Raw genomic sequence first — 144,179 nt, 5'->3', positions numbered from 1 at the left:
ACAGGTGGTGGAGCCAGCACTGTGGAGGGAAGGCACAGTCCTATTCAGGTCCCAGGTGCAACTCCTCCCACACATCTACATGCAGATCTCTCTATTCAGCCCTGTGCTGACTCACCCTTTCTCCTGAAATTCTGTCAGCCCCTGTCACTCAAACTCCAGACAAGGAATACACAACCTAGCAGAGGCAGGCTTGGATAGTTAGGCAAGAAAATACCTACTTTCTAAAAGTGATATTTTCAAACACAGAATGTTAAAACCAACTTCACTAAAATATGTATTTTATCATTCTGTGTTCAGGCATACTATACTCGAATTACTACCTTGTTCCCTGAGTCAGTTAGGATTATAAGATGTTATAATCAAACTGCCATTATGGCCTATGGGAACAGGTAGCCGTGCAATAGTGAAACACGAAAATGGCTGTAATTCACTATTAGGACATGCCACACACACCAGAGCATGCCCTACCTTATCCTTACAATACACCCTGCCCTTGGGCCTACCATATGGGTGTCTGATATGAAGAAAAGGGAAGCTTTTAGGGACAGGCAAGTGGGTGCACTTGGCCAAGTCGACATGGCATTGCTAACTGCACACAGGCCTTGCAATGGCAGGCCTGAGACACACTTTACAAGCTGTTTCTGTGGGTGGCACAAACAGTGCTGCAAGCCCACCAGCAGCATTTGATTTACAAGCCCTGGGCACACATGGTGCACTGTACTAGGGGCTGATAGATAAATCAAATAACCCAATCATGGAATCACTTATCAATACATCAATTTAACATAGGGAGCACTTGCACTGTGGCACTGAATAGCAGTGGCACAGCGCCCAAAGCATCTAACCAGCAAAACAGATAAAAAAAGAGGAGGCAATCAGTACAAAATGTAAGGTAGACTTATGCCACTGATACCAGGTCTAACAGGCACAATGTGACAATTTGAGCAAGTTGAGCATGGGTGACCCCTAACCATAAAAAACAGCATTGCACCACAAGAGCCTTTGCCAAAGCATAATCAACATGATTAGCCTAATGGCATTATCAAGACATCCATAAAGTGAATGAGAGGCTTACTGCCTTTCTCATGACATATAATAATCAACAAATCAAGCCCATTGGCTTTAACTTGGACATAAGCAAATATGTATATGCTGTCTCTTCCTACTAAGACCCATCAAACATTTTAGGAAGACCAAAAGTATAAATCAACATGAACCTTAAATCTCCCTCTAGTGATATTAAGCATTTTTCTGAGCTTGAACCAAAAAAGGGACATTTGTGTCAATCTTCCTATTGTATTTGTAAGAGTTCACATTGTAACTCCCATTCCTGATGTATTTGTCAGATTGTTAAAAATGTAAAGCCAGCCCTGTCTTTCATCATTGACTTCAAATGTAAATCCCCTCCTGTTGCATTTGTCAGAGAGTTCCCCATGTAAAGCCACTTGCTGTTTTATTCATCAAATTTCCTAATGTATTACCTGCACCTATTGCATACGTCAGAGAGTTCACAATGTAATATAATTTCCTATTGTATTTGTGAGAAAGTTCACAATGTAAAACCCTTTCCTATTGTAGCTGAGAAATCCTGTTCAGGAGGTCTCAGGGCCCAGAAGAAAGGATCAAGTACTCTTTCCAGCACTTGACTCTGAGGGTAATGAGGAGAAGTCCAAGGGTGACTCAGTGGTGTGTTGTGGGCTACAAAATCAAATCCAAAACTCAGAAGTGCACAAACATAACAATAAATGAAGTTTCAGCCAATACTCATTTATAAAAGAAAAGTACTGTATTTGACAAGTGGGCTCTGTTAACAATGGCTGTATCAGTTATGAGCAGTGAAACTATTTCTTAGGCAGACTAACAGTATTATTTTTTAGGCAGAGAGCAGAGAAGATCAAAGGGAGAGAAGCCACACACCCTCTCTTAGAAATGCTTCTTACAACTATTTTTACGGTGAATATATAGCTACACTCTCAAATTTTGCCCAAAAGTAAATACAATTCCAAAACACACAGGGTGTGTCAGAAGGGGGATAATCGAGCTCTAGACCTGGCATAATGCTTCCAGGTAACAAAATACCAGTCTACAGGTTTTAGCATAGTGTAGTACAAATGCACGTTTAAAAGTCTTTTTGCGGCAACATGTGGTTTTCACAAAAACATGTCAGGCCTACATCCTTCCTTGTTGTTGTTTGTACTAAACTGATCAGACCTTTGGCATCTGACATTACATTTCCTGAAGAACAAAGCAGGCATTCAGCTGTTGTGATGGACAACTTTCAGAGTCGGGGTGCTGCCACCAACGTGACATCACTGAAGTCATAAGACTCTGAAAAATCCAAGAATTATACAAAGTACAAGTACAGCAAATGAGCTACCCCCATTCAGCGGGAGAGTGGTAAAGATGTAGTATGTAGACAGAGGTGCACTTTGAAGTACACAGTTACAAATGTAATTTATAGACAGCACATTTTCCATTTAAATGGCCAGAAACATTTGCACTGGCTTGTAGTTTTACTTCTAAAACTATATAGTGTGCAAACAACATGTGGAAACCGGGTTTCAGCAAATATTTATCATTTGCCCATCACCAAGTAAAGTGGCTTGATTTGTTTCAATCATATTAAAATCTTTGTTTCTATTTCATAAATACAACACATTTGATTTGTTTGTGCTTTCCCAACTGCTGATATATATTTTAAGTATTTGTACAGTTCATTTAAAGGGATTTACATTTTGTTGTATGTTAGGTTAGAAAAAAACTTGCATCATACAGCCTTCTCTTTCACACTCCCTTTACCCTAGTAATATTGTGAAATAGGTCACTTTACACAATCCTTTAACTTTACAGTCAGACAAAGACAAGTAAACACTAAACTACATGTTAAAAAAATAGGCAAGGCATTTGTCATGAGACATAGCCTAATGTATGACCTCTGTCTTCGACTTTCCAAACTCCAGCAAGGTCATTTTGGACGTGTTGCAGCATCCCTCACACCCCTAAATCCAATTCCCATGGCATCAGACTTTTTCACTAGCTTGTCACCATAACCAAATGAGGCCTACTGTATTGAGCATACGTTTTTGTAAAGAGCACCTTCCAGACATACAATCATAAAATTACAAATGGGTGTCAAATAACAATTGGTAAAACTATGTACAAATCAGGATTATCTCATTGCAGATCTTCTGCCTCCAGGGTTTGAAAAAGAGTGTGGGAAACACCAAAACATGTGCATGTGGGAATCCATGCCAAAAAGTACCTGACTACTGGCTTTAAGACAGTGTAATGACAGTGCAACTTTAGATGCCTTTTGTTTTGAACAAATACCTCTTACAATGAATAATTCAGACTTCCTGATTTTTGTCATACATTTTCAAATAGACAGATCAGAATTATAGCACCTCACAAAACTTTTCCCATTTAACCAATTAGGCCTACAGCCTTGCCTATTGACTTGTCACCATAACCAGCTCAGGCCTATCATGTTGTATCCAGCATAATCTGTGCAATACCACCCCTCTTTTTCAGTGGAAATATACAACTTCTGCCCATCTAATTCTGGCAGGAGGAAGATCAACATGTGGGCAGAGCCAACACTCTTCTCTCAGTAGTGCTTCTTAAAACCTCTTTTTAGTCAATCACATTATACCTAGCACTAGCTGCACTGTCAAGCCAGGCCTAAAACTCACAACTAAAAAAGGGCTCTGCGCTACAGCTGAAACCTTCCCACTCTTGTCTAGTGTAGCGTTTACGACAGTCAGCAGCATGTCTTGTGATTTTTAGTGGCACTGACATACCTCCCTTTTCCCTGGTCCCAGAAGATCTAGAGTTGTACTTCCGTCACTAGGGACTGGAGATGACTTATTTTCAAGTCTGAAATGCCATGGTATTGCAATCTGCCAATCTCCAGTACAAATTAAATGAAACTAAGAGCAGTTTTGGAGTTCCATCACAACTCATTTTGCAAGCACAGTCTCTATCAAAGAACAAGACATCTGCCAAATTTGTATTACTCTATGAACATTTTTATCCTGTATAAGGCTGGTGCAAGAAGAAAATATTTTTCCGGGAGGCATTTTCTCCTTGAATCAGTCACTTCAATGGTTTCTCCTGTGATTTTTAACATAAACCCTCACATAAAAACTTCTTGCCATCTATTATGGAATTTTACATCATTTTTGTGAAATTTACCGATATTTTTTTTACTTTTTTTGAACAGACTTACAAATTTCAGAGTTCATGATTATGAATTGCCTGGTTGAGTTTTGGCCTTAAAGGAGGAGCATAAATCAGTGTGATTGGTAGGGTTATTCAACCCACAGAATTGGAGGAATTTGGGGGCATATTATTAAGGGGGTTTTTAAAAGCCAAGAAAGCGGAGATAAAATTATCTCCCTATTACCAAGCTGTCGCTAACACCAGTTAGTGACAGCTAATAGGAGATAGCGACCATCTTGGGCCCCGCTTTGCATGTCAGAGATATTTATCACTAATGACATGCAAAGTGGGCGTGCCAAGATGTTAGCGACTGGAAACAGTCCCTAACATCGCTATCTCCTATTACCAACTTTTGGAGATATTTGCGCTAAGCGCGAATATCTCCAAAAGCTAACACCTGCCCTGAGCAGTTCTTAAATCGATTTACAAAAGGGGGTGGTGATGAACAGAGTGTCTGAATTGAGCAGACCACTCTTACCCAGTCCAAAGATCAGGGCTTGATCCATCACCGTTATTTATCTCACTGCCCCATCCCAGCTCAGAACCTGGCTATATGCAAATCAGTCTGTCCCTGGCCCAGTGCATCATGGGAACAGGGCAGACTAAACTACCAAGCCAATTCTTTACCAGAAAGGAGACAAGCTACCGGGGACCGGTTTCTGGCATTTCAGCCTCTTCGGCCCGGCTTGCTTGAATCCTGATGGAGCAGTGAGAAAGGGACTCATGTCTGAGTATACCCTGCCACACCTATAGTGGCCAAAATCGATTTACAAAAGGGGGTGGTGATGAACAGAGTGTCTGAATTGAGCAGACCACTCTTACCCAGTCCAAAGATCAGGGCTTGATCCATCACCGTTATTTATCTCACTGGGCAGTTCTTAGCCATGTTATCCAATGGGAGGTGGATAACATGGCTAAGAGCATTTGCTCGATAATGCATGAATATCGCTGACTTTTCAGCGATATTCATGCATTGAGGCCGTTTTTTATCGCATTTGCGATAAACCTTGCTAGTAGCAAGGTTAATCTGCGATAAAAATCGGCGATGTGCGGCGATAATTTGTGTCTCTAAACAAGTTAGAGACAAAAATTATCGCTAGTTGTTGGTAATATGCCCCTAGGTGACTCAGCGCCACTCTTGTAAGGCAGAGTTCCAGCCATATTCTGTCAATTGCCACATGGTTGAATTTTTAACTGCTTGGCTCCAAAATGCGAGCGAGATTTGACGTCCTCTAGTGCCATTTTCTAACATGGGAGGTCACGGGTGGTCACGATCGAGGGCTGCTTTTCTTGTAGATTTGCTGCCTCTCAAGTAGATTTTCTACTCTAGTGGTAGCAAAATTAACTTGAATGGCTGCGGGCTCTTGTGCACTGCATGGTGCCATTCGTGCTGACTTTTTTTTCTTCTTTTTTTAAAAAAATGTATTTTCAAATTTTCAGCACTGTTCGTGCTACTGGGGCAAAATTGCAGGGTGACATCCATATATCCATATTTTCCACTCACTGGCGGAACTCCGTTGAATCTAGCAGAGTTTTTATGTAACTCCGCAAAATGCCACAAAGTGAAATTTTACGACTTCTGCCCACCCCTAGAGCTTGGCTGATATTGATGGCTTTGTTTTTTACACTTTCATGGTTTGAGAGCAAAGGCCCAAAAATGTCATTTTGCAAGGTATACAAAGGTCAACAATAAGATCCCAAAATCTCAGGAAATGCTGTAAAACAGAATCTCCATTATTTAGAAGTGATTGATTGAGCTGGATTTCATCTGTTCTCGATCTCTTGGGCCAGATTTACAAAGGGCTTGCATTACCCTTGCATCACGCAAGGCGTGGCAAAGCAATGCAATACATTAAAAAGCCACCTTGCCTGGCTCTGTGTGGTTCAGTAAATACAAGGCAGCTCATTTCGATGCCCTGCGTTGCCTAGTGTTCCATAGTTGGAGTGTGGGCGTTCCCATGCATCTGCCCATAGGTTTTGGCGCATCCCCACATTTATAAAGAGTTGTAAACCTGGAAAGGCATCAAAATGGTACACCTCTGAGACCCAGGCAAAACAAGGAAAAATGTCTTAATTTCTCCTTCTTGCTCCCTTTTTCTGTGTGCTGCATTCTGCCATCACAGATAGAAAAAAAGGGAAATGGTTTTCCGTAATGTTTTGGTGCAGGAAGGTGTCCCTTCATGTAATAAAACAATCCTGCTCGTAACGCGGACACCCTTGCAAGGGTGCCTCTCGTTGGTGCTAGGCAGCACACAGTGTGCCAGTGCATGGAGGCAGCAGAAAGGAGGCATGTCTTTGTAAATATGGCACATTTGGGATGTTTCACCTTCATGCAACGCAGCGCAGCAAGTTGCCTTGCTGTGCAGCATTGCGTGAAATGTTGGTAAATCTGCCCCCCTTGTTTCCATGAATAAATCAAGCCACTGTAAACTACATTGAAGGTGCCTTTGAGTCAGAGAGGGGCTCAGAAATAAAAACAAAGCGATGAAGAGATGGGTCAGAGGGAGAGAAAACCCTAGAAGAGTGGACAAGAGGGGAGAAGGGTAGAGAGATAGAAAAAGAGAAGCGAATGAGAGAAAGGAACAAAAGGGAGAGGAACTTGGGTGTGGCTACCAATAGTGCAACAGGTGCAGTGGCACTGGGGGTTAGATGGGTGTAAGGGGCCCACTAGACAACAATTATTGCTGTGTTTTTTTATTACGTAACCAGGGGGTGAGGGCATTTTTTCTTTGCTTGCAAAAGGGCCAGTTAAACCCTTACTACTCCAATAGAGATACATGCATGTACAAGCAGACAAAGTGATAGTGGTAGGTGGTGATAAAGAGACAAAGACGGAGATGGGGATAAACGGAAAATGAGATAGGGGCACAGCGCGCAGGCAAAAATGCGGAGAAAATTAAAGAGAAAAGGCGGAGGCGGGGAGATGAACAGAAAGGGAGAAGTCATGAGGTAAAAGCAGGGGTGCTGGCGGCCTAGCTAAGAAGTGAAAAACAAACCAAAGAAAAAACAAGAAAGAATGACCATGTGCACGATTCTGAAGGGAGAAATAAATGAATGAAAACGAAGAAACTGAGAGCGAGACGCAGGGAAAGAGAGAGAGGAAGTGTGACTTAAGAATGAAGGAGGAATCTTATTCGCCTCCCTGTCGAGGCGACTCTCCCAGACGGCATTAGTCACGTCCACTGATTTCAAAGAAACAAGAAAAATGGAAAAACCTATCCAAGCGTATCTAGAATAACTGGATCCTTCCTCCCTGCTCGCCCTCGGCCAGAGGAACGGGGGCTTATTAAAGATGCATGGGGGGGAGCGCGCGGCATGAAAGCTGTCTCCTGCGCGCTGCAGAAGGGACTGAGGGGGAGAGCCCCCGTAGCACCCTTCCTCCCTCAGGAGGGATCACGGGGACAATCGGGGTGAGAGCTTCTGCCAATCACAATCCTGGATACATTTCTAGATATGATGAGGCTGGCCTTGCCCTGTGTAGAGACACACTAGTCGGCCAGGGTGGCAGCCGTGTAGCAATGTGTCCAGGGCCCTAATCAGAGGCGCAACTAGAGCCAAATTTCGGGGTGGAAGGGTGATGAGAGAGAGTGGGTGGGGGGGGGGGGGGGACTGATTCTTCCAGCAATATGCAGAGTGGAGATACAGGGGCTCTAAGAATGGGTGAAAACACAACAAAGCCTCGTTAGCAAGTAAATGGTCTTTTACCTGTGAAGTACTCCGGTGCAGCTGTGTGTGTGCCCGGGAAGCTGTCTCTTCCGGCCTTAGACACACGAGGCGGGTGGGAGGGGGGCTGAAGCCCTTTGTGCACAATGGGCGTTGCGCGCCTGACCCTAGTACAGTGATGGAAATAGACATCCTGGCTGCTGTTCGAACTATGAAATACAGCACTAACCAGGATTCAGAGGAGGTGTATGGACCCAGTGCTGCTGCACCAATGGTAGCTGCGACCAGGGCTTAAGTGGGCCGGGTCCATCAGGGTCTCAAAACCGTTACTTATTAAAAAGGACATTGAAAGGGTCCCTATTGGACCCTATTTTAATGGCCTTAACTTTACTGGCAAACATCACTGATCAACATTTGAACAATTCTTGTAAAAAAAAGGTTAGGATAACCCACTTCAGCAATTTAGATCCTAGTTATGTTTCATGCTTTACTTTAACTTGCAGGTAATCAATTGGGGGGGGAGTAAGAGATACGATCCTTTCATACTCCTGTTAAATTGCTATTCATCAAATGGGGAAAGGATCACTTGTCCTGCGAAAAACTCAGGTCTGTAAATTGGTAACTGGGTGTCTTACTTTAACTTGCACCAGAATACTAGTCAGGTGGCAGACTATAGGGATCACAGAAATTTAGTTTGCATATTTAAACCATGCTCTTAATTAGCCACACCACCACAGAGCCCTCCCCCTCACCCCCCCAGCGGCAGCTGACAGCTAGGAAGAGAGGGGATATGGGAAAATGAGTGGTGTGGGTGCAATGTGAGTGGTGACAGTAAATAGAAAGAAATAGCCACTTACCTTGCTTGCTGCACGATGTCCTTGCTCCAATCCGTGTTCTGCTCTGCCTCTTCCAGGCTCTGTGGGCTCAAGCAAATTCCCCTAACCAATCCTGACGCTGTTCTCAAGTAGGTAACCAGCATGAGAAAAGTGCCAGGATTGAAGGGAGCAGTGTCTCCCAGCACTCCCAAGAGCACTGGAGGCTTGTGGTGACTAAAGTACCTGTCTAAGAGAGCTGGGTTATAGAGGTTTAAAATGTGCATGTCTGGCTGGCCATCGCAGGACAGTCGGCCAACTAGATATGCACCCTTTTAAATTAGCGCACAGGCAACCCTCTGGCTACCACTCCTCCCTGCTGCTGCTTCCACTCAGCAGGTACTGCCACGTTCAGACACTGAGTTCGGGACGGGTTGACAAAAAATAAAAGGTAATGAACTAACTTTTTTACCGTTTCATTTTTCCTCCCTGGGGCTTTTCTGGGAGCCTTTCAGTGGGGCAACACTCCTCCACTCTAATGTACGAAACCCCCTCCCCTATTTTTGCATCCCACTTATAGGACTGGCTACCCCCCTGGGCACCTAGCCCATCATGAACCTCGTAAGCATCACAGCATTTGTCTGTACTTTTAGCATGGGCTACATGATGGAACCACCCATCACCTGAACAGTTGTGGACTAAGAGCGAAATAACAAAAGTTGTTTCAGCGATTCCACCTAAGCAACTGATGGCATTTTATTCAACACTGATCTCTTTCGCGTCATTATTGGCTGACATCTCCATGTGTTGATCACCTACCAGTGTCCAGCTGGATCTTTAACTAGGGATACACAAGTAATCCTACAAATGGTAAAATGGTAAAATCCACTTTAGTTTCCTGAATAAAAAATATTATATCTACAAAGAGAATTTGCATGTATAATACATTTCAGTGCAAGTCACTTTGAAAATCCAACTGGATTTTACTATTTGATCTCTAAACCTTTCTTTTGACCTTGTACATTTGTCACTTTTAATGACAAGCACCTTTAGCAAGCCCCCTTGTTTCCACACATAAAGGAAGCTACCAGAAACTACAACAACACCTTTAAATAGAGATCTTGGAACTCATACACCTTGATACCATATGTCCTAAAGGGATGTCAGCTGCTAAAATAGTGGACTGATTTATTGCTTGGTGGAGGGATTACTTGGTTGCATCTGCAACAGAGTACCCGCTCTGCCAACACTTCGGTCTGCCCACCTGATTTACACACGTGTTGACCTTAAGTACGTGAGCAACGGAGCCTATCCCTGCTCTGTCGCTGACATACTCCTCCAACAGTCCGACGGAGTTCAGGTTAGTCGGAGGTTTACGTATCTATCCATCCTTCCATTTAGAGTTGTGGTCTTATTGACAGGAACTACCATGACAGCAGATCCCACCAACGACAAGAGATGTTTCCAGCGCTAGCTGCCAACACTAAATATGGAGGATGGATACTCCGCGAAGGTGAAAGAGTAGTTTACCTCATTGCCCAGACAAAGTACGAACAGTATATCGACATTTAACTCTGGCTCCTATAATAAGATACTTAGGGCCTGATTTACATTGCAGAGTACGATCAACCTAGAAAACCTATGGGTCTAACTTCTGATTCATGAATCAGGAAAGGAGCTATGGTCTCAAATTGATGAGAGTACCAGCTCAAGGCGTCATCCAGAAGATGGTTGCCCCTGTGTTAGCAAAATAAACACCCGTGTTGGATTCCCATCAATATCATGTATGACCAATATTCTCATGTGGTCCTCCGTCCTGGGTACAGTGTCTCTAGATCATTGAGACAAAGTAGTACCGTCTGTGGACACATGGTTTACACATGCCAACACAAGGAACAATCATAAGGATCTGATCAGACGGGTAGGTGCAGTGCAACAAAGAAAAGTGTGTGAAAAGTTAAAATAGGATAGAGAATCTCATTCCAACTTTATTCTACCAAGACCTCTTCCTAATTAAAAACTAAGAACAGCGCAAAACTATACTACTGCAGTTTAACAAATATCTGCATAGGGGCCACCATCTTCTGGATGACGCCTTGAGCTGGTACTCTCATCAATTTGAGACCATAGCTCCTTTCCTGATTCATGAATCAGAAGTTAGACCCATAGGTTTTCTAGGTTGATCGTATTCTGGTATACAGGGGATACAACCTATGCGTGGTCTCTAAATATCCCTTAGGCCCTCCCCAATGATGTGTCTATATATTACATTGCAGAGTACCATGAATACTCTATTATGGCAACAGAGATAAATACTCCGTCACCTGGATGGAGTACCCATCTTCCTCATTTAGACATGTCTGCCGGCACTGCAGACACCTCTAGTAACTGGTGGCAACTGCCCTTACTGCTGTTCATATCAGTGTGTGAAATGTTTGACAGATGGCCCATCAAACACGTAGCCTGCAGTCAAACTTTTAACGAGTTTTTGCTTTTTTTAAAAAACATTTTGGTTTAAAAAAAATCTAAAACTATAGACCCCCACATTATTGGAGTTGTCTCCAGTGGTGCAGTTTTTTGTGTGTTTTTTTTGTGTAAATGGAGACGACAAACAACAAAATAAACATAACACTCCCACTATAAATTGTGTAGATGGTGTTATACGTAAAGCTCCCAGGCCCACACTCTGTCAGGCCATTGGAGGAGTATGTCAGTGATGAAGCCAGAGTAAGCTCCATTGCTGACATGCGTAAGGTCTCCCCACCTGACTTACAGAAGGTGTCCTTTCCTACACAAAAAGCAATCCTGCCTGTAATTTGCAGTAGGCTGCCACACATGCGCAAACCCAGGAAGAAGGCTGAAGAACGCCATCTTTAGTAGATATGGTGCTTTTCAGCTCTCTCCCATTACACAGTGCAGTGACTTGCCTTGCTGCACTGTATGATTTCTAAGAAAATCTTTTCCAAACTCCATAGCAGCACAATCTTCCATCTCCGCCCTGTACAGTTAAGGAATAGCCTGGTGCAGTTATTCTTAACCTGTGGTCAGAGGAGCTCTGGGGTACACGAGGCCTAGTCAGGGGGTCCACGACTGTTTCACATAATATTAACATGAATCAATTAAAATTAATAAAGTATATACAAACAGGCAAGCAACGTTGTCATTTTAAAACTTTTTCTATATTTGATTGCTAATTCCACAAAAAATTCAACAAGCATTTGCAATGCAATAGGTCTCGCATTAGGAAAGTTTGATGTTTTGGTATTGTAAATGATATTAATTTTTATGTATGTTTTTTAATAGTGAAAATAGAGGAATTATTAGTTTTGTATTTTAGAATGCCAATAATTTTAATTTTTTAAATGTGACACCTTTTGCAATTGTAATACAATATGTGTTGTTTGTATGTGACTTATATGTATTGATATTACAAATAACAATGGCTTCTAATGAAATGTATGAATTCGTTTTTAAATAAAAGTTATTGTAATGTATAATGGTAATTGGTAAAACGTTTGCAAATAACTTGGTGGACTTGTATTTGGAGGGTGGAGTTTGATTGTGGTTTTGTTTTTTGAGTCTGTTGTTTGATGGTGGATTTGGAGGGTGGAGGGTGTAGTTGGTGTGGGAGGGTGGATTTGGAGGGTGGATTTGTAGGGTGGATTTGGAGGGTGGAGTGCTGAGTGTTGCTGTGGTGGTGCTGAGTAGTTTTGTGGTGGTTCTGCGTTGTGCTGTGGTGGTGCTGACTGATGCTGTGTGGTGCTTAGTGGTGCTGTGTTGGTGCTGAGTGATACTGTGTTGGTTCTGAGTGATAATGTGGTGGTGGTGAGTGGTGCTGTGGTGGTGCTGGGTGGTGTTGATTGAATTTGTGGTGGTTGTGCGTGGTGCTGCGGTGGTCCTGAGTGATGCTGTGGTGGTGCTGAGGGGTGCTGTGGTGGTTTTGAGTGAAGCTGTGGTGATTTTGAGTGGTGCTGTGGTGATCCTGAGTGATGCTGTGGTGGTGCTGAGTGGTGCTGTGGTGGTTTAGAGTGAAGCTGTGGTGGTTATGAGTAATGCAGTGGTGGTGTTATGGTGGTTCTGGGTGGTGTTGAGTGGTGCTGGGCTTGTGCTGAGTGGTGCTGTGGTGTTGCAGAGTGATAATGTGGTGGTACAGAGTGGTGCTGTGGTGGTGCTGATTGATAAACTGGTGGTGCTGATTGATCCTGGTGTTGCGCCGAGTGATGCTGGGGTTGCGCCAAGTGATGCTGGGGTTGCGCTGAGTGATGCTGGGGTTGCGCTGAGTGATGCAGGGGTTGCACTGAGTGATGCAGGGGTTTGCGCTGAGTGATGCTGGGGTTGCAAGGTGAAAAAAAACGAGTCTAACAGAGGGCAGAAAGGCACAAAAAGCGAGCCTAACAGAAGGCAGAAGGGCAGAAAAACAAGGGAATGGAATAGCGAGACCTAAAAAGTTCATGGGTGAGAGTTGATCTGAGTGCATGGGGTAGGTGTATCGCCATTATCATGGAGGGTGGTGTAGGTAGGTGATGCAGGACTTGAGGACATGTGTACGGGATGCCCAGTGGAACATGTGGTAGTGACGTAGTTCGTAATTTGAAGAACAAATGAAAATATATAACTGGTGTAGGCCCCAGGGTAGCTTTAGTATAGTTTTGAAAATCAATACAAGCGACAGGCTTCAATGAGTGACAGTTATATTGGACTAACGTTTATTTTAGTGGCTGGCTTCTAGGATCGATTGCGTCAATCACTCGGGTTGAAACAGCCTGCGGAAGGGACCAACAACACCCTTTTGGCAGGCATGGGACGAGACAGGCTGGGCAGTGCTTATGAAAGGAGCAGTTTTACGGCTCTTTGAAGCGCCCCGCCCCCTCGCTATCAGCAGCCTGAATTAGGAAATACCCGCAGACGGAAATGCCTTAGTGAGACTTAAAATTATTCTTCAGACCAATAAATGTTGGTGGCGGATGTTGGTTGCACCAATTCCTTATGTACCTGTGTTATGCAAAGGTTATTGCAGGATCCGTAGGCTGGCCCTAACAAGCTAATGCCATTAGGATAAGGGGGCTTGCCCAAGAGTCTGGACGTGAAGCAATCTGCATCCCGACCTCCCCCGTGGAGCCAGCATTAATGACATTTCTCAGTCCTCTGCCTCGTTCGTGACACTGGTATCAGCCAATCAGAGAAGTCTTCTTCAGCACTGAAGGCATTATCCAACCCTTTACAGCGTGACTGTGGTATACCCCAATCCGAGATGTCTCATTGAGCAAAATGAATATATGCCCCCTTGGGCGTGCAATGGCAAAACAAACCGCGTTTAACAATTAAAGCGCACCGACGATGATTGAACGTGTCCCTGTAGAACACCCAGGTGAAATCGTTCAATTATAAACAATTTACAAAGAAGTATGCGCAGCTAATAAAATGTTTTCATGCAGTGTCTCTGACTTACTTCCTACTATGCATACTGTGCACAGAGAATTACAAATAATATGCGGAAATAAGCACATCTTCAGTGCACAGGGAAATGGTCAAATTCAGGAGATGAGATGTAACAGCGCAAGTTTCGTTTTCTTAGCATTTTATACCAGATCCAGAGCGAGCCTGAGACCCGGGGCAATGTCGAATCTGTGCTTTTGACGCACTTTGCCCGTTTCGAAGTCCAGTTAGCCAGTTGCAAATGGTTGCTGAGGCTACAGTTGTGTCATGGTGTTTAAAAGAATGGACAATAAATGAGCAGCGCACAGCGGAAACAGGAAAGAGTTAAATAAAATACAGAATGAAAGCAACCACGCTACTTAACATCAGTAACCCGGACTAAGATGCAGGTGTGAAGTAAGTGAGGCCGAGCCCGCTGGGGGAAGCAACAGATGGCTTTGGTGTGGATGCGCTTCGCGCGCTGGATGGAAAGCGCGTGCAGCAGGGGGCAGAGCTGATCCCTTTGAAGTGACGGTTAGAGTTTCATCAGGAAAGCTAAACCAGCAGGCGGATGCGCGTTCACAATCACATGCACTTGTGGAAATCCGCCTGGTGGTTTAGCTTTCCTGATGCAACCCTATAATTCTCGCTATGGAATGGATAAGCGAGACCTAAAAATGTGGGCGTTCGTTTAATGTACACTTGTTTTTGTATTTTTGGGTATTGTTTTGAGATCCAAATTATAAAAATTGGTTCGGCCAGGGGTTCTCAACTTCCAGTGACTCAGTGGGGGTGTCTGTACCACAGTAATAATCTAGGGGGGGGAGGGTCACAGAAGGAAAAAGGTTAAGAAACGGTGGTCTAGCAATTAACTGTTAGGTCTACATAATTGTTAAAGGGTAGGGATTTTAATTGATTTCCAAAAATATTTAGGTGTTCAAACTCATTTCTGCTACCTGGGCATGTAGAGTCATCTTTTTGCCTTTGCCTGTGTAAGATCAATTTAACCTTCGCTTTTAACTTCCTCTCCTCAGCACAGAGGTACAACATCACTCATGTCTGTGTCTGAAATCCCTTCTCCTTGTCAGCACTGAGGCTTCCTTCTCCAACATCCTTATGTTTCTAGCTGTCATCACTTCTTCCTGGTCAGCAAAGGATCCTATGCCCATCCTCCCTCATGGCTGTGCCTGCAATCCTTGCTCCTAGCTTGTACAGACTCTCATGTCCAGCATCCCTCATGTCTGTGCCTGCAGTCCCTGCTCCTAGCATGTACAGACTCTCATGTCCAGCATCCCTCATGTCTGTGCCTACAGTCCCTGCTCCTAGCATGTACAGACTCTCTTGTCCAGCATCTCTCATGTCTGTGCCTGCAGTCCCCCTGTTCCTCGCCTGCACAAACTCCTCCGCCCAGCATCCCTCATGTCACTGGCAAACATCCCTCCTCCTCGACAGCACTGAGGACCCCCTGCTCATCATCCTTAATGTTCTTGATGCTACCCCCTTCCTTTCAGTACAATGGCTGCCCCCTGCGAGTGAACTCTCACCCCTCTTCCTACCGCCCATCTCCAAAGCCACATTTTCCATTTCCTATTAACTGGCTCCCTCGCCAGGCAGTGGCAGCTCATACATATCTATATTTACAATCTTGCAAAAGCAAAGCTACAGGCACCTGAAATCCATTATAAAAACTGAATGAGGCGCATACGTGTGGTATAGGATGACCCAATTCCTCTCTGTGCTGTCCCCTCTACTTCCATAACACAGAGGCAACTCTACCCTGCTGAGTTATCCTCTTCCTGGAACCATGGGTATCTCAGCCAGATCCTGTTTTCTTGTTTGCATTCTGTTATTTACAGCCCTTGACTGCAAGCACCAGAATGCAAAGGAATGCCAGGAATGGATATACTATTCATTCTACTTTGTTGTACACCACTTTTGAGTGGCAACACCTATCTTGCTTTTTCATGACCATGTTTGCAATTATCAAGACACCCAGAGGTCTTAACACACGCCTCTATCCTGACATGCACCATGCATTCATAAAGCATCGACAGAGCCTGCAAACTGCATATTTAACCTGGTTTAGTGGGCACCCTGGTATCCCAGTACCTTTTCCCACGAAGCTCTTACAATGCACATATATCGTGTCTTGCATTACACCCTACTGTGACTCCCTGTCACACAGCACCTCTCTTCTGACTTGCACTGTGTGCTGGAATCTTAGTGGTGAGATATTATTGGGATGTAAATGTCCTCTGCATAGTGTTCAGTTGTGTTTCCTGCCCTGAGTGTTCAACTGTGAGTATCTGGTATCCATTGCTTTTGCATTTTTGCCCCAGCCTCACGCTAACCTAGTGTGTGCATGAAGGCATAGGGCTGCCTCTTGATACAAGTCTGATCCTGGACCTGGAGGAGCGCACTAAGTGTGCTTCCATAGTGACAGGGGACTACTGTCCCTATCACAGTTCAAGCATGTAGCACAGTGGTGGCAGCATACCAAGTTTGATGAGACCTTTTTATCTGGGTCACATGTGTGGGGGTCAATTGGCCTTCCAGCTCTGCTGCCACAGGAGAATCCAGATCCCTGTAGTGATATACTGAGTGCATGTGTTTGTATGTATTTGTGTGGTTTGCGTGTTATGCACACTATGTATGTCTGAGTGAACCAGAGAGAAGGTGTGCCTGAGTGCCGAGATGCTTCCCGGAAGTGTGTCTGACCAGACCCAACCACCACTCCTGAATCTTCCTTTGAGCAACTAAGGCTTCAAGAGTAGCATATGACAAATGTGACCAGTCGTATGATGGAGGACTAGCCATGGCAGATGTTCAGTTGTATTATTGCATGACTCCTTTCTGGCCTTCAGTGATTGGCTGCATGGGTGCGGACAGGCGGCAGGAACCAGCCTTCACTGTAGTGTTAACAGATTTGACAAAAACTAAATAACTGTGTATGCACTATGGAGGTCTGACACTTTCAGTCCTTTCACAAATCATTAAGCTAGTTACTGACTATTGGGCAAAGCTCTCTGGTGGACTGGCCCATACCATCAAATGGCATGGAAAACTCCTCTGGTGTGGTAACTGATTGACAGAGGTATATAACCTGGTTGGATTTTCATAATGGGATGCTATTAGAATATCCAGGGTGGGGGAATGTATAGGATCATACCTTTATGAAATTCTTTCTTGGAGTTTTGCAGAGTTTGATATAAACAATTTCACGTTTTTTTAAATGCCTTCAACTGAGACGAGTGCTGGGGAGACATAAGAAGGAATTAACTTCATGAGTACAACCTACTAGAAGACAACTGATTATTGGTATTTTATGTTATGTTTATTTTCATAGGTCACAACTCACCCAGGAGGGTATTCTAGAGCTGAAAGGAGCCTCATGGGGCAAGCCAGGGCCGGGGCTAAGTGTAAAGCCAGGTCTTCAGTTTCTTGTGGAATTCAGGAATTGAGGAGGTGGCTCTGATATGCAGGGACAGGCCATTCCAGGCTTTAGGAGTGAGGTAGGAGAAAGCATGACTAACAGATCTGGTTCTGAGTACGCAGAATGTGTTTGCGAGTAGGAGCCTGACTGAGTGTGGTTGTCTGGTAGGTTTGTGGAAGCCTATGCAGTTGTTGAAGTACGTGGAGTCAATGTTGAGCAAGGCTTTGTTTATGTGTTTTAGAAGTTTGAAAAGTGCTTGTTTCTTGATTGGGAGCCGTGGGAACTCTTTGAGGTGAGTGGTGACGTGAGTGATGGGTGGGAAGTTGAGAGTGAGTCTAGTCACTGAGTTTTATATGTTCCTGAGTCTTCTGGTCAGTTGAGCACTAATTTTGGCATAGGCTATGCTGCTTTAGTGCAACTTGCTGCTAATGAGGGTTTTGGTGAGAGTACTGCAAGCATTGGTGGGGAGCCATTTGAAGATCTTGAGCGTCTTGAGAGTGTGGAAGCAGGAGACAAGACTGCATTCACTTGGCTGGTCATGGTGACTTGATTGCCGATTACTATTCTGAGGCATTTTGCATGGGTTGCAGAGAAGGGTGCTGGTACGAGTTTGGTAGACCACCAGGTGGAGTCCCAGAGTGAGGTGCCTTTGCTGACTATTACTACTTCTGTCTTGTCTATGTTGAACTTCAGGAAATTGATTTTCATCCACCAGTGAGTGGGGTCCTGTAGGCATTGGGCAGGATAGGGCTGAGTTATGATCTTTGTAGGACTCCAAAGATTGCATTGACGGTATCTGAGGTGACGAGAGCCAAGCTGACTGACTGGGTGTGGACTGTCAGGAAGGAGCACAAACAGCAAAGTGCGGTTCCTTGAATGTCAGCTTTGTGCAGTCATTGAATAAGGATAGGCTGGGAGAAATTGTCAAAGGCTGTGGAAAGTTCTAGTAGTATGAGGGCTGTGGTGTCTCATCTGTCTGTGATCCTCTGGATGTCGTCAGTGGAGCGATGAGAAAGGCTCTCTGTACTGTATTTGATCTTGAATCCAGATTGAGTGGTGTCTCATTAGTAAGGAAGAAAACCTTAGTTGGAGGTGAAAATCTACTGAACCATGGTATGCAATGATCTGACAAAACGGTAGAGATAAGGCTTGCCTGGAAACTGGACTTAGACAGACCCATTAGATTACCGTGCTTGGTGAGAGGCAAAAGTGGCAGCTAAGGAACTGTCAGGGTCCCTTAGGCCGCTTATTCCACCAAGCACTACCCCAGTGGGCAGGAGCCCTTGAAGGGCAGTTTTGAAAGCTCAGGCCCACTCCTGTTGCGTCTGTCACCTTCTGCAACCCCAGAAGTTATTCGTAGCAGGCACAGAGAGTTTCACAGGAGAGAAAGAAAGAGGAAGGTAGATAGAAAGCAGAGAAGGAGAAACGACAGAGCAGAGAAAAAGAGAGAGAACTGAAGGATGGAAAGAGAGAGATAACACCAGGACATGAAAGGAGTGTTGCTGGATTGAGCATCATTCCCAGGGATGCTTTTCTTACCTAGTCTGTCCCTTTAATTTTTTTTATTTCAGCCAAGCTCCACTTGATCCAATTTAAATATATGCATAGACTATATTTCACGCTGGAATGCCTTTGGAAAATAGGCAGGCTGTCTTCTCCAGAATGCTTCAAATGCCAGACTTAAAAAGGTGACATCTTGAATTAGACTTGTGGTTGTGTGTTGATCTCGACATATTGGTCAGCAATAGCCTGCACATTGTTTTAAGTCCTCCATTGATGTGTCCTTCCAAATGGCATTGCTGGGAATTATGGAAGAAGTAGGTCTCCCAAGTAGTTCCCATGCACTCATAGGTCTGGGATTTTTTTTGGCCAGGAGAGACATTGCTAGATACTTAAGGTCTCCCTCTGACCTTGCCCCACTACTCCGTTGAGTGGCACCTAGAAATCGATGGGAGCAGCATGTTTTAAAAACCTGTCTACCATGCAAGCGGGTACCCTCAGAATCATTCAAAGATCTGGGAGCTGTGGTTCACCGACTTTGGGATATTGATGTGAATTGTTACAGAGCAAAGTATATGGATGTAACCATTAAGCGTAAAACCATGTGTTGTCCTACGCTTTGTGCTGTGAATGCTGCATTTGTACTTACACCTTGTGTTACATTGACTAGCATGATGCTTATCTTTGAAGATCCCGCCTATTAAAAGTGTTCAAAAAAGGATGTTCTGAGGGAGTTAATCCTCAGTCACAACATAAAATGTTGGACCAAGTACTACCCCATTCATATACATTCACAGGTTGAAAATAACTACTACTGAACCACATATCTCAGCCATACAGCCAAATCAACAATAAATACAACCACCACACCTACACCTCTAAACCAATCAAAAATAACAAACTAACAGTAAGACCGCAAACCCAAACAACTGATATACACCATGTCACTTGCCAAGATGAAATTAAGGGAAGATGTAAATGTATGATCACTAGATTCCCCTATCACACCTCCATCCTAGTGGCAGCTGGCATGGATCAGGAGTGGGGAGGCGGGGGGAAGAAGGAGAGAAGAATGCATAAATACACTTACCTAACCGCGTCTTTCCTCTGTCATCTCTTCCAACCGGAATGGCAGCAGGAAGCACACAGGCTCCCCTACGCCAATCACAACACTGCAAAGTGGCATTGTGATTGGTCCGAATACCGTGGTTCCGTGCTCAGACAGGCAGTGGGAACCTGTGCATGTTCTCCACCTAGGCTGTGAAACAGTCTGCTGGGTGAAGAATATCCAAAGTGAACATTACTGTTTGGCCGGCCTAAGACGGATTGCCAAGCAGTCATGCGCACTTACAGTGAGCAGAGCAGCCACGCCCGCCCAGCAAAACCGCTTCAGCAGGAAAAAATAAAATGACAACATCATGTTATTATCAATTTATTTTTCCTTTTTTACACTGCTGAAAAGCAGTGTAGCGATGCCCCTCTACCTTAGCAGAGGAGCCGCCACTGCTCCACCCTTCCCATAGCCCTCTACATCCCTTTCAAACCACCAGACAACACAGCAGCCACAACACAACCACCTCCCAAAAATAGCCACAAACCAACACACCACTTTCAAACTTCACAATGGATGACTGCATATCCTTGCGAAGAAAATCTCATCTCATTCCAACATCACTTATTCCTTCATCTTCATATATAGACCACCTCTCAGCTAAGCAAATTGTAAAGATGTCTTATAAGATAAAATGACCACCCCATTCTATGCATTCTAGGAGACCTAAAAATATGGTTTAACAAGAAGAACTTAACTACCACAACCACCCCATCCTATGCATTCTAGGAGACCTCAAAAATATGGTTAAACAAAAAGAACTTACCTTCCACAACAGCTATCCAAGCTTGAAATCTTGAACCTCCAACCAATTATATTTAGGCCAACTAACTCTGCTAGGCACACTCTCAATATCAAATTTGTCACCCTGAGATTGCACATGACTGATAATTTCCCAGAAAGCTGGAGCAACCACAATGTAATTTTCTTTAGGAACAGCACACCTATCAATAGCAGCACTTCAAATACATCTACACCACCAACAACACACTCATACAGAAAATAGAAAAAAACGAAACCTTCTAAACCTCAACTCTCATCTTGATAGAACACTAATAAATATGCAACCTCAAGACATACATGCATTTTACACCTGTATGTTAACTACACTAAAAATACAGATACTCACAAAGACCACATTTAGGGTTAAACACAAAAAGAAAAACACATGAATTACTGAAAACATCTAAAGAATGATATACATCTCAACATACTATAATGCAAGTGGACATAATCAAGAGATGAAAAAGACAAATTCACACTACTTAACTATAACAGAGTCTACAGAAGAGCCATCAGAACCAGCACTAGGACTCTTCTGCAGTTAGTCCTGCATTGCCAAGTGGTGCCAAAACCAGTCTTGGGCCATTGGAACTGATGGGTGTGCTATAACCTCCAGAAAAGCAAACCTGACACATAGTCCTCAACGCTGCTGCCTGCACTGAAGCCATGATCACTGCTCATGAGGAGAGCGACACACCGACTGCGACGACATTGCAGCCCCGGCCTCACCAACCACACAGTTTCACACTGTCATCAATGCCACTGCCTGCACCAAAGCCAAGAGCACCACTAATGAGGAGCTGACACATCACCTCAACGACATTGCAGCCCCTGGTGTACCGACGACAGCGCCATTGACTCCAACCTCATCTTCGACACTACTGCCTGCACCGTGGCTGAGGTCTCCTCTTGTAAAGAGCACAACGCATTGCCCCTTCTCACATCACAACCCCAGGTCTGCTGACAACAGAGCTTCAGCACTGATGCTACACCGCTGCCTGCACTGAAGCCGTGGTCACCGCTAGTGAACAGCTCAACGCATCAACCGCGACAAAATCGAAGCCCCGTCCCCAATGACACCAGCACTCCTGAACTCAATATCACAGAGCTCGATCCCCAACGTGTGCAACGCCAATGCCTCAACAGCATCTGCCCAACTTTCCAAACCGACGCCCACCGACGCCGGTGACACCTCATCTTCGGATTTCATCGCAGGGTCCTCAAGGCCTCTTCACTTCCAAAGGTAATTTTTTACTAGTTGTTCATGATGCCGCAATCGCAGTGCTTAATGTGTTAAAGAAAGAGTGCTGGTGCCCGAAGCTCTGCTCATAAGCCGGAGACCATGCCAATTAAACATCGGTGCTCCAAATATCAAGGCTGGTAATCTTTTATCTACTAGCAGACTTTCCCTGCCTCTTTTCTTACTGTTGCAGATTTCTGCTTTCTTCCTTTGTGCCAGTTTTGCCTTCTTTCTCTACCTCCGTCTTTCCTATCTGTGTGTTTTCCCTCTTTTGCCCGAGGTGAAAACCTGAGAGGGAAAAATAAGTACCTGCCAGAAAAAATAAGTGCCAGTTCCACCCCCTGGCAACCACCGGGTCAAATTAAGCACTGGCTACCAACATTAGAAAAGGGTATGAGGGTGAGCTCAAGTGTGCTGGTGTTCACCTACAATTCTACTACAGTGCAATCTACTGAGATGGGGTTTGCCTATTCTGCTAGCTTCTTATGGTCATCCAAAACTTTTGTCATCTTAGAAGCACTCCTAGGATGCAGTGCGGTGGTACGTACAAAAGGAATGTTATGTTAATTACCTTTATATAGCGCTTGATTACCCGAGGGTGTCTAGGCGTTGCCTTTGGAAAGGAGCAGAATACCTGAAGGGATATAGGACATGGCTAGTGATTGTAAAGCCATGTTTTTTAAACCCTGAGGGGTAGCTGTGGGATTTGGTGGTTAAAATTAAGTTCTCTGTGAGTCTTTACTCACTTCTCCTTGAATGGAGACACTCCTGGGGCCCAAGAATGTCTGATTCCAGACTGCTATGGAGCGCTGAGGCTCACCTGCAAATTCAAGGAGAACTCACAATCAGACTCTTTAGCAAAGCAGACCATTGTGCCTTCTCCCTTCATCAGCAAAATCCCTGAGTGGCAGAGTGTAGTCATCCTATAGGACCTGTGGTTTGCCACAGTATCACTGCAAGATCAAAACGTTTGTAGCACAACGCAATTTCCTTGTAAGTGAAAACAGCAAAGTTATAAAATCAACGTTAATATGCAGGAGAAAACAAATAAAAATGGAATCTGCAGCCCAATCCACCCTGCTGCAATTATGAGGTGATTTTACATCAGAATCTAGGAATAAGGAGATTTTTTAAGTATACATGTTGTAAGAAAGTCATTTCCCAAAGATGCTCAACTATGGCAAGCTGTGCCTGCTACTGGACTTGTCAGTGGCATGCTCCTGGCATGCCTTTCAAGTCATCAAGATAAGCAGCTGCGTTGGCTAAAACTCAACAAAATACAAAACTAATAAGAAAAAAATTCAGTGCAATATTGGGTAATTAAAACAGAAAAAATTAGGAATCAATGAAGCAATCATGTGGGTGTTCCTCAATAAATCCCCATTTTTTCAGCCTCATTTTTATGACGTCATACCCCTATCGCCGTCATTGATTTTCTGAACTGTGCTGTCTAATCCAGTATTATAAAGAGAGCAGCCTTCTCACCCACTTCCTGCTTCTAAACAATGACAATAGATTTCGAAGAGGTAGGACTTTTTCTGGTGAACGGCCTTTACAACGCAGTCGTTACACCGCGATGCATGTACATCGCGGTCATTAAAACGCAAGTCGTTACAACGACTTGCGCTGGATGGTGCTCTAAACTAAAGAATAGTATGAGTTACTATTCCAACACCTTCCCTACTGTTACACACAATGGAGTTGGAATAGTAAATCATACTAAGTCCAGCGCCTCTGGCGCAAGTCTTGTAACAACTTGCGTTGTAATAACCGTGATGTAACGTACCTCGATGTAAATGACCGCTTTGTAACGTCATATATTCCTTTTGCCTACAGAAAAAGGCATTGGAGACCATCAATAGACTACCAGGAGTGCATCAGACACGCTGAATGTTAGTGGTTTATTGAAACTCAATAGCTGGAACACACTGACCTGTGACAAGTGTTTGGACTTGTAAAACGCCATGCAATTCAAGAGACCTAGTGCTATGACCCTTTTTTATCCATGTTTGCCGTGTTCGCCTCTCCCTCCAATGCTGGAAAGCACATTCATTCTGTGCGGTGCTGAACATAGCAGCGAATGCCAGACAGAGTAAAGAATACGGGGAGAGGCACAGCAGCACTCAAACTGGAATCTTACTGGTGCTCAGAAGTGCGGCGGATCAGGGACAGACCGTGTTTAATTTGTAAAATAATAAGTGCCAGGGCCCTGGCCAGGAGACCACTGCAGTTTGCACCACCCATTACCCCGTCATTGCTGCTCATGACGGTACCAAAACAACTATTAAGCATCTCTCTCGCCTTTAAGTGCAACTGTTCTGATTATTCCAGGTCCCCAAAGCTAAAGGAATGGCTGTGAAGGTAAGTATTATTTATTTTTAATGTATATTGAATTTATAAACAACCGTTGTTCTGCTCATCTCTAAATTTGATGAGCAGCGCTACCATGTGGTAGACTGTCATAAGTGCTGGGTTAACAATTAAGTGCCGAGCACTGTTAACCAAGCTCAAATTAAGCACTGCGATATCGACTTCAAGAAAGTGTATTTTTAAGTCTATTCTTGCCAAATTCATACCTTTACTTGTGTATTTTGGATTTTTATTGTTTTGGTCTTGTTTTACTCAGATAAATATTGGCTATTTTTCTAAAAATGTGTGGTGTCCTGTTGTGGTGTTTTTGCTGTGCATCTGTGTATGTGTGTGAGTGTACAAATACTTTACACAATGCCTCTGAGATAAGCCTGACTGCTCGTGCCAAGCTACCATGGGGATGAACAGGGGTTATCTAAGCTGTGTGATCCCCTTACCCTGACTAGAGTGGAGGTCCCTACTTGTACAGGGTGCCAACCAACTTGCAACTAGAGACCCCATTAGTAACAATGGGGAAAAGCTAAGCGGCTAGCAGCTGCATAGTACTTCTTCCCCCCCAAAAAAATCCCAAGCATGAGGCGGAGAATTGCACGGTTAGGAATATCGACAACTTAGAGGAAGTGAAATATATGTTAAAGACTAATACATCATGCAAGGAGGGTGCAACAAAGGGCGAAAGATGGCTGACATTTTCAAAAACAAATGTTAAGGCATCCAAGGTTTGCGATCAACCAGCTAAACAGATGCTTCATGGGGAACTTATCTCTCCCAATACTAATACATTCTCAACTGGCTCTAACACAGATTGTGTGAATTTAATACCAAACATAGGGGCATATTATCAAGCACAGAGTTAACATTATTGCCGCTTTAGCGGCAGAAAACTTCCGCTAAAGTGGCGATAATGGGCTTGATAATATGCCGTAGAGAATTCCCATAGAAGGCCATGTTCACACCAGAACTTGCTTCTATGGGAATGCACAAGGGCGTATTATCAAGACCATTATCGCCGCTTTAGCGGCAGTTTTCTGCCGCTAAAGCGGCGATAAAGTTAATGCTGTTTCTTAATAATATGCCCCATAGTTAGCTTTGTAGCCCGAATCCTCACAACTTCAACCAGCAGCTGAGGTTTCAATGAGCTTCTCTAACAAGTGCAGAGCTGACAACTTAACTTTTTACCCTGGAGTGAACACACTTACAGAGGCAGTCGGTCTCATTAATGCCTTGAGAGGGAAGATAAGTGATTTGAAATGTGCAATCTGCAGGCTAATGGATCGTTTAGCCAAACCCCCAGGGGTGTCTTTTATTGCCCTAAAACACTGGACATTTCTCACAATAACTCCACTGTTACTCATGGCCCTAAAGGTGTTACCAAGGATACGTGTAATATTCAAGCACAATGGCCGTCAAGAAAGCCAGAAAAGAGCACTGCTAGAGGGGCCAGAAATCCTGCTTGTCCACATATGGGGAGGAATAACTGTGATCGCAACTGTAGAAGACATGCACCGACACTCATGATGGCAGAGGCACGCGGATGACTCTTTCGAACTGGCCCCATATAGCCATTGACTTTCCCCCGAAGCAAATTAAAATGCTTTTCTCCATAGTTCTTGTGCCAACTAGCCCACTTGGGGAAATCTGTGTATTGAGTTAACGTTCCCAAACGGCCTCAGGGCGCTATTGAAAACAGAGTCTCGCTAAAGAACTAGGTTGTTCATTGGATACACAATATTCAACACTGCTATTCAATTGTTCACTCCTACTTCAGGGGCGGCTCCTCTGTTTGAGCATTGCCCACTGAAAAGCCCCCAGAGGGAAGAATAAAATGGTAATGAAGTTAATTCATTAGCATTTTATTTTTCTTCAAATGCCCCCCCCCCCCCCCCCCACCCCCCAACCCCCAACCCCTTTCGAGCGGAGCGTCTGGACGGGAGCGGAACTCCAACTAAATGACAGCAGCGGCAGAGAGAGCAGGGTACATTCAGTTTAAAGTCCAGATGTTTTTTTGGCCGGCCGTCTTGTGACAGCCATCCACACGTACGTTCTTTAAACCTTAAGACAGCTGGGTTAGAGAAAGCCAAAGCCTCCAGAGCGCTCTGGAGCGCCGATTGAGGCAGCTCCCACCAATCCTAGCGCTCCTCTCATGCTGGTGAGAGGATTGGTGAAGGGAGTTTGGAGCTTGCCTGCCTCAGGAGAGAATTCCATCAAGGAGCAGGAAGACATCCGGTAATGCTCGCATTGTAAGTTGTTTTAATTTGATTGTTTTTTTAATGCCCCACCCATCCTACCACCACCACCACCCTTGGGACATGCCAGCTACCAGTGTCTGAGTTTTTGTATGTAAAACGCCATGATACATATGGGGCTAGTGGGATTTCATTGAAGTGAAGTTAGTTGGTGTAGAGCTTGTTGAAGGGCTAATTATTTTAGATCAACTTGCTCCACCTTCCCAGGGCTCCGAAATTCAGTATAGGTTAGAACTCCCAAAGTACAGATCATTGGATCAGGGCGTGGTCCAGGGAACAACTGGTGAAGTTACTAGGGCACCACCAAGGGTTGACCGAGTGCCTACAGGAGGGGATATAACAGTATTAGATTGAATCCCTTTTGTACTTTCTGCCTCCAGGGCAGGTAGAGACTTTATAGTTTATCATCTAGACATCCATTGTATGATCTAGGAAGGCAATGTAACTAATGTTATAACCGGAAAAGAAAACTTAACTAGCGCTAAAACTAACTTTCTTGTAGAGAGCAAACCAGTCCAGGAAAAGATCCCTTCCCCTAACAATTGGAGCCTGGGCGAGAGCAAGAAGAACATATTTCCTGGCATTAGTATAAGGCTATTGAATACTGCAGTAATTAAATGAAAATTAGCTGCTAATGAATGGGGCCAATTCACTTGTTGATCATCATGTTTGCCTCTCTCAAGAGAGCTGGGCTACTTACCAAATGTATAGACTAGGCTTCAATACATATAACATAGAGGCCCAAGAATATAAGGTGGGCGGGAAGGGGGGGGGGGGGGCAGCAGACCGTCAGGTGGGCTAATTATATGGGTAAAATCATCTCACGATTTTTTAATCGATAAAGTTGACAGAGCCTCACCAGACCTTTTAGTACTCAAATTGCTGCCTCAATAATGGCTTCCTTATCCCTTAGTAAATATTTATAATAGAAGTACTCCGTGTAATAAAACATCTCTGATTTTGAAAATGTTCCACTGCATTTTATACCTCTATTGTGAAAGGCAGTACGTCATTGTGACATAAGATTATAACAACTGTTCGAGCCCTATGCCCAATGTTGGATTTGATAAAAGTGAGGATGAAGTAAGAGGTAAATCATCTTTATCTAAACCTAAGAGTAATAAGATGAGTTTGGCTGGTTCACAAAGAGCAGACCTGTATTGTCCTATGGCATAAGAGCCTGTAATGGCCAGTCTCCATCTGGCCTATGTGCTAAACCGACTTTTAAGAGTGGTGAATATGAAAGTAATGTTGATTACATTATGATAAATCTTTGACTATAGCATACAATAACGGTTATTGAAAGAACAGAAAGTGAACATGACCCACTCCTGTTAGAATTAAAGGGCCCCCTTATCAAAGAGTTGACTTGTCCTGATACATTTCCCTTTACATCAGTAGTGTTAACTAATAACAGATGAAATGTAAAATGGGTGGATATAAGAAATTCTGTGAATTCTGTGCAAGCTATTTATAAAATATTAATTTCGGTGTTTTCCACCTTAAAGATCAAGCCTGCACAAGCCCCCAAACTGTGGACGTTCATGCAGAACTATTTTCCAAATTGAAGCAACTCTTCCAGAAAGATATTAAAAATCCCATGCATGTAATCAAATCACAAGAATGATTTAACCATGACTGTACAGATTCAAAAGCTGCAGTCATTAAGGCAGTGAAAACACAAGAGAAAGACTTGCGTTATAGAATACAGGCCGAAATATAAGAACATCAAACAATCCTCCAAGATAATGTGGGAAAATAAAATTTGGGAAGACTTGCTAGAGTTGGCCAGGGCAAAAGATAGCAGTGGGCGCTGCCCCCTAGTGACCCATGGGGGGATGTAAGTGTAAGGATTATTCTCACCCAGAGATCCATATACAGCCAGGAGAGATGGTAGAATATTTTTCAATGCTTTTTCTCTGAATCTCCATATGAAGGTAATCGCGCTTTTAGCATCCAAAGAAAACAGGGGTGGGGGGACGACAGAGAGAGAGTGATGTTAATGTTAAAAGAAAACCTAAACGCTACATATGCCCAAAGATCTGGTAAAGGCCCAGGCCTTAACAAGATTCCATCTGATATGTATTGCTCAAAACCAACAATATGGGGATGGTACATAAATAAATTATCTAACGCCAAAGCTGCCGGAGCCCCAATTCCTAACTCTTAGAAGGGAGTAGAAATGATACCCATCCGATCTTTAAGAAGAGCACTAGAAATGCTCTTTCTAACTATCACCCCATATACCTTATTAATAGAATTCAAAAGATTTATATTAAGCAAATCCTTACTAGGCTTTGGGAGTGAATATTTGAGAAGAATGTCCTTATCTCTTTTCAAGCTTTAAAGCAAATGCTAGTTCATTAGACCGGGCCATACAGTTTCTGATCATAAAATGGAAAACAGCAGATATAGGTCATGGCAGCCTGTATGTCTCTTTTGTGGACCCGCAGGCCGTATTTGACTTACCCCTGAGGGGGAAGCTATGGAAGGTATTAGATCAAATGGGGGTCCGAACCAGTCTCTTGCATTCAATCATACAGCTATATATGGCCAGGTGGGGTTCAAATGAGGAAGCCAGAGAGGACGTTTTAATATGAAGAGAAATCTTACAGTTCTTCTGCTGTTTATTAATGGTTGTAGCACATATCTGATGGATTGTGAAAACGATTCACAAAAATTGCCCGGCTAAGGTCCCAGGACTATTTGTTGCTGACGGTACTCTTCTCCTCTTTAAAACAGCGAAGGGTCCATATATCCTCCTGGAAATTATAATATTTTTGGAAGATAAATGGGTGGAAGTAAAAAGTGCCAAAACAAAATATATGGTGTTCAAATCCCAGAAAAAAAGCAAAGGGAAGTGTAGCTCTTAAAGGTGCAGTTTTGGAAAGAATAGACAAATCCAACTATCTATAGGTGAGACTAACATTCCCATAACTGGAAAGCCCAAATTGAAAAGTGTTCTCTGACCCTGAAATACCAGGCATCCATAATTATCAAGTTTGCTAATGGATCCTCAATTTACCCATATTCCTGACGTGGAGGTCTACAAGGCATAAGCTGTTGGCACAGCCCTCTATGGCATGGGACAGTGGGGTAGCTGTAAGCTGGATACACTTGTGAAGGGAGACAATACTTTCCTAGGATCAGTGCCGAAGTTCCAAAAAGTGTACTGTTGATTCCACTAAGACTAGATTTACATTTAAAATCAATTACTAATATAGCTAATTTAAAGACACTCTTTTACTGGATTCGTATATGGACCACAAGGGCATTGGAACCTTAGAATGCAGTTGCTATATATAAAGCAATTCTTTGTCTCATACGATTCCTTGGCTAGGCTATATAAAGACCTGGCTGGGTAGGCTAGCCTTGAGTGAGTATTGGCTACACCCCCCTTCATTACCGGTAGGTGAACCGATAACAGTGAAAGCAAGATGGCAAAATATTGTTTCAAGTATTTATCACAGTGCTCTTCCATTGGGTAGCCTCTCAGATCACTTTCCATCAGTTAAGTGTGATTTTCAATTAAAACTGTTTTGGGGATTATATTAATCCACCGTCTACAAGAGCATTGTAAATTAGGGATTCTCCCACTTTACACTTTAACCTGCACATTGTCTAAAGACAGTAATCTAAGAAAGGTATGCCCACTGGGCTGCCAGCTTGTAGAGAATGAATGAATAGTATCGGGTATTCTTTTGCAGATTTTACAGGAAATGACGTACTCGCAGGATTATTCCTCTCTTATGGGTACTAGGAATTAGAGACAGACATCATGCACTGAGACTATGTAAAACAGAAAACAGAAGCTGAGTTTTTGTTTCTGTCAACATTTCTGCAAGCAATCTAGCACATTAGAGTAAATACAAAGGGAGATACATTATAACCTGATTTTTAAATTGAGTTTAAAAGTTTGGTTCATTTTAGCTATATTAAGAACTGATTGAATTTTGTGATTGTGTTTTAGCGATTTAAGGTTTTGGTGGAACAGGATGTGCATTCTTTGCAACAAACACATTGACAGGATTTTTTCTATCACTAGCAAATCATAACGAAATGGCTATTAGCAGAATTATTACAGGTTGGATTAAGATTCCTGTTAAATAAGTGATTAGACTAGTATTTTAAATGAGTCGAACTGAGGGTTTTTCAGTCTACCACCCGGTGAAGACGCAGGACCCCTTGTTGGGGTTTTTGTTGACTGGTGTGAGATCTGTTTAACTATTGTCTAGTATTTCCCCTCTTTGTGTCTTTTGCGTTAAGGGGGCTTTTTCGATCTTCTATACTGTGATACTGTACCCAGTATTTTTATGAATTGTTAATGTCTAAATAATATATACATTTTTAAATGTTTTAATGTGCACTTTTATGGTTATGATTTACCAAAATAAAGGATTTTGATTGGTTGACTGATTGATTGGTTGGATGTCATGTAGGTAAGGTCATTACTCCCTCTTTGTTAGGTAGAGGCTCCACCCAGAATGCCCTTCATCTCTTGAATTTCATGCTCATGAGAGGATGATGATGATGGCCCATCCCTGCTCATTGTTCCCCACTCTCCCCAGCTCCTGCTCCATCAAGCGCTTGGACAAGGGGGTCTTTCTAAGAATTTTCACATGCGTTTTGGAAGAGCTGATGCAGCTTGAAGTGTCTCTGCCTCTGACGTATGCCACCCTGCAGTAGAATCCTATCACTGCCCTATTAAAAGGATGCCAGCCCAATAAAGAAGTGCTTTAGGGATGACATGATTTGTTTCAGAAATGCTCTCTACCTAGCAATCCTATAAACTGTTTCTCATCATGACTTTATAGCCCTCCCCCTCTTAGCTACTCATGCTTCCCTACCACAATGAAGTGGCGGCTCCTCCGCTAAGGCAGAGGAGCATTTTTTTGCAGTGGAAAAAGGAAAGATAAAATGATAATAACACTACGTTATTACCATTTTTTTTTCTTTGTCATGCAGCTTTGCAGGGCGGGGCTTGACTGTCGCCACAACCAGCAAGGGGAGGAATGGTGGGAATTTAAGTGAGCATGATGGTGTGGCTGTCCCTCTTGGCCCGGCCAAACAGTCCTGCGCACTTTGCTTGTTCCCTATCAGGCGGCATTACACACCCTGGTGAAGAACATGCTCCCTGTCCCCGTCTGAGCGAGGATCCACGGGTGAGCCTGTGTGCCCAGGTGCTTCCTGCTTCAGAGGACGGCGCGAGGCGGTGCTCCGGAGGTCCAGCAGCAAGGTAAATCCCAATTTAATGTATTTTGTAATCCATCCCCACCCCCACCCGTGCTACTCATCGGCAGCCACCACTGCCACAATGGTAAGTTTCCGAGTATATTTTTGGGGGAGTACTTTCAAAGTGAGCTTCTCTTCGGGGCTCCCTGTGAAAACAATAGCTGTTAGGACTCAGGTGAAAGGGAAGATATGAAGGGAGAAGTATGAGAGGGTGGGCAGGAGCTTGAGGAGGACTGTGCTGTAAGTATGGTATATGGTCTGGCATAGCTGAGTCTTGGCAAGTCTAAAAACGGACACTGCACCAGGGCCCTGTGGTGCATTGTATTTCTACCCTTTCTCCTGTTGTAGGAATAATGTACCCCCCAGCAATGCCACAGACAGGAGCTGCAACACGTCACCTGTTGAAGATCCCTATGTGACAGGAGATAACGCAACATGGTGGATAGTGTTGTTTACCCATAGCCTCTACAACTGAATAACAAATGTATCACCCCCTTTGTACATGTAACTCTAGAAGGATAGCAACAGAAAGCAGTTAAGCAGCAGATTCCTTTAAAATCCACTTTGTCAAGTGTTCTATTTCGTAGGGCTAAGGACTCTGGTTTCATCAGACCACCCTTCTGAACCCCATTATTGGGGTCTCTTAGAAGTTGGGTCGGAGGGAGAGTGAAGGGTGGGTATCTTTAACATGCTTAATTTGTAAAAACAAAATTAAGTGCAGGGCCTAATTTTTCTGGGAGCTTGCTGCTGATGCTGCCAAATGCCAGGGCTGCCAAACACCTGTTCTTGCTTTGTCTTCTACCCCATAGGCACTGCCAGAAGTTTTGGAATTGAAAACCCGGAAAATTCTTCCTGTTCTTGTACCCTGATCACTGTGTGCTGGAGGATTCAATTCTGTGATGGAAACAAGCCCATATGAAAGTGCTGGTGTGCAAACCAGTCTTCTCATACCCTTTACAAATGAGCACCAACAGCTCGGACTGGGAGTGGTGTAGTCTCTATATGGACTTTGGAGCCCCCCAATTGGACCTGTGTCTAATTTGAATGGTCTCAATTTACCAATAGAGGTTATGTTATGTTTATTTGTATAACACACTAACCATTCAAGAAGGTATCCAGGCAATTGGGCAAGGTTTGTAGTTGCTTTGTTCCAAGGTGCTAATATGAAGAGCCAGATCTTCAGCTTGCGGAACTAAAGAATTGAGGAGGAGGCTCTGATGTGTTGAGAGAGGTTGTTCCATGACTTGGGTGTGTTGTAGAATGAGCGCTCTCCAGTTTTGCTTTTGCAGTTGCAGGGAGTGTGTGCAAGTGAGAGTGAGACAGATCATAGGTGTCTGGTCGGTTGGTGAAAGTGTATGCGGCTGTCCAGGTATTCTGTTTTAGTGTTATGTAGGGCTTTGCATGTGTACATGAGAAGTATGAATTAGTGCTGCTTGTGATTGGGGAGCCAGTGAAGCTTCCTGATATGCGGTGTGATGTGGGTGCGGGTGTGAGGTTGAAAATGGGTCTTGCAAGCTGTATTCTGGATAGTCAGGAGTCTTTGTAGGAGTTGTTTGGGGATTCAGTCATTGAGAGTGTTGCCGTAGTCCAGCTTGCTAGTGATGATTGCTTGCATAGTGGTCTACCTGGTGTTCTGAGGCAAACATTTGAAGATCTTTCACCCATGCATAGGAATTGGAAGCAGGAGGTGCTCACTGCGCTGACTTGAGCTGTCTTTTTTTTTTCAAAATGCTTTATTCGGTTTGTACAAGTACAACCATATAGCAACATACATCAATACAGTTTGAAATCATATTTGTTTAAGTTAAATAAGGAAACTTTTAAAAATTACATCGATGTCCATACCAATCTTGTTGAACCCGTAAGATATATCTCATTTATGTACAGAGTTAAATTTGGTCACTATATTTTAGGAGCAATTAGAGGTTTAGTGCAAAACACGCCAAGTAAAATAGTGCAAATCAGAAAAGGCCTATGATGGGCATAAAGTGCAGTTGGTATGTGCAAATATGCAAGGATATAAGTAAAGTGCAACGTCTGTTTGGTCTCTTAGGTATTTTAGCAGCAGTTTGTTTACGGAAAATTTGAAAAGACGTTAGTGCAAAAAAAAGTACAAAGCCGGAAGACAATCATTACCATGGGTACAATCAACAGGTATAAATACAGAGTAAATAAAGTTCATATAAGAGAAATGCACATGGCTTAACAGTAACTCACAGTTGGTCATAGGATGTGTTTACCAACGGGGGGAAAAAAAAAGGGGAATCATATAATAATTGATTTCCTGTGCCCAATACATTTAAGAATATAGATGGCTACACGGTAACACACATTCGGGGAGGACAAGTCAAACAACAATTGCATTGCAGCTCTTATATTGCACGTACTGTATTCTAAAAATAGTTGCTTCAGATAAAACTTTCTAAAACCAGTATAAAAATTACAAAATAGTAAAAAGTGGCAGATACTCTGTTTGGATTTCCCATCGCATGGGCACGGACATGACCCGGGTTTTTTTACAGTAGGGAAAGCCACCAGATGGTGGACTATACCCAACCTCAGGCGTGCTAGAACAAAGCGATGGGAGTTAATATTAACAAATGTGAGATAGGATGGGAATCCGGTGCTTAAATTATACTCCAGATACAGTTTGAACGTACTTTGCATAGCGTACCCCTTCATTCTGGTCCCTTTTGCGTGATCCATATAGGTGGTTTTAAGGTCACGCTTCGTTAAAACTAATTCTGTTAAAATATCTTTAAAAATGTCCTGACCAAAAAGGATCTTGTACCAGGAGAAAATGTGTTTTAACCAGGGGATTTTCGAATGCTGATCCAATTTAATACAGTCTAAAATTACTTCCTGGGTGAACTTAGTTTCTTCTTTAGCCCATATGGATCGCCAAAGAGAAAGAGGACGCAGTGCGATCAGATCTGTGGCATGATTTATGCCGAGCTCTCTATGGGTGATCTCATTTGACGCTGAAGCAGGGAGACATAGTAAGCGTTTCAAGTACCTGTTTTCCTCCTGCTGAATGGATAGGGCAATCTGGGAATTATATCCCCATATCCCTGCTCCATATAGGGCAGAGGACATGCACCTTGAGTTGTAGATGGAAATTATCTCTCTTATTCTGCGACCCCCCAGTTTAGAAGCGAACCTGAAGATACAATTTGTATTTCTAGTCATCTTCATGCCTACACTGGATTGCTCGTTTACCCATCTCCCATCTCCTGAGAAGGTAATGCCTAAATAGCAAAAATGTTGCACAGACTCAAGTTTATCCCCATCTAAAAAGAATGACTTACTTTTCTTTAATTTATTTCCACAGGTCATGGTCATAGTCTTGCCCTTGTTAATTTTAAGCTTTCTGCCCTTAATAAAAATGTGAAATTTCTCAATTAGTTTTGGAGCCCATTCGCGGTCCTGGAAATCAGGACGCGTCGTCCGCATATAAGAGGACGGGTATTTGTTTTCCATTAATAATGGGGGCATCAGCAAAAGATTCTTGTAGGGACTGGTCAACCTGATTTATAAAAAGGGAGAATAACAAGGGAGCAAGCACACACCCTTGTCGGATCCCTCTGCCGATATTAAAAAAGGGGGTGCATTCTCCATCTGATCCGAATCTGACCTTACTTGATAGGCTGCTATACATTCTGGCCAGTAGGTGAATGATTTCTGGGGGTGCGCCCATAGCGAGCAGTGTTGGCCAGAGCAGTGCATGTTCCACTAGATCGAAAGCAGAACTTAGATCGGCAAAGCACATAAACAAATTCCCCTCCTTGGCTTTTGTGTACTTGCCGATAATAAGTTCAAGGTTCACGCACTGCTCCATGGTTCCTATACCTCTTCGGAACCCATACTGAATAGGTGAGAGGACATTTTTATCTTCGGCCCAGGACTCTAATCTTACCAGAAGCACGCGACTCAATATCTTTAGTGACGAGTCTAAGAGGGAAATTGGGCGATAGTTTCGTGCTTCAGCCCTTGAACCCTTTTTGAAGAGTGGCACCAAGATGGATTGACCCCATTAGGTAGGTAACTCGTCCTCGATAGCAGCATTAAAGTAGCGTGTTAAAATAGGGGCCCATAAAGCAATCTCGGATTTGAAGAAGTCCACAGGGACCCCGTCTGGGCCCGGGGCTTTCCCCCCCTTACTCTTCTCAATTGCCTCAATCACCTCATTTAAAGACACCGAAAACAATAATTTCTCCCATTTAAAACAGGTTGGCGTATCAGTTAAGATGTTAAGATTTGAAACGGAAATAAAATCATGGGTAAAATCAGAATTAAAAATCCCAGTAAAGTGTACAATCCAGGCCTGACAACTGACATGCGAGGTTAGTTCAGGAATATTGTCGTTCTTCAAGAACGGACTATTTACAGTGTCCCAAAAAAGTTTATGATCTTTGGTTTCTGCAGCCTGATCTAATTTTGCCCATGCCTCGTCCTGTAGTTCTCTCTTCTGGGTGGATAGTGCAGTTTTATAGTTATGGCGCTCTTCCCTGATCTTGCAAGAGTCTCTTGGTTTAGCATCAAGCGAAATTTTTAACCTTTTTAGTGACTGAGCACAATTGTCATCAAACCACGCCGCCTTGACTTTTCTTGGTTTCCGGATTTTGCGTGTCAGTGATTTCTCAATAGCTTGTGTTATAGTTAAGAATTTAGATACCAGGGTTCGTGGGCATGGTGTCGGGTATAAGCAGTACTCCACCTCTCTGCAGCAGTTTGTGATTACATTGGTAACAAATTTAACGGGGTCAACTTTTGTCCACTCTACCCTTGTCCCGTTCGGTCTTCCTACAGCGATGTCCTGAATGGGTTGACCATAGGTATTCCTTTTGGTCCCCCAGCCCAGTAGTTCGACAGGTACACTATTGTGGTCACTGATGGTTTGTTCAATCACCCAAACATTGATATAGGTTACAGAGCAAGATACCATGATATGGTCAATAAAAGATTGGCTGTTCCTTCCATGGAATGTCGGACATCTAGCGTTGTTTGCATTCTTATTGCATTCAAGGAGTTCCAGGTCGTATTTAGCCAATAAGTTATTCAGAGCGCTGCCAAGGTTGTTATGAGGGAAATGATTGTATACACATGTTGTTTCCCTTCCCGGGTATTCCACCCTATGGCCGCATGCCCCCTTGAGTGCATAAGTACATGATTTGATGTTAAAATCTCCTGCCCACAGAATGGCAGCTGGTTTGGGTGTACTTAGTAGCATTGCATCAATGGCCTGCTCAATATCAGAAATAAACATTCCCTGTTTGTGCCCTGCAATATTGTTATAAAAATTCACTATTATTAAGTCTCTGTATCCACTGTGGGCCAAACGCAGAACGGAAGCATGTTCTCCTAAGACTACCTGATCACTAACACAGAACTCAGTCAATGCGGTACACAGAACTCAGAGCTGTCATGTTGAGCTTGTCATGCAGGATAATTCCTAGATTTCTTGTGTGGTTTGTGGGTGTGGTGTTGGTCCTAGCTCGGACTGCCACCAGGTGGAATCCAATGGGGAGGTCTTTTTGCTGAAGACCAGTATTTCTGTCCTGTCCAAGTTGAGCTTCAGGCAGTTGGTTAGCATTTAGTCTGCTACCATGGTCAAGCAGTTGGTGAAGTTGGTTCTGGTGATGTTTGTCTTGTCAGGGAAATTATGAGTTGGGAATCATCAGCGTGGGACATGATAGGGATGTCTTGTGATTGGATGATGTCGGCAAGCAGTGTCATGAATATTTTGAAAATAGTGGTGCTAATGGGCGAACCCTGTGGGACACTGCATATCATTTCTTGGTCTCTAATGTGGTTTTTCCCATGAGGAAGGAACAAATTAATTTGAGACCTGATCCTTGTATGTCAATCTCTTGGTGTTTGCTGATGATGGTGTTGTGGAAGACAGTGTTGAAGTCAGGGGAGAGATCGAGCAGGATAAGGTCCACAGTTTCTCTACAGTCTAGAATATTTTGAATGCCATCAGAGTCCTCGATAAGTGTTGTTTCACTGCTGTGCTTCTTTATTAATCTTCATTGTGTGTCGTCTAGCAAATGGTGCAGTTTGAGGTGGGCTGTGAGTTGCTTGTTAATGGCCTTTTCAATCACTTTGGCTGGGTACGGGATCAGGGAGATGGGTCGATGTTGCTCAGTTTATTCAGGTTGACTATGGGCTTATTTAGGAGGGTGTTGATTTCTGCAAGTTTCCATTCATCTGTAAAAGTGGCAGACATGATGGAGGTGTTGATGGTGTTGGTCAGGGTGCTAATTGGTGATTTTCTCAGGTTGTGGATGTAATGGGAGCATGGGTAGGTTTGGGCCCCTGAGGGTAAGGTCCGCATGATTGCCGCTGTGTCATTTCTGGTGAGGGGTGTCCATTCGGATCAGATGTCCATCTTGGTTGGTGATGTGTAGATTGGGTATGAGTTCTCTGGCGTTAGGTTGGTGAGAAAATTTGCTGTAGATGTTTGTGATTTTGCTGTGGCAGAAGTTGGACAGGTTATCACTGAGGTGTTATAAGGCAGCAATGTTGTTGACATAGGCTGAAGGCAAGATAAAATCCTTTATGACTGAGAAGATCTCCTTGCAGGTGTTGGACCTTCCTTAGATGTGGTCCACTAGTGCCTTTTTCTTGGTGTCTAAAATGTGCTGGTGACAGCGTCTGAGTGCAGCCTTGTAGGTTGTTTGTTTCGGTGATGTTGTGGCTGGCTCTTCATTTCCTTTATCGCGGTTTGCAGTATTGAATGGTGTTTTGGACGTTTACTGTGTACCAGCTGGCTTGCTTGTTTGGTGTACGATATACTGGTTGGGTTCGATGGGTGCATGGGAGGCCAAGCACTTCCTGATCCAGTTGTTCAAGTTATTGATGTCATTGTTGAGGTTGTCTGTGGGGCTAGGCTGATCAATGCTGAGGGCGCTGAGCCAGTCTGCTTCTGTGATTTTACCCCAGCTGCGGATTGCTGTGCCGAACATGGTCGGGGTGTTGACATGAGGTGTGTTGATTTTGAAGTAGGGGATGGAGTGGTCGGTCCATGTGAGCTGTGAGGTGGAGTTGTATTTGATACTGCCGCTTGTGGTGAAGATAGGGTCCAGTGTGTGTCCTGCGGTGTGTGTTGGTTCTGTGATGAGCTTGATGAATCCGATGTTGCTCAAGCTTTCAAGAAGAGCTGAGGAGCAAAGGTCATTTCAGTCTTCCAGGTGAAAGTTGAGGTCACTGAGGAGAATGTAGTCTCTGGAATAGACCCTGAGCGGAGCAACAAAATCGGTGGTGAGGTTGATAAAGGTAACTCGTGGTCCGGGTGGTTGGTAGGTGATGGTTCGGTTCAGGGTGAATTTTCAGAGATTTGCAGCTTGAAGTGCAGGTGTTCCATGAATAGGATGGCGTTCTCTGTGGATCTTGTGTATTTGATGAATTACTTTTAGATTATAATAAGTCCTCCTCAAGGTTTGTGAAGGCAATCCTGTCAAGCGATCTTGTAGACGGCCATAGAGATATCGTGAGCCGATGAGGAGTTGAGCCAGGACTCTGTGATGAAGAGGATGTTGGGTGCCTGGCTACTCAAACGGTCCCATATTTTGGTTATGTGTATGCTGAGTGATCGTGTGTTAAGAAGCATTCATGCGCGTGGGTGTTGATGTGCGGGTTTATTGTGGTGTGTGGTGTGGGGTGGGAGTGTGGGCATCTTTGGTGCTTGTGAGGTGTGTGTGTTGGGAGTGGGTATTGACGGCAATGTTAGTATTTGCGTGGGGGGGTGGGTGGCTGCTGGAGACCTAGCAGTAGGCTCCTACCACAGTGTGAGGCAAAGCGAGGCAGCAGTTGGGGGAATGACGTCCAGGCTCTGGAGACCTAAGGAGTGTTGCAGATTATCGCTGGGCGGTAATCAGACCAGAGTTCCAGGTGCAGGGCGCAGTCCATATGCAAATGGGCACAGACGGGCTTGCCTTTGCACACCAGCAGTAATCCCGCTGCATGCGACAGATGTGTGACTGTGTTGCAGTTTTCATGAAGTAGGTCCTGGGAGAGGGGAGGTGGAGGAGTTCAGGGTGCCATGATATCACTTCCTTTGCTGATGGGAGGTGGGCAACGAGGTCTTCTTGCTTTGCTTCTTCTTTTAAAGGCTGGTTTGGTGGGAAAACCAGTAATGTTACTTCCTGTCCAGATAGATGATGGGAAATTCAGTGATGTCACTTCCTATGCAGGTGAACGATCTGAGATCCAGTGATGTCACTTTCTGTGCAGATGGGTGGTGGGAAATGCAGTACTCTTGCTTGGCTTTTTTAATGAAATATCTTCATGAAATATCACACAAGCATAGTTAGCAATAAAGAATGCAGGTCATACTTACATTAGCACAAAGAACTAAGTAAAATTCAATGCAAATCCAGCATAGATTTGCCTTACAAAGTGGGGAATGGGGTTGCTAGTTACAGAGGAAAAGTTCATCCCTTTATAGTACTTCAGACAATGGGTTTGATACATTACTAAGCAAGCACGTGGTTCTCAGAGTATTCACCAATGAGTGACAGGGAAGAAGAAACATTTTACTACAGAATACATTTGAGAATTCTCTCATAATACTATTTTATTGAATACAGTCGCTCACATTTTCTCAAGAACAATAATCGACATGTGTAAACGATAGATTGAGACAATTGTGATGTCCTTGGTTTAGTACAGTGCAGTGAAAATCTTCAGGGAACGCTCACAGTCTTCTAATGAGTAGATTACAACTCTTTATTCAGAACTGAGACATAACAACCACAATGATCACATGGTGTGGTTCAGCATCAATTCAAAATGGAAGACAGTACGTCTTCGTTGAGGTTAGCGCAAGTTCGATTTCAAGCGGTTTAGAAGCATAAATATGAAACAACATTCACAACAGTTTGACAACAGTATCTTGCCATTTACATTCATAGTACCTTAATTTTATTGGGGGCGGTGTGGAGAACGGAGGTGTGATGAGTTAATCTCTGCTTTCTGTGAGACACATAGAGTGTTAGTCACAGGATTCTTGCCTTGTCATCTCTTCCATCTCGACTGACAAGGGTGGCAAAGTGTCAGGAAAGCAAAAGGAGAGGTGAAAAGAGAAATAGGTGGGAGTAATGTGAAGGAAAAGGAGGGGGACAACAAGGAAGAGGGAAAGAAACGGGCCAAAGTTAATGAAAAGCAACAAAGAAAGAAAGGTAGGTAGGGGCGAGACCCTAAGAAGAGAAAAGAAAATGGAAAGAACAAAGATCAAAGAAAGGGACACTGACTCTCTCTCTCTCTCTTGCTCTGAAACCTTTTAAGCACAAGGGGCTTTGAAATCATTTTAGTCTGTGGAAGGAGCAGCAAGGTCTTCGGAGTGTCTCAATCACTCCCATTCTCCTTTTTATACCACTCTATTCTGTCTTTCTTAGACATTTACACTCTTTTACTCCTCATACCTTTCTGAACAATCAATCTGTATATCTCAGCCCTAACATCTTTCAATGTCAGCTCCCTATTTTTGCTTCCTCTTGCACATAATTCCTTGTATCTCCTTCACTTCACATCCACCCACACATACACCTGTAAGCACTCCATTAGCACTCAATTTTCTTCAACTTTTGATCTGTCAATGTTTTGACAGCTGTGTAGCTCCATCACACACTTTTGCATATAATCCCATTTACATTTGGCAAACCTTACCATTGCTCTGGGTGCTCTGCAGTGAGGCCAAGGATTGGATGAGCATGCATTCCGAATCCCTTCACAACCCTTTTATGAACCACTGATTACCATTTTGAGAAATGTGCACTGCGCTCGCCCAGAACTCTACACCTCCCAATAGTGCAAAACCCACAACCCAGTGCCTAATTTGAGCTGATGATTTCTGGTGCTCAGCACCGACACTTAATCATCAACAACAGCGCTTTTCATGAGCACCAATTAAGGACACAGTCACATCCATTTATGGTAGGCACAGCGAGATCAAGGTCCAGATATAGGTGGCCCATTACCGGTCAGTAACGGCCGAAATTAACGAATTTTGGCCGTTCCCGACCGGTAATTTAGCTTTTCTTTAGGGGGCCGAAATTAAGGATTCGGTAATTTACCGAATCGGTAATTTAAGGAATCGGTATATTACCGATTTCTTAAATACCGATACAGTAAATTACCGAATTCCTAATGTAGGGAGCACTTAAATGAGTGCTTATCCCATGTTAGGATTAGTTATTTACCACCAACTACAAGTTGGTGGTAGATAACAGAAAAAAAACAAGAAGCAATTTAATGCAAATTGCTTCAGTGCCATGTTGCAGACATACATGCCCTTAGGGCATGTATGTCTGCAACATGTGCACCCATAAACAATTGAGGGGTGCAACAGGGTGTCAAAGTGACACCCTGCCACCCTTCAATGTTTCCCCCCTTTTACCGAATCGGTATTACCGATTCGGTAATTGACATTCATTCCTATTGGCCTCCAGGCCCATAGGAATGAATAGCAATACCGATTCGGTAAATACCGAATCTTAACGATTCGGTCATTTTTACAGAATTTTAGCTACATAGCATTTACCGATTCGTAAATACCGAATCGGTAAAATTCGGTATTTACGAATCAGTAAATACTATTTACCTACATCTAGCACTAAGTGATTTGCACAGAATCACAGGATGTGGAGCTGGCAAAGAGGCTCGAACCTGTTTTCCCAGCTCCGAAGTCAGCAGCTCTAGCCATTACACCACATCATCTCCCCTCTTTCATGATTGGTAGTTGGTTCTGTTGTGGGTGGCGCTAACAGGAGAAATGGGCTGGTGCAAGCTGCCTCTTGACAAGAGCCCTGACACTTATATTTATTATAATTTAACCACTGCCACAATCTGCTGCACAGGAGCGACTTGTCACACTGCACACTATAAATTAGTACTATGTTGCATGAAAAATTAAAGTAAAATGGGAAATTTAACAGGAAGATGATTGCTCCTCCCAAACCGGGAGGGCAGTGCCTGTTTTTGCTGGCTGTCACTGGTGTTGGGGGCACATGCCACCAACCCAACCCCACCCCCACATCACCCCCCCTGCGATGCCACTGTTCAAAGAGGGGAACAAAACAGGGGTGAAGAGAGTGAAGGAAAATGCACAGAAGGAACAGAACTGAAAGTGAAGGGAGATGTGAGAGAATGGGGGTAGAAGGGGCAGGGTGAAGGAGAGGATACAATGTGGAAGGAAGAACTATGAAAGAGAGTTAGACAGCGAAGCATGAAAGTGAAGGAGCACTAACTAAACAGAGAGTAGAAAGAGAAAATGAGACACAGAAGGAGTGAAAGAAGGCACCAGAGGGGGAAGGTGCAAAGGACAGATGTGAAAGGCAAGCAGGATGCGAGAAATAAAAACATTAGAGCTCAAGAAAATAAAGGGAATAGAGGGACAAAGACACTGAGGTCAGGAAAGAAGATCGAGTGTGAGAGAAAGAGTGCAGGAGTGCAGCAGCAATGTGAATCTTTTGAAGAAAAGAAAATATAAACATTTAAAGGAGGAGGTATGTGAGCAAGAATGGAGAGTATGTGGGAAGCATAATTGTAAGAGTGTAGAGGGAGGAAAGAATGAAAGGAGAATGACGACCTGAAGGGGTAAAGAGAGAGAGAGAAAGATAGGTGGGGCAAAAGTGGATGTAGATAGATGGAGAGAAAGTCAAAGATAAGGAATTGAGGGATATGCTAGGATATGCGAGAAAGGATTGAGAGGTAAGGCCTCATTTAGACTTTGGCAGTGGGGGTACTCTGTCGCAAAAGCGTCAGAGTGAGTGCCCTCTTCACTAAAGTGAAGATCTGCCTGCTTCATTTAGAGTCGAGCGGAACTTCAGTATGTAGACGCGGGATACTACTTTGTTTCTTCCACCTATATACACATATCCGATGGCCTGATGGAGTTTGAAGATTGGCATTTGTCCACCCTCTCTATTTAGGGTTTGCAAACAAATATCCAGTTTTTGTACTTAAAAACCACCATACAAAACGTGGCAGTATGTGATAACTAAACCCCTTTAATTGACCCCCACGTCAGGGGTAAAACCTCCCATGACAAGGAGATCACTGTTTCTTTTTTTATTTGGAAAAACTAAATCCTGCTTTGGGACTTTTTTTTAAACGTAATTGTTTTTGAAAGTTTGACATACAGCTCTATCATGTTGAAGGAGCCAGCCTTCAAACGTTCCATGCATTTTCTGGCACTTCTGTGATGACGGTCCCTGGAAATGTCCCCTGAGCTGGCAGACATCTCAAAATTTGGCGGGCACAGCACCCTCCCAATGGCGGGAATGAAGTACTCCGCCATGGCGACACTACATACTCTTTCAGCCAAACTTAAAATCAGGTCCTTAGAGGATTGGAGAGAGAAAGTTAGTCTGCATGTACATTTCTTCCTTGTAACTACTCCTATTAGGAATCATTTAAAATTTAGGAGAGCGTGCTGTTGAAGATGGGCGCAGAAATTAAATAAGAGGAACAGAGACGGAAAAAAGGGAGAAAGAGAAAACGCAAGAAAAGAAACTAAAAGAAAATTTAGAAGTTACAGATTGAAATTTTGTAAAGATCAACTATATTTTGACTAGTCAACCTTGGGTGTCTATTCCATTTGTTAGTTACAAGTTAGGGAACTGGTTGTGTAGCCATGTAAGGCTCCCTGTGTTCGTCAGAAGACCTTGCAGTCAGGGGCAGCCCCTCTGTTGGACTGGAGGAGCGTTGCCCCACTTAATTACCCCCGAGCCCTGAGATGAAAAATAAAATGGTAATTCAATATTATTATATTATTTTTCATCCTGACATCCTTCTGCCCTGAAAGAGCATCAGGATGGGGGTGGGGCTGCTGCTGAATGACAGCAGCAGTACAAAAGGGGGTGGTAATGGACGGAGCATCTGAACCAATCAAACACTCACACCCAGTCAAAAGATCTAGGTTTAATCCATCACCGTTCTTTAGCCCACTCTGCCACCCCAGTTCAGACATGGCTATATGCAAATCAGTCTGACCCTGTGCCTCATGGGAACAGTCCAGCCCGAACTGCCAAGTCATCCCTTCCCTGGACCGGAAACAAGCTTCCGAGGACCGGTTTCTGGCATTCCAGCCGTCTTCAGCCTGGCTTGCTTGAATCCAGTGGCAAAGTGAGCAAGGGACTCAAAGTCCCTTGCTCACTTTGCCACTGGATTCAAGCAAGCATTTACAGCTTTGAACATGATTTTAAAAATAAAGAATCGCCTAATAAAATTAATCATAAGGCTGAATATCTGATCACCCATGCCCAACCGAGGAATTTAGCTACCCCACAGGCCAATACAGTGTTAGGGTCTGTCTGTAAAATTCTTAAGGCAGAGACATGGCTCCTGGTCTCGAGCTGCCGACAAACAGGTTTTAGCCATTTCGATCTGGGTTTGTTGTAGGCGCTGCAAACAAAAAAAAGTGCAGAATGGTTTCTAGGGCAACATTACAAGATGGACAAATGGCAAGTGTTTGGTGAGGGGGTTTCCACTTGGAGGTGCGTTCCCGAACCGGTAGGGTTCCCAATCTAAACTGAATGTATAAGGCCCTATCTTTGGGTTTACTGAGGAAGTCCATATAAGGTTCGAGGGAGTGTACTGTCTTGTGCAGACGAAACTCGTCTGTGAGTCTACCCAGATTGTCTGCTCTAGCATCTTGGGCATCGACCCACAACAATATGCTTGCTTGACCTCCAGTTTAGAAACCGGTGCATCGGTATCCCATGCAGCACTAAAACCAATGGCTGTTAACAGCTCCTTAACCTTCGATAGCCAAACAATTTTATAAGAACCCCGGCATATTCATGACTTCTCTAAGGCCATCTGCGTAGCTAGCTAGCTCAGGTGTACACCACAGACGAGCCCAATAGAGAAGCAGGCACAGGATTATAAGGTCTTTAATAGATCTCCGGCCGAGGTCGTGTTGAAGAAGTTTGTTAGGCGTGCCCCTGGGTAGGGACAGTAATTCCCTAAAGAAATTGTTTTCAGCCTTGACAAGGGAATCGACATTATTGAAAGCCCATAGCTCCGCTCCGTACAATGCGCTGCCTATGGCTTTTGCAAAATAGATCTCCAATACCGGGGCTATGGGTCTGAATAATGTGGATCTGTGCTCCCTACTGATGGCGCCCACGACACGTTTATGATTTAGGGCCATTTTTTCAATATGTGGGTTCGATTTAAGTTGATCGGATACCCTAAACCCTGAATAGTCAAACAATTTAACACGCTATAGTGGCTCCTCATTTAGTGTGAGTGAACGGTTTGCTTTCCTACTGGGGTTAAAATAAAGGAGTTTATGTTTTGGAGGTGTTAATAACCAAGCCCCTTAAGTTGCAGAAGACACAAAACCGGTCCAAAAGCTTTTGGAGCCCCATGGGCGTTTTAGAGACCAATAGCGTGTTGTCAGCAAAAAGCATAGCGGGGACTTTAACACCGGCCAAGCTGGGGGCATCAGCATCGATGTCAGATAAAAAGGAGGCAACCCCGTTTACAAACAGAGAAAAGATGGTCGGCGTCAGGAGGCATCCTTGACGAACACCCCTGTTTACAGGGATTTTAGCCGTTTTCTGCTCCTGCGTGCCCCACCGGATGCATGCATACGTTCCGTTGTGCATGTAGGTTAAGTGGTCTTCTCTCTGTTGCTCGTTGCTGTATTCATGTGTTAACTTGGTATTACTGATCTGAAACTTTTTTCAAATACTATTAAAGTAACAAAGTCAGTCAGTCAGAAAATCTTTATTTGCAACATTTCTGTAGCATAAAAGTACAAGAAATACAAAATATATAAACTGGCTCAACACAGAAACCATACTTTAAATTCAACATGCCAGCATACACAGTAGTACAGCACAATCATGTTGGCAATAAAAATTATTAAAGAGATTTTAAAACAAGCCACCATATTAATAAATCAGAGATTCATAATAGAGTATCTGAAACAGGCCACTCTTGTAGTGTTACTCATTCCTGTATTTTTAAAATCGCAACATAAAAGAGGCCATTGCACAGCATATCAGAGGACAGTGTAGTCAGTCAGGCAGAACCAGCAGGACAGGTCTGCACTGTCTAAATGTTAAAACCTTTAAAAGAGGCAATTAAAATGCTTTTCCGGGTTTATCATAGAAGGTACAAAAACACAAGATGTGCCTTTTAGTCTGGGAAGAAACACCATCACATGGACAAGAGCTCAAGTCTAAAGTGCACCAGTTAGCGGGATTTCTTACCATAAGAGTTGAAAAGTTACAGCGGAATCTAGGTAAAACAAAGCAGTGTTCTGCATTCTGGATTGAGGATTGATAGAATTGAAGGCCCTCTTGTGTATGCACCAAATTATAGGCAATCACCAATGATTTAAACGTATCCACCTGCAATCTTTTCGACAAGGCCTTATTCATAAAAAAAAATGTAAGGTGGCTTTGTCAATACCCAAACATGAATCTGGTGCAGCAAATAAATCCGGGAGCCCAATATCCTAGCAAAGACACTTCACATAAGCAAACCATGATGTATCTAGTGCAGCATGCAATTTGAAGCAATCCTTTAAAACAAGTTTATTAAAAACTGTATCATCCCATATCCAGATGGAGTGTCGAAGTAAAAGGGGCACCAAGTTAATTTTATCCATAATATATGGGGCTCCCAGTTCAGCGTGGCATAAGACATTTGAACTACTTAGTGGTACCACTAATAGATTTTCCAAGAAAGAGTTTCCACCTGTTGAATTCATTGTACATCCACCATGCCCCAAATACCTTCCCTAAATGCCTGCCCCAAATGCCCACCCCATATTTTGCGATCGCCCCGCATTCACTTACATATGTTGTTAAAAGCTTTATCACCGGTTTAGATTTTAATTTTTTGACAATCTTTGAAGACCTTGATTGACTTTTCAAACATAACAATCTTATTTGAGAACATGGATTTCTAAGCACATTTGTTGCCATACAGGATTCCGATGTAATGAACTTTAATTTTTATTGTTTTTAACCAATTTTATTGATTTTCTTCTTGGGGGTACATAGTATTACACTGCAACGAGCTGAACCTCACACGGGATCTATTCATTGACATCAAGAACAGCAGTTTAGCAGGAAGAATTGGTTCATAGCAAGTGTGCATCAACTATTACAAACTGCAGGTCATAACGGTGGGGGCTCTCTCAAAAAGATCATTACCGCCATGCTGAAAAAATCCCCTATTCCCGTGCCCCCTCGACCGACTGTGCTAAGCCGCCATAGGGATGTTTTCCATCCTCCCCCAGCCTGCAACCCCCATGTCCTGGAAGGGTTGACCAAATGATACGGGGAGGGAGAAACACGTATGGTAGGGAGGTCTGTCTAGCAGCCAGTAATGTGATGGCATCCACTGAACTTCCATTATGGGGGCTAGCTAATCAATGAGCCTATCTTTAAACACTTGTAAGCCCTGTAATAGTACATTCCAAGATGCTGCTATGGAGACCCTGCATAAACCTCGCACCTCCTCTCACTTAAGTGCCACTGCCTCCCTCCCACCCCATTTAACTGTTGCAGCACACCAATGTTGCGGCCTTGGTAGTGTATATGCTTTGCATGGCATTTTTGGCATGCGCCATAAGTGACGCAGATCTTTGAAATTATTGATTACTCTCTGAGCTTCTTTCTGCTTAATCAGACCTAGCGGCGTCCCCTCCACTGCCAGCAGATCTTCATGACCCAACACTTCCTGCAATGTATCCATCACCCACCTCCACAGGGTCTCAACTGCGGGGCAATCTCAGAACAAATGCATCATGTCAGCATCTGCAGCACGGCATCTGGGACAGAGAGAGGCGGACCCAAGCATTTTATGAAAGCTTGCCGGTGTGAGATACAGTCGATGAAGAGTGGTATGTTGTATATATTAAAATTTAGCATTTCGTGATATTTTATGTGGGTAATAAAGTGGTTCATCCCACTCCTTAGACATCAGTTCGTGGCCTATATCTCTCTCCCAGCACCTGCGGGTCAGGAATAAGGGGTGGTGTGTGCCAGTGTCCTGGTGAGCCAAGTGATAAGTCTGCGACCACCACCCATTATATCGAGTGTTTGTACTGATGGATGCTGCTCTGGTTCTGTGTCGGTGTTATGCCATAAGTGACCCATCTCTGCCACTAGCGCACAGTGGGCCAAGAAATGGCCGACAAGCACCTCGCTCTCCGTTTCCAGCTGGTCAAACAGATTGAGTGTGCCACCCTGAACAGCGCACCCAATGTGGTAACTCCAGCCTCCTCCCAGGCCGCTAGTCATTCTCTCCCTACTAGGTCACAGAGCAATGCAATAGTGCTTACCCTAATCTCGGAGAATAGGGCATAAGGAGTGGCATGAGGTGCAGGCTTCTGCAGTAGCTTTCGTACTCTATGCGTTCCAGGTTATTAGCTTCCTGAGGGAGTTTCGCCTGCAGTAGGAGCGCTTCTACAGTTGCTCTCTGAGCTCCTGCCACTGATGGTAACTCCAACTCATCGGTCAGCTTTCCAGCCAAACACCTAGTGGGCCATTGCAATTGTGCCGCTAAATAATAATGTTCAAAGTTAGGGGCCCCTAAGCCCCCCCCTTGTCGACAGATTGCCTTCTGCCTTTATTCCAAATAAATCTCCCTGGTGTAGCATGTAGTGACCTCATGGGCCCTCAATTATCCCAGGCGTGCTGCAAGTCTTTGGCTGTGTAGGTGCAAATGGCCCCCCCACACCATCACCAGCAGTGCATGGAGCCCTCTTTATATGATGAGTGCTCACAGTAGTTTGCTGATTTATGGGGGTATCCTCCCGAGCCGCAATCGTGGCGTGGTCAGAAGTTAGAAACCTGCAGGTACACCGGGCCATCGCCCCAGGTCCCTCAAGGGCTCTCGGGGGGCTCCTCCCCCACCTCGTCCAGCAGCACGCCTCCAGGGGACCATTCTGTACTGATCATTTCCGTGAAAGGAGGGGGACCAGCACTGTAGGAAGCAGCGTGACCCCGCAGTGCAGGCGGCAATGCGCAGGGGGGAGATTTCACAATGTCTTTTATAAGGACCCCCACTGACTTAATCTGCTGTGGTGCTCAGCAGCTACTGCCTACCGATACTCACTGTGGCATTGCGCTCTCCCCTCGTCGACTGAGACCAAGGCAGCACATGCCTCCCCTCCGCCCGGGGTAGCGCAGACAGCACCAGGTGGGTCCGCCACTACTGGGCCACTACACCTGGTCCCCATGAAAAGTTACAGTGGTCGAGGGCTCCGGAACTCCTTCTCGATTCATGTGCCATCCCAGCATGTTTCCGAGGCCGCCATGGTTTACAGGCCCGCTACTTTCTCTGTGGGTTGCAAGGAAGGCTGCATGGGCGCGGGCAAGCTCTAGTGAGAAAGGTAGCCCAGCAACAGTCAGTGAGGCTTGGAAAAAGGGTAGTAGGACACTACTCAGTCTCCATGCTTCCCTCCTGCCCTGACATGAGCCAGGAGAGCGCGGATGGCGGCGGGTGTTGACAGATCGCGCGTCTCTGATAGGAGCAGTTCTAAAACCTGACTGCCATAGTCTGGCCACACCCCCTCACAATCTTTAATACTGTTAATAAAACTCACTGATCTTTTCTTAGGTCTTGCCCCATAAATCATAGTGAAAGTTTTACTCTCATTTACTTATAAGTCAAAATCATGCATAAAACTATATAATTATCAATTAGCCCTTGGGGCCCTCTCCTCAGTCCAGCAATTAAAACTGCATCATCAGCATATAAATGAATGGGAAGAGTGCATGACCCAATGTAATGTGTATCCCTTTGCTCTCATCTTTAAAGCTGTCTCCACTCTATTCGTATACAGAGAGAATAAAAAAGTGGCCCTTCCAATTTAAAGTATTCAGCACATTCGCTGTATTTTCCAAAGCAGACACACGCAGTGGTGTCCCTCTAAAGTCGTCTAATAAAATTGATAATGCCCTTTTCTACTCCTAGCTCAACCATAATAAACCAACGTTTTGAATGTGACACGCAGTCAAAGGCTGCTGATAGGTCCATAATAGAAAGACAATTTAACCCTTTTTGGCTACTATATATTTCCTTATAAGTATATTCAGATTCAACCATTGGTCAAGCACACCCAACCTTTTTTAAAACAATGTTAGGTATCTGTTGAAATATTGTTCGTAATTGCCCAACCCTCCAATGTATGCAGCAACATTTTCCCCATGACCGTCACTGTAGAGTCTAGGAGAGATATAGGCCTGTCATTTTTAGCAGTGATTTATTTCCTTTTTTTATTGAAATGATCAAATAACTGCTCATGTAGAAGGAGGACCTACCATGGCAATAGCATTAGACACAAAGGTAAGCAGTGGAGCCCATAATTCTTGACACTCACAGAACACATCTAGGGGGATCCTATCTGGACCCGGTGCCTTACCCCCTGCTGCTTCCCTACAGAGCCCTTTGCACCTCCCTATGTGAAATATTAAAGGGTTGATCTGCTCCCAGGACTTCCTTTGTCCTCCTTCACTTGGGTCCTGCATCAGAGTCTGATTGGAGTATATATTGGAAAATTATTCAACCCACTTAGCTTCTTGAATATGAACTTCCATAGAGGGGTCTGAGGATTCCCTAACATAAGGGGCATTTATTAGGCTCCAGAAGGAGGTAATATCTTTTTGTGAACTAGCCACCTGGAGTGCCTGCCACGCTTCCTCCTTTATCTATTTCTTTCTGGTTACAAGTGCTTCCTTATAAAGTGCTCATGCATTCTAAATTAGTGCTGCCACTCTGGGCTTGATACATAGAACCTTGTGTAAATTTGTAAGGGCTTTAGTGCAAGTAGAGTCAAACCAGCTCCGTGTTTGAGCAGTGGACCAGCGACTGTCACGCCATAGAGACTGCCTTATGTTGGCCGTGATATCTGAAAAGGCTTTTTTAATCAGTCCGGCCTCAGCTTGCGTGTCCAAACAGATTGCCACCTCTGCCTTGGTGTGGTGCAAAGTAGAGGAAAGAAAACTCCTTCTCCCATTTAATTGTATAAACCGTAACTAGTCCAAAAATACTGCCACAGATTATGCCGAATTATGCCCCATCATTTGCATTTTCTTGATGGATAATTTTCAGTCAGTCCGACTGCATTATTTGAGCCTCCACTGCCATGTAATTTGAGTAGACCTGACTACATGGTTGAATTGAATAGTATCTACTTTTGCATTGTTTTGAGTACCATTGCTGGTGGTCAACAGAAAGGCATGGTCAATGTGATAAATTGTGGTTTCTTGTGAAGATGTATGAATGAAGAAGGGTGCTGCACTCGAGCTTATATTGCGTATTCAAAGTATTATAGCGATACGTGTGCTGTGCCAGATCAGTGCCTGCCCACTATCCGAGAAACAATGTATATGGCCTAGTGTTGTGAATCACTAGGACTCTGGCACGCACAACCAAAAAGTATTTTTCCTTTATACCATTCAATTTATTTAAATCAATGTCTCAAAACCACAAATGTATTACATTCACATATTATTTTTCATACATTTCCTTTTATAAGATTAATAACATAGTTCATAGCAAATAATGTGTATTGGCAACAAAAGCAACAATTTACCAACAACCCAGGTTTAAAAAAGAAAAAACCCAATGCATTTCGGGGCTTATATTGCCCCTTCGTCGGGGGTCTAAATAACGTGGGCTGGTATGCAGCCTGTGAGGGGTATATTGTACCTATTTGTTAGATTTCTGTGCATTAGTCAGTATCGCATCTCTGTATATTATTTGGGTCTCGCAAACGTGACGGAGACCTGCGAGTCTAGTTTAAGGGAAATCGATCTCGCCGCTGTTTCCGTTCACGATGCGTTCGACAATTCAATGCTCCACGTCGGAAAGGTTAACCGCCATCTCATTCACCGCCAAGAAACCGTTTCTTTTTTTTGAATACCAAATGATCAATGGGTTTGACTATCAATACATATACACATATATAAAAAAAATACACCAAAAAATAATTTTATATATGACTCTATTTAATAAATATCTATTTTGAATACATTTTTATTGTTATTTTCTTTGGATTATTTTGAACTTGTTTTGCCCGCATATGTTATAGTCCACCATGCCCAGGTGTTTTCTTACCTATTAAAGACTACTCGTTAAGCCATTCCACAAGTGAATGTAAATATAAAAACAAAGGAGAGATTTGGTGAGTGTGAGCAGAGAGGAAGGACTAATTCCCTGTGCAATCCTATTTTTGACTCCCATCTAAGCACTTAGGCATCGATGATGTCAAAAGCTGCAGAAACCTAGGGGCATATTTACAAGGAAGTGACGGAGAACGGCGTTAGCCTCCTTGGCTTAACGCCACGCTCTGCCACTTCTGAAACAGAATGCTGCACGGTATTTACAAGGATACGGTGGAACCCAGCTTTTCCTCCTGCGCTGGCGCAAATTTAGCCACTTAGCACCAACGCAGACATCCTTGCACCATAGTGCAAGAGTGCCTACATACCAGGAGGAAACTGTTTATGTGCAGGACGGTGTCCCTTCCTGCACATAAACAATCTGAAATGGAATTTTGTAACTTCTATGTGTGCTGCTTAATGCAGGACACATAGAAGTTGCAAAACGTAATTTCTTTGAATGATTGCTTATGTGCAGGAAGGGACACCTTCCTGCACATTAACAATCAATGGCCTTTTGCCAGTGCTGTGCAACGCAGCACACATAGAAATAGCAAAAACTAGGGGAAATTAAACATTTCTCCTCATTGCACCAGAGTCAGACCAGGTTTTCTCCGGTCTCAGTTTTGGTGCCGTCCCATTTTTATGCCACCCTTGTAAATATGGGGCAGCATCAAAATCAATGGGTGTTGCGGTGGAACGCCCTCCACAACACCCATTGCCCGCCCCTTTCACTCAAAGTATAGCGTGAAAGGGTGCCTTACTTACAATGCAGCGTTAAGCCACGTTAAGTGGCTTGACGCGTTGTGAATAAGGGGAAGACCTATCAACACCACAACATCAGAAAAAGCGAGGTTTTGGTGGCGATATGGGCCAAGACGGTGAGCAGTTCCTCATTCATGTTCACCTGTGCTGTGTCGATGGCATGGTAAGATATCAATGCAGATCAATACCAAGTATTGCGAGCCAGCTTTGAATATTAATGATTTTGTTAGCAGTCATGTGTATTTTCTTTATTCGATGCTACCCTCAGGTAAGGAAATTGTATTTCTTTTAAGGAAAGTGAGAGATCTGTTTCAAGAAACTATCCTGCCGAAGCTTATTGCAATGAAATAAGAGCACCTGTTCGAAAATGTTGTGAAGCTATTTTTGCACTAAATTATAAAATTGAAGAAACGGGATTTTCACGTATAACATCAAAAACAGAGAAGTAAATAACCAGAACATTATTGTCAAATAGTTATCCATTTTGAATAAACAATACATTCCTAATTTATAGTATAAGAAACCATCACATCTTAGTGAAAAATTTCACATCAACTAAATTTGTGGAATTTCACATATTCCACATAATGCAACATTTAAAAATGCCATTTATGTTATTATTTGGACCCTAGTGATGATGTCATTGACTGGCTGTCTGCTGACTTTGGAGCAAGGAGAAACAAAACATTTCAATGGCCCCCATTGGAGAAATCTCCCATGGCGAGGGGGTTATTGCTTTCTTTTTTCAAGAAGAAAATCCTCTTTGGGATTTTCTTTTTAAAAAGAAAAAAAAGAAATTGAAAGTGTGCTGTACTGCTCCGTCATCCAGCTAACACACAACACTTGCTTTACTCAGCAAAGCTGAACAGCACCCTTATCATGTGCACCAACAACAACTCTCCATGCCAAATTCGTCCCATCTCCCTTCATGGAAAACGTACCATCGATGTCCTACACAATAGCATCTTGAACAATTGCATCAACATTTCACTCCTCGGCACCCAACGCAGCATACTGCATGGGACCTTCAACTTATACTCATCAACACACTTTACATATTAACTTGCAGCCAATGCCACCTACCTCATCACGTCTAATAATATAGATACCATGTTAATAAAAGAAATCAGGTCCCACTTGATCTCCACTACTGTCATGGCACTCGTGATTTCTAAAGATTGAGAGCCAGATAGATGTATGTACCTTTTTTTAGCCTGAAAACGGGCCGATTCACTGAATTGGCCTGTGTGCGAACAGAAAGAAGGCTTTTCAAATGTATCAAACCCAGATTGCGATTCAGTAATCTGTTACCGAATTGCAATTTGGATTTGCGATTCGGTATTAGGAAGGGGCGTGTATAGGGTGTCCCTTCCTAATACCGAATCACATCAGTATGTATAAATGGTTTGTGACCGTAAATGCAGTCGCAAAACCTTCGCATTTTACCACCTACTTCAAGTAGGTGGTAACCCTTTCATAAAGTGGAAGGGGTCTCCAAGGGACCCCTTCCTTTTTGCGAATGTTTGTAAAAGCATGTTTTAAGAGCAAGCAGTGGGCTCACGGACCACTGACTGCACCTAAAAAATGAAAAGAAAGCTTAAAATGTTTCTTTTATAAATGCAACCAGCTTTTCTTTAAGGAAAACGGGCTGCATTTAAAAAGATGATTGCTTTATTTAAAGGCGATCACGGACTTGGTGGTCTGCTGATTCCAGCAGCCCTCCATCTCCGTGATTTTAGCGATTCCTCAGGGGTCACAAGTTGCGACCTACCTCATTAATATTCACGAGGTAGGTCGTTTACTACCGCCTAGAAATCGCAGAAAATGTTCAACACACTTTCATACATGCTGTTTTGTGATTTTCTAATTACGAATCCTTGTGATTTGCAATTAGGAAATCGCAAAATGGTATCTTCTTACATCTAGTCCTATATCATGAAGCAAATTGACTGGCTAAACCATGCAGAGGAAGGCTTGGCAATCATCCAGGAAAAAATGTAGCCATGGACAGAACAGCAAAAACTAATGTTCAACTCCCTTGAAATCGTCTCCTTCTACATTTATCTGACAGACGTGCAGACCATCTTCCATCCACAAACCCAGACTCAACCTCGCTTCCAACATGGCGATGTCTGATGTAATTATTGCTGCATCTGGTGTCTCTGCAAACAACGTCTTCTTTGCCATCTTCAACCATCAAATTCGCATTTCCACTAATGGTCACTTCAGGAAAAGCTCAATTTGTCATACTACCAACCAACTTCAAAGGAAAACATTCTGGACCTCATCTGTGTATCTGTGACCAATATCATCTTCCAACTCTCTTTGCACATTGACTAGACTAACCTCACCTCTATCTCCATTGTTATGAGCCACAGTTCCCCAACCCAGTGTTGCCAATCCAAGTTTATAAGGACAATCACCAGATCATTTAGGAACTTCTCATAATGATAATGACAATCCTGTCCTTCTTTTCTTATCCATACACACACATTGCGATCACTCATTAAGACTACAGCAACACCCTCCAGATGGCAGAAGGATTTTAGCGGATTTATTGGAATATGTACTTTGCATGGCTACACAGGAGAGCTTTCCAACATTAAAGTAAGTTAAGATGGTAAATGGCCTTCATGTTGTCAAAGACTTCGTATCAGCCCGGTCATTAAGGATTTTCTAAAGGTATTTTCATTGGGGGACTGACAAATAGTGTTGCAGAGAGAGTTCCATAGCTTGTAAACTATGCAAGAGAAGGAACATCCTCCCCTTCGCACTTTGTGAATCCTGGGAATGATGGCCAGGTTAAACTTAGAAGCTCTAAAGGCTCTGATTAGAATATATGAAATGAAATGAAATGAAAAGAACATTTATAAAGCGCGGTAGCTACCCTTAGGCGTCCTAGAGCTGCAGACATCACGCTTCTAACTAAAACAGTTTGGCAACTATTCTGGTTTGTTAAAAAGCAAGGTTTTTAGAAGTTTACGAAAGGTAAGTAACTTGGGCTCTGATCTGAGTCAGAGGGGGAGGGAGTTCCAAAGCCTGGCCGAGTTATAGGAGAACGAGCGCCTCTACACCTGGCTCTTTTGAACCTAGGATTCACGGCTAGGAAAGAAGATCTAGATCTGAGCTGTCTGGTCGGTTGATAGGCAGTTATCAGCGATTGGTTGATGATAGCACCAGTTCCCCAGAACGCTCGATGAGCAATACATAGTGCTTTGAATTCAACCCTTTCCCTTACAGGGAGCCAGTGAAGGTCCTTCAGTCTATGATTTACTGGGAGTCGGCGAGGGATCTGGAGAAGGGGTCTGGCGGCACAATTCTTAATGATCTGTAGCTTGTTTAGGGCCATCTGGGGGGCCCCTAAATATAAGGTGTTCCCAAAGTCCAGGCGGGATAAGATCAGACCTTGGATCATGATCTGTCTTGCATGAAAAGGTAGCAGAGGGAGGATTTTACACAGGAGTCTTAGTAGGCCAAAGCAAGTGGCTGAGAGTTTGGTTGCGTGATAGTTGAAATTGAGGGATTTATCAAGCCAGATGCCCAGGCTTTTGATGGTGTCTTGTATGGCTGAAGAATGTCTTAGAAAATGGGTCCTGATTGAGTGAATGAGAAAAAGGCAAAATACAGTGAAATGTTTTCACTTCTAAAATGGGAAGCCAATAGACAACCACAAGAGAGATGTAGACTGACTGATGTTTGGGAATATAGAGAAGAAGTCAGGCTTACACATCCTGTATGTTTTGCAGTCTTTTCAAAAGAGATTGGGAAGCTCCCAAGTACTGAACGCTCCCATAGTCCAGTAAGGATATGATCGTGGCCTGGACTACAGTTTTCTATGTGGAGCTAGAAAGGGTCCATGGGCTCTCTCTTAAAGTTCTAAGCAGACCAAAGCAGCAAGTATCTTTGTGTATATTTCAAATGAAAGCTTCTGGTCAAACGAGATGTCTTGTTTTTTGCTTAGCAATTTTGGCTACGGCAGTAGTTCAGGGCTGTTCGGCCAGCAGTTAGATGTCAAGCATAAAGGATTGTTTTCCACTAGCATGACTTTGATTTTGTTTCTTTTTACCTTTAGACAGCGATTCCTCATCCAGTTGGCTATGGATGCTAGAAGGCAGGGCCAGCACTTGGATGCCCATCCCTTGACGAAAGCCTCATCTGTGAAAGATAAACATTCCACATGGTTGTACAATTAGGAGCCAATCATAAGTTCCTTTACATCATTTGTGCTACTGGTTGTCAAGGGAAGATGTGGAATTGCAAATTGTTACTTGAAAACTTGACAGCCATGAAACTATTTCACACAAACCACAATAAACTTATTATCGATGCTTAGGCTGTCTTCTACAAGAATGTCATCAGAGGGGACTCCAAGAGACGTACAGCTCTATTCTAAGACATAAATTACTGTGCGACCTCCACAATGGAATTCCTACTTACCTATTCCAGGATAAGTACTGAATTATTAGCTATTTCTTCAAGGAGATGCTTGATAAGGTCTAGCAACATGAGGATAACCCTTCCCTTCTCAACATCCTTACTATGGTTCCACATACAGGGCCTGCAAAGAATTAACTTTCAAAACCGTATTCATAGAAGATCAGACAAGCTCTGTAAACATGAGATCTTATGAAGACCAATACATTTCCTCATAATTCCTAAAGAAAGTATCCAGAGAAGCACTTACATCTATTATCATCAACATGTCTCTTCTGTGCCTTGGGTGTCGCCTGGCCTTAACATCAACCACTTGAAGACCTGTAATTTATTTATTTAGTTTTTTGTATAGCACGAAGGTGACCCGTTAGGGTATCAGAGCACTTTACAGCGATAGCAAGTTATTTATAAGATTCAACAATAACAAGTTAAATACAAGATTGGAGCAGGCGATCATAAGAAAAGAGTGCAGAGATAACAGGCTAATTACAAGGAGTAGGCGTGGCAATCAAGAGTACAATTGGGGGAGATAGAACAAGACGTTGGCAGGAGCAGCGGTAGACTGCACACCATCAGCCTTTGCCCCTTAAAATGACATGGAGGCGAAAAGATGCAGAGTGGTAAGCAAGGACAATGAAATATGAATCATGTGGGTTACATACATGAACAAGATTGGCTAACCCTGGGAGAGTTCAAGACAGAACACTAGCAAATCGCTGGGCTGCTGAAACTGTAGATGCACTGAGAGAGTTTAAGGTAGGAATTAGTCCAATAGGAAGCTGGTATCCTTCTGATGTTGGGCGGGAGCGAGTTCCAGTTTGCGGGTGAAGCCCCTGAGAAAGCTCTGTGGCATGCCTTCTTCCGGAAGAGGGGTGGTTTCAGCACAAAATGTAACCATTGGAACCATTCAAGAAATTATTTCCATAGACAAAATGTGCTCTCATTGTTAATCATTGCAAGCATCTTCAGGTCTATTAATAGTTTGATGTGATGATTAGTAATCTAGTAAACAACAGACAATGCAGGGCTTTTACATTTATACCACCTCTCCTTAATGATGCTTCTTGTGGGCAAGACCAAGGTCTTCTGGAACCGAGTGTCCTAGCTCCACGTATCCCCAAAGCAAAGATATCTCTACCTGAAGATTACTTCAGAACAGATACCCAATTGCTGGTCCTACTTTATCCCAATGGTGACCATAGTCTTCTGTCTGGCATCTATGAGACATATTTGTCATTTTAAACAGCATTCTCCATGCAGCAGTCCCTCTCATTAAAACACTTCAGAAATTTGACAGGATAACTCCAGCACTCAGAAAGCACAACTGGCTTCCTCAACCCTCCTGCATCATCTTCAAGACTTGCAACATCATTTAGATGAGCCTCCCAGAAAACCTGACAACCAAGATCAAAATGTGCAGAGGGCTTCTCAGAAAAACAGCACAACCATTTGTCACATACCTGGAATCCAAAAACTGCAGGAAGGAAAAGAGTAAGACCGAGCACTAGGTCGCAATAAGAAAAGGGTTCCTGCTCTCTGCTTTTAAATTAACACCTCATTACAGTGCAAAACCCAATAAATGGACAACTATACCAATTGCTACCTAGAAGATCCCTATTTTTCTTATATCTCTCACCCCAATCAAGCAACAACATTTTAACTCCCATCTGCCTACTTCTCAGCTTCTCAACTCATAGCTACCTTCCTAGATGTAAACAACCAATTCATCTTCTCTGTGAAAAAACCCATCATTCTCCCTCTTTGATGCATGGGGTCTACAATTATTGTACTGTGCTCTTTGCCTTTGTTGCTAGAGTCATGGAGGCATATTTACAAGGAAGTGCCACAGCACCGCAACGCAAGCCCTTTGGCTGTGCCACGCTGCAGCACTTCCAAAGCACAGGGATGCAACATATTTACAATAATATGTCGCATTCCTGTGCTTTGCCCTGCGCTGGGGCACAAACTGGTGCCATGCGCCGGCGCAGGCACTCTTGCACCTTGGTGCAAGGATGCCTGCGTCATGGGGAGAATGTTTTTGTGCAGGAATGGGCACCTTCCTGCACAAAAATAATCACTACAGGCATTTTCCTCTTTCAAAGCATGCTGTAGAATGCTGCACGCATTGAAAGAGGAAAAAAACGAGGAGAAATGAAAACATTTCTCCTTGTTGCGGCTCTCTATGCTACCTGGATGGTGTAGCATTCAGGCGAATTTCCAGATTTATGATTCCTCGTAAATCTGGAAATGTGTCTTGTTCCATGGGTGTTGCGTGGGAACACCCACAGCAACACCCATGGAACGCCCCTTTCATGCTAAGTGTTGCATGTGAAGGGGCCATATTTACAAGGACAGGAAAAGCCACGCAGGTTGGCTTTTACTGTCCTTGTAAATATGGAGCAGCAACATGCGCCACCAGTACGTCACAAAAAGTGATGTACTGGCAGTGCAGGGAGCTTGTAAGTCTGCCACCCGGTATGTGAGTCCAGATAGATACATAACAGCATTAAACAAATACATCTTTCATTTACAGTTAGGGTAATAGTGCAGTTGAAATGGTGAACAGTGATAAATAAATAGATGCGCTAGACTTTATGGCTCTAGAGCTGTGATCCCAAACAGTTTCATTCAAAAAATAACCAAACTAGCAGCTACTCATTATTCAGTAAATTGAACCATGATAACCTATGAGCCAGGCTTCACAAATCCTTGGTGTTGTCTGGGAAACCACAGTCCTCAACCCTCTGTATCAACCACTGCTACTGTCTTCTACTGGAGGGAGTCTTTTTGGTATTCCTTTGGGTTGGGTCCTTGGTGTTGAGTCTGCCTGTGCCAGATAGCCTCTCCTGACTTGCATTTGTTTATTGGGACTTACAGAACGGCAATACAAGCTGGCATCCCCACAATCACTAGACAAGGTGGAGTCTGAGGTGCCTTGAGATCTGGGAAGGCAATGATTAGGGCTAGGGGGCACCAATATGGTTAACAAGTTAGAATCTAGAAATGCACATGTGATTGGCATTTCACGGGGATGTATGATATTACAACGCATGCTTTTACCACGCATGCCTTTACAACGCGGTTTTTACAACGAAAACCTTTACAACGCATAGCGCTTTGGGGTGCTGGATAGTGAATAGTTTAATTTACTATTCCAACTCCAGTCCCCGTGGACACTAGGGAAGATGTTGGATAGTAAATTAAACGTATTCCCTATCCTAGAGCGCCCCCCAGCGCAATGCGTTGTAATGGTTTGCATTGTAAAAGTTGCGTGGTAAAGGCACTGCGTGATAAAAGTTGCGTTGTAAAGGATGTTTCCCATTTCACGGTGGCCCAGGGATCCCTGCCACCATACAGTTAGATATTCCAAAATGGGCAGATCTCAATAAGGTTTTTCTTTTACACAAGAGTCTCTACTATCTTGAGGCCTATTCTTGATAGAGTCAGGGGATTGCAGAGGCTGTGCATACTAGATGCTAATGAAGGCCAGTCCATGACTCCAGTTACTGAATGTGGCACTTGGTTGCTGAACTTTAAAGCCACAGTATGTAAATGTGAGTAGCAATACTCCAGTGGCGTTCAAGAATCTTATTACGTGATTAGTGTTCAGAGGCACTGGCTTGATTCAATGTTAGGATGAAGGAGTGGTCTGCAAGGCAGACGATCATGGTGGTACAAGAATGTTTAGCACATGCTGAATACACCCAGCATTCAGGGCCACCGTTCCAAGCTGTGTGCTTGCACTTGTTGCCAGCATATGGTCAGGTCTTCACTGTGACCTGAGGTGGCCCTTGTTATTTGAACAGCTGTGATGTCTCACGTGGGTGGCAGTGTGATGCTGCTGATTGAAGTTGCTGTCTTAGGTGTGGGTAAGGCATATGTCTGGACCACAGTTAAGATCTTCTTGCAGGCAGGTAGGCTCACCAGAGCTAACTCTCTGCCAGGCAGAACATCTACCCTATTAGTTTCATCTAAACAACCCCTCCTCTGTGGGAAAGAAAAGGTATTTGGCGCCTAGCTGTTCAGGGTCCCAACTGCAGATGTTCCACACATATTCAGCTCAAGCAAGCTGAACAGGGTTCCAGTTATGTCTGAATCACAAGTTGTGTTTGAGATTTTAGGCAGGAAGGAATTCAGGAAAGATTTTCTTGCTTCTTTCACAGAAAAACTGGGGTCAACTGGTTTGGCCCTCCAGAGATTAAAAAATGACAATAACATAGTCATAAGGGAGGCGGACAAGGGGGGCAACGTGGTGGTGATGAATACCCAAGACTATATGGGGGAAATCCAACGCCAACTTAATGACCAGATATGTTACACCGAAATCCAACAGAATCCCATGCCTGCACTTAAAACCACCATCAATGGGAGACTTACAAACTGGATGGAGGAGTGTTTTGACAGCTGATGAGCACAAATACCTTTTTGTACACCAGATACGTTTCCCTTGCATTTGTATATTACCAAAAGTGCACAGGGGGGGGGGCATTTCCCCCCAGGAGACCAGTCATCTCAGGCATAGGCTCACCCACGGAACGGCTGTCAGAATTTGTTGATCTCATCTTACAAAAACATGTTGTTAACCTTCCGGCCTATATCAGGGATGGTACTGATATACTGACCAAACTGGATGGATACCCTTGGTCTGATGACTTAAAATTTGTGACATTTGATGTAGTAGGATTATACACCTGCATTAAAAAAACATATGGGCTGCTGGCGACCCAATACTATCTTGACAAGGAGGGAGCAGACCGCTTTGATTTTAACAACATGATCATAGAAATGATTGACCTTATTCTCAGTAATAATTACTTTAAACATGATGAGAGTTTCACCAACTGCAGGGTACAGCCATGGGTTCAAAGTTTGCTCCCTCCTATGCCGGCCTTTTTATGGGCTGGTATGAGAGGGAGCATGCTTGGAGCCGTGGTGCCTCCCCCTGGACCAACCATATTGTGTTCTGTGGAGGTACATAGACGACATTCTGTGCCTTTGGACTGGATCCGATGGCGAATTACAGAAATATTTGAACTATCTTAACAGTAATCCATATAATGTAACACTCACTATGTCATACCATAAGGAACAGATGGACTTACTCGATATTTGATTTTTCGTAAAAGAAGGACAGGTACATAGCACACTATTCAGGAAGGACAACTCGTGTAATAGCACATTACACGCCACCAGTGCACACGCAAGGTCAGTGGTGGCAAATATACCATATGGGGAGATGGTCAGAGCCCGTAGAATTTGCAGTAGAGACACTGAATTCATTGCCAATATAGCAGATACAAAACAACGTTTCATGCAGAGGGTGTATGACACACATACCCTCAATAAAGCAGAACAACGCATATTAAAACTCCCAAGGTCCGACACCCTACAATCCCGGGCCAATCAAAATGGGGGAGGTAGCAATGCGAGAAGCAAGACCCGAGACAAGGTCGCGTTTTTCACTGATTACATGGCACACAGCAATAAGATATACCTGGATTTTAGAAAGCACTGGCATTTGCTTTTAGATATTCCTAAACTACGCCCTTTCATCACTGAGAAGCCATCCCTGGTGTATAGACGTGGACACACACTGAGAAAGACACTATGCCCCAGCTATATAACAACCAAGAAGGCTACCAATTGGCTGCCTGAGGCGCCAAAGGGTTTTTTCACTTGCACAAATTGCAACATATGCCCATATGGACTAAACAAGTGTAAGGAATTCAGCCATAATACCACTAAGATATATGAAATCAGACACTTCATAAATTGCAATACACCATTTGTGGTTTACACATTGGTATGCCCGTGCGAAATGACCTATGTGGGAAGTACGGCCCGGAATCTCAAAAAGAGGTACAAGAACACCGTAGGGCTCTACTCAATGGCGATACGAGGCACCCAATGACTGAACATTATAAAAACTTCCATGGGGATAATAACACATTTATGTTCTGTGGGATCGACCATGTGCCCAAAAACCCCAGAGGAGGTGATAGGGTTCTTGCTCTTCACCAGTTAGAGTCCAAATGGATATGTAGACTTCAGACAATTAAGAAGGGACATAACATTGACCATGAGTTCCATTATTTTCTAATATAAACAGACGTAGGCCTCATAGGGCTGAAGGTAATTCTGGATATCTGAACACACATTTGTTAAAAACTTGATGAGAATAATCCATCTACCTCAGAGACAATTCTTAGACCCTGTGCATATGATCACGGTTGTGATCGTTGGGGTACCACACAGCTATGACTATACCCGGTAATGCCCAATTGAAAGCAACCAAGATTCATATGTGTTAGGAATAGGGTATAGTAATGATGAACTGATGCTTAATACTGTCAAATAGCTAAGAAACAACCATTAAGAAGACCTAGGTAGTACACATGTTGAGGGATAGAAACCTTAGGTATCATATGCTGACTATCCCGCCTTGCGATATTGACTGGAAACGCTGCTCACTGAGCCTTTTACTTTGGATAGGCTCTTGCTCGCCCCTAGGAAGCTGCTTACATGTCAGCTCTAGACAGATGTCACATTAGTATTAGACATTATACAACCTGGGTTTGTTTCCTCGTAGTTAAACAACTATCAAAAAACTTCCTTTCAACACACCTGTGCTCTTATTCATCTTATTTTTACTTGTATATATTCACGCTTTATAATTATCCCTGTACTAATCATTTTTTGAACCTGGGAACAGACCCTGATGCAAAACCCCGTTTGTTGGAGATATTATTATGCAGGCCGCTGGGTGTTGTATAGCTCCTTGTTAAGATAGGGATTTCTTAACATGTGATAGGAGAGTCTGTTGATAGCTCAGGCTGTTACGTTCCAACCATGGAAGCCATCATATAGACCCGGTTCGATTCTCCAGTGAGAATCATATTCTTTCTGGGAGTTGCTTTAAGAATAAAATTTCTTTGGGTTTCACCTGACTTCGGTAAATACCCGTTTTATTCTCATTTTTATTTTTATTTTCATCGATTCTAACCCATGGGTACAAACAAGGTGTGCTTGAAATGTAAGTAGGACTAGAACGGTTACATATACAATTGTATATAAACATGAACAAATCTCCTCCTTTGCTTTTTTACTATAAGAACTACACATGCTGGCATTCGGCCAAACAAGTCTTTATTCAGTAAATACTCCCCAATTGAATTTTTCGCGCCACAGAACAGGGTATTTAAACACCCTTCGGTATTCCACCCGGTGTTCTAGGAAATATCCGGCACCTCGTGGAGACGACTTACTGACAGGTAGGAGCCCATTCCGCGCATTTGATAAATAGATCACTTTGCCTGCATGTCATTTTCTCACATGGAGATTAGCCAAGGCTTTTCACATCATGCGCGATGTGCACTGATAGTGTTGGACGGCGCGCTGGGCAACGCAGCAGTGGTCTTATGCTTTTACGTGTGTTCCTGCCTTTTGGCTTCGGCCTTTCTGCCGCCTCACTGGTGTGTTGTGACACTTCTTTTGTATAGATTGTTTTAGAGGCTTGACATCTTCACTATAACTGCGGAATTATAAAGGGGGAACGTTGGTTAATGCCCCCGCGCTGTGGATGCCATATAGCTTAAATTCCACTTTGCTTGTTTCACTGGCGGGTGCAGATACGGCAAAAAAAACGTTCCTTTGTCGATATGACCATGCAGATTAACGAGTGTCATATTGCTCTTTTTTAAGATAGGGATTTTTCAGACCTGGAAAGGAGAGTCAGGCGATAGCTTAGGCTGTTACGTCCCTGTCATGGAAGCCAGCATGCAGACCCGGTTCGATCCACCTGTGAGAATCAAATAGTTTTCTTTTGGGAGTTGCTCTAACAATAAACTTCTTTGTGCTTTAGCTGACTTTGGTAAATATTTACTCCATAGTTACCGATTTCAGCTTAGGGGCACAAACAAGTTGTGCCTGTGACTTAAGTAGGACCATTATGGTCTCAAATGTGATTGTATATGAACATGATTAAACTTCACTTTCGCCCTTTCGATTTTAATTTAGAAGGGCTCACACACAAAAAATCATGAAAATTATAAGGATACTTAGCCGCTGCGACTACTTGCAGTGCATATGGGATGACATGCATGATAATTCTTCATATCTGTTTAATACTACTGCTTGGCCCCCATTTGTTAGGATGTTTTGAAAACTACGGGGACAGTCCGGGATATCACGATATTGTGAATTAGACATCTTGTCCATAATACTGATTTCTTCTCTTTTTATATCTATTGAAATTTGAACATTATTATTCTTACATTTTTTAGCTCTATAACGTGGCCCTTATCAAGGTGGCACACGTTCTTGAAAGACTGCCACACTCTACAGACAGGACAGATTGAGACAATCTTTATGCAACTTACTGACTGGTATGTACCATTTGGCATCATTGATTACAGGTTTTGAAATAGGTTGTGAGAATGAGTGACCGGTGATGTAAAACATTTAGGCTATTGTTTGTAATTTTTGCAATTGCATGGCCACAAACTATTAGTATTCTGTAAACTATGTGAAACTATGGCTGGAATTACAGCCCACATGATAGAGTGTACTCATGAGGGATCCATATAATCCAGTCTGGATATAAAGAAATAAATAAAAATTCAAATTGTATATAATTAAAAGTCCATGCTTTTCTCACGGGTTCCTGCTATGTGGAAGTAAGAACTTGATACTTATCGTCATGATCTGTCTTGGATTTTAGGAATCAGTATGATAGTAACTAACTTTGTATAATTCAGTCCATTGGGTGTAAATTGTATTTTGTTTAATTAATACTATAAATAGGAAATGTACAGTAAGAGAGAAAGGATATAATGCTATGTCTCTGTTCTAGTACGGGCCAGATACTGTATAATCTATAATGAAGTGCCCGCAAGACTAATGTATCAGCAATATATATAAAATCTCCCAGCAATCCGACAATATTCTTCTGATTTTCTCCCATCTCCTATGTATGTATAAATATAATTTAAAAAAACCTAATCCACATAGAATTAGGCTGTGACCGGCTGGTTACTTATAAAACATCAAACCTTAAATTGGCAAAAAATTACAAAAATTGGGATTGTTCATAGATTCTTGTCACTAAAATGTTGGTTTCATCACAAATGTATATTATGTAATGTTTGTTCTCCTGTTGTAAGCTCAGTACAAGATCTAGGAGTGGCTACTCCAGATAGGTCCCTACACAAGTGTGTAGGCCTTCTTATTTTTAAATGATTGTAATGTTTTTATTCACTTTGTGGTCTGTACCATACGAGTTTGGACCCTTATGTATTTTGTTTATGTTTTTATCTACAGCCCGAACGAAACGCGTTGGCTGTTGCTTTTATATTCTGGAATTATATCAAATAAAGACTTTTGCAACGAAGAAACTGATTGAGCTTCTTTATTATCGCCTGGATATCCTGGTAGTGCACAACTCCATCAACGTCATCAACTGGTTTATTAGCAGCTCCTTATTGGATACACAGGATGATGTGTGAGGCACTAGTTGGAAAGAATCATGTCCAAAGACTGATCCGCTCGTGTACACCCGCAGTACCAGCAGTATGGATGTATCAATGAGAGATTTCATTAATATATTAAGATAATGGTATCACCCATTTGCGGAACTGAGGATGGTCTAATTATTTGGGAAAGCTGGATTTTTTCTATGGAGTCTGTGGACTTCACCTGAGAACTACATTAAAATTGTTATCCCTAAGCTACGACAGACTTCCATCCCAAAGAAAGATTGATAAAAAGAAGACAAAGGAGGGTTAATCTTAGATATTGCCTTTTTGACCACCAGCTAGAAAACAAATAGGAGAGAAAGTTCAGGGACAACATTTAAAATGGTATGAAGGAAAAACTGTATGAAACTACAGACACTCACTTTTAGACCTTCAACCCTAACAGTTTCTTCCTCTAGGCCAGAGCTGCAGGAACAAATGTAATCATCAATGTCTTTTAACACACTACTTAAGAAAAAAATCTGTTTTTGTTGAAGAAGTGCACACCTAATTCATTGGTGTTTGACCACAAAACAACTGATGCTCACATGCATTTGGAGAGTGCTGTTTGATACTCAGCTCTCCTTCAAAGGCCAGGTAGCAGCATTAGTCAAATTCTGCTTCTGGAATTTAAAAATGCTCAAGAAATTTCTAGACTTCCGCCGAGGCAAAGCATGGATATCAGTGGTGAGGGCATTGATCCTTTCTGAGCTGGATTATGTCAATGTACTGTACCTGGGAATTCATGACTATATATTAGAAACTCTCCAGGTGGTACAGAACACGGCTATCTGCCTTCTGTATAAGCTGCCCAAACACTCTTCGGTTTTGGGAGCGACTACACTGTTTGCAGGTCTGTAGGACAGCCATGTTTAAGGCCTTCACGATTGTGCACCAAACTTTTGATAACACAGGGCCAGATATCAGAAAGAGAGGGTTCTTGAATACAATCCATCATCTTAGATAAGACACAGTGTTAAAGGGTGGCCACTGTTCAGGAATGAAACTTCATCCAGATCACAGACACAGATCCAGATGAGCACAGCACCAGACTCCATCTCAACTGAATAAACCTCCCACAATAGTTTCCAAGGCTCTACGAAGCATTCCATTCTACCTTCACGAACTGGTGATAGGATTGCATTTTCGAACAGGGGCAATCTTCTAGCTCTTCGCCTTGTGCTTTAAATAGATTCCATTTTATCAACAACAGTGGTCCATTGCAAAAAGTAATTTAGAGAGAAACAATAACATATAGACACAGTCGTAACTATATTTAGTAAACAGACTGGCCCAGCCGGGCGAGGGTTTGTAGTGTATTGATATAAAAAAGGTTTCTTTCGTGAGACAATATTACAATATTACAAGGTGGGGCACAAGCCTGTGACCCACAATACACACTTACACAATTACGTACGAACAGAACACAAGGGGCTTTGTAGGCAACAAACAATTGGTTTGTGACACTTCCAATACATTTTTGTCAAAGTGTCACTGCAAAATAAACCATAACACCTTTACAGTCAAATTACAGTCTTTTTGTAAGAGTATAAGGCGTTAAAGGAGTGTCGACGGCGTTTCGATTCGCTGTTTTAGATCACGCGAACCATCATCAGGACATGAATTTATGCCTAAAATAAGCCATAATAGCCGCAGGACCGGGAATTGTCCACAGCACGGTTGTGGCTGAGAGGGCAAGTCAAAACCTTTAAATTAAGGCAGATTGATAAAAAATCTCGTGTACTGCTCGGGACGATACCGGTATAGCAGGGACGAGTTCCCCTCAATGGACGGCGGGCTCTCGGGTCCATGGCTGCATCCTTTGGGTCCCCTTGTTGTTTAAACGCTTAAATAGATTCCAAACAGACAACAAACCCTGCTGTCCAGGTATGCACACCACCTCCGAAATTTAGGCTTATTATTTATTCATCTCCTAGAACTAGCATAGCGCTTAGAGAAAGCACAGTGAGGGTGTGAAAGGCTATAAACTGTAATTTTTCCCTTTTTCCCCCGTTATTGAAAATCTTAGCAGCTTTTAATCTTTTGTGGTGTTGTCAATATTATGTGCACTAGATTCCGGCATTTTGAAATAACTATTTTAAAGTAAATATGTTGAAATACATATTCCGTTTCTAGCGATCTTGAAAATCATTAATGAACAATTGTTTGGATCACCATTGCCCCCTGTTAATAACTCAAAGGCATTGACACCACCTCAAGTATGTACTTGGTGGGGTTCTGCAGGGCTACAATAACCTGTCTTTCACATTCAGCGCTGGTACATTGAACTAAGTTCACTTGTGTCACCCATGGATGCGAAAACAAACCTTGTAGAGCTGAGCCAAAGACTCAGTTTACAAAACAATAGAATCCCTATCCTTGAATGCAGATTCCTCCCTTGGATCCTGTGGCGGGGTCAGTGTGGGAGTCCCATGGCATTTTAGTGGATCTTCTTGCAGTTGAGTTCATCAATATAAATGAGGCTGTTTTTCTTAGGATGGGACAAAGCAGGACCCAGTGGACTTGGTATGAACGCATTTATATTTTGCCCTTCATTTTCTGGATTTTTAGATTGAACACCAGCAGATCTTTGATGAACTTCTGCTTGATGATAGAGACAATGAACATAACAAGGTATCAGTACAGATCTTAGAGGATAGGATTGGTCTGTGTGAACAGGAATATATCTCTGTTATCTCGGCCATAGAGCGAGGAATAACAAACTAAAGCATCACATCCTCCATTTGTTCAATTCTGCGTTTTGCAAGGTTATTTTCAGTGCATAATCAAAAGGATAATTTGAATACCTAATTACAATAGGAGAGAGGATTCATACCTGAAATCGTCTCAGTAATGCATCCACAATTAGGATATTTTCTGCATGTGAGACAGGAAAACAAGTCCCACTGGTGGACACGAGTTTCATTTTAGCTTTACTGACTCATCGTCAGTCAGCAATTTTGCCTTTTACATAGCCTAGCGGAAACGCTGTGCAATCCACAGACCAGGTGTGTGCTTCTGCTTCTGTTTAAAGATGCTATGATGAACCAGGTACCTTTTTATGGTGCGGATCCTAATTACCAACTACTGAACACTGTGAGACACTAAAATCTGTGAATCAGGCCATTTGCAACTAGAAAAATGCTTTGTACATCTGGCTGTTGGTGCCTGCAGCCTGTCTCTGGGTCACATGACTTGGTGTAGTTGACAGTTGGGGTTTGTGTATTCCTCCTAGACAGTCACGCATCATAGGGATCTTAGGTGTGCCTGGATAGGTCATTACTGGTAGTATGGAAGGGAGGAGCTGGGTACAGCCCCACTTACACTTGAATAGGCTGTGTCCTGCTTCCGCCCAAATTGATGTATTACGCCTGTAGTTAGTCTGGAGCCAGGGGAAGGAAGTCAGGGCACCTGTGGACTTTAAAGGCCTTCCTCTAGAAGCTTCTCCCCACATCAAAGGCACAACTGGGTATAATTACTGGACCTCAGACACCAAGTCCTCAGTACACTTTTGAACCTAATAATACTCTGCCAGGAAGAAGGACTGCTTTTCTGCTAAAATGACTGCCACTCTGCTGGACTGCTGCCCTGAGGGACTACTGCCCTGCTCTTCTGATCTGTTGTCTGCTGTCCTCTTTCCTGGTTGAGAAAGAACTGGGCCTGCATCTCTTGAATTCAGAACCCCAGAGGGACTAAAAGGGCTAGTTTGCAAGCCTCTTAATCTGAAGCCTCAGGGACACAATAGACTTCCAATAACCTTGCACCTGGACTCTGCCATCTGTGAGTCTACCCTACCAAGTGGTGCCACACCATTCCTGGATTCTTGGAAGTGGGCCTAAGGTGCTCTACCAGCCTCTGTGGATCCAGTGGAACTTACACATCTCCTCTGTTGCGTGGTGCAACCCCGAGCAGAATTGTCACATCACCACTGCTGCATGGATAAGAACCATTGCAGATCCCAGCATCACCTCTGTAGCCTCTTCAGAACTGCTGCTGCATCACACGTTGTCGGCGAAGGCCCTCACATCCCTCCTCAACGACAGCCTTGATGACAACGATGGATTCCGCATCACAGCCTCACAGCGTTTCGAAATGGAGGCATTGCCTCGACTGCGTGAAGCCTCTTTGACGCTAGACTTGGGATTGCATGCCCTCATTGATGGGATCCTTGACAACGACCCCGGACCTCGTACTGCAGCCTTGCCACATATTGAAACCGATGCATCACTTTTGCTGCGCAACACATGTTTGGCACGAATCTTCACAACACCTCACAAACCAGGATTGAAGGTACTTTGTTCCACGGGCCTAACTCTGGGTCCATGTAGCCGGTCCTTGCTCCATCGCAGTCAGCCTGAAATTGTGACTTTGTCCCGGTCTAGCACAACCAGATATCCCCAGTGGCGCGTTGTGCTTTCTGGTGCTATTTTCACCGAAACCTTTAAAATTGCATGTCACCATTTGTAGTGATTGGATTTTTGACAATTTTTCTAATGTGGTGTGGGATTCATTTTTGTGTGATGTTTCCACTTTATTACTATTTGAAGTGTTGCACAAATACTTTACAGATTGCCTCTAAGTTAAGCCTGACTGCTCTGTACCAAGCTACCTGACAAGGATTGTAGTTGCTGCCTGATCAGTGTTCTACCTCAGCCAACCAACAACCCGATTTCTTACAAGAGAGAATTGTATGGTGTCACACACTAATTAGGGAGCCTATTGTAAGTGGTACACAGTTGCTGTTGATTCCTTGTCAAGCCCCATGTGATGACAAAAGAGTCCATGTTGAGTGCCATGCTTGATGAGGGATTCCACAATAGGTAACATGCAGTTATCAAAGGTATGCATTGAAAGTGCCATTGTAGTGACAAAAGGCATACATGTAAAGTGCTATGTAGAAACAGTGGGATTTCATGCTAATTTCCATGTATCAATTAATGGAGGGTAGAATGCATATAACTTCATAAGTGAGGACATTCATTGTATTGTATTGTATTGTAGGGTGGGATGGGATGGGATGGCAGGGTAATTGCAGTGATAAGGAAGAAGGGGCGGTCCAACAATAACTCATCATTTTTTAGTGACACCGTAAGTATCAAGGAGTAAAGGTAGGTCTGCCTCAATAATCTTTGGTTCAATACCATTGCTGCATTGCATGTGGCCCTGTTCCATTTTTTCATCCATACCAGTCCAGACCTGCCTAAAAAACACAAAATGCTCCAAGTTGGTGGTATCTGTAGGGCCTCCCCACCCTGTAGAGGGTGCAATTGGCAACAGTCAATGCAGACTATATATAAAAATTGAATGGTTTCTCTATTATAAATTTCTTACTGTAGTCCTGAGATCAACGCAATGTGCTATGGTAAAATAGAATAAACGAGGAGCCTTAAGAATAGTGTCACCAAAATGAATATACAACACTGACTTCCAGAGCAGTAGTGCATAATGGGTAGTCCTCCTTAGCCATCTGGTAGTCTGCATAAGAAAGTAGGAGCAGGAGAGGCTAAGTGCTGGTAGTAGTCAATGTGAAGAAAGTACATTTCCAAACTGAGAGTCTATTAACGACGGGGAGATTTTGTTTTAAGTTTGGAATGCTGATGCAGCAGGGGAGTGATTGCATTGAAGTGTGGTAAAAATGGTGAAGGATTATGACCAGACACTTACAGGCACATGCATCAACCATTTTTGCGAGAGCAAACGGTACGAATTGCAGAAATCGTCCGTTTGCGCCTGCAAAAAGGGCTTCTTCGATGCATCAACCTGTCAGCCTCTCGCAATTTAAGAAATTGCTAATTATTGAGATTTTTAAAACTGCGATTGCATTTAAGGAATTGCAAATTGTGATTCCTTAAATACAATGCATGATGGAATCTCAAATTGCAATTTTGCTAATAGGGGGCGCAAATGACCATCAATTTTTACTTGATGGTAATTAGCAAAAACTTTGAAAAATTCACTAAAGTGAGTTTTTCAAAGTTGTAGGTTACACACACACATGTCCTTGGGGCATGTGTGTGCGCAACATGTGTGCACAGATCAATTTCAGGGGTGCAACAGGGTGTCCTTTTGACACACCCTTGAAATTGTATGCGCAATTTGCGAGAACCTATTGGTACTCGTAAATTGTGCATGCAATCTCCAATTCATTCCTATGGGCTTGGGAACGCATTCCTTAATTTTGACTCGCAATTTGCGACTCACAATTAAGGAATGTTTGGGAATCGCTAATTTTATAGCGATTCCTACATGCATAGGCTTTTGCAATTCCTTAATTGCGATTCCTTAGTAATCAATTAAAGAATCTCAAAAGCCTACATGGATGCATGTGCATGTTAGACCCTTAATAAAAGAATAACAGAAACAACGTGAAAGGATACTTTTCCCAAGAAAGCTTGTACAGCCATTTCACGGTTAGATATTACTGCTTCATTCTAAGTTTTACTGTGTGCAATGGGGAATAAACCTAGAGATTTGTCCACTTTGATTCCTGAATGTTTCCTCTTGTGTTATGTTCTGTTTTGTTATGTTATGTCATGGGTAATCACAAACATTTTCCCAGAGGCCAAAAGGTTTAGTCTGTGATGTGACCAAAGAGTGCATTGATGCCATCAGGGTGGCGGTCACAGGAGGCATTGGCTGTAAGCTGGTTATAGGGGAAGCGAAGCATATACATCTAGTGGCTGGATTACACAATGTGCAACCAGAAAACCTGGTATTAATCCCCACTTCCCTGATTAACCAAACTGTTTGATACTAGGCAAAGGTTTCCTTCCTTTGTCCCTCCTTTTTCTTCATTTTCACATATAACGACCTCAAATTGCATAAATTCAGGGTGTGAGCTCCACAAAACCTTCTCCTGTGTTGGATTTAATAAACTTTGCAGTTTATGTTGAACCCTTTTGCTACGGCGTCAATTCTGCCGCAGCGCTGGGGGGGCGCTGTGCTCCCACGCTGGTGACGGAACCACTCCGTCAAGCGCCTCGGGTGGGCTGTGCTTGTGACGGAGCGGTTCCGTCACGGCCCCGCCCACTCAATAGAACACGCCACGCAGGCGTGAAATCACAGCTGCGCAGGCGCGGCGAGCGGACCATGACGGAACCGCTCCATCACCAGCACAGCCCACCCGAGGCGCATGATGGAGCGGTTCTGTCACCAGCGTGGGAGGGGTTAAAAAGAACCCAGACCACCCAAAGGGTGCACATAACAACTGACTTTCCTCTCAATTCACTATTGACATTGTTGTCAGGGTGAGGGGTAGAGTGAATATTTCTAAACTCATGTTTGAAAACTCACTTTTACAAAAATACTTTACTGATACAATCTGATGTACTATGGTGAAACGCTTCTGCATATTAATGAAATACACTTTCTTAATTTTGAAGAGATGTTATCATATTTTCATACTTTTGCTGCAAAATGTCTTTAAAAGTTAAGGTGTTCCTAAAGTTAAGCTTAAATTAACCTTTAAATAAATGCTTGCCTGTATACTTAACATCATGTTAATGTTAGTGCAGAGTCAAGTAAACAGCAGCTCAGTGTTGCTGTTGTCCAGGGGGCTGCATGCGGCTCCTGAACTGTGCTTTAAGAATTCGTATGTTATGGTGTTTTATTATATGTTGATTGTAGAGTGCGCTAATCACCTGTGAGGGCATCCAGGCACTTGGGCAGGCATGTAGGCATTCAGTCCCCGCATGGTTATGCGAATTGCCAGGTCTTCACCTTTTTGTGGATTTCAAGAAGTGAGGAGGGAGCTCTGATGAGCTGTGATCGAGGTTTTCATGAAATGTAGGCAAACAAGCGCCCTCCTGCTCTGCCTTTGTGAATGGGGGGGTGTGCGAGTGAGAGTGAGGCTGTGCGTTGGTGTCTGGCTGGTTGGTTGAAGCTTATTTGAATGTTTAGGTATGCTGGTCCAGTGTTATGCATGGCTTTGCATGTGTGTATGTTGAGTTTGACTTGCTGCATTTGTGAAAGGGAAGCCAGTGGAGCTCTCTGGGGTAAGGTGAGATGTGGGTGCAGCGTAGGAGGTTGAGGATGAGTCTAGTAGCTGTGCTCTGGATGGTCTGGAGTCTGTGTGTGAGTTGCTTAGAGATTCTCGCACAGAGTGCACTGCCGTAATCGAGTCACGCTGTCGTGATGAATGCCTGCTTGAAGGTTCACCTCTGTGGCAGCCATTTGAAGATCGCTCGGAGCATGTGTAGGATATGGAAGCCGGCAGTACTCACTGTATTGATTTGTTCCATAATGTTAAGCTTGTCATCCAGGGTGATCCCCAGGTTTCTTGTGCGGTCGGTGGTTATAGTTGTTGGTCCTCGCTCAGTTATCAACAAGGTGCGTCCCATGGGTAGGTCTCTTTTCTGAAGACTAGTACTTCCCTTTTGTCAGAGTTAAGTTTCAGGCAGTTGGTTCTCATCCGTTCTGCTACCATGGTGATGCATTTGACGAAGTTGGTACTGGTGTTGTTAGTGTTGTCCATCTGGGAGAGGATGAGCATGGTGTCTCTTGGAGTCTTCTGAGGAGTGTGTTGTGGGAGACTGCATTGAATGCTGTAGAGAGATGAAGCAAGAGGAGGGCTGCTGTCACTCCTTAGTCCAGTATGGTCCAGTTGTTGTCTGTGGCTGCGATGAGGGCTGTTCCGGTGCTGTGGTTTTTTCTGAACCCTGATTGCGTGTTGTCCAGCAGGTGGTGTAGCTCGAGGTGTATTGTGAGTTGCTTGTTGATTACCTTTTCTATCACTTTGGCCGGGTAGGCGAGCAGGAGGATTGGATGGACGTTACTCAGCTGGTTTGGGTCAGTTTCTTGAAGATGGCATTGACCTATGTATGCTTCCAGTCATCAGGAAATGTGGCATATGTGATGGAGATGTTGATGATGTGAGTGAGGATAGTGCTGATTAGTGCTACTCCCAGGTTGTAGATGTGGTGGAGGCAAGGATCTGTAGGGGCCCCAGAGTGAATGGACTTCATGATCATTGCTTTGCCTCTCCAGTGAGAGTTTACCATTTGGTCATGTGGTCGTCTTGGTTGGGTAATAGGCAGGATGTCGATGACAGCGTTAAAGGATTCTTCGGTGTGTAAAGTTGCTGTAGATGCTTGCAATTTTGTAGTGGAAGAAGTTTCATAGTTTGTCGCAGGGTTCTTTGGAGGGGATGATGCTGTTGATGGAGGTCAGGGTGAAGTCCTTGATGATAGAGAAGATCTCCTTGAAGCTGTTGATGCTCCCTTTGATACGTTCAGCTAGTGCAATTTTCTTGATTTATCTCAGTTGCTGGTAATCCCTGAGTGCAGCCTTGTAGGTGGCTCTGCCAAAGGTTTTATGCCTGGCTCTTCATTTTCTTTCTAGCTGTTTGTAGTGCCATTTGGAGTCTTAAAAATTCTCTTTGTGCCATTTGGCTTGCCTATTGGTTCTTCCTGGCTTGGTGTGTTGGATGGATGGGAGAGAGTCTGCACAATTTGTGATCCAGTTGTTGGAGTTGGTGATGTCTTTGTTGCGGTTGTCTGCAGGGTTTTGTTGATCTGTGCTGAGGATGTTGAGCCAGTCTGCTTCTGAGATTTTGCCCCAGCTGTGGTTAGGTATGCTGGCGTTGGTGGTCATGTTGACTTGCAGGTTGTTGATTTGGAAGTGGATGATGGAGTGGTTAGTATATGTGAGCGGTGACGTAGATTTGTACTTGATGTTGCCATTTGTGGTGAAAATGGGGTCCAGTATGTGCCCTGTAATAGGTTTTGGTCAGTGACGGGCTGGGTTAGTCCAATCTTCCTTGAGGCTTGCAAGGAGTGCTGTTGAGCAGGGCTCACTTATGTGTTCTAGGTGGACGTGAGGTCAGTGAGGAGTATGAAGGCTTTGAAGTTGATAGTGAGGGGGCGATGAAGTCGATGATGAGGTTGGTGAAGGTAGTTCGTGGTCCGTGTGGTCGGTAGTCGAGGGTTCCATTTAGGGTGACGTTTTCTGAGATTTGCAGCTTGAAGTGCAGGTGTTCTATGAATGGGTTGGTGCTTTCCATGGATGTTAAGGACTTGATGACGTCTTTGTAGCTGACTGTGAGTCCTCCTTCTGGCTTATGAAGGCTGTCCTGTCGTGCGATCGTGTAGCCCGCTGGAACTGCTATGGTGGTGTCAGGTGCCGAAGTGGGGTTAAGCCAGGTTTCTGTGAGGGATAGGAGGTCCGGTTCATCACTGCTCAGCAGGACTCAGATTTCGATTGCCTGTTTGCTGAGAGGTCTTGTGTTGAGTAGCATGCATGTAAGTGAGTGTTGGGGTGTGGGTTGGCTTAAGTGTGTGGGGGTTTGTTGGTGTGGTTGGTGGTTGCATGGATTGTGTAGGTAGGTTGCTGCAGGTGAATTTACAGTGGATGCAGGTGAAGGCTCCATCCGTCGTGTGTGGTGCTGGGCAGCAGCAGCTGAGGGAGTAGCTTTTCTGACAAGTTTGAAAGGGTCAGTGTGTGTGCGTTATTTTTGGGCCAGTGGGCTGTGATGGGCCAAAATAACAGCCCACATCTGGATTTCAAGTTGGCACATCTGGCAGTGCCAGACTGTACAAAAGGGGGCCTGCTGGGAACCATAACCTACCTGTAGTGTCCAGCCCCAGCTCACTGCCCTTTCCTGCCCACTTGGTCCCCCAGCTTCTCCCTTTCCGCCCGCCCTCGTCCCTCACTCGGGCCAGTCCTAGTGCCTGACCAGTTGGGTCACTGGGCACTTTGCATCAACATCATTACACTACCCTGTCAAAAACGTTCATACTAGCCCCACTTTTGTTTTGTTTTTTCTTAGTCGTTCTCTTTCCTCACATTCCTTACACCCTCAGTGCCCACTTCCATTAACCCAGGGGAGCTGGGGAAGGCTGCAGTAGCCTTTGGCCTTAAGAGCAGCATTCAATGGCTCGAGCCCTGCAGGGAAAATGCCCAATAAGGTAAATGACCAATCCGGCCCTGATGAAAAATGCAGAAGTATTACATTTTGGCCAGTCCATGTGAGATCTGATTCTCTGAGGGAATGCATTGGGTGCAATATATTTTGAAGGGAGACGAGAAAAATGAGAAAACTGTATCTAAAAATTCCTTACAGAAGCAGGGCATGTAGAGACCCCCCACAACTCCACAGGCCCTCTCCTAGGGAGGATTGGGGACGGCTCCAAATTCACTGGGCCTTCTCCCAAGAACTCGGAGCCCCAGCCGGCTCCAGCGGGCTCCGCTCTCGCGCCGCTTCGCCGCCTCTCCACACTGATCCTCGGCGGGTAATCGAATTAGGCAAATATTATGGGAAGCAGGACTCAGATTTCGATTGCCTGTTTGCTGAGAGGTCTTGTGTTGAGTAGCATGCATGTAAGTGAGTGTTGGGGTGTGGGTTGGCTTAAGTGTGTGGGGGTTTGTTGGTGTGGTTGGTGGTTGCATGGATTGTGTAGGTAGGTTGCTGCAGGTGAATTTACAGTGGATGCAGGTGAAGGCTCCATCCGTCGTGTGTGGTGCTGGGCAGCAGCAGCTGAGGGAGTAGCTTTTCTGACAAGTTTGAAAGGGTCAGTGTGTGTGCGTTATTTTTGGGCCAGTGGGCTGTGATGGGCCAAAATAACAGCCCACATCTGGATTTCAAGTTGGCACATCTGGCAGTGCCAGACTGTACAAAAGGGGGCCTGCTGGGAACCATAACCTACCTGTAGTGTCCAGCCCCAGCTCACTGCCCTTTCCTGCCCACTTGGTCCCCCAGCTTCTCCCTTTCCGCCCGCCCTCGTCCCTCACTCGGGCCAGTCCTAGTGCCTGACCAGTTGGGTCACTGGGCACTTTGCATCAACATCATTACACTACCCTGTCAAAAACGTTCATACTAGCCCCACTTTTGTTTTGTTTTTTCTTAGTCGTTCTCTTTCCTCACATTCCTTACACCCTCAGTGCCCACTTCCATTAACCCAGGGGAGCTGGGGAAGGCTGCAGTAGCCTTTGGCCTTAAGAGCAGCATTCAATGGCTCGAGCCCTGCAGGGAAAATGCCCAATAAGGTAAATAACCAATCCGGCCCTGATGAAAAATGCAGAAGTATTACATTTTGGCCAGTCCATGTGAGATCTGATTCTCTGAGGGAATGCATTGGGTGCAATATATTTTGAAGGGAGACGAGAAAAATGAGAAAACTGTATCTAAAAATTCCTTACAGAAGCAGGGCATGTAGAGACCCCCCACAACTCCACAGGCCCTCTCCTAGGGAGGATTGGGGACGGCTCCAAATTCACTGGGCCTTCTCCCAAGAACTCGGAGCCCCAGCCGGCTCCAGCGGGCTCCGCTCTCGCGCCGCTTCGCCGCCTCTCCACACTGATCCTCGGCGGGTAATCGAATTAGGCAAATATTATGGGAAGGAAAATGGGCCTGTAAGTAGCTTAAAGTGATAGAAATGACCTGAAGTGAAGGCCTCGCCATTGGCCTGGATAACATCCTCTAATACCCTTGTCCGGCTGGGCCTCGGAGCTCGAATTAATGAGGTTTCCTGATTAGGATAATGGTCTCTGGAAGGATGTGTGAGCGGCGGCATCCATCAGTGCCACGACGGAGCCGCGGCCGGGCGGCGAGGTTAATGCCCGCTGTGCCAAGCAAGGGAGGCTGGCAGCGCAGGCAGGGCGCGCGCCTGCACGGAGAGGGAGGCTCTGCGCTGCTTGCTGCGCGTGCGATAGCAGACATGATAAAAAGACTCACTGCACGGCAAATGTGAGCTATATTTCACTAAAATAAAATTTGTTGCATCGCCACTAGAGGAGGCAACCTATATTCAGGTCCACTGGAATTATGCAGTACTAGGGGAGCGACAAATTATGTGTCAGGGTTGACTAAAATTATGCTTCATGAAAATGCACATTATGCGGAGTAGTTTAATCTAGTGCTCATGTTAAGTGTTCTAATGTTCTAGGCCAAGTACGCACTGTGTGAAAGTGCAAAAAAAAAGGAAGACTTTACTGTGAGGTGCTAAATCCAGAGCAGCAGGAGGCAGAGCAATGCCCTGGTTTTGGGGATACTACCGTCCTACTGTCCTACTGTCGTATAGGTTTTACATGTGCTGGAATGCATTTAGTAACAACAAATGTGGTTCCGAGTTCATTCTCCTTATCGGTGCAAAAGGAAACTTAACAGGAAACAGCTCCATGGTGAGGCACGGCTCGCAAAATTGGACCCGGTATTTCTGAGTTCCACATCATATGCCAGATTCCTTGCTCTGTACCATGTGATGTCAAGTCACGTGGGAGGCATGCCACAGGGACTCTTATCTCCAGCTGTGGAATCTCCTGCTCTAAATATGAGTTTCAAATAAGTGGGCTCAAAATGGCGGCCTCCGGCCAATCAGGACCCCATTACAAGATGCCTGGTCATAAGTGGCAGATGTCATTTGCCAGAGTTAAGGGTAACACCAGTATTCCGCACCTTTACAGGATGCGGAGGATTAGCCCACAGAGCGGGCAAATTCACAAGAGATGGGCGAGCCAACAAGTTAGCAGGGCCAACCGAGCCAGAGCCGAGCCAGTGCATTGAACATGTTTTTCATGTAAATCATACGACATGCATCACTTAAAATATGATAAAGTCTCCTTCAAAAATCAAAAAAGTGCATTCCTTTAATGGAAACTTTGGTGTTAAAACGTCACAATAGAGCTTTGCACTGAGAAGTACTTATTAAAAGTGACGTTTTTAAACATGAACCTAGAACCATTCCTGCCACTGCCCCACCCTGGCGACAGTGCCATTAGTAAACTAAGAAGCAAGACACTTGTCATGTGAACCCTGTATGTGACCCAGGTTCTTATAGACAAAGGAACATTATAGTTTAGTAAATCAAAAACAATAGGCTTTTGTACAGCTGGTATTCTGAACTAACGTACTTGAAGGTGCTTTCACATGCGAAAGTGAAGACAAGGGAAGTAAAGTAAAATATTTGCCTAAAATCAAACAGTTTGGTTAAGCGGGTAAGCCACAATTAATCCAGGTTTTCTTGCTTCGCTTTGTACAAACCAGCCACTAAATGGGTATCTGTTGGTCTATTATTTTTACGTAAAATGATAATGCTTTGCTTTAACCTTTTTGTGCATGAGGGTAGAGCGAGGGTGGCATGTAAAAGTCACACTTCTGGGAGCTCTTTCAGCTCTAACATGTATCCGCTGTTTTACAGGCTGCGCTTTGTGAGTCCTCAGCACACTTTTACTGGATGTGGATTATGACTCACATGTGAAGACAATGTGGGGAAACATTCAGTGCCTCTAAGAGTAGCTTTGTTTGACCTACTGACAGACCTAGGCTCTCACATGGGAACTGCATACTCATAGTCTTCATAATTCATTGGAGTGGCACATTTGCTGGACCTTATATACCTCCAGTCCCTCATTCTTTGTTTTGATTATGACTCACAGACTGGAAAGGACCTTGTATGCACTCCTTTACAGGACACAGCTTGTGAGCTCACAGAAAATAATGGTGCAATACACATGGATATACAGGCTCTGGCTTTTGAGCCCACTGAGAGATTATCACACAACATACACAGATTAGGTTAGATTAGATTAGATTAGATTAGAGTATTTATAGAGCGCATGGCTGCCTCGGCAAAAAGGATTACAGGTTCTGGATTTAGAGCCCACAGACCAGCAGAAAAGGCCTATTTACACAAGCGGGTAGTGGGCTTGTGAGAGTGCACCTTGGTCACATGGATGGCAATGCACCAAAATGCCATGGGTAGCAGTAGTGACATCACACGCCATTTGACCTTTACTTTGACTCACACACACATGCTTACATATACTAACACATTCACACAATGTCCCACACAAAAACACATTCTCTCACCTGCAAGCATGTACACAACATCAATTTAACAACACTCTTTTACTTACCTTAGCTTCCAGATAGGGTCATATTCCAGCTAATGTACTCTTTAAATGATAAAATTATCTCCCTATTACCTAGCTGTCGCTAACACCAGTTAGCGACAGCTAGTAGGAGATAGCGACCATCTTGGGCCCCACTTTGCATGTCAGAGAAATTTATCACTAATGACATGCAAAGTGGGCGTGCCAAGATGTTAGCGACTGGAAACAGTCGCTAACATCGCTATCTCCTATTACCAAGTTTTGGAGATATTCGCGCGAAGCGCGAATATCTCCAAAGCTAACATCTGCCTCTGAGCAGTTCTTAGCCATGTTATCCAATGGGAGGTGGATAACATGTCATGCATTTCGGCCGATTTTTATCGCTTAGGAGATAAACCTTGATAATAGCAAGGTTCCTAAGCGATAAAAATCGCCGCAGCTCGGCGATAAAAATATCGCCGCTAAACCAACATAGCAATGATTATCGCTAGTTGTTGGTAATATGCCCCATTATTCCCTATTTGTATAATTTAAAAAATGACAGAAAACAGGCAAATGGAGCTCCAACCACATCCATTAGCAAGAGCTGCCCCTGTGTTCCAGGCACTGATTTTGCCACCTCTGAGGCCAGGGGTCGCTAAAGCAGAGGGGCAAGCCAGGGGTCGCAGCTGAGACCCCTGGCGAACTCTAATTGGCGTCCATGCTTGGACAAGGTTCTTTTCAAGGTTGCTCGGTGCACACAGGGTGCACCAGGTTGTCTGCAGACAGGAAGACGTTTTACGCACTAGCAAAGGCTACAGCACGCATCCTTTAGGCAATTACAGACTCAGCAGCCTGGGCGAACATGTTGTACACTGGAAGAGCTCTATGAGATATGAGTGGATAATGGGATTAGCTGCGGCTCAGTGAATAAACGCTGAGCCAGTGATTGCCTTGATGATAATTTTTTGGGTCAGGAAGTATGGAACACAATTCAATAACTGGGCATGATATGAGGAGGTTCACTGCACTCCTCTGCCCACCTCCCTCCCTCCCTCCCAAGTCTAGCTGTATGTCTTCTCTGAGCTCAGGTAGTTTACAGCCTTTTGTTTAATGTACCTTATTCTATTCATTTACCATAATTGAACTTTAATATAATCCATACTGAAATGACCTCACTACTCGATTCTTAATTTGCATCAGTGTCTGCTGGTGTCGGGCACCAGCTCCCATTTTTTGGGGGCTGGGGCTTATTTTTCATCATTATGCTTGGACCCGGAGCAACAGAGAGAAAGGTAGAAAAGGTAGAAAGAAAAGGAGGAAAGGCATGAAAAAAGTAACAAAGTCAGAAAGCAGAGACTAAAAATAGCCTGAAAGAAGGAGGTAAAGCACCTGGAAATGTAGGGAGGCAAAAGAAAAAGGGACGAGGTGGCATCAACACTCGGCAACCTTGGTATTCAGCAACTTGGGCAGTAGGTAGCACCAGGGGCCATCTGCTAAGAAAAACTTTGGGCCCCTGTTTACACTTTTTTAAACAACCAAGCCCTCCCCAATCAAGAGGCCAGGGAATGAATGGGTGTAGTAGATGCAAATCTTGGCTTTAAAGTCTTACTTTAGAGAGGCCTGGAGATTGGATGCTTCTCTCAACTATTAGTAGAATTGGCTCATGCACAGATGGCCCAGTGATCAAAACAGGATAGGTCTTGAGCACCCAAGGAGGACAGTTCCAAATCTCCTATACACACAATTAAATCTCATTGAAGGGAGGGTTACCCCTTTCTTGTAAGTAAAACTAAAAGGTGGGCAAGGAGTTTTTTCTGAACTTTCGAGGCTCCATGAAAGCTTCCAAGGAATCTTAACATCCCGGTGAATAACAGACTGTCTGCTTTTTTTGGTGAGTTGGTGCATTAGCAGCACTAGGGGGAAAATACCAAATGACATCACTACGCAATTGATATAGGTAAAGAACTGGCAAAAAGTATTGCATATCCTTGCTTCACTTCCTGTCGGCCATTCAAAAATAGCTATTTCACTGTTAAGCATTATGCTGCAATGCACTATGGTATAAGTATGGCATCATACACTTTTTTTTATGCCAGGTGCTGCTGGCCCCATTCTGGCCTGGCAGGTTGATGCTTCTTCCTAGAGCTCAAACCGTGAATGTGAGCCAGGTGGGACTGGCCTTTAGCATGTGCGAGTTGAGTCGATGCCCGGGATACCGACCTCCAGAGGGGCACAGGAGTTGCCAGCAACAGTCTCCCTTCAAACAGGGTCCAAATAAAAGTGTGTTTAAACTGTTTCTGAAGGCTGCGGCACCTATGTCTGCATTTTGTAGGTGTTTCTTTTCAAGGCGTTCCTTAATTTCGACCCCCTCACTTTCCAGCCACTCCTCTTATTAATGCAGGCAATTAAAGAGGACGAGTGGCAGGGGGTGTGTTGGGATATAAAATTATATGTACTCTTGATTGGCCCACTATGTACCATATAACTTTATATGCATATGAATAACCATAGAGTATTGCGTAATATATGTATGCTTTGCGATTGATTCATGCAGGCCTATTCAGACCTATTGATATAACTGCGGCCATCTTGTTTCGTTTCTCCGTGTTCATGTACTACTTCCCAGAAGTGACGTGAGTTAGCTCTTGGTACGAAACCATGTTGCCAGGCTTAGCCTCCTTCTCTGATCTTTAGTGTGTAGCTCAGGGAAACCGAAGGTCACACCTGCCCCTCTTGAGGGTTGCGTGCATTCCAGCAGAGTCCGTTCCTGTACTCCCCGGGCTCCAGATAGACAAGAGGGCACCTCACCAACCTGCCCCCGGAATAGCTCCGGCCTAGCTACTAGCAATCAATAGTGCCTTATATGGTTCTTCCTGCTGGCTCACTGACAACTTGTATTTTTCCTTGTAGGGTGTTAACCTGAATGTGTGAAAACGTATATATGCTTTGTATCACTTGTACGTAGTCAGTCTCCTCTGTGCACCTCCATGGGTCGTGTAGACCGAGGCTCCCCTGCCAGGGCTTGCATTTGATTGAATAAACGATTCGACCTTCTCCATTGCCGACTGCCTCATTATTCTTTTATGTTATGTATGGGCTATTGGTAAGCATAGTCCGGCCTTGTAAAATTTGATTCCTTCAGTTGGCGACTCTGCCGGGACTCCGCAATAGGGTAGTCCCCTCCTGTAAACAGGAGCAGAAGGGACAGGGAGGAGTTCTGGCCGAGTGGGTGGACAAACAGAATTTTGATCCGAAACACCCGTTTGTGGTATGACAACTAGAGATTCCGCCCTCGAGCCCAGTATCCCTCCCAGCTGCTGAAGACCCTACGCCGGAGTCCTACGGGCTTAACCCGAGAGAAGAACAGGCTGTGTCGGTCTGTTTAGAAGTCAGCAGTGGAGAATTCGTGATCATCCTGAGTGCACCAGGTGAGTGAGCTTTCTGATTATACTGGGAAACGACGCTTGGAAAAAGTGTTCGCTTGGTGACAGCAGTCTGCTTTTTGTTGGTGGCAGGGGAAGCCGGTCCACAGGGGAATCAGGAGGGGGTCTGACGTTGCGGCGCAGGGGCTGCACGGGTAGACACCTTGTGGATTTGTTTGAATAGTGGAGATAACACTTGGTGTCCTCGCGGAGTACGGAGTGCTCGCTCGGCCAAACTCACTCCGGGGAAGCCCTGGGAGCAACTGGGTAAGCTAGGGTTCTGGAGCTCCGTGCCCCGAAAGTGAATGGTGATGTGGGCGCAGCCGCATGAAAGGAATGATTGAAATTTGTGAATGAGAATTGTGACATTATTATTGTTATGCCTTGTTTTAGCAAAATATGTTTCGGGTGCTGCTGTCGGCGAGGTGCTCGGCTGGAAGAAAGACAGCCTGCCCCTCCCGAGGGAAGCCCCAGTTTCGATATGTATGTCAAACATGGTCTTACACCGATCCTGTTTAATACCCTATGGCATAAGTACACCAATGACAATACTGACTTGCAATGGCCTCTTACAGGGTCATTTGACGAGAAAAAGATTCATTATCTCCAAAATAAAATGTTTATGAAGAAGAGCCGCCAGTCGATGTTTGACTCCTTGAACCTATGGTTGAAGGAGGCAAAACGGCGATGGATAAGGGAAGAGAAATTGGGAAAGATTAAATCCGGACAGACCGTTACTCAGAAAGCCATAGCTTATGATAAAGGAAAAGTAGAGGAAAATATTGCACAGATGGACAGGCAGTTCCGTCTGGAAACTGACAAAAGTTATGTGGCACGACCCGATAATGGAGACGAGCTGGAGGACTTATAGAAGCCCGTCCGCCTCCTCCTTACGCTCCACAGGGTTTATATCCAGCAGTGTCTTTGGCACGAATGGATAAACCTGGGGTTGCGTTGGCCATTAAAGACCCAGTGAGAGCAGTGGCCACAGCCCCGTCTGTCGGGTCTGTACGGAGTGCGTTACTGCTTCCCCCCTCTCTCCGATTGACTACCTCACCCTTGATTTCGTTATAACCGGACACAGTTGTTTCTCCCCCCTTTCATCCAGTATTCCTCTCCCCTCCGGCTCAAAGCGCTAGAGACCCCCGAGCTTTGGCCACTTTAGATACCACGCCTAAGCGCCTTAAGTCCGATTTGAGTGATCAACGGACTTTTACTAGATCCTCATGGAGGAAAGAAGGACTATAGTAAATCAGGCATCCCAATGGATGCGGAATGCTATTTATACGATGGAGGACATTTGGAGTACCATGAAAGATTTTGAACCCGTTGCGCAGCAACTAGCTCTAGAGAACATGGCGATTCGACTGATTTCGCTATGGGAGCAGTGTTTCGAGGAAGGGCTCCCTCCTAAAATACTGAGGGATATTAGAGATCGAGCCCATAAGTATCATTTGCAGTCCGATGAAGTATATCAGAATGTAGCAACTCTCCTGCATTATCGAGAACGTATGCATCGAAAATGCGCCGATTGGGGAACCCAGAACCCCATGAGAGAAGTACACCCCCTCTTTTACCCTGAGTTGCCTGAAGTGCGGGATGCTAATAATGTGGTGGCACAAGCTCACGTGGACGCAAGACTTCAGGAACAAATGGTTTATACCCCTTGGAAGCGAAGTGAGGTCCTCACTTTGAAGGCTCAACTTCCTGACTCTCGTAAAAATCCCACTGCTTATTACAAGGAATTGACAGAAGCTGCTAATTCAGCCATTATGACGATACCTGATATCGAGCTATTCTTTGGTCACCTAATTCCAGTGGACATTTGGAGACAAATACATGATTCTTTGGTGGACGCTCAATACTTTGCAAAAAGTGAACGTCTTCCTCCCAAATTTTCTACCATTCCCCAGACGCTGTGGGCTACAGGAGACACTGATGTTGGTCTGTTAAGAATAGCCCCCGTGTCCATCAGCCTGAAACCTAATGCGCAGCTGCCTCGCATTCCACAGTATAAAATTTCACCAGAAGGTGAACGGGCTATGTTAGACATTATTCGCGACCTTATTCAGAAGGGGGTAGTGGAAGAAACAGCGGCGAATACTTATAATAGCCAGATTTTACCGATTTTGAAGAAAGCACCAGTTGATGGTGCCCCAGATTATAAGGACACATATCGTTTTGTGATTGACCTCCAAGAGGTTAATAAAATAGTGGTTCCACAATATCCAGTGGTACCCGATATAACTGCTATTTTGACCATGATTCCCCCCACAGCTCAGTACTTCTCTGTGATCGATTTGAAGAATGCCTTCTTCAGCGTCCTGATTCATCCTGATAGCAGGCATATCTTTGGATTCTCATTGGCTGGCCGAAGTTTTAGATTTACACGCGCCCCCCAAGGCTATACCGAAAGTCCTAGCATTTATAGTCAAGCCTTGAAGGCAGTTCTTGATGAATTAATTTTGCCAGCTGAGAATATAATTATTCAGTATGTAGATGATATTTTGGTGGCCTCTGATGTAGAAAAAGAGAGCGACATGTGCGTTTCCATACTAGTATCGACGCCCGGATGGCAGGCGCAAGTCGCCTATTAGCTCCCATTCCGAATAGTTACCAAAATAAAGAGACGGGCGCTGGGAGCAGGAATCACAAGAACAGAGTTTATTTCTCATGAGGAGAGCCTGTCATTTCAGACACGAAACAAGGTGTCATCGGGAGGTGCTCTAACAAGTGAGCTGAGACTCCGTCTTTTATACCTTACAAAACACTTGGCATTACAATCACAGCATTGTGAAACAAAGAAAAGACATCCCCATAATCCTCGTGTCAATCCTACCCCACATGTGTTCACAATAGGGACCCTTGACTTGCTGATAAGAGGGGAGGGCAATCACGCAGCTGAGTGTTCCGTCAACTGTTTAGAATGTGTGCGCCTGATCATAGCCCAGGGGGTGGGGTGGCCAGGATCAATAGTGGGTCCTTTGAAGAGGAGTGACTTCATACCAAAAGGGCAGTAAATGGTATCTCCTGGCTTAGGCGATGGCCTCGGACATGTGTGGTCAGTCGGACTCGGGGGAAGGGGTCATCAAAGGAGTGGTATTCATGCCGCGTGGACAATCGAGTGCGGAGGGAGGGCTTGTCAACAGAGGGGCATTCATGGAAGGAAAGGAGGTGTTGGTCAGGCGCGGCCGTGACTACCAAGGACAGGATCTTGCAGAAGGAGGTTTATGACTTGCCCGTGTGAGGGAGAAGGGGAAGGGGGAGCCAGGGTGTGCACAGGGACAGAGTCGCACACAGAGAGAGAGAGGTCTTATGACTCATGCATGAGAGAGCGGTGGTAGTCAGGTGCAGCTGGGGAGGGCTATGTCAGCTGGGGCGAAGGTGACCTCTTCAAGAGTGAATGGGGGGTTTGCGTGGGTCAAGCAGAAGGGCTGCCTTTCAGGGCAGGATCGCACAGAGGGAGAGGGTTTCATTAATCCATGCATGTGAGAGAGGGAGGGGGGTTCAGATACGCGCAGAAGGGAAGCCGGTGATTGTAATGAGCAGGAAAAAGGGGCCAGGGTGCTTAGAATGGCTGTCATGTACGCATGGGTACAGGCCTTTGCTGGCAGAGTGATGCAGTCAATGCTTTACGGTATTCATGGTGCATGCAGGGAGAGGATTGGGAAAAGGGAAATGAACGTTGCTTATGTACATCAACATTTCTAATTTTCTACAGTCGCCCCTTTTTACATAGCAATGTTCATTTTCGTAATCGATGAAGGTACATATAAACAGGTGCCGTCAAAGAATTAGCACTTGTCAATACTAACATGTGGCATATAATCATGGACAGTTGATGTGTTTGGCAGAATGCAGCACATAGGAGATTGCATTTGTCGAGTTCCTGTTATTTCAAAGCAGTACATAGCATAAAAGTTTCTGACTAAAAATGTGGCCAATGAGCATTTTGACCAAGTAGTTGAGGGCGGAATTCAGTTCAATACACAAGATCTCTTCGTCACAGTGTCTTTTTAGTAGTGAGCCATCACTGGTAGGCTCTAGTCCGTGTCCTTTTGTTGGCGCTGTTGAGCACCGGCGGTGGAGCTATGGGTCCAGCTCGGATTTATCCTTACAAGTCGCAGGGTGCGGTCAGTCCTCTGCTGTTAGACCACAGTCCTGTTTCCTAAACAATCCGTTTGGCGGCGCCTTATGCTCGGCACCTATATTTCTGTGGCAACACCCTATTCCCATTTGAATGCAGTTCTTCCTTTTGGCAACAAGTCACGGGGAAAAGAGGGTGTGTGTCGTTCAAATAGTCGATAGGAGAGAGAGTGGAGTTGGGTCGGAGTTCCTGGGATACACAAAAGGGACCAGGGGAGCAAAGGATAACAAGCAAGCAGGCCCATCAATCGGGCCCAAAGAAGGGGGACGGAGACTCCAGGCACACGTGGGTTTAGCAGGCGGAGGGCTTCAGGGCAGCCCGTCATTTTCCATTTTCCACGTTTGAAATTGCTGTCTCGTCCCGTATCTTGTTGCTCTGCAGCTCCGCCTTCGGTCGAGGTCGCATGTATCTCAAGATCTGCAGCCAGGCACGTCCGACCCTTCTCCTACGGTGATCGCAAATCTTTGAATAGGTACAAAACAAGTTTTAGAGAACTGACAGAAGAAGTCATTTATGCAGGTGAATTCCTCCCTCATTCCTGCGCACTCGGGAGATACGCTCATCGACCACAGTCAGAGGTCTATTACCAAGCAATGCATATGTCAACATTTCTACTGTGTTCATGCCAAGGGTATTCATCGTCTATTCATGACATAAATTTATAGAAATAATATTCCCATCAACTGCGCATTTCATCAATTTCAACATTTCGGAAATTCCAGTGTAGACTTGCCTTTCAAACCCAAGCCTTTATCAGTCTAACATTTCCCTTCAAGGCTGGCTAACCTTTCCAAACAAGGCGGGGGCGCTATCATCGAGAGTCACGTAAAACAAGTTTTTCTCCAGGAACGACAGTTACTCATGGTCATCATGTTTATACCCGGGACAGCAGCTGGGGTCTATCAAATGGGGCGGGGATGCTTCGGGCGCTCGTGCTTGGGTGCAAAAAGAAGGGGGGGGTAATCTGGGCGTTGGGGGTCAAGCTGAACATTGGCGTTCGTCTCTGATGAACAGAAAAATAAGGTGCCATTGACATACAGTTCCCCTATAAAGGCCAGATTGGGGGACCTTAGTCGTCTTACCTGTCCTTTCTTTCTCAGCCAATTCGAGTTCATTCATTTTGCAGAAAGGAGAGGTAGTAATATGGCGATATACAATCATTTTAGTTTTCGGTCAATTTCGCTGAACGCCTTCGCGTTCAATAATTACCCAATCAGACTGGTGCCTGCGAGGCACGATTTTACCATAAAAAGGAAGATGAAATAAGGAGACTCTCATAGAGTGAGAGTCGTCCGCAATCTAAACGAGCCATTTGGTACACGCATGACATGTAGAAAAAGAGAGAGAGAGAGAGACGTGTACAAAAATAGGTCATTTAGTGCGTTCATAACACAGAACAGCAGGGGGTCAGGTAACGGAGAGACGTAAACAAAGAAAGAACACAAACCCCTACAGTACACACACACACAAACTCAGACGAAGGAAGACAGTACATGTATTACATATATAAGACATTCACAACAAAAACAGAAAGCAATAGTTGGCCAACAAGATCTATATATATTTTTTTTTTTTTTTTTTTTTTTATATCCTATTTATCTTTTTACTATCCTATTTACCTACGTGCTTAGCTCTTTCTACCTTTCCCTCCCTTTTCCCTCTCGCCTGTTATCTTTTCGAGCGTTCTCAATTGCCAATACTTACACCTTGGTTAGTCGATCAGAAATGAACCTGGTCGCGCTATTTACCCATGGTTGGATTTTAAACCATTCTCCAGTTTCTTCCTTTGGTCGGAAGTTCTTCCGGCTGAGGCAACGGCAAGTATTGATCGGGAGAACAGTCGGACAGCTTGGCTAGATCTATAAGAGTGTGAGAAGGGGGGCAGTACATTTTGAACATCAGCAACATTTCTAACTTCCCAGATGGGTGCAGTCTTGGTAACCCTCACCCGTGCACTTTTCTTTTGTCCTTTCCCTACCTAGTCAAACGTCTAGTTACATCCTCTAACGTGTTATTTCGAGCCAATTTTTCATCATACAGTACCCGTCAAGTCTATATGTCAGTCCATCCTCCCAGTCGCTATGTTCTGAGGAGGTACAGTCATGTCAAGTCTACGTCTTTTTTTTTAAAAAACTTATTGTCATAAGGACCATGCTCATATTCCCTTCTTCCCTTTCTCGTCGGTGGTTCGGTCATCGTCCTCCCATACTTCAGCCGAGGTTCCGACGTGACCTGCAGAAGGGAGGAGAAAGAAGGGGGTGGGGGGCAGCATTCAAACCACATCGGCATGCAGTAATCCGGAAATGTTTTTACCTACCACATACTCGACCTATCTCCACGTAGTGCATTTCTTTGCCATCTCAGCGTTTAAGCCTAGAGGGACCAGAAATGTCAGATAGATAATCACTGACGATCTGCGTATCTACATGAGTTGCTTGGTCGTAACCCCTTTTGGTTGGGTGCAAGGGTGGCGGTCGGGTGGCATTTCTGTGGTGTCGCTTTAAGGCTTCTAAAACACTTTTCCGGCTGCCTGTGACACATAATGTAGCTGCTAAATATCGGGTCCTTTGTAACCTTCAGCCTTCATCATACTTTCTCGTTGCTCACAGTAGTAATACATTCAAAACTCATTAATGCAACCGCTACAACTAGGCTTTCTTTTTCAAAAATACCTTTAATAAAAAGTGCTGGTGTATAAATACAGGCCTACAACCCAGTGGACCGGCCACGGAGCAGATTGGAACTGTACATAAGTAGAACGAAGTTGGTGGCAGTTCATTGCACAAAGTGCGGCAGTGCAATAAAATCGTATAAAACTTTACTACAGAGCAAGCATGATGCATGTCAAGGATTCAGTCATATTAAATTAATTCATTATCCATGTGCTCGTTCACTGTCTAAATTACACCAATTCATTGTTCCCATTCATAATAAGTACCCACCCTAAATCAGTTCATTGTCAAAACACATGATCAATATCTGTATTGCTTTCTTCTCTAAGCACATAATAAGTACCCACCCTAAATCAGTTCATTGTCAAAACACATGATCAATATCTGTATTGCTTTCTTCTCTAAGCACATAATCACTATCCATCTTATCGACTTTCATTGTCCAAAAATGCATACATATCTCAGAGCATCACTATTCGAGCAATCCAGGTGAACAGGGAGTTCGAAAGTTTTCGTTTCGTGTATCGGCGCCATTTTGGGCGAGGTCAGGCAGGTTCCGGTATAGTCAGAATGTCTCCAATGACTCATGGTCGGACCAGAACCTTCCGTTGGCAGTTCAAAAAGTTTTTCGCAATGTGGTAACAGTCTAACAAATGGACCATCAGTCAAAGAGTGGGGAGGGCAACAACAATTTTCCTACCGGGTCATTCTGGTGTTCCACCGGAACTGAACAAGTCTGTACCTTGGCTGTGTTTTAGCCATTTCCAAACTGAGGCTGGCGCCGGCAGGAGTGTGTCGATGTCGCGGGTCCCAGTGAGGGGGATGGGGGCACCCATGCAGAGGGGTCGGGGGCCCCCCGGCTCTCATAGAATCTTCAAGGTTGAGGAGAGATGGCATGGGGCGTGTGCCCGCCCCGGGCAAAAAAGACCGCTTTTCGATGTGGACCCTCTTTAAGTAAGAGCGTTGGGGTGTCGCTGGAAGCCTCCACCTGGAGGGAGGTGGGGGAGGCTCGTTCGCGCCACCTCCCCCTTCCAGCGACCCCTCGCCGATCCTCGGCTCCGCCGTTTCGATATTGGCCGTGCCGGCTATTGAAGATGGGGGGGGGTCGGTGGCTGAGGCAAGACAGCCCCCCCCCCTTTTTGACATGTGGCGGGACTACCTCCAACTCTCCAGGAATTTGACATGTGGCGGGACTACCTGTAACTATCCAGGCGTCGGCATGTGGCGGGACTACCTGCGCTTGTCCAGGCGTTGACATGTGGCGGGACTACATGTAAGCGCCGCCGTTCTTGTTTTGGCTTCGGCCTTCTTCGCGGGCCGGTCCAGGCGAGAGACAGAGGGGGGGGTGGTCGGTGGCTGAGGCAAGACAGCCCCCCCCCCCGTGGCCTGCAGGGCAGCAGAAGAGGAGAGAAGGAGAGGCCATCACGGTTTTCTGGGCCGTCCGCCCCACAGCCTCCCCTTCCGACTGCGGCCAGGCGAGTCCCGCATGCCTCGAGGCCTCGCCTACCGGATGGGCGTAACCGCGGACCTGTGGCACTTCGGGAGTTTCCGGAATGGGGGTAGGTACCTGTTGATTTGTATCTATTTCATGTGACCGTTATTTGGGCGTGGTGGGCAATGAGGCAGACATGTTTAGGGCAGGAATAGGCAACGGAACCTAGTTACCTCGTGGCTTGCCTTGGTGTCAAGCTTGTCTTCCCTCGCCATTTTTATGTTTCTTATTACGGGTTATTTCTAATGTTTATTTTTTTTATTTTTTTTTATTTATTTTTTATTTTTAGCGAAGTTGATAATTCCTCAGTGGCCGACTGATTTCGCTCAACTCCTTTTCTTGTATTTTTATGCCATAGCCTATTATAAGCTATAGCGACTAGTCCACACTTAATGAACAGGTCCTTATTAGGTGTGCCCTCCAGTGGAGCTCGATGGTTCAATTCTAATAAGCGGTCCGGGCTAAAACAGGCTACCAACCAGTGGGGAGAAGATAGGCATGACGGATTACAACGGGGACAAAAGTCTGCACTACCTATCTTATCACGGCGGGCAAAGACTAGACAGAATATTTCTATTCTCCGTTGTTTGCAGGCGGTGAATACCTCAAAAGAACCAATACCGAACACTTAATGTACGGTCAATCAAACAATCAGTTGGGAAGAATAAGTGGGTACAAAAAGTTTGCGTTACCCACTCTTTCTCTACCTGCAAAGAGAGACCTTGTTCTTCCCTGTTTGCAGACAAAGAATCTCCAGACAATAATCCACGAACGGCAGTTCGGGAAACAGTGGGGGAGGAAGATAGGCACGACGGATTACAATGGGGACAAAAGTCTGCGTTACCTATCCTTCACTGCTTGCAAAGGGAGAGCCTGTTGTTTCTCTGTTTGCAGACGGTGAATCTCTAGAGGTACCAACAAAAGAGTAATACTAGTATTATCCAAACCAAACAATTAATTCACAATTTGTCGCATTTACGCGACCTTACCCGGACCGGACCGTGTGGGCAGTTCTTCGCCTTCCTCCTTCCAGCGCCCGATCGTTCTCTTACTCCATGATTTTACCGCGGCAATCCTGTGGGATTCCAGTCAGGACAGTAGGTCACTCGAGAGAGGTCCGTTCGGAATTGGTGAAGTTCATTCAATCGGCAGCCGGACGAGGGCCCTCTCAAGGCAGGTATACTCCGATCATTTAGATGTTCACCTCATCGTCTGGATCTCTCTCATTGGACCTTATGTCACTGATGGACCCCGCGTTGGGACGCCAATTGTAGAAAAAGAGAGCGACATGTGCGTTTCCATACTAGTATCGACGCCCGGATGGCTGGCGCAAGTCGCCTATTAGCTCCCATTCTGAATAGTTACCAAAATAAAGAGACGGGCGCTGGGAGCAGGAATCACAAGAACAGAGTTTATTTCTCATGAGGAGAGCCTGTCATTTCAGACACGAAACAAGGTGTCATCGGGAGGTGCTCTAACAAGTGAGCTGAGACTCCGTCTTTTATACCTTACAAAACACTTGGCATTACAATCACAGCATTGTGAAACAAAGAAAAGACATCCCCATAATCCTCGTGTCAATCCTACCCCACATGTGTTCACAATAGGGACCCTTGACTTGCTGATAAGAGGGGAGGGCAATCACGCAGCTGAGTGTTCCGTCAACTGTTTAGAATGTGTGCGCCTGATCATAGCCCAGGGGGTGGGGTGGCCAGGATCAATAGTGGGTCCTTTGAAGAGGAGTGACTTCATACCAAAAGGGCAGTAAATGGTATCTCCTGGCTTAGGCGATGGCCTCGGACAGGTGTGGTCAGTCGGACTCGGGGGAAGGGGTCATCAAAGGAGTGGTATTCATGCCGCGTGGACAATCGAGTGCGGAGGGAGGGCTTGTCAACAGAGGGGCATTCATGGAAGGAAAGGAGGTGTTGGTCAGGCGCGGCCGTGACTACCAAGGACAGGATCTTGCAGAAGGAGGTTTATGACTTGCCCGTGTGAGGGAGAAGGGGAAGGGGGAGCCAGGGTGTGCACAGGGACAGAGTCGCACACAGAGAGAGAGAGGTCTTATGACTCATGCATGAGAGAGCGGTGGTAGTCAGGTGCAGCTGGGGAGGGCTATGTCAGCTGGGGCGAAGGTGACCTCTTCAAGAGTGAATGGGGGGTTTGCGTGGGTCAAGCAGAAGGGCTGCCTTTCAGGGCAGGATCGCACAGAGGGAGAGGGTTTCATTAATCCATGCATGTGAGAGAGGAAGGGGGGTTCAGATACGCGCAGAAGGGAAGCCGGTGATTGTAATGAGCAGGAAAAAGGGGCCAGGGTGCTTAGAATGGCTGTCATGTACGCATGGGTACAGGCCTTTGCTGGCAGAGTGATGCAGTCAATGCTTTACGGTATTCATGGTGCATGCAGGGAGAGGAGTGGGAAAAGGGAAATGAACGTTGCTTATGTACATCAATATTTCTAATTTTCTACACTGATACCGAGGAGGGATGCCAAGAGGCTACGGTAAAATTGTTGCACCATTTGGCTGAGAAAGGAAATAAAGTGTCCCTTTCTAAATTCCAATATTGTCGACAGGAAGTGACCTACTTAGGCCATTTCCTGTCGAAAGCGGAGAGGCGATTAACTCCCGAACTAATATCTGTTATAACTAACATGTCTGTACCTCGTACTCAACGTGATGTTCGTGCTTTTCTTGGCATAACCTCTTATTGTCGTCAATGGATTCCTAACTATTCACTTTCTCTAAACCCTTGTTGCATTTGACAACCAAAGATGTGCATGAACCCCTGCCCTGGACGGATGAATGTCAAAAAGCCTTTGAATCTTTAAAGTCTGCTCTTTGTTCTGCACCTGTGTTGGGAACCCCAGATTACCGGAAGCCTTTTTCACTTTATGTGCACGAGGTAGACGGTTGTTCGTTGTCTGTGTTAACTCAGACTTTTGGTGGAAAACAGAGACCCTGTGCATTTTTCTCTTCGGTTTTAGATATTGTTGCTCGAGCCCTCCCGAGTTGTCTGAGGGCCACTGCTGCAGTGGCACTGGCCATCCGACAATCAGAAGGAATAGTCCTGAACACTGACCTCACAGTCCTGTACCGAATGCTGTGGATATCCTTTTAAGTAGAACTAAGACCCAACACCTGACGAGTGCTAGATTGACAGGATATGAGCTGACACTGTTTGCCCCCCACATTACAATTAAAAGATGTGCTACTTTGAACCCAGCCACATTGTTGCCGCTCCCCGAGAATGATAAAAGAGATGATGTCCATGATTGTATATTTAGAACTGAGGAAGAAACAAAGGGGCGTGTAGATTTATCTGACACCCCTTTATTGGACCACAAGGGGAATTGTATGTGGATGGCTCTTGTTTTAAGTTAACAGCAGAGTACAAAGTTCCCCAGAGATAGTGTGTATGCGTGGAGATAAGAGTGGGTATGGTCGATACCGTGACCGGCAGTCTTCCCTAGTCGGAACTTGGAGAGCCTCATACACCCAGAGTAAACGGTGTGGAACACACCCTTACTGGAGGGTATCCAGTGTCATCATCGGCTCACTGCCCCTCGACAGACTGGCGCTGCAATGTCTGCCGGAGTCCCGGATGGTACTCTTTTGGCGGGGTTCTTTAGTTCCTTGCCGATGGTGGGTGTAGGTGAGGAGATAGAGGAGTGTAGTCAGTGAAAAAAGTGAGTGAAGGTAAAAAGGGTAAAACAGTCCACACTGAACTTTATTAACGTGGCTGGTTCCCTGGTTAAAAGGGGTGAGAGGGGAACTAGAGACCGTAAAAGTGTACAGAACTCTAACTCAACCCCCTGGTATGGTCAACATGTTTCTCGCCTAATGGCGATTCGTCAGGACCTAAATACAGTACTACACAAAAAGAAAAATATATGAACAAAATGTTCATACAATATGTAGATATTAAATACAACCTCTCTCATTCGGAGGGAAAGAGGTCCTCGGGGTCCTGCTCTATTTAGGTGACCCTAGGGGGATTAGATAGGGCCTCGCAGCGTACTCCCATGAGGCCAGCGCTATTTGGTTACAGGAACCTTAGTTCTGGCGCTGGTATGGCGGAACACCTACCCCTCACGCTCGCAGCACCTGGTCAGGGTTTTAAGTTACCAGATGGCACTGCAACAGCTGCATATGCCATTACGACTTTGAAGACAGTGGTAGAAACCGCAAGGATTTCACACCACTCAGCCCAGGCAGCTGAACTAATAGCCTTGTTAAGAGCATGTGAATTGAGTGAAGGGCTGAGGGTGAACATTTTTACAGACAGCCAATACGCCTTTGGCGTTGCCCATTGTAATGGTGTTCATGTATTTTGCTTACTGTTTCTTTAACTTGTGGAACACTCTGTTCTGTGATTCCGATCTCTTGGGAGATTCTGGAATACACAGAGACTGTGGGTTGTCAGTTGAGAGTTTGATCTGTGGCTGGGAAATTAATAAAAGCTGACTCTCAAACCATCTACCTTCTTAGTCTGTTTAATTTATATGACAGACACTACATTTATTGGCGACGATCGGGTGAACCCTCTAACCCAACACGGACTCGGAAAGAAAATCACCTGCTCCTCCAGCGGCGGAAAAATTAAAAGGAAGCAAAGTCTTCCCTGCGGCTGTTATCCTTCAGAGATAGAAAGTTGTGCGGTGAGCAGTTTGGTGGGAAGGCGATTTAATTTACTTAAAAAGGGAGGAAAAGAACAAATTTACCGAAAAGAAATTGTAAAACGTTGTTTTCACACGTGAGCTCTCATGCGCGAGCTCTTGTGAAATTGGAACTCGCGTTCAGCGCATGCAAAGTTTAACGTCAGCGCGTTTACGTGTGTATTTGCGTTCCAAGAACATGACGCATGCGTTTCAAGAGCAACTAACGCTCTGACGCGTTCATGTTCCAAGAACGCTCTATGAACAAAGACTGAATTGGAATGTGAATAAGAAAGGAAATCTGAAGCTGTGTATTCTATTAACATAGTCACAGATAGACTCAGAACACGCACTGCAAAAGCAAAGAAGCATTATTACATCATAAAGCTATAAAAAAAGGAAAAATGTGTATGAAGGATCAGAATACCAATTATTAAGTCATAAAGATCTCTGTTCTTATAAAAAATTCTTTCACTAGACTATTAAAAAAAAAAGAAAAGAAAAGAGAACACAATTAAAGAAAGTGATCAGTTTATTCATTGAACAAAAGTAAATAGGAGACAGCATTTTTCTTTTATTTGAAATAAATTTACAAAGGGAAAAGACTAATATATATATTTAAATATGCAGAATGTAACTCAGCCTGCCTTCTTTCTTACAAGTCCTGGAGAACCAAATGTAAAATGGAAAAAATGGAGAAAAAAAATTCGCAAACTATGCAAGAGTCCGCGGAACTAATTTGAGTGCGGAAAGGAAATTAGCTCTTCTTCTTCATTGTCTTGGGGGAGAAGGACAAGATGTATTGGAACATCTACCTGACTTATCAGCTGCAGAACAACAAAACTTGAATGAATATGAGATTGCTATTGCTCAACTTGATAAACATTATTTGCCAAGAGTCAGTACTATTATGGAACATTACCATTTTGGACTGAGAGAACAGAAAAAGGAGGAGACTGTTGAAGAATATGTGTCCTCATTAAGGAAATTGGCCTCCTCTTGCAATTTTGGTCAGACTTTAGATGAACGAATCAGGGATCAATTTGTATTGAGGTGTGCACATGATGATATCAGAAAAGAACTCTGGCTAAAAGATGAACCAGCTCTTGAAGAAGTATTAGTAATAGCAAAACAGGTAGAACATATGACTAAGTGTGTTGGAGAATTGAAGAAGGAGAAAGAAAAAGGAGTGTTAAATGAAAAGAAAGAGGAAACAAAAGTAGAAGAAGTGGTTTGCCTAGTAAAGAAAAATGACTCTCCAAATGAAAAAGAAAATTCTGGTTCAACTCTCGCAAGTCAGAATTCATTTACTGGTCAAAATAACAAATTTTCTTGTTTCAGGTGTGGTCAAATAGGTCATTTGGCTAATTCATTGATTTGTCCTGCTCTGAAAGTTATATGTAATTCATGCGGGAAGAAAGGTCATTATGCAAAATATTGTAGAACTAGATTAGTTAGGCCTGAAGTAACAAGGAAAAGGTGGAATCAACCTCAAGTAAGAACAGTTACCTTTCAAATAAAATGTGAAGTGCCTGATCACCCATCACATCTGGTAAAGGTGGAAAATGAAATGATAAACTTTAAATTTGATTCTTGTTCACGAATAACTTTGATTGATGAAACTTTGTATAAAAAACATTTTGAGGGTAAAGTGAAACTGATGAGATCAGATTTAAGACCTTTGGAATATTCTGATAAACCGATTAAAATGGTTGGTTGTTTTATGGCAGAAATAGAACTTGGAAATAAGATTATTGTTGGTAAAATTTATGTTGCAAAGAAAGGTGATGTATTATTGGGTTGGGTACATCAAGGTCAACTTGGAGTGAGTTTAAATCCAAATGCTGACCCTCAAGTACAAATTCATCAAGTAGACATAAGTGAAAAGGATGTAGTCAAAGCAGAACTAGGAGAAGATTTAGCAAAGAGATTTCCAAAAGTCTTCAAGGAAAATTTGGGATGTTTAAAGGGTTATAAACATCATATCAGATTAAGAGAAAATGCTGTTCCGGTGATAGCAAAAGTAAGGAGGATACCTCTGATGGAACAAGAGAAGGTGAAGGAAGAGATTGACAAGTTGTTAAAAACCGATGTGATTGAGCAGGTGGAAGCCACTGAATGGTTAGCTCCAGTAGTTGTTGTTAAAAAACCTACTGGTGAGATTAGACTTTGTGTTGATCTAAGATCATTAAATAAAGAGGTAGTGGTGGATAGATTTCCACCACCTAATATTGATGAGATGGTGAGCACATTAGAGGGTGCTAAGTTTTTCACCACTCTTGACCTAGCTTCCGCTTATCATCAGGTGGAGTTGGATCAGTCTTCTCAAGATCTTACAGCATTTATAACCCCCATGGGCACATATAAATATAAAAGAATGCCTTTTGGTCTCGTGTCTGCGGCCTCTGTATTTCAGAGGATAATGGCAAGGGTTTTGAGGGGTATGTCTGGTGTGAGATGTTATCAAGATGACTTATTAATTTATGGAAATAGTTTTGAAGAACATTACAGTAGAGTATGTGCGGTTTTGAAGTGCATAGAAGATGCAGGAATGACACTTAAGATAAGCAAATGTAAATTTGGTGTACAGGAAGTAAATTATTTGGGACACAGAATAACTGCAAATGGTATTTATCCAAAAAAGGAACTAGTAGACACCATTAACAAGGTAAAAGAACCTGAGAACAAAGAGGAATTGGTATCCTTCCTTGGGATGGTAGGGTTTTATGGAAAATTTATTTGCAACTTTGCTGATAAAACTCAGTGTATGAGGAGATTAACTTCTAGGAATGTTCCGTTTGAATGGTCTGATGAGTGTAAAAAAGAATTTGAATGCATCAAATCTGAATTAAATAGGGCGCCTTCTCTTCAGGCATTTGTTCCAGGTTTACCTACTATCCTGTTTACAGATGCAAGTGAGAAAGGCCTTGGAGCTGTTCTGGTACAAAAGAGACAAGGGAAAGAGCATCTAATATGTTGTTCATCAAGATGCTTAAGAGGTTCGGAATTGAATTATTCCGTTATAGAAAAGGAATCCCTGGCTATTTACTGGGCATTGAGAAAATTAAAGAACTTGATTTGGGGCACGAAGGTGTTCATATTTTCTGATCATAAACCATTGAAAGAGATTTTTGATAAAAAGGGTTTAGATGCAATCTCGTCAAGAATTAGAAGATGGATAGTTTCTCTACAGGAGTTTGACTTTGTGGTTGATTACATCCCTGGTATCTCAAACAAATCAGCAGATTGTTTGTCAAGAATGGTAGCTAAGGAGAATTTTGATGATGAAGATGATTTAGATGAATGTGATGAGAGTATAAGTGTGTGTGAGATTACAGAGGGGGCAATTGAAGAGAAAGAGTGGAGAGATGAGTTGGAGAAGGATCAGGAAATTAAAAAAGTCATGTTGTCTCTGAGTAATAGATCTTGCTTGGAAAAACCTTGGTCATTGGTTTCTGATGAGCTTTCAATGAACTCTGGATTTTTGACTCGTGGAACAAAAATGGTTCCCCCTTTAGGTATTAGGAAGAAACTGTTGAGTCACGCACACTCAGGACATTTTGGTATTGTAAAGACTAAAGAGATTTTACGTATGCAATTTTGGTGGCCTGGAATGGACCTAGAAATTGAGAGATTGGTGAGAGATTGTCCTGAATGCTGTGCAAGTGATAAGATTTTAAAAACAAAACAGATGCCTATGGTGAAAAGATCATTACCAAAACATCCTTGGGATGAGGTAGCAATTGATATTGTTGGTCCGCTATCTGGTGTGTCTGATACTCCTTATCTTTTGGTGTTAATTGACTTATATTCAAGGTGGATAGAGGTCTCTGCTGTTAGAGAGATTACATCGGAAGAGGTGATTAAGTTTTTAGATTCTCTTTTTAGCAAAGAGAGTTTTCCTAACAGTCTTCTTTCTGACAATGGGCCTCAATTTTGTTCGAGAGTTTTTGAGGAATTTTTGAGTAAGTGTGGTGTATTACATAAGCGTTGCTCGTTGTACCATCCCAAATCAAATGGGGCAGTTGAGAGGGTTAATAAAACCCTGAAGGAGTCTATACAGTTAGCTAGATCATCAGGTTTAAACTGGAAGTCTGTTCTTAAGGAGAGAATTAATGCTTATCGCTTTGCACCACAGTCTACAACTGGAAGAACTCCTTTTGAGCTATTTAAAGGAAGGGCTCCCAACACTTGGTTATGTCCTGGGTGGATGAAAATTGAGAAGGGTTTAATAGACAATAGGATTGGTGATTGGCATTACAAAGAAGAAAGAAAGTTGGATGAGAGGAAGCAGTACTTTGATAAAAGAAATTGTGTGAATGTGCAAAAGATTTTGGTGGGAGATCTTGTCAGAATAAAAGCTCCGGTTGGTTGTAGACCTTGGTCGAAATACACTGATGTGAGGTCTGTTATAAAAGTGTTCAAAAATGCAATTAAAACAGAAGATGGGAGGATATGGAATAGAAGTAGAGTAGTTGTGGTTAGATCAAAAATTCCTTCCCATGTGTTACATTATCCATCTACTTCTCATTTTGTTAATGATGCTAACTTTTCCTCTTCTTCCTTTAGGAGCCAAAGAGTACGTAAACCTCCTGTTTATTTAAGAGATTATTTATTGTGATTCTTTCTTCTGTTTTTTCCTCTTTATGTTAAACTTGTTATTACATGCTTTTGTTTAGTGGGGAGATGTGTAATGGTGTTCATGTATTTTGCTTACTGTTTCTTTAACTTGTGGAACACTCTGTTCTGTGATTCCGATCTTTTGGGAGATTCTGGAATACACAGAGACTGTGGGTTGTCAGTTGAGAGTTTGATCTGTGGCTGGGGAATTAATAAAAGCTGACTCTCAAACCATCTACCTTCTTAGTCTGTTTAATTTATATGACAGACACTACAGCCATAGCTTTGGGAGGCTGTGGAGGGAGAGGGGTTTCTTCACCACACATGGCCAGAAAATCCAACATGGTCCTTTGATTGATCGATTATTATTTGCTCTAACATTACCAAAGAAGGTGGCCATTATCAAGTGTAGTGCCCACAAGAAAGTTGTAGATTCTACTGGAAAGGGAAACGCCTTTGCCGATTCAGTAGCAAAGGAGACAGCTCAGGCTAAAGGGAGTCCCATGTTCCCTAGTACATCTGCTCGATGGACCACCGAAACACCCCTTTTTGACAATACCACTGAAAGTGTAAAAGAGTTACAGAAAGAAGCGACTACGGAAGAGATGCAGAGGTGGGAGCGGGAAACTAGATAAGAATGAATGTTGGATAGACCGATCTGAGGAACAGCGATGGTTGCTCCCTAACGCATTGGTATATGCAGTAGTGACCATGGCGCATGGCCCGGCCCATATAAGTGCAAAAGGAATTAGTGCAGTATTAGACCCGGTATGGAATAATCCGAATATTTCCAAAACTGCTGCACACATTGTCAAATATTGCCCGGTGTGTTTACAGCACAATCCTGGAGGTAGAGAATCTGTTTTGAGTGGCAATTTTGCTCCGCCATCTTTGCCTTTTGAAGTCGTACAGATGGAACATGTGAATAACTTGAAGTATGTATTGGTGGTGGTGTGTGCTTTTAGTAAATGGGTTGAAGCCTACCCCACCAAAGACGCCACTGCAGTTGCTACTGCCAAGGTTCTAATTAAGGAATTATTTCCCCTGATTTTGTTTGCCCCGAATTATTTGGTCGGACAACGGGCCCCATTTTAACGCCCCGTTGGTACAAAGTGTTTGTGATGGACTGAAAATAAGACAAAAATTCCATGCCGCTAGACATCCCCAGTCAGCGGGTCTGGTTGAAAAATGTAACAGGATCTTAAAATTGAAGATGGGCAAAATTTGCACAAGCACTGGACTGAAGAGGCCAGATGCTCTCCCATTGGCCTTGTTGTCCCTTAGAACGACCCCTCACACTAGAACCGGGCTGTCTCCTTATGAAGTAATTTTTGGGCGCCCCGCCAATGTGTGGGGAGTCCCTAGACCCCGATCCTTTAGGGATATTGATTACCCGTTGATGACAGATTATCTATATGCCTTGACTAAAGATCTGCGTTCTATTCATCAACAGGTATCGGACACATTGCAGCCACTATCGGAGGATCCTGGACATCGTTTGGAGCCCGGCCAGTGGGTACTGGTGAAGAATTATCAACGTAAATCGAGTTTGGAGCCCAGGTCGTCCGAGCCCTACCAGATCATCTTGGCTACAAGGACGGCGGTGAAGGTGCATGGCCGGAAATACTGGATCCATGTGAGCCATTTGAAGCGCCTGCCACTGCCCCTGCCTTCTGATCGGCAGAACAAAGACGGAGTGCCGAGTCAGGAAGGAGAGCTGCTTAAAAGCTTTGTGCCCTTTTCGGATGCCCAGGAAAAAGGGCTATCAAGTGAATTGTTGCCTGAAGGGGAAGGTGTGGCCGCTCATTCCGAAGCAGCTGCCAGTCCTGAGGCGCTTCAAGGGGTGACCGAGTCTGTTGCCCATGCTACCGAATTGTTTTCTGACCAGGAGCAACCTGGCCGTTGTCGATAGGATCTGCAGCCCTGAAAACAGCGCAGTACCCCACTCTCTAATGGAAGAGATTAGATCAAGACTCTGTGTTGAAAAACCTTGAGTAGAGTGATTGGGGTACTGAGCGAGACACTGGACTGAACTTGCAGAGAGCTCGGAACATTGTGTTAATTAGGCTCTGTTCAGAAAGAAAGACTGAGTTAAGGGCCGCGATCGTACCTTTGGAATCTGAAAGTTTGCTTTTTCTTTGTTGAACGAGAAGGGTCTGCCTGTGAGGCTCTAAAACGGACCCAGGGAGAAGATCCCTTGGTGGGAAGAAGAAACCCTCTGGTGGTGTGCGTGCTTTGTGGATACAAAGATTAGATTTGGACTTTTAGCAAGGGACCGAGATAGATTTGGACTCATAGAGAGTATGTTTCCTTTTGCTCAATTTATGATGGAAGATGAACGACCACTTGCCCCTCGGCGTCATATTAATGATATGCAATTGTTTTCCGGATGGCCCACCAGAGTGAAGGTGGCATTCGTTGCTTTTATTGTTATGATTACTGTAATAATGATGTGTGTATTTGTATATTTGAAATTTCAGCATCCAGTGCAGAAATTGTTGAGAACTACCCCTGCTCCAGAAGAACACCTCATTTATTCTTTGCCTCCACATAAGGCTAGACACAGGGAAACTTATTTGAAGAATGTGTTTATTGAAATGTTGCACCAGACCCACAGTACCACAAACAAACCCAATTGTTGGGTTTGTGGGTTGCTACCGTCAGTCATGCGCCAGCATGAGTTATTCATTTCCCTTCCTTTATCCCATCTAGCTAGCTATTCTATTCTATTCTGGATTTGGTGAAGCGCAACAGCTACCCCAGCAATGGGGCGTCCCGGCGCTGAAAGACAAACACACTCCTTACAGGACGGGGAGAGGGAGGGGAGTTAAAAATGCACTAGAGAGGAGGGAAAAGGAAGGTCTTGATTGTCTTGCGAAAGACAGAGAGACATTCTATGGAGCGTATGTTGAGAGGAAGATCGTTCCATATTTTGGGACCGAGAACCCTAAAGGATCGGCCACCAGTACGGCAGAGCTTAATTCTGGGTATTTCCAAAAGAAGTTGGCTAGAGGAGCGTAATTCACGGCCAGGAACGTAGGGGCAGGCCAGGTTTCGCAGCAAAGGGGGGTTTCCCTGTTTGACGATTTTAAAGATCGTGATGAGCGCTTTAAATTTAACTCTGTGTTCCACAGGCAGCCAGTGGAGTTTGCGGATGGTGGCTCTGGCTGAGCATCTGCGTGGGAGACCGACCAGCATTCTTGCCGCCGCATTCTGGATGCGTTGGAACCTAGCCGTTTCTGCTTTGTTTGCTCCTAGTAGAAGGATGTTCGCATAGTCTAGGCGTGACAAGATGGTTGCCTGGACAATCAGCTGGCGAACCTTAGAGTCAAAGAATCCGAGTATAGGCCTAAGATTCCTTAGGAGACCTATACAGGTTGCAGCAACCTTTTTGGTGTGTGTCTGGAAGCTAAGGTTAGCATCCATCCAAACACCCAAGTTTTTTACACAGTTTTTAGGGAGTGGGGTGGCACCAAGGGATGACGGCCACCAGTGCTCGTTCCATAGGCTGGTATTTCTGCCAAGGAGGAGCACCTCAGTTTTACCGGCATTAAGTTGGAGGTAGTTATCCGTCATCCATTGTGCCACTGCTGCCATACCTTCTCTGAACTTGGATGCCGCGATGGACGGGCTTTCAGTGAGGGTGACGACCAACTGGGTGTCGTCAGCGTACGATACCAGCGTGAGCCCCCACTCTTTAGCCACAGCCGCAAGCGGCTGGACATATAGGTTGAAGAGGGAGGGGCTCAACGCTGAGCCCTGGGGGACTCCTTGTGCTATCGGATGGGATTTTGAGAGAAATGGGGGGGCTGAAACCCTGAAGGATCTGTCCTTAAGAAAGGAGTGGAACCAGGCTAGGGCAAGGCCAGACACACCGGCCATCTCCAGACGTTTCAGAAGAATGTCATGAGATACCGTGTCAAAGGCTGCGCTGAGATCTAAAAGAATCAGCGCAGCACTTTGACCGGAGTCTAAAATCGTCCGGAGATGTTCGGTGGTGGCCAGTAGGGCAGATTCGGTGCTGTGGCCCGCTCTAAAGCCATTTTGAGAGGGGTCCAGGATTCCCCTGAGGTCCACATGTTTAGAGAGAATGCCATTGACGTGGGCTTCTGCTATTTTAGATATCCAGGGGAGGAGGGATATTGGCCAGAAGCTTTCTGGCTTTGAAGGGTCCAGGGTGGGTTTTTTAATAATTGGTGATACCCAAGCTTGCTTCCAAGCTAGGGGTACAGAGCCAGAAGTGAAGGAAAGATTAAGAATATCCATCATAGGGGGTAGGAAAAAATCAATCAAATCCAGAAAGTGAGAGGGGCCCATAGGGTCCGCCGGGGAGCCAGATTTCACTTTCTTACAAAGTTTAAGCAGGTCAGTGGCCGTGATGGCAGGAATTTTGGTAAGTGGGATGATGGTGGAGGTAGGGTCCTTGAGTTCCCCAGAATAAGGAGAATTCTGCAGAAAAGTTGCGTAGATGTTTTGAACTTTCTCAACAAAGTATGTGGCCAACTGCTCGCAATGTTCATTGGATGTAATTTTGGGAGTGGGTGACCTGGAGTTTTGTAGTTCTTTGACAAGTTTGAAGATAAATTTGGAGGGGTTCGGGTTGGAACTGATTTTGTCAGCGTAGAAAGCTGCACGGGTAGTGTTAATGGCTTTGTGATAGGTTTTGAGCTTGGATAGATAGTTGGCCTTATCCTGACTATCAAAGTTTTTCCTCCATTGACGCTCAGCTCTTTTACAGTCCTTACGCATGGCTTTAAGGGTATCATCGTACCAGGGATTAGAAGGTGTGATTCGTCCTTTAGTTAGCTTGGCTGGTATGAGAGTATCAAGCCCACCTGTGATCCAGGTAGTAAAAGAGGTATAGGTTGTGTCTATATCCTGATTGGCCTCACGGTGAAATCCTCCTAGGGTTTCATGAAGAGTAGAGGTGGAGAGCTTGTGCCATGGTCTTTTTAAGCGACGGTTGGATTCAGTTTTGTACTGTCGTCCTGGGGCTGGGACCGTTAGCTTAATGAGGTAGTGGTCCGTCCATCCCATAGGGGTGGGGACCTCTGTGACTGCCTCTTTGATATTGGTGAAGACCAGGTCTAGGGTATGGCCGGCTGTATGAGTGGGAACATGAATGAGTGAATTAAGCTGTAAAGCCGAGAGGTCGGTAAGGAGATTGGCAATATTGTGGTCATTAATTAGATCAAGATGCAGATTGAGGTCGCCCAGAATCGTGAAATTGGCGGATTTGGTAATGAGCGCCGTAGACGTGTCAAGAAGGGCGTTAATGAATCTGGAAGCAGGGCCTGGTGGGCGGTAGATGTATAAACCCGACATAGTGAACTGAAGGCTAGTGCTGATTTTAGAATAGGCGCATTCACAGTCAGGGAGAGTTTCTTTAGTAAAAGAGCAAGTGAAGTGCTTTTTATAAATTACTGCGATGCCACCACCTCGAGTTTCGCGGTTTATGGTAGCCAGGTGAAACTCATCTGGGAGCGTAAGGTTAGGGATGGTGGAAATGACATCTTGTAGCCATGTTTCGCAGAGGAAGAGGATGTCAGGATTTTCATCCAGTAGGAGCGAGTTTACCTCTAGGTGGTGTTTAGAGAGGGATCTGACATTGAGCTGCAGTATCGTCAGAGGTGGGAGTGTGGTTCTGTCAGGATATCCCCGAACGCGAGTTAGTGTGTCGGTTGAAAAATGGCAGTGGTTGCAGTAGATTTGCGAGTGGCCAAACGTACCCGTAGCATCCGAACATCTTTGACTATGATTCATAGCAAGGAGTTCCTCACGGTCATACCGTATGGGCATGTGGGGCATGGTTGGGCCAGGGGGACCGGCGACTGGCGATGTCTTGGCGATGACGGGCGCAGACGGGCTTGCCTTAGGCGCGCCTTCGGCGCGCAAACGGCGCTCCCGCTGCGCTCGTCCGCTGCGCTTCTGGTGACAGCACATGATGTAGGGGGTAGGGGGGGTGTGGCCTTCAGGGGGCGTGGCCTCAGTCCTCGCCGGGTTGGCGTTTTTGACAGGGAAGCATGGTTTCAACTGTTATCGTTAATGTATTCACACTATGTCAAAAATCCTAAAATATATTCTGAAAGAGATTATGAAGCCATTTTGAAGTATATAGAGCAGCACCAAGGATTTGATGCTGAAGGGAATGGAGGTCAGGGATCCTTGGATCCGAATGCCTGTATGAACTTATATACTGATTATAAGAATGACACCTGGTTGCAGGAAGAAATGCAGGATTTTGAACTTTTCAATTCTACTATGTATTTTCAGCATTTCAAGGACCGCAATGTTACGAATGATAAAGCTTTGCCGATCCCCATAATAAATGCTACCTCCCTATTTTGTATAAGTGGGCCAGGTCATATTAAGGTAGGGAGTAGCACTTGTAATTATACCTATACATTGCAGACTGATAGTACTCCTCCAATGATCACTCCCCCCAATGTATATTTTGTGTGCGGTGAAAATGCTTACACTTGGCTCCCTCGAGGATGGGCAGGACACTGTTACCTGTCCTTTCCCTATCCTCCTGTTTATATTGCCCCTTCTGATTACCATAAGACCCATCGGTTAGTGAAGAGAGAGGTACAATCTAATCGGACTATTAGGAGCTATGATACCGATAGTACTGATCAGACAGATACCTCACTGCAGCAGTTTGAAAACATTTCAAAGGGTCTGGTCCCATTCTGAGGCCCGATTTGTATTAGTCGAAACATAAGACGCCTGTCTAGGATAGTGGAAAACGTGGTTCAAACCACGACTGAAATATTGACCAACCTTACCGTTGAGCTTCAGTCTACGAGGCTTGTTTCGCTTCAGAATCGGATGGTGTTAGACGTCATCCTGGCAGATAGGGAAGGAGCTTGCCGCGTGATAGGCAGCTCTTGCTGCGTTTTTATTCATGATTCGGCCTCTACCATACATCTCGCTATCAAGAAATGACATCGATTAGCCAGCGAGCTTCATGTAGAGAATGGCACTTGGTCCCTCAGTGGATGGTTCTGGGGCCTCCTGGCTACCTGGGTTGGAAGATATTCATGATCTTAGCAGGAGCCTTTGGAGTTATTTTCACTTGTTGTATATGCCTCCACTGTGGCCCAGCATGTTGCACTTTCTGTGCAACTAGGATAACGTCTGCTCTAACCATTTCCCGGCAGGAAAAGATTGAGAAACAAATGATCCAGAAGGAGGTAATAGACCTCATGCAAATCGATGAGGGGGTATTTGTGGAGTAATGTAGTTATATTGGCCATAGTAGGCCAAAAGGGCCGTCTGTTGGGATATAAAATTATATGTACTCATGATTGGCCCACTATGTACCATATAACTTTATATGCATATGAATAACCATATAGTATTACGTAATATATGTATGCTTTGCGATTGATTCATGCAGGCCTATTCAGACTTATTGATATAACTGCAGCCATCTTGTTTCGTTTCTCTGTGTTCATGTACTACTTCCCAGAAGTCACGTGAGTTAGCTCTTGGTACGAAACCATGTTGCCAGGCTTAGCCTCCTTCTCTGATCTTTAGTGTGTGGCTCAGGGAAACCCAAGGTCACACCTGCCCCTCTTTTGGGATGCATGCATTCTAGCAGAGCCCGTTCCTGTACTCCCCGGGCTCCAGATAGACAAGAGGGCACCTCACCGACCTGCCCCCGGAATAGCTCCGGCCTAGCTACTAGCAATCAATAGTGCCTTATATGGTTCTTCCTGCTGGCTCACTGACAACTTGTATTTTTCCTTGTAGGGTGTCAACCTGAATGTATGAAAACGTGTATATGCTTTGTATCACTTGTACGTAGTCAGTCTCCTCTGCGCACCTCCATGGGTCGTGTAGACCGGGGCTCCCCTGCCAGGGCTTGCATTTGATTGAATAAACGATTCGACCTTCTCCATTGCCGACTGCCTCATTATTCTTTTATGCTATATATGGGCAATTGGTAAGTATAGTCCGGCCTTGTAAAATTTGATTCCTTCAGGTGCTTAATTTGGTTCCACCCAGGCACGACCTGAGCAAAGGGGATCAAAAAGAAAGATAATGGATGGAATGCTTAAATCAATCTCAGCCACTTATAATCAGGGCACAAGTCCTAAAAAAAGAAGTGGGGGCGCTGATGTCATGACAGGAAGTGACGTCACGAAAGATGGCTTGCACCATCAGACTCATTGCCTCCCATTGCTCACCCCTTAGATGCGATTGCAATAGAGAAGTCAGCGCGTGGACAGCGTTCTGAATGAGCTCTGATCTCACTTCAGAGAGGCCAAAGAGTGAATGTGTGGCTTCATTTACTCCAGTTATTGAGCTCCCAGTAAAATAAGTGGGGGGACGCCGTCCACCCGCGTGGTACCCTGACTCGAGTCCTGCTTGTAATTACTCTGGATCGCATCCCAGTCCATCGCTATTTTGCGCACCTTACTTTGGACCAGCCTTGTGCAAATTAATCATGACCCTGCGCCAATGAGGACAATCCAGCTCAAATTGAGGAGCCCTAATGTGACGGGGCAAGAGGACTAGGAGAACCCATACAGCATAACTTCCTGGAGTGGTGGTCCACCGCTCCCCTCTCACCATGCCCGTTGTCCCCACAGCTGCCAGAAAACTCGTGGAGGGAGGAACAGGAAGGCTACGGGTCAGCATCGGACTCGGGACCTGGCTCCTTTAACTGGAACAACGATGAAGGAGCAGCCCCGCCCCTCTACAGTGGCGGGACGTCAAAAGGCGGAAGTGATACGGCGACTACGAACGGCGTTTCCCTGGAGGACGAAGACGGTGCGGTGAGGAGGAGAAGCAACGCAAGGAAGAATCCGGAGGAAGAAGACGAGGACCAGACGAGCCCAGCTGATAACAACAAGCCAGGAGGCCAACGTTTCTGTGCATCGCCCCGCCACGTTCCTGTGGGAGGAGCGTGGCTTAACAAGGTTCGGGGCAGAGTTGCGGGGTGGGTGGGACGGCGTGGTCACCCTACCGAGTAAAGCCGCTGTATACTGTGTAAATAGTATTCCCTGTACCCCTACCTTCACGAGCACTGTGAGCACTGCGCTACGTTGGGGAGAAACACTCACAGGCACTTGGTTTCCTGCACTCCCCGGCCCCTACGATAATTTTACTGGTCACGCCAGTAACCGATATCCTTCTTCTTTTCCTTTCTCGGTCTTGTGGACCCTTCGCCCGAAGCGGAAGACAGCGGCTACAGCCACAGCGTGCCGACCAAAACGGAGAACAGAGTAGCAGAAGGTTCTCTTACCCGAGCCAGCTTGATCATCGGTGTACGGCAACGGAAGCACCCAGCCCCCCCCCCTATAACCGTACTGATAACATCCCTACGGACCCCGCGGTCATTTCAAGGGAGTGACTTATCACATTGATCCAAGTCTGCAGTCCCCTTCCTCCTGATACCTCTACCCCCCAACTTACAAGGACACGGATAATGCCCTGTTGGCCATGCAGAGGAAGACTTATATCCCAATAAAACCCTCTTTGAAATCACTAATTAAGGATCCGATCTTTGTGTTCACCCCTAGCCCTTCAGTCTCTTCAGGGCAGTTCCCAGCCGAGCAGCCCCCCCTGGGACACCTAATAAGGGTGAAACCTGTCTTGACTTAGTTGTAATCTGGTTTAAGGAGGAACTCGCCTGGCAGTTCGGGCTGGACAGGGTCATGACTGATTTGCATATGGCTAGTCCAAACTAAGGTGTGCAAAATAGCGATGGACTGGGATGCTGTCCAGAGTACTTACAAGTGGCTGAGATTGATTCAAGCATTCCATCCATCACTTTTTTTGTATACTTTGTCGCCCTAAGTGAGCCGGTATGCCCAGAGGTGGGTCCCGTGCACACTGCCTCACTGGAATGAAGCCTGGACAATGATCTCAATCTAGGGCAAAACAGGATGTGGCCTGGCAGTTCGGGATGGAGCAGTTCCCATTGGATCAGGGTCAGGACTCAGAACTGATTGCTGATTTGCATACAGTTAGGTACAAACTGAGTTTGAATGGTGTGCAAAATAAGATAGATTGACTGGGATGCGGTGTAGAGTAATTGACAGTGGCTGAGATTAATTCATGCGTTCCATCCATCACTTTTTGTATAAATGAGCAAAGGCCAGCTCTGGAGCCAGGCTCCCATTGGCCCTATGTTATTGCCAATCACTGGATCTCGAGCCATTGCCCCCAACGCAGCCTAGATAGGTATCATGGGCTGTAGATGTCTCAGGAGCCCACCCTCCTCCACCCATCGATGCACAACTGTGCAATAAAAATGTTCTGTCTTCTGTTTTTTCTCTATGCCTGCCTTGAAGTTTAGCAGCCTGTGCACAGGAAGACACGGGCTCCAATGACTATTGCAGGTAGCTATTCCGAAAGGCCCATGGAAGCTGCTCGAGCGTGAAAGATTGTTGATGCTGCAGGAAAATGGTGATGTTGCTGATTTTGTGGCAAGCTCCTACCAATGAATAGTGCAATGTTTGCATCTCCCGTGTGCAGCTAGGCGCCTTGCTGCCCTCTGCTGGAGGCTGACTTACCTTGCCTCAAAGACAAGCCAGTCCCCAGTGAGATGCTGTGGGGACTGAGGCAAGAGTTTCTGAGTACCTTGTCCTGTGTGAATCAACCTGAATTATAAAAACAATCTGAAGCCGGCGGTCACTGGCTAAGCATTGGTGTCTGCATAGTTTCACAATCACTTACCATTGATTCCATTACTCAAATCCCAATCTTCCTCATTGCAGTCATTATATCCTTTCTGCCCTACCTTATCACCATTGAGTTGGGCCAGCCAGGAGGGCTTGGTGATGGCACAGGATATCTTTGAGTAGATGGTCCAGATGTACGCCTGCATGCAGTTGAGGGTTGAAGTAATGTTTGAGTCTGACATCTTTTAGCTGTCTACCAGAGAGGGGCTTTGGTTTAGCCCCCTTTAGCCATTACTTCTTGTGACTCAGCACACTTCAGTCATTGCTTGTAGAAAATGTAATTCACATTTTGGTTCAGGCCACAGGAGAATTTCACTCTTGCTTTGAGCTTTGAGGGGTGTAAGTCTGCCTGCCTAAAATGTTCTTTCTATTCCAGTGCAATGGCAGTGAAACAAAGTACTCATGAACTGCAGTGAAGATATATCTGTTCTTCTACACATGTTTCCAAACTTCTGTTGATGCTTCACCAATGGTGATTTATACCTAAATGTGATTTTACACCTAAAAATAAATTGACTACTGAATATAAGTTGTGCTCCTAATAGTGTTTTCACAGTCTGACTGATGTTGACCGAGACTGATTTTGCACCTCAATGTGATGTTCCTCCCAAATGTGATTTTGCTCATTAAAGTGATACCTCAATGTTAGTTACTTTGCACCAATAATGATTTTACACCTATACGTGATTTTGCACCTAAGTGTGATTTTGTACATAAATATGATGTGTGCTCCTAAATGTTTTACACACTCACATTGATGGTTCACTAAGAATTATTTTGTACTCAATACGCTGTCAATCAAATGTGATGTCTTACTGATACACACATTTTACACACAATGTGACCTTTACTCCTATAATCCGTAATTTCTGCACCTAAAAATGTTTTCACACTGCTGATAATGGTGCACCAAGGGCGTGTTGCACCTAAAAGTAATTTTGCATATACGAGTGTGTTTCACATAATTGTGATTAATACCAGTGATTTCACTGTATTGATGCTGTTGGAACCCAGGTGACCATGCGCCTGACTATGTTTTGCGCTTTAAATGTTATTTGTGCCCCTAAAAGTATTTCCACGTTCTTATTGATGTTGCACCCTTAATGATGTCGATCCTAAATGTGTGCTCCTAAATTTGATTGGTGCTCCTAAAACTATTTCCACACTCCTCCAGATGTTACACCCAGGATTACTTTGCACCTAAACATGATTTTGTTCCAAAATGTGAAACCACAATCCTGCTTACTTTGCATGATGTACCTATAAGTGATGTTTACACCCAACTCTGATTTTGCACATAAAAGTGATTTGTCCACCTCAAGGTTTTCTACTCATGATGATATTGCACTGTGGGAGATTTTGCACTTCAGTGTGCTGTCAACCAAATATGAGACCAGGCCGATGCACACCTTTTACACCTCACTTTACAGATTACCACTCATTTTGTCTCTGTAGAAGGTGATACTCCAACACTCCATATTGTGTTGTTCATACTGAATCTGTTCCTCAAGATCAAATGTACAGCCTTCCTCTGTAATCTCAGACTGGTCTCCATTAAAAGTGACGTGTTTCTTTTTTCAGGACATACCCTCCAGAATCAATAAATTAAACATTTTGTCTGTGAGAAAAAAATCTCACTATCTCAGGTTACCAGTACCAGAAATCTGAGCTACAGATCATCCTGTTTAAAAATGGAAATGTCACTAGCCAATCCACAGATATCAAAGTCATCACCACAGTCCTACCCAGTAGGCCCTAAAACCTACCACTGCTAGGCATGTTAACATTGATATCATGCCTATCAAAAACACAACACTAGCCTAAATCAATGTAGTTGGGATCATAACTTTGAACAAAGCTACTCTTAGAGGCACTGGATGTTTACCCACAGAAGAAGTTAAACTCACTCCTGGGCTTGATTCACATAATTGGTAAGGTTAATCACCTCTTATTTTATTACATTCACTTACTGTAAGAAAGTGTCCTTTTTTGACATTGTCACCCCCATTTCTTGTTTGGTATTTGATGTGAATTTGTCTGGAAGTGCACTGGGTCCCTGCTAACCAGGTCCCCAGGACCAGATCTTTTTCCCAAAACTGTACAATTGGTTCCCCAATTGGCAATACCTTTTGTACTCCCTGTAGGCCCCTAGCAAAAGTTACCCCTGGTACCTAGGGCAAGGAGGCTAAATAAGGTTCTTAAGGACTGCAGCATGAATTGTGCCACCCTAAAGAACCCCTCACTAAATGCATACAGACTGCCACTGGAGGCTGTATGTCCTGGTGCGTACAAAAGTGCGGACAAAAGTGACAACACAACATGGCACACTGTGTGCCATGCCCACAGACACTGCCTGCAGTATGAGGTAAGTCACCCCTACAGCAGGCCTTACAGCTCTAACACAGGGTGCAATATACTACATGTGAGGACATACCTGCATGATCAGATTCCTCATTGTGCTGGTCAGTTCTATTGCTGCTAGTACAAGCGAACAGGGAAGCCATTTTGAGAGCATGTATTGGACACTGGTGAAAAGGAATCCCCCAGCTACATGATGGCTTAACTGAAAATAGGGATGTTTGGTATCAAACATTTCATATTAATGAACCCACACTGGTGCCAGTGTTGGATTTATTGATACATGCACACAGAGGGCGCCTTAAAGGTACCCCATGAAAGCCTCCCAGCTACTGGTATGCTCACTGATTGGTTTTCGCAAGTCTGCCACCACATACAATGATCAGACATTGAAGGGTGAGAGCCTTTGCTCTCAGGAGGCCAGAAACAAAGCCTGCTCGGGCAGCGGGTATTCACACCCTCTCTCACAGGATGACCTGCAGATTAGCATTCCAAGTCAGGGAAGCTTCAAAAAGCCCACTGCCTTTTGTATGCAAATCTGGCTTCTCTCATAGGAGAGAAGGCTGAACCCCTTGGTCCAGGTCCCTTTGGCACCTGGAAAGGAGAGAATAACTAGGCAAATAGGCATGTCAGCGCTCAGGCTAGTACCACCTCTAATTTGGGCTACTTGAATTGGAGGAGACTTTTCAAAGTTAGCCATCTTGGTGATGGCAAACTTAGAAACTCTGGGACAGGGTTATGCTCACTTCCCACAGTGACCTCAGGTGTAGGTAGCCCATTGGCTACTACCCTACACTCCTCTAACGCCCCTAAATTCAATATTTAGGGGTGTTAGGGGTGCGCCTGGCACCAGAAAATGAGGTCCTGGTGAACTAAGATGAAGAAGGATACCGAAGAGCAGTGAAAGAACAGACTGAAGAAGATCAACTGGCTTGACACCAGCCTTGCTGGCATGCCTTCCGTTACCTGTCGAAATGCGCCAAAGTTGACTTGTCCTGCAAGCTGTTGTGCCTCCAAAGCCTGAGAATATGGCCTTCCTTCCATAAAGACGCCAGGAATCCAGTGGAACTGTCAAGCTGTTCTTCTGCATCCTGCTAGCACACATAGAAGAATCAGGAGGACTCCAGAACTGTCAAAATCTGCCGCCCCCAAGCACCACTGCACCTGAGCCCCTCAGCCTGAGTCAAAGTGGGCTAATGGTGTGAGCGTGATCCCCCAGCCCTCAAGAGACTGAGTCCAGTTGGGGTTTACCCCTCGTGAACTCACTGATGTCACCTCCTCAACAGCAAGTGCTCCCGGATGAAGAAACCAGACCACCAGTGCCCAAATGTCCCCTAGCATAGCAAGACTTGAGCACTCTGGTTGATTCAACCTGACTAGCCCCCCAGTCCAAATCTCCAGTTTCTTTTCCCACAGACACATCTTCACTGACCCAACACTGTATTGCACCACTGCATTTGGCCTCCCTAGTGTCACTGGAGGTGACCTGATAGTGCAGCCTTTGACCTTGCCCCATACTCACCTTAAATCCTGGAGAGTGGTCTTGTAAGTTGCTGTACTGTACCTGAATGCTGTGCTTGTTTTTCCTCCCATAGGATGGAATTGCAGCATTTGAAAAATGCAGTGTCAAAACGTACTTACCTGATTGTATTGATTCTGGTGCCTAAATATATATAAATATGTATAGGGTTGTGTTATTTTTTTAAATTGTTGTGGCTATCCCTATTGAGTTGTGTGCATAATGTATTGACTATTGCGTGTATTCGCAGAAGTCTAACACTCCTCTCTGATATGCCTAAGGCTGCTTAACCGCACTACCCACTAGAAGAGCACCTTGGGAATGCTTGAGCATGCCCCCGTCCACTCATACAGGATTACCTGGACTCTTTGCAAGATATAGTTCAATTTGATATGCCATATAAAGAGCCAGATTCCTACACATAGTACTGACAAAAACAGGTTTCTAATCTGCTTCCCAAAATAATTATCTTGACATCAATTGAAGCTGGATCACAAGCATGAGAAAGCCTTCAAACCACAATGCCCATCTCTCTCTTCCACAAACCCGCATCTCCCATTGACTGCTTTGATTATCAAATTCTCCGTTGCACTTCCTTCAACAATCCGGAAAAGCTCACAATGCACATCCAATGGTTCTTAGCATTTCATCAAACACATTACCACTAAAAACACCCAATATTCAACCTCAGCAGAATCACCTCATCTAAATCCATTGACCCATCTCCTACACATGACACAGTGGTTGCCTTCTTGAATTACAGGACGGCAGACTCCAGAGCACCTTTTACGTCTGCGAGCATAAAAAATGCCTAGAATTTTGAGGCCATATTAATGGCAAGTCAGCGCTATACAAATCTTTGTTAACAGGACAAAACATAGCTGTGACTCTGACACTGTTGTCATCCTTCACACCACTAACCACAAGGATACATTGTCTTTCACCTAGATAGAAGAACAAAAACTGAAGTTGCCTTTATCAACTAGAAATCCTTTACAAACAAATTGAAATATCACCTTCTTGCAAGGCCTCACTGTTGAATTTAAAAAGACAAATACTATACCACTGAGGCTGAGCATCTTTGATTGCCCTCATGACATCAAAAATATTTTCTTTGATTAACAAATGCATGTGCAAGCTTGTTAGTGTGGAGGTGAAGTTAATAAGGAGTATTTTCAAAGCAGGGAACAATATATTCCTTCAGATATATCACTGATGACAATAACTGCTTTGAAGTGACAGGCTAATGTACTGCGAGTAAAGTAATATGACATTTAAGGGAGTGCCATAATGGTCATGCCAGGTTAGAGCGTGAAGTGCCATCAAAGATACCTTGTGGTGTAGAGATGGCATTAAGTGTGCGTCCAAAGAGTGTTTTGGTCCTATGATGTTTTCATCGTGTTGCGGTACTTCCATGTTAATTATGTATGAATTTGCCAACTTTATGTGTGATATTGAAACTAATTGCTGATGGGTGGTTGAGAATAAGCATTGGAAAAAACAGAGTTACTGAAGGCTTCTCTGAATGAAGAGTGTGGACAAAAAGAGATCAATACATGTTGTTAGACCTACCAGCCTTAAGGTGGTCTTCCACCCAAATGGGTTGCCTGCTTGCTGCTAATTCTGCTGGATTTTTGGTTCTCTTGGCCTTAGGACTCTGTGCACTTTACCACTGCTAACCAGTGCTAAAGTGCCTGTGCTCACTCCCCTAAACATTATTTGATTGGCAAATACCCAATTGACATATTTAATTTTCTTGTAAGTCCCTTGTAGAGTGGTATACCATATATCCAGGTCCTGTAAAATAATTGCTACAGGTGGACCTGCAGCATTTATTGTGACACCCACTTAAGTAGCACTCTAACATTTGTCTCAGGCCTGCTATTGCAGCCTGAATGCAGTGTCACACTGCCATACTGACTTGGCATTTTAAAGCTCATACCAAATCTTGAACTCCCCTTACATTACAAGTGTCACCCTTAAGGCATCCCTAGGTAGCCCATAGGGCAGGGTGTTGTGTAAGCGAAAAGTATGACATGTACTTTTAAGCTTTACATGTCCTGGTAGTGGAAAACTCCCAAATTTGTAAGCCTGCCCCTGTCATAAGATAACATTGGGGATTCCGTGTTACATTTAATAAGCTGTAATTCCTAATTGATAGGAGGTAGATGTGTCATGTTTGGTACATATGGAATTGTGATGGTAAATTATCTTTAATGGCAAAATCTGATTTTTCATTACAATTTTATAAATGCCACTTTTAGAAAGTTGGCTTTTTTCTGCTCTTAGTCCCGGGTACCTGCAGCCTGTCTCTGATTGCATGCCTGGATTGGGGGACAGCTGGGCTTTGTCATCATCATCAAAGCTTTATTTCGAAATACAAAATATCATAAAAACACTTAGAAATATAAAACCACAATTCATATACATTACATTTTTTAAAAAGTACATTATAATAAAACCATTCATATTTCAATAAATAGTTTAAGAACACATTAAACATTAGCAGCTTTGTGAGTTATATTTAAAAAGAAATTCCAACTAATACTAAGGTCATCTAGTAGCCTTCGATCTAATCAGCCAAGCCCAGCTCAGAAATGTGGCCACCCCACACACTAAGGTTGTACTAGTGTCAGCCTTAAGTATTCTGAGTGTAGAGGAATGATCCCTGGTTCCAAGCAGTAAACACACTGGTTTTAGCCATCTCTGTCTGGGTTTTACATAGGCTGGGCATACAAAGAAGACATGAGGGATATTTTCAGTAACACCTTCACAGATTGGGCAGTCAGGTGAGGTTTGATGCGGGGGCTTCCACTTACACGTATAATCATGGAAGGGGAGGTTTCCCAACCTAAACTGGATAAAAAGGGATCTGTCTCTTGGTTTCTTAATGAAATCCAAGTAAGGCTCCAAACGAGGCTTTAGTTTATGCTGCGTGAACGCCTCAGTCAGCCTGCCTTGGTTTGGGTCCCTTAATTCTTTTTCATCAACCCACTTCTAGTAGGCTCGTTTAGTTTCATCCTTGGATAGAGAAACCTCAGACTCCCAATCAGTTGGCAGGCCAGATTCAAGCAAGAGTTTCTTTATATTGCGAATCCAGCTAATTTTGTGAGCACCATAAAGGTTCATAACTTCTTTCAAGCCATCTAAATACTTTGAGAGCTCGGGGGTCCGCCATAATCTGGCCCAGTATAGAAGAGGACGTAACCTGGCTAAATCCTTAATGGAACGGCGACCCAAATCACTCAGTAATGGTTTGATGCGGTTACCCCTTGGTAGCGATGTCAGCTCCCTAAAAACCTTGTTCTCAGAGGTGGTCAGGGCGTCAACACAATCAATGCCCCACAGCTCTGCGCCATAAAAGGCGCAGCCTACAGATTTTGCAGCATAAATATCCAAGGCAGGAGCGATGGGCTTAGAGATGGATGTGCGATGTTCTCGCCCTAATGATCCGACTACCCTTTTGTGATTTAATACCATTTTATCTATGTGAGGTTGCCACTTTAAATTATGCGAGATTCTAATACCCAGGTAAGCAAATTCGTTTACGCGTTCCAGTGACGCCCCATCTAAGGAGAGGGTGGATCTGGAAGCCTTACTTGGGTTAAAATAAAGGAGTTTGGTTTTTGAGGTATTTATGACCAGGCCCCTCCACTCACAAAACAGACAGAAACGATCCAGCAGCCTTTTCAGACCCACGGGGGTTTTTGAAACCAACAGTGTGTCGTCAGCAAAAAGGAGGGTGGGCACTTTGTCAGCCGCCAAGACCAGGGCATCAGAGTTTATTTCGAGCAGAAAGGAGACCACACTATTCACAAATAGCGTGAAGAGTGTTGGGGCTAACACGCAGCCCTGACGTACCCCTCGATTCACAGGTATTCTGTCAGTTTTCTGCTCTTGAGATCCCCATCTAATGCGGGCATAGGTTCCATCATGCATGCGTGCCAGAAGATTTAGAATTGGTAGAGGAATCCCCATCTCCTCCAATATCAACCAAAGGTGTTCACGGGGGACCAAGTCAAAGGCGGTCTTTAAGTAAATAAATGCCAAATAAAGACCGCCTTTGCCAATGGTGACCACCTTCCAATGAAGGAGTAGCAGCCTAAAAGCTTGATCAACCGTGCCTGTGCATGCCCTGAAACCTGCCTGAAAGGATGAGATGATGTTGTTCTCCTCTGCCCAGGAGAGGATTCTCTCCAGGAGGACCCTACCAACCAATTTCTGCCCAGCGTCTATAAGACTAATTGGGCGATAGTTGGCGGGATCCTCCCTATGGCCCTTCTTGTAGATAGGGACCACCTCAGCCGCCTTCCATGAATTGGGGACAGGTGAACCTGCTAATAGTGCATTTGTCAGATTTGTGAAATAAACGGCCCAACCATCAGGGTTAGCTTTAAAAAGGTCAACCGGCACACCGTCCTGCCCAGGGGCTTTAGCAGATACAATTTTAGCTATTGCCGTCAGAACCTCTTTTTTTCAACTCTAACGGGAGCAGCCTGCCGAGAACCATCATCCAGTGCACCACTCAAATGCCCTGGGGCTCCAGACAGTGCATTACCACCATAGAGTTTACTAAAATGTTCAAACCAATCACTGTCTGTGATATGATTGGGAATTTGATTCGAATCACAGCCATTCGAATTTCTGACAAGTGCCCAGAATAAACTACCATTCTTAGTTTTACTAGCATCTTTAAGGCTTTCCCAGTGGGATTCTTCCCACTCCCTTTTGGCAATTGTTATAGCTTGTCTGTAATGCAGTCTGGCCAGCCGGACAGATACTGGATTGAGAGATTTAATTGCAGTAATTAAGTTATTTTTCGTTCTTCTGCAGTTACTATTAAACCATTTCTGGACTGGTTTGATTTTTGTCAAGCTCTTTTTACCCGGAACCATGAACAGCTTGCCAATCTGATCCATAGTAACAGTGTAAATGGCTTCTACCTCTGCAGACCCAGCCGCCTCATTGCATACTCCAGATAGCCTTAATGACTGCTCAACGAGGATTCCATTCAGTGCATTCAATCTAGGTTTATCCATACAGAACTTAGGCCACTTAAGAAATCTATTACAGTTGGTGGGTATGATTTGCTTAGATATTAGCTCCCCACTATTTGAAGAGGTATGTTCATTTCTCTGCCACGGGTCCACCAAAATAAGGGACAAGAGGTTATGGTCACTCTCCACAGATGGTATAATGACCATATCTACCACTGACTTCCAAGCTCTCCTGTCCACCATTATATAGTCAATCCTGCTCTCGCACAGTACTCTATTGTATGTATTTGCTCCCTGGGCATCGGAGACAGTACGACCATTCACAGCTCTTAGACCTGTTTCAATCATTAAAGCATTTAATTGAATAACTACAGGAGACCATCTCCTCACAGGTCTGAGGGTAAGAGGCGGGAAGCCTCATTGGGCATCGTCCTCATGCACTCCCAAAATATCATCTGCTGCCAAAGGTTCAAACGAGCAGTTAAGGTCCCCTGCAACCAGGACTAAAGAGTCAGGAGAACATAATTTCAGCAAATCAGTTAAAATGTCAATAGTGGTTGACTTGGCCCCCCCTTTGGTACCTCTTGCATATACATTAAAGAAATCCCAAGTGGGGACACCATTCGTACCTTCAATAGAAAGTCTCATAACATCCAAACAAGAGGAGGTGTGATGAGTGATCTTGAGATTAAGATCAACCCTTACCCAAACCATGAGGCCTCCAGAGGGACGACCACGTCCAACCGAAGTAGCTGGTACATAGAAACAAGAGAATCCCTGTTTATACAACGGTTCAACACTCCATGTCTCTTGAAGCATGCATATGTCGTACCCATCGATAAAGCTATTCCAATCTGGTAATAAAAGCTTGTTTCGCAGACCTGCCACATTCCACGAAACAATCTTAAGATTGTTAATGTGAACCTTACTAGGGATTGGAACACTTAAGGTTTCATGTAGGGCCTGGCTGGCATCAGTGTTAATAATACTCGGAATGTCCAGAGCTATATCAAAGGGCTCTTGCCCCATGGACTGACGTAAAGCAAGTGGGTCTGAAGAACAACCACCCAAGGGGGAGGGGGAGATTTTCGATTCTCTTACTCCAGCATCGGGTCAATCGACTGCCTCCAGACAGTTAAAGCGATTTTGATTAAAGAAATTTCCCATATTGAAGGAGGCCATATGCCATCCTCCCGGGGGTGGTCCCCTCCTTCTTCGCTGTACCTTTGTCCAGCCATCTAGCTGTGGGGTAAAATAACCCGGAGGATAAAAGTAAGTCAATGGGAGAGAATGAATAGTCGTACCTGTGCTAGGGTATCTCCAGTTCCAAATAAAGTCAACAATTCTAGGGTTGTCGAAATTAATCAGAAATGCAATCACCCCTTATGTTTTTAGCCAGGTGACCAGCCCATGGTGCCCTTCGGATCATAGGTATTTTGCCAACAAGGTGCAGGGGCAGAGGTCTATTCACATTTACCCAATGAGTGACCCTATTCCAAAGTTTTACGGGACTTTCCGCCTCATTTTTACCCAATTTTGGTACCCCTGCCAGGACTACTACAAGTGGACAGACCTCCGGGGGTAAATTTAATTTTTTTTCCCCCATATTGAATTGAGTAGTGGGGGCCTCACCTCCTGGAGCATCTTGTGTTGGGATCTGTTTTTGCTGAAATGGGCTATTAACACGGGCAAGTACTTTATCTTTAATAAGGGGGGTGGCTACGGGTGCAGGTAAAACCGAATGAACTGTAGTTGAAACTGCCATTTCTTTATGGGTAGCTGAAGCAACAACCTTTTCCTTGTGGTTTTTAGCCAAGGATTTAGTAACTGTAGGAGGGATTTCTCTTAGAGTGGGTTCTGCGATGCCCTTGATATCACACTCGATCCTCTTTAAGTGGACCTCAATCTTACACAGCCTTTCCTCTAGTGGGGCTAACAGGAGCCTTAGAGCCTCATAGGTGGTGTTTGACTCAACCTCATGTACCACCTCCCGATCAACTTGGTTAGATGGACCACCTGTAACCTGGCTCACCCTGCACGGCAGGGGGGGATCAATTAGGCATGGGCCAGGGTTTACAACAGGTTGTTCCACGGTGGGTGGATTTTCTTTCATAACTTTCCAACCTTTTCTTTTCCTCACACCAGTGTTATTTACTAGTTGTTGCTTATTCTTTGGAATAGCTCCAGGGTCTCTCCCACACTGTTGCCTAGTGTTATGTACCTTAACTATTCTAGGCACACGGGGAAACTATTGAGGAGATAATAACAATGATTCTGAGGCTGTGGACTGACTACTAAGTGAGGTCTGTGACAAATCGCAAATAGGAAGCTGAGGGGTAGGGAGTTCTAGAATTGGGGACACACTTAAACGATTATTAACATTTAAGTTGTCAGGAGACCGCACAATCGCAATATGTCCCATAGAAGACCTTCTTGCGATAGCCAGCTCCTGAGACACACGTCGCTCCATTATGGTGATCCCCTCATCAACAACACTATTCATCCTTGTTATGAATTGGTCCATGGCTCCCGTGAAATTTGCGGCATCCGTTCTCCCCTTAACCTCCTTGGGTGGCATAGCAAACTTTCCAGTTAACTATAACAATATACAAAGGACAAAGTACTCACAGGGGTATATTGAGGGGTTGATGATAAGGGGGGTGGCCCGACCCGGCCACCTCCGGCCTTGAACGGGATTAAACGGGCCCGCCCTTGGCCGGGGCTTAGCCCGGGCGCTCCCGCGCGCGACTCGCAGGGCGAGAGGCGTTCCACTCTTTTAACGCGCCTCCGGGCGCTCTGCTGGCGTCCCAACCGCCGGGGCACCTGGGAATTGTAGTTCCCTGCCCTCACGGCGGCGATGCTGCTGGTGCTGGTGAGGCTATGTGGCTGTAACTCGAGCCGTTCCCTTCACGGCAGAATGATGCCAGCCCAAGGTGAGTCTGAAAAGCCGTTCCCCTCACAGCGCTGTTAACTCTGCAAATAACGCACCCAATGAGCGCTCGGCGCTCCACTCTTTTAACGCGCCTCCGGGCGCTCTGCTGGCGTCCCAACCGCCGGGACACCTGGGAATTGTAGTTCCCTGCCCTCACGGCGGTGATGCTGCTGATGCTGGTGCGGCTAAGTGGCTGTAACTCGAGCCGTTCCCTTCACGGCAGAATGATGGCAGCCCAAGGTGAGTCTGAAAAGCCGTTCCCCTCACGGCGCTGTTAACTCTGCAAATAACGCTCCCAATGAGCGCTCGGCGCTCCACTCTTTTAACGCGCCTCCGGGCGCTCTGCTGGCGTCCCAACCGCCGGGGCACCTGGGAATTGTAGTTCCCTGCCCTCCCGGCGGCGATGCTGCTGGTGCTGGTGCGGCTATGTGGCTGTAACTCGAGTCGTTCCCTTCACGGCAGAATGATGGCAGCCCAAGGTGAGTCTGAAAAGCCGTTCCCCTCACGGCGCTGTTAACTCTGCAAATAACGCTCCCAATGAGCGCTCGGCGCTCCACTCTTTTAACACGCCTCCGGGCGCTCTGCTGGCATCCCAACCGCCGGGGCACCTGGGAATTGTAGTTCCCTGCCCTCACCGCGGCGATGCTGCTGGTGCTGGTGCGGCTATGTGGCTGTAACTTGAGCCGTTCCCTTCACGGCAGAATGATGGCAGCCCAAGGTGAGTCTGAAAAGCCGTTCCCCTCACGGCACTGTTAACTCTGCAAATAGCGCTCCCAATGAGTGCTCAGCGCTCCACTCTTTTAACGCGCCTCCGGGCGCTCTGCTGGCGCTCTGCTGGCATCCCAACCGCCGCGGCACCTGGGAATTGTAGTTCCCTGCCCTCACGGCCGCGATGCTGCTGGTGCTGGTGCAGCTATGTGGCTGTAACTCGAGCCGTTCCCTTCACGGCAGAATGATGGCAGCCCAAGGTGAGTCTGAAAAGCGGTTCCCCTCACGGCGCTGTTAACTCTGCAAATAACGCTGGGCTTTGTGTATTACCCCTAGACAGCCACACACAATGGGAACTTAGGTGTGACATGAGAGGCCATCCTGGAAGGATTGAAGGTAGGAGCTTGGAACAGCCTCACTTACACCTGAGTAGACTGTGTTCTGTCCACAAACAAAGGACTACATACCCCGCCTGTAGTGAGTCTGGAGTCAGGGCAGGTAGGGAGTACCTCCATGCACTTCAAAGGTCTGTCTTTGAAGTCTCCCTCACTTGAAAGGCACCACTGGGTATAAAATCTGGAGCTCAGACCTCACCACTTCAGTACATTTCTGGACCTGTGGATACTCTGCCAGGTAGAAGGACTGATGTGCTGCTGAAGGACAGCTGTACTGCTGCTCTAGAAGAATTGCCGACCTGCTGTGCTCACCTGCTGCCCTCCTTGCCTGGGTGAGAAGGACTGGACTTGAACCCAGAACCTAGAGTGACGTCAAGGATTAGCTGACTGGTCTCCTGACCTGAAGTCTCAGGGAACTCAAAATACTTTCAACCACCCCGCTTCTGCACCTGGACTCTGCCATCCGTGAGTCTGACCTGCCAAGTGGTAACACCGAAGTCCTGGACCATTGGAAGTGGGCTATGGGATTGCTCCTACAGAACCAATGCATCACCATTGCTGAGGAGATCAGTATTGATACATCATCACCCCCAGGGTCAGCACAGACGCATCGCCGCTGTTGTGTGGATCAGAACAGGCACATCACTGCTGCTGAGTGGATCGTAGATGACCCGTCACTTTGGAACCACCACTGCGTTACGCTCTTCTCAGCGCAAGGTCCTCACATTCTCGTCGACAGCAGCCTTGACGATGACGCCGCACCTCCTTTTCGCAGCACCCCATTCCTTGACATGTCTGCACCAGCATCTTCGCCGTAGACAGGATCCTCAACATTGATGCAACCAGGTTTACGGTACTTTTGTTCAGCAGGCCAAGCCTGGTCTCATTGGCCATCGCATGCTCCATCGCAATCGGCCTGAACTTTTGACTTTGTCCCGGGCCAGAGCAATGAGATACCCTTATTGGCGTTTTGTGCATTTTGGAGCTATTTCCACGTAAAACTTTAAAAATGTATATCTCCGGTTCGACTTATTGGTGTCAAATAATTTATTAAAATGCAATCTATTTGTCTAAAATAGTTTTGGATTTTTCTTGTGTTGTGTTTTTACTTTATTACTGGTTGTATGCTGCATAAATACTTTACACATTGTTAAGCCTGAGTGCTTTTTGTGCCAAGCTACCCTTGATTAAGCACAGGTTAATTTAGTGACTTTTGAGGTTGACTCTGCAAGGGATTGTGGCTGTTGCTTGACCAGGGTTCACACCCCAGTCAGCCAACAACCACATTTCTCACACATGGTAAAAGGAGAGAATGTTTGAGGTGCAGTTAAACCTACAAATTAATGGGATTCACAATCTGTGGTGAAAAAGACAAACTGGAAGGCTTGTTCACTCCTTCGGTGTCCACTATATAAGCCATAACATTTTGGCAGGTTTCAAAAAACATTAGAATCTGGTGGAGTAGGATTCCTATAATTGGGTTGGAATGCTGGGATTCACCAGCTATGTGTCTGTGATGAAAAGCCAGCTAGGTTTGGTTAGAGTGCAGTTTCCAAATGTGGACCTGGGAATCTGATACAGATCTATACTTGATAAGGATATATTTCTGAGAATTAGAAGAGAATTTCCAAGAATGAGATGAGAGGGGGAGAATTGGTATAAAGGGGGGTATAATAGAGAGATTTTGGACATGAGGATTTAGTAATGGAAAGAGAGACTTTACACATGAGTGAGATGCATATTTGAGGAAGTAGAGAGAAAGATGGATGGTGATTTGTCAATAAGCTAGATGGATGTGTAAGATACAGTGGATAATCTGGAGAAAGATTGAGTGTTGCTTGTGCATGTGTGGTTGGCAGGAAGAAAGGTGTGAGTTGGGTTATGGGTTTTTGTAGTGAGGTGTGAATGTGGGGAAAGGGCTAGTTTGCAAAAAGCATAAATGAGTTTGTGTATTGATTTTTTTGCATTTAGACACTCCACAATCCAATACTAGGATGTGCAAACAGAATTCAGCGTTGCATGTGGGTCCCTGGAAGTGGTTCACCCTATATCTAATGCCTCTAAAAGACCTGTCCTAGACAAGAATACGTCACTGATGTCTAAAATCCAGAGTCTCAAGAATATTACATCAGAGTTTCTCAACCACACTTTCGCAGTGCGCGGTATACCGCTCGTGTGGTAAAGTGGATAGTGTCACCTTTGAGTTGTAATCACTTGAGGGTTCGGTTCTCCAAGTGATTAACGAACCTCCACCAGGAGGGAGACTGTCTAGGTGGTCGCATTCGTGGAAAGTGACTCGCGATTAAAAGTATCTCTTTTCCTTTAAGAGACATTTATTGATCAGGAGAGGGACATGATTAAACGAAATAGTGGTGCCTGAGTGATTATTTATTGATCCACAGCACCTCCTGGGGGTTGACTTGTTTTGGCCAAAGAATTGCTCATGCGAGCCATGTGGCCTTCATCTGTACTGTGGTGTGAGTAGGTGGTCTGTCTTCAGAACACCCACTAAGTAGTTAGGGAGAATAGATTCACTTACCTGCTCCCAAATGTTGGGAGAACTGCATCTGTATCTGCTGAGACAGCCAACAATCGAGGACCGTCAACTTCTCCTGCACCCTATGGAGGACTTCAGTCTCCAACTAAACCTATAGGCAAAGGCTGCGCTTATAACCATGTCAGCCACGAGCCACCATGCTCACTGACATAGAAGGGTAAGTGAATCTAATCACCCTAACCCCTTGGTGGGTCTTTCGAAGAAAGACCAAGGGTCTGGCTTGGCTCTTAGAGGCAATGCGAGAGCTGAGCCCTGAAAATATTTGACATGTAAATCATACAACAAACATCATGTAACATATTATAAAGACTCTTCAAAATGCAAAAAAATTAATTTTTTTAACATGATGTAAGCTTTGACATAAATACGCCACATTATACTGCTTCACTTAGAAGTACTTATTAAAGCTGACAGTTTCTAAACATCAGCTAAGAGCCATTCCTGTCCCTTCCCCAACCCTGAAAACAGTATCATTACTGAACTAAATAGCAAGACATCTGTTGTGTGAACCCTCTGTGTGGCCCAGATTCATATAGACAGAGCAACATTATTGCTTATTAAATCAAATCCAATAGGTTTTAGTGCAGCTGTATTCTGAATTCACCAATTTGAAACTACTTTCATATGCGATAATGAAGAAAAAGGAGGATCGGTGAAATAAAATCTCTGCCTAAGATTACACAATCTGGTTAAGCATAGAAGCAGCAATTAATCCAGGTTTTCTTGTATCACCTCCTACAAATCAGCCCCTAAATGAGTATCTGTGTGTCTCTCCTTTTTACCTCATTTTTTTTATTCTCTTTATTATTGAAACACTTTGTTACATAAATGCAGCGGTTACATCATGACCGCACTGGACTTACAACTATTTCTCTGGATAGCTTAATGTTGAGCAACAATTACATCAATAAGCAATAATACTGTTATCATTGCACAAATTCAGGTAGACCACATACATAAATTAGACCCGACTATGGTGGCACCTCTGTCGCGTACCTCGTAGCAGAATATCGACTGTGGTTCAACTGTAGTTTCAAATATTCCGCCAGCTCTATGGCCGGCCTAGAGCACTGCCATTTAGTGTCTCCGCCATATTCTACTTACAACTGTCAGGTACCCCTGTTTATTCTCCCTCCATCTCTCCCATTTCTTTACCACAAGGTATATTTGATATGGGCCCCCGTGGTTTTTGGGATGACTCTGAGTGGGAGTAACTCACTATATACATTCGACTGCGTGTTGCAAAAGACCATGGGGCCCGATGTAAGTAATCCTAGGTTACCGATTCTTAAATACCGAATCATACCAATTCGATATTTAAGAACTGGCAATCGGGATGTAGGTAATTTTACTGAATTAATTACCGAATCGGTATGATTCGGTAATTAATGAATCAGTATTTACCGATTCTGTAATTGCCATTGATTCCTATGGGCCTTGAGGCCCATAGGAATCAATGTCAATTACAGAATCGGTAAATACCGATTCGGTAAAATTACCGAATTTGCAAGGGGGACAGTGTGTCTCTTTGACACCCTGTTGCACCCCTGATTCTGGCTTGTGTGCCACATGGCACAGGTGTGCATGCACAGATGTGCATGTACACAGGAATTCGTTATTTAACATGACATAGTATGTCATGGTAAATAACGAATTCTTAAGGGCCGGTGGCACTATTTTCAGTGCCACCTACATCACAAATTTGAGATTCGGTAAATTTACCCATTCGATAATTTACAGAATTAGTAAATTTACCGATTCTGCAAATATACGAATCAGTACATTTAAGGCCCCCTACATCTGATTCACCAAATACCGGTCGATAACGGCCGAAATCGTCCGTAACCGACCGGTATTTGGTGACCTACATCTGGCCCCATATCTATGTACCATTCAACTAGGGTGGGAGTTGGGCCTCTAACCCAATGCATGGCTACTCGGTGCCTGGCCAGTAATAGCCCGATAGACACTAGTGTTCTATTTGTTTCATCCACTCCCTTGTCGTAGCCCAGAAGAGCCAACATGGGGTCTATCATGAGGGAGGAGCCAATAATGATTCCCAACTCTCTGAATACTACTTTCCAGAACTCAGCAACCCCAGGAGAGTGCCATTTCACAGGCATGAAGACAGCCACACTGTGACGCAGCCCCTGTGGTCCGGGAGGCGCTGACCTATCAAGAAACCGACCCTTTGATGCTCCTTACACATGACGCAAACAACCCCTTTAATTCACCGTGGATGGGAACGGAGGTGGAGTCTGAGGGAGTGACGTCGGCACTGGTCGTCCAATCACCGGGGAATGCTGAGGAGAAGACGTAAGGAACCGGGTGCCAGGGGGCGCATGCCGGGAAGTCGTAGAGAGGAGCCTTTTGAGAGGAGAAAACCCCAGAGGAACACCCCAGAGGAAAACCCCAGAGGCTGAGACATCGTCAAAGGTCCTGCAACTCAACCGGAGGAGCCGAGCAGTAGGAGTACGCCAGGAGGCCAATGTAACTACGAGCTGCCCCGCCACTCTCCAGGAGTAGTGTGGCTGGAGTAGGTACGTCACCGCGTACAGGGGTTTTCTACTTCACTGGGTGGGAATGGGTAGTGCTTTGTGGGTGGACACAGTTGTGTTTTTCATCTCTTTCTCCACGTGGTGATGGCTCTCGGTGGTCCTTCACTGACCCTCCCCTGTTGCTTAGAGTCCACATGACTTCCCCACTGATGTTGTTTGTTTTGTTTCCATACATCCTGCATCTGGTGTGAGAACACGGATCCCTAAGAAACCCAGTCTGATCATCGCCAACCGAGAAGGTCCGAAACAGGAGACATATGTGGGACTTTTCTTTTCTGTCAACTGTAAAATAAAAGCATACCCAAAAGACATTCCCAGTGTCCAACATTGTGTCAAAAGGGGTGGAGTGCTCGTACAACACTCCCTCCCCAAGGGATCCCGACACACACATACACAGCATCTTGAGCATTCCGCTGAATCTCTTAGCCCAAATTTGGAGAGTCTGTCTTGGCTATAATATACTTGGATGATGCATTTAAAGTGGATGTCTATGTCGCCCATTTAAAGATACTGTCTTGGTCACAGAGCAAATCTCACCACTTCTCGTAACCTGGGTGAGAGGTTCCTCTCTGAGTCACGGACATATAATTAAGTATCATCCACGTATGTTGATACTACGAAATTGTAGCCAGGGAAGCGCAGTCCTTTATGCCCAGGGCATTCTCGGACAGCGCATGCCAGTGGTTCTGCCGCAAGCGCATACAGTAAGGGTGACAGGGGGCATCCCTGTCTAGTACCCCTTGTAATTGCGATTGGGGATGTTACAGTAATTCCCACTCGATTCTGGGCCATTGGCTCAGCGCACAAGACCTCTATCAATTGCAGGAAGATTTCTCCCACTCCCTTTCAGTGGAGGACAGCCCGCATAAAGGTCCACTTCACAGAGTCGAACGCTTTTTCTGCATCTAAAAATACAGCAGCTGCCCTCACTTCCGGATCTACACGCTGCATAGTGCCAAACAATGTGTGGAGATTATACATGAGGCTGCAACCTGGAACGAATGTAGCCTGCTCTGGTCGCACCACCCCGGTAGCAGGGGGGCCAGCCTATTACCCAACACTTTAGCATATATTTTAGTGTCCACATTTAGTAAGGATAACGGTCTGTATGAGGAACAATTCTCAGGGATCAGCCTCAAAAGTTGAGGCTTTGTTTTTACATCTTTATGCAAGAGCTAGCAAAGGAGGTAGGCAGAATCGACATGAAAGTTTGGCTCCGTATGGGCTCGAGGTTCCAATAGGACCTCTAGGTGAGCCAGAGCCTGGCTCAAGCTTTCGGTGTCTCTCCCACCCATACAGTGAAGCTGCATCCACTTACTTATCGGTCTGCCTGGAAGTTCTGAACCACTTTGGAGGAACCCTCGGCCTTCGCACAGAGACTCAGTAGTGAGATCCTCACACTGGGGACCCCACTGCCACTGTAATCAAGTAACTCCAGCACCTTTGATCTTTTGCTCACCAAACACAGTGACTCTTTTGGATTTCGCACGATAAAGCTGTATTAGAAGCCAGAAGTGGCTGGGGGACAGTGACTGGCCTATGGGCCTCACACACAGAATTCCACTAGTGAGCCTGCACTTCTGAAATTATTCTAAGCCTGATACATTGTTGCCTGTGGAACCTGCTATAGAACGCTGAGCCACTGCATATTCCTATGTGACCTATTTTGTTTTGTTCTACTAAAGTACTGTTCTTTTGATAAAAGATAAGCACTGGATTGAACAATCATTATTGTATTCTGTTCAGTATCTGTTGAAATCTGAGTCACTACACCTCACACATTTTCCTTGAGAAGACTTGGATTCCTCGTGCCACTACCATGAGGGTTGTACTTGGTGTTCGGCTTGCAGTTTGTAGGTCAAGCCCTGGGACTGCAGAGGAAAAAGGCCTCAACCACCACCCTCATGTACCATTAACACACCCAGATGGATTTTGACAAATCCTTTCCTACTGGACACCTATTGCTTTCTTTATATGTTTTGATGGGTGCATCTAAATTTCTATTATTTTATGACACTTATTGCTATTTGTCTTAGAACTAACTAGATTTGGACTTTTTGAACTCTTTATTTCCTACCTGTATACATTTTAATGAGTTATTTCACATATACTGCAGTCATTTAATCTGAAGACACTCTAGCTGCATATGCCAAGCTACCAAGCCCAAAGAAATCAAATTATCCATGTGCCTCGGATTGTTTGGTTCTTGTGGGAGTTCAATCACAGCTCAAATTAAGATTGTGGTCTATTTCTCCCTTAGTTTGGCAGATCAATTCTCCGCATCTTTAGTGATATTTATCCACTACTGCATTTGGAATATTCCATCAAAGTGACCCTAAGTGACTAGTCAACCCAAAAATTACAGGTGAGCCAATAAAGCTACAGGGAAGTATTTAAAACCTGTGCCATCTGGTCTCTTGCTGTGCTATCCCTTGAACATGCCGTCTGACACCCCCTGGTCTGCCTCTTCTGACCCTCTAGAGCAGTGGTCTTCAAACTTCTTAATGCTGCACCCCCCTGTAAAAAAAAATCCCCCCCCCCTCAATTTTCCCATAATTATTCTGCTAAATTGGCAATGTTTAAAAAGGTCTAAATATATTTAAACAATGCAATTAAGGTCTGTTACCCCTTTTTACACATACTCCCAGTCAGCATCTAAATGACAGAAATTGTTAGTGAGGGCCCATTAGAAGGTGGTTTACTGTCACTCGTGTTTTTTTAACACTGAAAACAAAGCATGAGGCTTCTCTTGGCCAGAGACTGACGCCACCCCATATATTACCTAAGCCCCCCCCCCAGTGCCCCCCCCCCCCCAGGTTGAAGACCTCTGTTCTAGAGAGTGCATTGTATACTGTGGTGTTCACAGTTAATGCCACGCGCCAACCTAGGCGCGTGACAGTAATTGTCCAGAGACTCTCCTGCGCAAGAGCCTCCAATGCCATTCTCTCTTTTCCCATTGGCTCCCCAACATTCCACATTCTAACCCGACATCACCCCTGACTGTCAACGATCCAACGTCATTCTGATCCCCACCTGTGAACCGCACACTGTTGTGGGGCTGTAGTAGAATAAAGCTTCTGAACCCATACATACGCCTCCGCTTCGTTTTTACGTATTTATTCTGCCACCAACCTTCATCTGAAGGCAATTACCTCCAGAGTCCACATATTTCTTTATTTTCTTATTACCGTCAATTCTCTTGGGCGGTTGCCGGTGAGGGCTTGGGGTCGTACATACTGATTCCCTAACTCTGCAATTGTTAAAAGGATGTGCTTGAGTTAGGACTTCTGCTAAAGAGCCATCCGCTCCCCTGCCTGTTCTATCTTCATTTTCATCCCGCCTGTAAAGGGTGCATGAAATTCAAAATGGGAGGAGAGGCTGAAGCCTCCTCCATTATTCCACGATGGCAAATAAGAAAACCCCAATGCTTTAAGTGGCATGGTACTTAGACACGCCCTTAAGGAGGATCATTCTGTAGTATCAGGAAGATGTTAGGCCTCACTGGTGGGGATTAAATGAGTACACCCCTTCGTACATTTCTTATTGTGATGCACTTGCTGTTCAAATTAGGCTATCAAAATGCTGTAATATGTTATTAATATTAACTCTCAATAATGCTCACTTGGGCAAGTGTCACATATTTTGAATGTACTGCTCAGGTCAGGGTGCCCAACCTACAAATCAAGCTTGAACCTGACAAAAGCAAAACAGCCATCCAGGCACTAGCTTGAGTCACCCTCACACACACAGGATTAGAGCTGGGACTCAAGCTGAGCAATGATGTAATCTGCCATGTAAAATTCCACAAAACAACTCACTGTGTAACATGTAACACATCATACAATATAAGATAATATGTTGTGATATAATATAATATAATATGATGTGACATAATATAAAACATTATAATATAATATATTACAGTATAATATAATATAATATAATATAATATAATATAATATAATATAATATAATATAATATAATATAATATAATATAATATAATATAATATAATATAATATATGTTCTGTTATGATATGATATGCTATGCTATGATATGATACATGATATGCTATGCTATGCTAAGCTTTGCTATGTTATCATATGCTATCAAATGCTATGCTAAAATATGATACAGAATATGCTATATACTATGATATGATATGACATGTTCTGATGTCCCACTGTGTCTCTGAGAAGAGGGCACATGGGTGGTCAGCCATCACAATGCAATCTAAGGAACGACTGGAGCCTAACAACATCCCCATCACAATCTGGGACTCCACTTCCCAGACTGAGTTCTCGTGTGATGCTACTGCATGTGATCAGTGGGTTAAAATGGTTCTGATCCTGTACACTTGCATCCATGGACTATCATTCAATACCCCTACTCTGGCCCCTGTCCATCTATCTTCTCCTCAGATAAAGGGCTGGGTACATATTAACAGTTTTCCTTTCATGCGTGTCGTAAATGACTGTCAGCTTGCGTCTTCTAGCTACTGAAAAGTAAACATTGTATTCCCGGTTCCATCAGGTCAGCCCGATACCATGCGACACACATTAAAAAGAACATCTTACATACATACAACACAGCACTGATATGAAACAAAGTTGGCAACCTAGTAGCCCAAACTGCCTCATTAACAGCCAAATGCAAGAGCCCTTATTGAAAGGCTCAGACCAGGCGTGCCCGTGTTGGGTTTGTGTTCAACCTTCAGTCGATGATGGGTTGTCAAGTAGGCACTATATAAATCTTCCCCCAGCTGAAGACGAGTCGGTGTGTTTTGATACTATGGCCCATATTTAGGAATCCTTTGCCTTGCCCTTGCGTCACGCAGGGTGACGCAGGGGTAATGCAAAGGCTTCAGTAATATTTGCCAACCCACACAATATTTGATTTGCGTGGCCTTGCGTGGCTTTGTGAAGAAATGTAACGCAAGGCGGCTGTGTGCTACATTTCAACTTGCGAGGCGTTCAATGGGTGGAGCATGGGCATTCTCACGCATCCGTCCATGGATTTTGGAGCATTCACAGATTTACAAAAACATGTCAACCTGGGATGTACGGTACGTCAAATGACATAAATTCCCAAGTGAGGCGTAACGAGGAGAAATATCTTTATTTCTCCTGGTTATTTCCTCTTGCCACATGTCCTGCATTCTGCAGCACACAAAGATCGAGGAATATGCCCATTAGGATTGTTTTTGTGCAGGAAGATGTCTCTTCCTGCATAAAACAATTCTGCCTGTAACGCAGGTGTAGTGCAAAGGTGCCTGAGTTGGTGCTAGGCTGCACACAGTGCACCAGCACAAGGAGATAGCAAGAAATGATCCATATCTTTGCAAATATGGAGCATTTCTGCTCTCTCTCTTTCATGCAACGCAGTGCAGCAACTTCGCTTGCTGCCTCGCGTAAAAGTTTAGAAATGTGCATGTATATTCCTAATCTTTACTAATCTATTCACTGCTATTTAAATGAATGAGGCAATTAAGCATTGTAAAGGGGTTGTCTTTATAGGTCAGTGTTTAGGCTGGTTTTTGGGTTGTTTGTGGGCCTGTTTTATGGTCTTTTGGGCCAGTTTTTAATCTTGATTTCACCAGTAGCGGCTGCTACTGGGCAGTAGTGGTGAGGCGTGGAAAGATGGGTGGAAAAAAAAGAGGAGAAAGAAAGAAGACTAAAGAATTCACTTACCTTCCTGGCAGCCACCTCTCCTTCATCCTCATTTGTCCACGAAGCAGGAAGCACCCAGGCTCCCGACTCCCATAGCAAATCACGAAGCTGCCTTACAGCAGCATTGTGATTTCGCTGAGCGCTATGGTTCGGCACTCAGAGAGGGACTAGGAGGCTGGGCATGTTCTGCACCCAGGCGGAGCAACACAACCCTGTGGAAAACATGCCAAGTGCGCATGGCGGTTTGGCCAGCCTAAGACGGCCGGCCAGATCGTCATGCACACTAAATAGAGTGCCACCACTCCTCCCTCTGCGCTGCGGGAATCACAGCCCTGCCCCACCTGCACCTTTACATAACCAATAATGAAAAATAAAATGATATTAACATTGTTATTATCTTTCTATTTTTCCTGTGGGGTGACGCTTCCCCGCCTTAGCGGAGGAGCCGCCCTGTATTTCACTGATATTAAAACAAACATTTTGTGTACCAAGCTCAGATCTATTCAGTCTTCAGTAATTTGCAAAACCCGTATAAGGCTGTCTTAACCCCTTCCATGCTGATGACGAACCCCAGCCGTCATGCACTACAGTGCTCGTGTGCTGATGACGGCTGGGGTTCGTCACGGCCCGCCCCTGTTCGTGTTGTTTACAGCACACCAGGGGAATCGCGGCCGCACGGAAAGGGTTAACGCGTTAAAAAATGCCACAGTTTGCAAACAGGGGCCGCATTTTTATATGTCTAATTCACTAATGTGGAACACTTTTACTTTTGTACCCTGGTCTATATTTTGTCCCAGTCCGACCCCATATACTCCTTTAATGCTTGAATACCATATGTTATCTTTGCTATTTTGCTTGCCTTATTAACAAAAAGTAAACTAAATTGAACAGAAATATGGCGAGTGGGCCGAAGGACTTGCTCCTTGAAGTCTCTCTTACCCTCAGTTTAGTAGTGGAGCCAAACTGATCAGCAGGCACAGTAAAATAAGAGTTGTAATTCAATACGATAAAGAAATGGAAAAAAAAGCAATGCCCTGGCTATAAAATGAAATAAACAGAAGAATTTAATAAAACCATAGCATGAAATTAGAGAAAAGCGCAACTGGGACTCATAATGGTCTTCCCATCCCTATAATAAACCTAATTCCCACAAGAAATAGAAAAGTGGACATTTCGCTGATTGTGTTTGCGACAGGAACGGATGAGCCAGTAAAAAACCTGTCAGGAAAAGCCTACATTCAAGTATGTGGGGCGAGTGGGAGGCTGCAGTGTGGTCCGACTGAAGGGCAGTACTGAAGTGAAAAGAATAAACTTCCGAGGGCCTCATTTACGAGAAATGACGCATCGCTGCGTGAAAGCAGCGATGCGTCACTTCTCAGTGCGCACTCCTTGTGATATTCCTGATGCGTCATATTTAATGTATGACGCATCATGTCGCAAGGAGTTACAGATACGTCAGTATTTCTGACGTATCTGTTAGCGCAAAAGTGACGCATTGCTGGAGTGTGTCACAAAAGTGACGCAACTCCAGCAATGCGTCCTTTCACATGGGGCAAGCCCCATGTGAAAGGGCCTGCTTCAGTCTTACGCCTGCTGTGAGGCAGGCGCAAGATTTTGACGCAACGGCGTCCTAAAAGTGACGCAGTGAAATCTCATAGATTTCACTGAGTCACTTCTACGACCCTTCTTTGCGTCAATACGCCCCCATTGCATACATTATACCTGGCGCAGGTATAATGTGGCGCAGGGGTTTACAAACTGACGCATCTACCTAGATGCGTCACTTTGTAAATATGGCGCAACAAGGCGCATTTTTTACTCCACTGTTGCGTCACAAAAAGTGACGCTCCGGCGGCGTAAAAGTGACGCACAGCCTCATAAACGAGGCCCCTAGCACTTAGCAACAGGATTGTTCAGGAAGTTTGTAGCCTGACATGTCTCTTCAATGCCGACCATGTTCTGGACTGGTGAAACAAGCTTCTCTGTGGTAACTGGACTTGTATTTCCTGTTGCATCAAGCTTGTATGACCAGTGGGGCACAACCCCAACGGTTGACATATAAAATCTGCGTTTGCATATTGCAGATTATAATATCACAACAAACGTATATTCAAAAAATGTGCCTAAGTTTTGTGTATATGTCGAAAATACATAGGGCTTGATTAAAAGTATAGGCGCTAATAACAGAACGTTATTTTTCTGATGAGATAAATAACACCTTTTAGAAGTTTGTGGGGAATAACAGACAGATTTTAGTGTTCAATATACCAAAATCTGCATGATATGGGAAATACTGTATGCTTTTCCCCTTTTAAATTTCAACAGGTTTGATCAGCCGAAATTTAAAGAAGGTTGAGGTATTTACCGTATCCGATAATTACTGAATGCGTTAAATTTATTTCAACTCATAATTCAGGGATATTTATTTCTTTAGTGCATTTTTATAAAGCACGGACATTACCCGAAGGTGTCAGAGCGCTGTACAATAGAACCTGTTACGTAACAAGAGAAAAGTGTTACACAATAGTACATTGCAAAGATAAACAGGAGACATAAACACAAAATCCAACACGCATGCAAGGGTGAGGAATGTACAGAAAAAAATTAAAATTTACAATGGTGAGCGAACTTCCTAGAAGGGCCAGAGAATAACAGTATTAGTTCTGAACGTGTCTTTGGAAGAGCAGAGATTTGAGGTCAGCTTTGAAGGTCTGGGTAGAAGGGGTGGTACGGAGCAATGGGGGAAACGAGTCCCAGATTCTCACCGCATTGCCTGAGAAGGATTGCGCCATCGATCTTTCCCTTTTGAAGGAGGGGGGCTCAAGCAGAAGCTTTTCCGCAGTGCAAGAAGGTCGAGAGCCTCTGGACAATTTCAATTTATTTGCCAGGTAATGAGGGGAGGACGTATGCAAGGCTTTGTGTGTGATGCAGGCAGTTTTGTAAATAGATCTTGCCTCGATCGGAAGCCATCGAAGAGAGGACAGGATAGGAGTGACTTGGTCACTTTGTTTAGAACCTGAAATGAAGCTGTTAAATGGAGGATAGATTTGAGAGGGGAGAGGTGGGATTTGGGTAGGCCCGTCAGAAGAGAATTGCAGTAATCCAGTCTAGATAGAACCAGTGATTGTACCAAGGTTTTTAGGTCTTTCCCCGGGAAGAACCGATGAATCCCCCACAGACGACGCAATTGGTAATGTGCGTACTTAGCAATAGAATTGATGTGGGGGATTAAGTTGAGTCTTTTGTCAAGTATTACACCTGGGGATTTAGTGCTGTCGACAATGATGGGTTTGTCAGCTCAGCTGATCCATCCAAGATTGAACAGGAGGAGGGGAGACATAGGTCGAAAGGAGGAGGAATTCAGGGGCATATTATGAAGCCTGGGTGATAAAATTATCTCCGTTTTATCGGCAGGAAACTGCCGATAAAGTGGCGATAATAGGCTTGATAATATGCTCTATGGAATTCCAATCGAAGCTCATGTTAAATGTGAAGGGTATCTAACATGAGCTTCGATTGGAATTCCATAGAGTATATTATCAAGCCCATTATCGCCACTTGATCTGCAGTTTTCTGCCGATAAAGAGGCGATAATTTTATTGCCCAGGCTTGCTAATATGCTCCTCAGTTTTGGCGGGATGTAGAATGGGTTGGTGAGCGAACATCCAGTTGTGAATAGAGTTGAGAGTTGAGTTGAGTTGTGAGAGATCGCGTGCGGAAGACACATTGAGGTAGATTTGAGTGTCATCCGCATAAAGATGATAATGGATCCCAGATTTACTTAGGAAGTTCCCTAATGGTTCCAGGTAGAGATTAAACAAAGTGGGTGCCAGGATAGAACCTTGAAGGATGCCTTGACCTACAGCCAGTGGAGATGAAAGACTGTTCGCTATCTTGATCATTTAGGATCTGTCCGAGAGGAAAGAGGAAAACCATTTCAGCACTGTACCATCCAACCCCATTCTCTGTTGAAGAGTGTTAAGGAGGGTGTTATGATTAACAGTGTCAAAGGCTGCAGAGAGGTCTAGAAGAATCAGAAGACACGATTCCCCAGAGTCGAGTATATGGAGCACATCATCAATCACTTGCAGCAGGGCTGTTTCAGTGCTGCAATTTTAGATGAAGCCAGACTGGAAAACGTTGAGGAGATTATTGTCCATAATATGTAGAGAAAGTTGTTTCGCAACACTTTTTTTTGTGATTCTCGAAAGGAAAGGGAGGTTGGTGATAGGGCGGAAGTTGTTGAGGTTGTTCGCATCAGCAGAGTTTTTTTTTTTAGAAGAGGGGTAACCTGTCCTGATTTGAGGGCAACAGGGAGGGAGCCTTGACTGAGGAAGAGAGTAACTAGCCTGGGACAGTAAGAGGGAGTATGGTTGTAGAAATCGATTGCGATGACACTAGGGATGGGGTCAGAAGAATGGTTGGAGGGTTTGGTTTCAAGGATGCATTTGAGGAGGTCATCTTCCGAGATGACGTCAAAGTTCTGCCAAGTGACTAAGGATTTCCGCTCCTCAATGGGGGTGGGTGTCCTGATCCACCAGTGCTTTGACCTTTTCATCAAAGAATATAGTGAAATCTGCTGCTTTCTTTGTGGAATCGTTAGGCTTAATGGTTAGGGGAGAACAGTTTGTGTTTTTGATGAGGTCAAAAAGTTTTTGGGGTCGGTTTTTTGCAGAGTCAAGGAGGGATCTGAAATGTGATGCTTTTTCATGGAAGAGGTGGTTGTGGTATTTGGATCATGCTGAATGAAAAAGAGAGAGACTGGATGTGGATGGAGATTTTCTCCAATGTTTCTCCTGGATTCTAAGGTTTTTCCTGTTATTGTAGAGAGCTTTATTGAACCAAGGTACTGAGGGGGTGGGTCTTTTCCTTTTGCTTTGGAGTGGAGCGACAATGTCGATTTTGACTGCTAGGACTGAGAGGTGAGAACGTTGACATCCACGTTAGGGTCTAGTCTAGGAAGTGACTGCACAGCCGAATCACAAAGAGTGTCAAGATCAATGTTTTTAGTGTTGCGGAACCAGGTAGTTTAGGTTGGCCAAGAATGATAAGGTACAATAGATGAAAACAGAAGGGACTGAGGAAGTGGTCAGACCAGTCTACATTGATGGGGCGAGCTGTAGTCTGCAGGTCTGCTTTGGATATAACAAGGTCTAGAACTGAGCACTTGGAGTGTGTAGTTTTCGAGCAATGTTGGAAGAGATCATTGGCTTTGAGAAAGGTGGCAAGCTTGTTGGCAGCCGAGTCTTCCAAATAGCCCCAATGGAGATTAAAGTCACCCAGGAAGATCTGTCTGCCACTTTGAGAAAATTGGTCACTGATGAAGTCGGTGAGTTCCTCCACAAAAGAAGAGCAGTTACCAGGCGGGGTGGTAAATGGTATGGAATCTAAATGGTGAGCAATGATGTATTTGAAGTTCTAGGGATAGGCATTCGAATGTATGAAAAAGGGTGGTAGGAAGGGCTTTAATTTGAAGGGAGTTTCTAAAAATGATAGCGCCCCGCCCCCAATTTTGTCTGTTCTGTAATTTCTGAGGATAGAGTAGTCAGTGGGTACCAGAAGATCAAACAAAGTATGAGATGAGTCGTTAAACCAGGTCTCAGTGAGGAAGAACATGTCAAGATTATGGTGGGTGATAGTGTCAGAAATTTCCAGTTTGTGTTTGATTGCAGATCTGCAGTTGTAGAGGAAGCAGTGCAGCTCTGACACAACTGTTTTGATTATTGAATTAGGGTGCACGGTAAGAGGGAGGCTGGTAAGTTCTGACAAAAGAGATGGTCTGAACAGTGAACTGTGTAGAATTATTAGGAGGGCAAGGTGGAGGGGGGGAGTGACGTTGGTAGTCTTGTAGATGGCCAGTAAGTTGGTGATGTCTGCAGAGGACAGACTGTGGTTGTCTTTATTGGGGCGCGGGAGCAAGGAACTCCTCTGGAGGATATTATGGAAGGGGGACATCTTGGCGCTTAAAAGTGAGATGGACACTACAAGCTGGGAAATGGAAGAGATGAGAGAATCACGCTTATTTTCCAGGGAGAGGAGAATCGAGCATGGAGTGTTGGGTGGCTCAATGGATAAAGGAGGGAGTGCAGAGGGTGAGGG

This window comes from Lissotriton vulgaris, chromosome 11 (assembly GCF_964263255.1).
Source record: "Lissotriton vulgaris chromosome 11, aLisVul1.2, whole genome shotgun sequence".
In the NCBI taxonomy this organism is placed as follows: domain Eukaryota; kingdom Metazoa; phylum Chordata; class Amphibia; order Caudata; family Salamandridae; genus Lissotriton; species Lissotriton vulgaris.
Note: the sequence above shows the minus strand (reverse complement) of the source record.